At 43.7% G+C, this 129,163-nt stretch overlaps 4 protein-coding genes across 8 annotated transcripts in view; 3 read left to right on the top strand and 1 right to left on the bottom strand.

Moving 5' to 3' along the window:
• Nucleotides 1-2,465, top strand: part of CPA4 (carboxypeptidase A4) — a 15,548-nt gene extending 13,083 nt beyond the window's left edge. The window contains exon 6 of the mRNA XM_019646088.1: nucleotides 2,278-2,465. Coding sequence (XP_019501633.1) covers nucleotides 2,278-2,465 — 188 coding nt within the window. The remainder of the gene's footprint in view (nucleotides 1-2,277) is intronic.
• Nucleotides 2,466-22,291: 19,826 nt separating this feature from the next.
• On the top strand, nucleotides 22,292-41,877 carry CPA5 (carboxypeptidase A5). Of its 2 annotated transcripts, XM_019646112.1 has the most exons (11): nucleotides 22,292-22,421; nucleotides 23,601-23,682; nucleotides 24,701-24,835; nucleotides 32,457-32,555; nucleotides 33,742-33,843; nucleotides 35,022-35,123; nucleotides 35,475-35,585; nucleotides 36,018-36,108; nucleotides 40,488-40,687; nucleotides 40,983-41,067; nucleotides 41,558-41,877. In XM_019646112.1, the coding sequence occupies exons 1-11, from the start codon at nucleotides 22,306-22,308 to the stop codon at nucleotides 41,743-41,745; spliced, it is 1,311 nt and encodes a 436-aa protein (XP_019501657.1). In that variant the 5' UTR covers nucleotides 22,292-22,305; the 3' UTR covers nucleotides 41,746-41,877. The 2 variants fall into 2 exon arrangements, with proteins under 2 accessions (XP_019501657.1, XP_019501658.1); XM_019646113.1 differs by lacking the exon at nucleotides 40,983-41,067 and having other exon boundaries at nucleotides 22,306-22,421; nucleotides 41,558-41,835.
• Nucleotides 41,878-50,607: 8,730 nt separating this feature from the next.
• Nucleotides 50,608-57,312, top strand: CPA1 (carboxypeptidase A1). The gene is made up of 10 exons (XM_019646108.1): nucleotides 50,608-50,820; nucleotides 51,301-51,382; nucleotides 51,809-52,042; nucleotides 52,280-52,381; nucleotides 52,907-53,008; nucleotides 53,185-53,295; nucleotides 54,004-54,094; nucleotides 54,504-54,703; nucleotides 55,225-55,309; nucleotides 57,031-57,312. The coding sequence occupies exons 1-10, from the start codon at nucleotides 50,756-50,758 to the stop codon at nucleotides 57,216-57,218; spliced, it is 1,260 nt and encodes a 419-aa protein (XP_019501653.1). The 5' UTR covers nucleotides 50,608-50,755; the 3' UTR covers nucleotides 57,219-57,312.
• Nucleotides 57,313-61,685: 4,373 nt separating this feature from the next.
• CEP41 (centrosomal protein 41) lies at nucleotides 61,686-102,954 on the bottom strand. Of its 4 annotated transcripts, XM_019646185.1 has the most exons (12): nucleotides 102,843-102,928; nucleotides 92,121-92,616; nucleotides 91,138-91,201; nucleotides 80,980-81,027; nucleotides 76,685-76,746; nucleotides 75,531-75,600; nucleotides 71,837-71,981; nucleotides 70,027-70,178; nucleotides 69,595-69,662; nucleotides 68,432-68,546; nucleotides 67,581-67,796; nucleotides 61,686-66,890 (listed from the first exon to the last, which is right to left on the bottom strand). In XM_019646185.1, the coding sequence occupies exons 4-12, from the start codon at nucleotides 81,017-81,019 to the stop codon at nucleotides 66,742-66,744; spliced, it is 1,017 nt and encodes a 338-aa protein (XP_019501730.1). In that variant the 5' UTR covers nucleotides 81,020-81,027; nucleotides 91,138-91,201; nucleotides 92,121-92,616; nucleotides 102,843-102,928; the 3' UTR covers nucleotides 61,686-66,741. The 4 variants fall into 4 exon arrangements, with proteins under 4 accessions (XP_019501730.1, XP_019501728.1, XP_019501729.1 ...); XM_019646183.1 differs by lacking the exon at nucleotides 92,121-92,616 and having other exon boundaries at nucleotides 102,843-102,954; XM_019646184.1 differs by lacking the exons at nucleotides 80,980-81,027; nucleotides 92,121-92,616 and having other exon boundaries at nucleotides 102,843-102,954.
• Nucleotides 102,955-129,163: the final 26,209 nt, after the last annotated feature.

Raw genomic sequence — 129,163 nt, 5'->3', positions numbered from 1 at the left:
GACCCCTTAATACAGTTCCTCATGTTGTGGTGACCCCCAACCATAAAATTATTTTCGTTGCTACTCTATAACTGTCATTTTGCTACTGTTATGAATCGTAATGTAAATATCTTTTTGTTTTCCGATGGTCTTAGGCGACCCCTGTGAAAGGGTCGTTCAACCCCCAAAGGGGTCGCAACCCACAGGTTGAGAACCACTGTTCTAAGGGCTTGGAAACAAGTTCTTTGAGCTGGTTTGGCTCATTAGATTGTGAGTATTAAGGATGTTCATGACAGCATTGTTTATACAAAAGAATGGTACACATCTAAATGTCCATCGGTAGAGTATGGGGTAAAAATACATTTGGTGCATTCACCAATGAAATAATAGACAGCCCTTAAATGAATGAGGTAGATCTATATGTGCTAATAGGCTATAACCTTCAAATATTAACTAGAAATACAGTGTGCAGAACAGTGTAAATAGTGTATTCCTATTTGTGTTAAAAAAAAAAAAGATTAGATAGACTTTGAGCAGGGACCCAAATAAAGTGAAGTTCATGAACTTGATCATTTTGCTCAGCAGAGGCCTTGCCTCCTTCCTGAATTTTAAATGTGTTCTGAAATACTCGAGCTTGCTACATATATAACCTCTATAAACCTCTGGTGCCATTGTCTGTTCTTTATTCAGCATTTTCTCAGGGTAGAGAAAGGCTATGGGAACCACACAAAGATTTGAGAGAGTGTAAGAAAGCCTGCTCCATAACCTCAGGGAACAGGTAATCTCAGTGGAGCCAGCATCTCTAGAAAAATCACAAATGGTATCATGAGAAATAACCCTCAGGAACAAGGGAAACACAAAAGGACCCATGTTTTCGTTTAACTGACATGTAATTTACCAAATGGACTGGAAATAGGTTGAAGAAAGCATGGGCTTTGTCATCAGATGGACCTGGGTTTAAATTCCATCCTTGCCATTTTCCATCTATATTTCTTGAGTTAAATGACCCATTCTGAGCCTGGATTTTCTCATCTGAAAAGCAAGGACAACAATACCTACCCTCATTGGGTTTTTAAAGATTAAATGAGATCATAAATGTAAACTTGCCAGTATAATGAATGGCTCATGGTAGATGTTTAATAAAGGGTAGCTACCATTGACATCATTATTTTATTATTCAATATCATCTACACTTTGCACTCTTACCTAATTTCTGCTCTAGTAGAGTTTGGGAAGAAGCAGAAAAACAGGCCTCTTGCCTTTTCCTCCAACCTTTTGGCCAAGGGAAATCGCAAGGGTTGTGCTGCTTTCTCTCTGTATATCAGTTATCTCTTGCAAAAAGTTATCCTAAAACTTAGCAGCTTAAAACAATAGACATTTTTTTAAAAACTGTTTGTGGGTCAGGAATTCAAGAGTGGCTTAGCTGGGTGGCTCTGGCTCAAGGTCTCTCATGAGGCTGCAGTCAAATATCTTCCAGGGCTACAGTCATCTAAAGGTTTGACTGGGCTAAGGGGTCTGCTTCTGTGGTGGCTCCCTCAGGTGTCTGGTGAATGAGTGCTGATTATTGGCTGGAAGCCTCAGGTCTTCAGCATGTGGACCTCTTTATAGGGCTGCTTGAGTGTCCTTATAACATGACAGCTGGCTTTCCCCAGAGAGAGCAAGGTGGAAGCCACAGAATCTTTTACGACCTAGCCCTGAAGGTCACACACCTTCATTTCTGCAGTCTCCTGTTACTTACACAGGCCAAGTCAGCCCTATTTGATGTGTGAATACCAGGGGACAAGGATCACTGGAGCTATCTTAGAGGCTGTCTACCGTACCCTGTCTCTGTAAAGATTGGTTTGGAGTGACCTGCAGGTGTCTACAGAGTGAGTTAGTGACAAGGTGGAAATGAGGATTTAATCTCTTTTTTTAAAATTAAAGTTTATTGGGATGACAATTATTAGCAAAGTTACATAGATTTCAGGTGTACAGTTCTGTAATACATCTATATATCACTTTGTGTTCACCACCCAGAGTCAGTTCTCTTTCCATCACCATATATTTGATCCCCTTTACCCTTATTTACCCCCCTCCCTCCGGATTTCATCTCTTTATTTGAGACTAGTGAAGAACCTCATGGTGCAGGAAAGCCTGAGTCCTATGGATCAGACCAATGTTTGTATGTCATAAGCCTAATGACTTGCAGAAAGAACTCTGGACCCCTAAGGAAACACAGGCATATGGAACTCCTGGCCTCTTGCCACCTGACCCTGAAAGGCACTGAGCTTCAAAGGCGTTTTCTTTTCTGACTTGCAGATCAAGCGAGCGGGAGCAGCGTGGATTGGGCGTACAATAATGGCATCAAGTATGCCTTCACTTTTGAGTTGAGAGATACTGGGCACTACGGCTTCCTCCTGCCAGCCGACCAGATCATTCCCACTGCGGAGGAGACCTGGCTGGGGCTGAAGAGCATCATGGAGCATGTGCGGGACCACCTCTACTAGACGAGGAGCCCCGCTCTGTCTACTCTTCTTTATCCCTACGCATGCGCACACACACAGAAGCCACTATGAAAGGGAGCTTGCTCCTTCACATGTGAGTCAGCGCCCTCTAGCTTTGTAGAGGACACAGGTCAGCCCTTCTCCAGCTCCCGCTTCCTGAAGTTGAGCATCCTGGGGGTGCACCTGAGAGACGTGCTCCGTCACCTGCCACATTTTGGTTCGGCTGTTTCGCTGAGTCCTTTGTATGCCTTTCCTTCTACGTAGCTGGTTGGGCAGGCCACGCTTAGGATGGCCCCTTACTGGGTTGCATGTCTCTACCTCATTTTTAGAACAAAAGGATATCTGAGATGGTTCTCTAGCCTCATCCAATCCAGCCAAGCTGGTGCCCTTGCTCTGGTGGGGGCCCCGAGGGAGGCACTGTAATCTCAAAGACGATGCAGATCTTCCTGTAATTTATCTAAGTCCTTCTGGAACATATTTTTCTTAGAAAAACAAATCCTGCAGGATCATCAGTATAGGTCATCCCTCCCCCACCTTTTTTTTGTTTTTGTTTGTTTCTGTCTGAATACAAAGTGAAGAATCACTTCTCATCACTGGGCCAAAAATCCCCAGCTGCTACAGCTCTGATCACATTCTTTCCTTTATTATTCAATGTAACTGGGATCCCAGAAGGGCATCTGTGTCACTATAGGTACTGCTCACCCTGAAACCCTGGATAAAGTGGTGATCTAATAGCAGGATGGCTAAATTATCCCCATCTGTCCTAATGGGCTCACCTCCGTTTTACCTTTTGAACTCACTTCAAAGATCTTGCCCTCACCCTACAGGTCCTAAATCACTCCTCTGGCCTGGATAATCTCACTGCCCTAGCACATGCTCTGGTGTGCCTTGTGTTTCCTTCCCCTGTTTTGTTTTGTTTTGTATTGTTTTGTTGGTCTTTAAAGCCGCCATCTTCTATTTTGCACCCTGTACCAAGGTGGGACAAGGATTCCTGTCAGGTTCCTCTTGTTCTAGTCCTCCTTGGCGTGGACCATCTGCACCTCCCCTTCTTTTTTTCTTTTTTTCAAATATGTCTGTAAATCTTATTATTCTGCCTAGGATTTGTGCAGCATCTGGTGTGTGCTCATAAGCCAATAAATATTCAATATAAGTCTTATGATTGTCTCCTGTTCTTCGCCTTCACCTAAAAGGAACCAAGCCATGGTTTTGAATATGCAGTTTTTTTGTAATGTCAAAAGTTAATTTTAATGTCTTTCTGTATCGCATGACGTGCAGGAAGACCTTCTCCATGAGGCCGAGGGGCCTCCAGGGCAGTGTTACCTTGGTGACTTCACTCTGGTCCTGGGTCTAGTTCTTAGCTTTCAGCTCAGAAGCTTGATGTTCTCAGCGTCCCTGTTGATTAGACTCGGGGATGCTGACTCACGCTTACAAAGCTCAGATGAGGCAGATGATAAAGCCAGAATACGAATTTATTAATTTACATCATGGCATGTAACTATTCAGTGGATTGGATCCTCACGTCGGCCTGAATAGTACATTCTCTCCCTGTAGGCAAGGTACATGGGAAGCCAAATTATAATCAGAAGGTTGTTTAGTGAGCGGGGCATCAGAGCAAGGAAAGTTAATTACAGTCTATGATTAGAATTGTTAATGGTATCCAGCTCTAATAGCACGATATATCCAATTCTATAACCAAGACACACCTGCCAACCAGGCAGCTGGTTGCTTGTGCTGGCTGGTCAGGGCTGCCTTGGACCCTGACGATGCCTCAGTAAGCATGACAATGCTCGTCTCTGTGACTCACCTGTAACTCGGCTCCATTTGCGGCGCTCCCGTCCACCCCAAGAAGAAAATGATCCTTTAGATTCCTTAAGGGAAATATTTCTTAAACAAGATATAAAAAGCCATAAGGGGGCGGCTGGTTAGCTCAGTTGCTTAGAGCGCAGTGCTCATAACACCAAGTTTGCCTGTTCGATCCCCACATGTGCCACTGAGATGCACCCTCCACAACTAGATTGAAACAACTACTTGACTTGGAGCTGAGGATTCCTGGAAAAACACACTGTTCCCTCCCCCCCTCCGCCCGCAAAAAAATATATAGGAATGAGAGTAGGACCTACCTTATATGTTTGTAATGAGAATTAAGAGAGTTATAATAGAAAGTGCTTAGTACAGGACTGGCCATGTAGTATGTAATATTTGCTCTCATTTCTACAAAAAACAAACAAACTATAAAAAGAATACCTGTGACTATAATAAAATTAAGAACTTCCGTTCATTAGAACTTATTAAAAGACACCATAAAGAAAGTGAGAGAAGTTACACACTAGGAAAAGATATTCACAATATTCAAAATACACACAACAGACTAAGGACACATAAAGAACTCCTACAGATCAATAAGAAAAGCATAAATAAGCCGATAGAAAAATGGACAAAAGATAGGAGCAAGCCTTTCATGTAAGAGGAAACAGGTATATCCGATAAACATATGAAGGGATGATTAGTGATGGAGGACATACAAATCAAGACCACAGTGAGATACTATTTTATACTCCTTCAATTTACAAAAATCGAAAAAGATGAAAGAGCTCGTATATAAATTATTGGTGAGCATGTGGATTAGTAAAACCACTTGGAAAACAATTTGGCATTATCTTCTAAAGTCCATACTTACGATCCAGCTATTTCATCCTAGGCATAAACCCCCCAAATTCTTGCACATATGCAAGAGGAGACATAACCTGTATATGAGAATGTTCCTAGCAAAATGACTCATATGACCTAAAAATGACTCAAAAGTCCACCAGTGGGAGAATGGGTGAATGAAGTATGGTATTTGCACATCCTGAAATATTATACAACAATCAAAACAAAATTTAGTGTGATTTCCTTTCTAGAAAGTTCCAAATAACTGAAATATATATATATATATATATATATATATATATATATATATATATATATATATATGCTTTTAAAGAAGACAGACACAATTTTATAAAACTGTATAAAAAAGAAAGCAAGATGTAGGAGAAACGCCCAGACAGACCCCCCTTTTCCTGGTCAAGTGCACTGACCCCTAGCTGCTATGAGTGTTGGCTGCCAACTGCTCAAGGCTCCATCCTTCTCTGAAGACTTGCCCTTAGCCCAATGGGGCCTGCCTCACCCAGGAGGCTGTGTACCTGCTTTCCCTATATCACCTCCCCAAATGCCAGCCTATGTCTCGCCGACTTGGGGGTATGAAGAGCTAGTCTTTTGCCTCAAGGTGGGTCAACTCTGCAGTGCACTGTGGGCTCCAGAGCTCTGAATCTCGTCTCCAGCTGATTCTACAGCTTTGCCTAGCTTTTTCTCTAGCCCCATCCTGCTTTCCAAACTCCCCTTCTTCTGAGCACTGCTTTAATAAATCACCAAAACGAGACTCCCATCATCTCAGGCTCTGCTTCTAGGGAAATCGACTTGCGAGATAACAAGAAGTGAACCTGGGATTCTGAAGGATGATGCCCTCAGGTGAGGCAAGGCAGGGGGTGAAATGTGGGTTAGGGCCCTCTGGTTAGGTGAGGGACCCTAGATTTTGTTTTAGGTTCTGTTTTCTCAGGGACTTGATTACATGAGTTTTTAAAAACCGAATTAAATAGCTAAATAAATAATAAAAGAGGGCCAGGCATGGCTCAACCATGAGTATGCCATTAACCAAGGATGATGGTTAATCTAATTCCATGTACCTGAAATCCAATTTTTAAAATGTCTATAAAGATATTGATTTCCACACAAAAAGGTGTTACTATTCAACATGGATTTGTTGGGGATCTAGTGTGTGCCAGGGACAGGCTTAGAGGCTGGCAATGCAATGGCAAGAAAGAAGACAAAAATCCCTTCTTGCGTGGGAATTCATTGTAGTTGGAAAGACAGGAAATACTCAAGTGAACAATTAAATTAAAAAATTTAATTTGGGTAATGAGAGCTGCTTTAAGTAAAAAACAAAACAAAACAAAACAAAACCTGGCAGCTGTAAGGAGAGTCATGGGTGGCGGTGGGAAAGTTAGGCTGGGAAAGTTCGAGAAGGCGGCATTTGAGCTTGTATTATAAAATTGTTCTTAACTTTTGTCTTTGTAGTCTTTTTACACCACCCAAAACCATGTGAAAAAGGCAGGCTAGATGTGATTATCCACGTTTTACGGGTGGAAAAATTTAAGAGCAATATGTTTCTTGCCCAAGACAAATAATTAATATGTTCTGTTTTCTAAGTGAGGACCCCACTGAAAGAGAGAAAATCTAAACATTCACGGACATGACTTAAATTTCTGAAACACATTTAAGTTCAAAAGGCTTTTGTATTAAATCCGTCTCCATGGAATTTTCCACTATTAAGGACACCAGTGAGCATCGATAATGGAAAAAGTATTTTGAGAGGTTTTTTTGTTTTTTGTTTTGTTTTGTTTTGGCAGTACTGGGGAGGGGATTTGCTAAGCCATCTCCAGGCCTTACACCCAGTCCTGTTGGGGACCAAAAGATGATCTTCGTGATGTAGCTGACAGGATGAAGGATACAGTCCATGGCTGTGGATGGATTAGCTGTCATCCATGCGCTGCCCACTTCAACTGGAGCCATTCATTGATCTGCCAGCCTACTGAAAGGCATCTATTCCTGTCTTTTGGGTTATAGAAGGTGGGGAAGAGCAGAATACCCAACTCTCTCACTTAGCCATGTGACCTTGGGCCATGATGTAAAACTCTGGGAGCCTCAGTTTCCTCATCTTTAAATGAGAATAAGGAGGGATGACCGGTTAGAGCATGTTGCTCACCAAGATTGCCGGTTCGATCCCCTCATGGGCCACTGTGAGTGGCACCCTCCTTAAAAAAATAAAAAAGTGAGAATAATGATATTATTTATAATAACTTGTTAAGAGAACTCCATATGCTACTGTACTTACTGAATTCAGTAAGCTTAGCACCGTGCCTGGCAGTAAAAGCACTCAGTATGTGTTAGCCGGAATTATCACCCTCAACAAGTGGTGGAAACTTATTTGTGAATTTGGTCATTGGCATTGCCCCTAACTGGAAGACTTCTCTTCAGACTTTTCATGAGACTTACTGACACAGATCTCAACAGTTCACAGAAAATCACTAGTTGGATATTAAGTCATTTTGAGTACTTGGGTTTGGAAATACTGGGGTTCTTTCTCTAGGGGCTTTCGTGTGTTAAATAGAAATTGATGTCCTTTTACTGGGGTAATACAAAGAATCCTTGCTTGAAACCTTCACAGGTCCACCTTCCAAGCACAACCGTGTCAAGTATATGGGGTCCCCTTTGATTTTTACAGGTGCTGGGAAGGCCCTCCTCTAAGTCAATTTCTGGTGAAGTTGAGGGTCTATTCCAAGCTTTGGAATGTCCTATGTAGATCACACTTCTTTTATGTCACTCTATGAAGGCCAACTATGAAGAATCATTTTTATCATCACCATCCTTATCTTTCTGTTTGATGAACCCTGGAATTTTGCCAAACCAGACAGCTTGTAAAAGACATTCTCTCTACTATTTGGATTGAGCCTTAAATTATGAACACCAGCTGTTTCTTGTATTTGAAGTAAAGCTCCAGGTGTATTAGGGGGCATCTAGGGAGCACAAGTAGTTTTCTTCCTCCTCTAGAATATATGGGTACAATGGGGCAGCTGGGAAATTTGCTCCTTTAATGCAGAAAGTGAGTCTCATCATTTTCTGTATCTCCTACAAGGCCGAGCTCAGCAGCTAGTAAATATTTGTTGATTCGATTTGCTGCAGGGCAGTGAGTTAACAGTCACAGAAGCCATACCCTCAACAAGTTAGGGCAGCAGGAAAAGAGTACTTTTTCCCAGCAAATATCATCAGGGGATTTCTGGAAAATAGATTAGAATGTACGTCCCTAAGTTCTAAGAAAGACAGAGCATAAATTACACCCTCAGAGATAAGGAAGATTTGATATTGGTTACATTGCTTGCATTTTTTGTAATGATTTATAGTTTAAAAACACTTTTATAGATATCAGATAATTAAATTATCACAACCACCTGGTGATACATGCAAGATGGGTATTATTATCCCTACTGAAATGATGAGGAATCAAAGTCTTAAAGACAAGTAACATGCCCGTACACAGATGGAAATGGTGAAGCAGATTCTCAGGACCAGCTCTACAGATGGTTGCTGAGAAAGCAAAGAGGCCACCATTTTGTTGAATTTGTGTTTGAATATGAATGCCTTTTAAATGCACCGAGTTCCTCCAGTCCTCCTGGTTTCACAACCCTGTATTATCTGCCTGGCTCCTGAATCCTTGGTGTTCCCAGTTTTGCAGCGATGAGAGAGAATTGAGGGAGGAAACAGGACCCAGGCCACCCTCTCTGGCTGCTGTTGATGGCAGATGATGACCACTAATTGAAGGGCACTGCATGGCTCTTACGGGTCTGCCCCCTCTTTGTGCCTGTGCTCAAGATTGTCCTCCAGGGAGAATTTGGGGTAATGTTTTAATTATTACGAAACATCCAGAATGGGCAATTGACACAGTTTCCATCCTTTAGGTATTTTATGCCCTTTCATAGGGATTACACAACCCCTAGAACCACAAACCCCCATCTTTAACTATTAGCCTCTCGAAACCTTGGATGACAAAATGTCTACATCGTTCAACAAGCAAATAGCTATGTTCTGTTTGAGTATTTAAATAACTTGGCCTAACCTTAGAAAACCATTAACCCAGGTTTTGGGCTTACAGTTGCCTCAAGGGCAGAGCCAAGGTTTTACTTATTTTGGATCCCTAGCACCTAAGCACCAGTGGTGCATCATAATAGCGCATCATGCAGGCATTAAATGAATACCTGCAGCAGTGTCAGCTTCACATCTAACCCAAAAGAAGCCCAGTGCCGGGCCGGCAGAGTGGCGCGATGGTTAAGAACTGGCTTGGGACGCCAGAGGGCCCCGGTTCGGATCTCACATATGAAGGCCAGCGACACTGCCCTCTACAGCTAAGATGCTGAACAACAGCTCAACCTGGAGCTGGGCTGCCGTGAGTCGCCGGCGACGGCGTGGGCTGCAGCACCTGTGGCAGTGGGTTGCCATGGGCTACCGTGTGTAGCCAGCAGCCGCAGTGAGCGGCCGTCCAGAAGCCGGCGACTGATGTGCCTCGCCCAGGAAGAGCGCAATGATGGTGCCAACTTGGGCCAGTGAAGCAACGTCCTCCACAACTAGACTGAAGAACAAAACGACAGCAACTTGTCTGTTCCCCTTCCCCCAGTTCCCCAGCACTGTTCCCATCCCCCCAATTCTCCAATTAAAAAAAAAAAAAGCCCAGTGCCTTCTTTCCACTTAACTAACTGACTGAGGCAGTCTCCTTTCTCAGCTCTGAGTACCTTGCCCTGGCATGGTTGTTTTCTGATGGACATGAGAAATATAGAGGCTATGGAATGCAAAGACCTTCTGTCCCGATTTCAGCAAATCTGTATTAGAAAGCTCAGGCAGGATGACCTATCTCATCATCCTGAAGTGGTATTTCTAAGACGCTTCCAGAGGCAGCCGGTGGAGGACAGGTATTAACTTGTTAAGGAGGCATGTCAAAGAAGACGGCACCAGATCTTCCTCCCTCCTTCTCTCCCTCTCTCCTGCTCTGGGGCCTTCAGTAGGATCAATATTTAACAGGCATGTTTCTCTATGTCCTCAGGGCTCCCTGGTGCCTGGCAGGAGGTCTAGGAGCCTTCCAGTAACTCTGGAAAACAAATACAGAAATTGTATAGCCAGGAAGATACTTGTTCAAGCTGGAAAGTGAACAAATTGCTAGGCTGGGGAAGACCTGGCAATGAATAGCACTGGCCCTGGAAGAAGGTGTTCCCTTCCCACCCCTGCCAGAGCTGCAGGGTGGTGGGAAGCTACAGGTGCCAGCTCTGTGGTCTCAGAGGCCAATGGTTTCATGGCCTTTGGAAATTAAGCCAGGAGATTGGGAGGAGGTGGTCCAGGGTTGACTTTCCTTACTCCCAACAGAAGGAGAAATCATCATCAGTGGATCAATGTTTTCCTGAGTTGCTCGAACCTGATAGTTCTTTGGCTCCAGCAACATCAGGATTTGACTTTTTATGTCTCTGACACTTAGATCCATATTTGTAGACCCTTCCACAACTGCTGCCGTCATCAATAGTTGAGCCATGTAAGGTTCAGAGAGTAAAGTTGTTGCTTAGGACTTAATGGCCTGGGGTTCTACACCTGGTTTTTCAACAGCTTGAAGTGTCTTTCAAATTTCAAATTTCTCATGATCTCAACACCCAGGGTCCCAGGAAAGGGTGGGCTTCACTGTTATTGCAAGAACTGTCTTCCAGAGTCAGGCTGCCTTCTCCTTTCATGCACGATAAATTCCTGAACATGTATGTTTATAAAGCCTAAAGTGTGAAGTTTAGCAGTAGACACGGATTATAATGAGAAGTGGATTGCCAGTGAGCCCAAACCTTTCTACTATGTTGAATGATAACATCAGGCTATACCAGGGAGTTTGTCAGAAACAGAATCTCTGGCCTCACTCCAGACCTACTGAATCAGACTCTGCATTGAACATGATTCCCAGGTAATTCACAGGCCCAGCAACGTTTGGGAAGCAGTGAGCTTAAAATATATATAACTAATTATTCCTCATCTCATTATTTTTTAGACAGGTTCTCTACCCTGGCCATACATGAGAATCTCCTGGGGGCTTTTGCAGACTATCAATACTTGGGTTCCATCCCAGGCCAAGTAAAACAGAATCTCTGGACATTGGTTTTGTAAATATCTGCTCAGGTGATGCTAGTGGACAGCTGAGGCTGAGGACCACTGTTTTACACCCAATTTCCAGTGCCGTTTTCCAATGTTTTATACATCAGTGGGAGACAGTTGTCCATGGATGTCTTACATTTCTGCACATTCGAATTATTTCAGATTATCTTTTCAAGGATGCTAAAACAACAAACAGCCTTGGAAGACAGAGATAATGTTTCCCTCTGGAATGATTTGTTTACTGTCCTTTATAATAAAAATAATCATCAGGGGTGGCCAGTTAGCTCAGTTGGTTAGAGCACAGGCTCATAACACCAAGGTTGCCAGTTCGATTCCCACATGGGCCCCACTGCGCCCTCCAGAACTAGATTGAAACAACTACTTGACTTGGAGCTGGTGGGTCCTGGAAAAACACACTGTTCCTTAATTTAAAAAAAAAGTATCATATTCAAACTGCAGGAAAATAAAGACAGAGAAAATCTGGAAAGACAACCGGGGAGGTGGTGGGGGGAATCACCTCACCTATAGAGAAACAAGAATAAGAATTATGGGAGACTTCTTGTCAGAAACCATGCAAGGAAGGAGATAGTGGAATGAAATATTTAAAATATTGAAACAAAGAACCCCCACCAACCTAGAATTCCTATCATGAGAGATTATCCTTCAAGAGTGAAGGAGAAATGCTTTCTCAGACAAACAGACACTGAGGAAAATTCATCACCAGAATTCAAAGAAAGAAGTTCTTTAGAGAGTAGGAAAATGATAAAAATGATACAGGTCAGAAATTCATATCTACTTAAAGAAAGAGAAGGAAAATAAAAAATGAGGGTCAAATAAAATATTTTATTTTTCTTATTCTTAACTGATCTAAAAGAGAATTGTTTAAAGTTATAATAGTAACAATGTATTATGTTATCATAGCTTATGGAGAAGTGAAATATAATTCAGCAATATCATAAGGGATAGGAGGAAGGAATTGGGAATACTCTGCTATAAGTTACCTGCACTACATGTTATTTGAAGGTAGACATAATTAAAAGTACATGGCAAACTCTAAGGCAATTACTAAAATAATTTTTAAAAGACGTATGTATTCTTGATATGCAAAGAGAGAAGATAAAATGGAATTGTATGAAATGCTCAATTAAAAGCAGAGAAGACAGGAAAAGGGGTGGAACCAAAGAAACAAAGAACAAGCATAATAAATAGAAAACAGTTACAAACACAGTAGCAATTACTCTAACTATATCAGTAATAAATTTAAATACGAATGGTCTAAATACACCAACTAAAAGACAGAGATTGTCAGACTGGATAAAGAAACATGACCCAACTGTTAAGCTGTCTACAAGAAATCCAGTTTAAATCTAAAGATTCAGTTATGTTAAAAGCAAAGGAATGGAGAAAGCTATTCCTTGTGAACGCTAATCAAAAGAAAATTATAGTAACTATCTTAATTTCAGACAAAGTAGACCAGAAAAATGAAAATTATCGGGGGTAAAGAAGGCCATTCTATAACAAAAAAGAATTTAATTCTCCAAGAAGATATAACAATTCTTAACATGTACGCACTTAACAGCTGAGTGTCATAGTATATGAGGCAAAAACTGATAGAATTGCAAGGAGCAATAGACAAATCCATTACCTGGTTGGAGACTTTAACACCCTTCTTTCAGTAATTTATAGGTCAAGCAAGCAGAAAATCAGCAAGAATATATGTTGACCTGCACAGCACCATCAATCAACTTGATCTGATTGACATTCGTGGAACGCTCTATGCAACGGCAGTAGATTACCTGTTCTCATGCTCTCATGGAACTTTCGCTAAGATAGACCACATTCTGGGCCATAAAAAATTTTTAAAGACGTTTGAAAGAATACAAATCATGAAAAATTTCAGGTTTCCTACACTCAGGATTCCTCTCCTAGAATTCAATTTAGTGTCTGGGCAGGTGTCACCTCTTTGTGGACAATGGGGCTCACGGAACTGACACAAATGCTGATATTGCCATGAGTAATAGTCCTTTGTCAGTGACTCAGGATTTTTGTGTCTTCTGCTGACATGCATGAAACTGTGGCAAGCTAACTTGTTAGCTTGAAGGCAGGGTAAAATCGTTGGCTTTTCAGAGTTCTTGACAACATCTTTTATCGTTTTATTCTTTTCCAGCCTAAATCGATACCTAGCCACCTAGGTTCATCCAATGAATGTCCAAGTGAGGCTAACTATCTGATTCCAGAATGTTTATTTCCATCTTTATCTCAGGTGCATCAAGTTGATCTCAATTGTTTAATCACTGGCACTATTCAGTTCAGTTTCCATTTTCCACTAATTTTTACAAAAGGTGGGGGAAATGCACAAACACTGCTGTCTGGATGAAATCAAGTAAGACGAGGAGCTGAATTGGCAGGCAGCCCCCACCACCGCTCACGTCCTTGTCCTTCCACTGTTGCACAAAAGTCTGCTGTTGTAAGAGACTGAGTTCATCCCATATAGGGAGTGTTACTATGTAATTGATGCAAGTCAAGGAGAGCCTGAAGTAAACATAGATTCAGCAGCCCATAGTCTTAAAATTCTTGATCCCAAAGGCCCGTCATGGAGGAAGATGGTTCTGACTGTATGTGACAAAATGGAGTCGTTAAGTATCAAAAGCTCGACCAAACATCAGTTTGCAAAGGCAGAGCCTAGCTCATGGCAGGGCTCAAATAGCTTGTCTTTTGCATAATACATTGATCTCAAGGATAGCGAAATTTTCCTATATCTGTCAACATTGATTTAAATAAATTTTAATTTACAAAAATCAGATTTTGCCACCCACCACTGTGTAAGAGAAGAGGTACTTACAGAAACAAAGGCATGATGGTGTGTGGCTTTTCAAAATAATTGGCACCAGATCATCAGGCCAGTATTCTTCAAATTAGTTTCGTACTGCGCCCCTATAATTAAAAAACATTTAATATGTGGTGATGGAAGGAGAACTGACTCTGGGTGGTGAACATACAATGTGATATATACATGATGTATTACAGAATTGTACACCTGAAACCTATGTAACTTTGCTAACAGCTGTCACCCCAAGAAACTGTAATAAAAAACAACAACAACAAAAAACATTTAGCATGTCACACCCAACATATATAATTATGTATTTATAAATTCTGTATAAATATCACTGGACTCATGTATTTTATAAAACACAAACAAAAATTGAAATAAAAAAAAGGATGAGATAAAAAAACACAGAAGTCTTCATTATCTCTTCCCTTATTCCCAATAAGAGTGAATGCCTCACTCTGGGGACCACTGGGCCTGATGAAAGATGCTTCTAACCCCGTCTCTGGTTTACCTGGAGCTCTCCAATAGTTTCTAATAGTCTCGTGAAGGAACGCCTGCCTCTTCAACTAGACCAGATACAGCCTGCAGGTCGAATCTCATCTCTACCTATGTTTGTACAGCCTGAAAGCTAAGAATCGTTTTTATATTTTTAAATATAAGAAAGACTCTCCAGTGAGAACAGTTACTCTATCTCACCGTGTGGCCCCCAAAGCTTAAACTATGTACTAGTTGGCTCTTTCTGGAAGGAGTTTGGCGGCCCCTGGACACAGAAAGTGTCTGAGTCACCTTTGCTTTTCCTCCACGCAGGAGAGGCTTCATCGGCTCGTCACAGGGCTGCCATGTGGCTCTCTAATCCGCTGTTGGCCCTGGCTGCAGCTGTACCCCTTGGCCTGTAGCTGCCCTTCCTCCAAGGAGTAGGAAGTGGCCTCTTGGGGGGTGGCTGCCAACCCTCTGCCTCACTGGGAGCAGGCTCTTGGACTTGGGCATCCCACAGCGGTTATTCGCTGGGTGATCTTGGTCAGACCCTCGACCATAGGGTGGTGAGAGCTGTGGGCCAAAACCGGGGCAGGGCATGTCACTGGGCAAACGCCCTTCTCCTCAGAAGCTGGGTGGAGGTGGGCTGGAGCTGGGGGTTCCCTTGGTAGATGGCTGGACCAGCGGGGAAAGGGGTAGGTGTACTGCAGTTGGGAAGAGGCCAGCTGGGTGCCTAGGTGGAAGCAGCCATGTGACAGAAGGTGGCCTAAGAGCCTGTTATCCACTGCTGGGCTTAGGCTTGAGGATGGGCACCAGTCCTGGGGGAGAGGAACGCAAGACCTTTCCTTGTCTTAGAGGGTTGCAGTTAAGGATGACATCAGGTGAGGTCTCTGGTTTTGGGAGGTGAGAATGGGGTCCAGTAACTAAAAAACCGAGCAAAGATTTAGCTCTGAGCTGATGGATGCAGAGCTGGTGGATGCAGACCTGGTGGAACAGGCAAGGGTGAAGGCCTAGGAAGCAAGGGTTTGTTCCCTAAGCTTTTGGCAGTCATTTGAATGAGTGAATCAATCATTGAGTGGTCCTGGGCAGTTTGCAGGGTTCCTGGGGTCACATACATGAAAAGACACAGCCCCAGCCCACGAAGAGTTTGTTTCATGTGAGACTGATGCTTGTAAAGACTTAGAATCTATATGATGTGTGATGGTAGAGGGGGCACAAGATGTAATTAGGTGAGAAATGTTTAGTACGGCTTCTGGGGTGGGAGCCTCTGAATGATGAAGTGGGTTTAGAAAGTCTAGTTTAGAGCATCATCAACTCACCTTTGGATGGGTCACTTTTGTGTTTGAATTTTCAGTACTCAATTTCCTTTAGAAGAACCCGTTTGGCATATTTCTGGAAGGTGGGATAAGCCTGTTCTTTTGTTAATTAAATCACATTTTGAGTGTACCGTGGGAGCTGACTACAGTAAATCCTCTTGTTAATCAAAGAATCCTTGTGTAATGTGAATGAGAGCACTCCTGTTTTTCTGTTTCTTTTTTTTTTTTTTAAGATTACATTTGATATATTTATTTCCATTAAGCACCCAAAGGGGACCTTCGGAAATTAAACATAATTTAGTTTGGAAGTTTTATTTGCAAATATTGAAGCACCTCATGCAATCTGTGGAGACCCTCCGGGTGGTTCCCAACCAGCAGTGGGAATTAATACCTTTAATAAAGAAGGGATTCAGGGCAAGATCAGATTTCCTGTAACCTCCTCACCCTGCTTCAGCTAATTAACTCCTTCATACCTTACCTACCTCAGCTCAAATATCACTCCTTTTTTTTTTGAGTTTAAATTCTTTTTGTGTGTGGTAAAATAAACGTAACATAAACTTGACCGCTTTAATTATTTTAAGTGTACAGTTTAGTGATGTTAATTACATTCACATTGTTGTACACCCATCACCACCATCCATTTCCAGAACTTTTTCATTTTCCCCAACTGAAACTCTGTCTCCATTAAACACGAACCCCCCATTTTCCCCTCCTCCCGTCAGCCCCTGGTCACCATTCTACTTTCTATCTCTATGCATTTGGCTACTCTAGGTATCAGATGCCACTTTTTAAATTTCACTTTTATTTCAATCAGTTATACAGTTAGATAAATTGTCTAAAGAGTCATGTATTTCTACAAGACTTGTATAAAGCAGCCGAATTCTGCCCCCACGCCCACCCTCCCATGTCTTGCTCTCCAGCAATAACCATGCGGAATTCTTTTAGCTTGATATTCACATCCATACACCTAGATAAGGTGCTCCTGTTGCTACTTGATTTTTAAGGTTTAGGCATTTGCTATTGATTTTTCACTATGAAAAGGACAAATTTAGCTTTCCCACATTTCCTTTAAAATACGTTTTATTGTGACATATACCATACATATAAGAGCCTGAATAAAGCTTCCATGGCTTGTTAAAAATAAAACTAACACCCTTCGCCTACCATTCAGCTTAAGAACAAGCACATAACACGACCTTAGAATTCTGCCTGCCTGTGCCCTTCAATTACCTGACCTTTCCATCCCCAGATGAAACTACTAATTCCGTGCTAATAATTTCCTTCCTTTTCCTCATGCTCCTAAACAATATATTGTTTAGTCTTACCTGTCTGTGAACATATATAATGGAAACATACAATGCGTGTTCTGATTTTGTGTCTTTCACTCAACATTGCAGTTTTGAGGTTCATTCCACAGGACGCATGTAGCTGGAGTTGACTCATTTTCTCTATTCTGTCGTACTCTGTATGAGTTCAACTCTGTCTCCATTTATCCAGTCTTGTTCATATATTTTTTATTTTATTGGGGAACAGTCTGTTTTTCCAGGACCCATCAGCTCCAAGTCAAGTAGTTGTTTCAATCTAGTTGTGGAGGGCGCGGTTCCTTGGCCCATGTGGGAATCGAACCGGCAACCTTGGTGTTATGAGCACTGTGCTCTAACCAACTGAGCTAACCGGCTGCTCCTTGTTCATGTATCTTGCTGCACGTGCACAGGATTTCCTCCAGGCCATTTAGCTGGGAGTGGAATTGTCAGGGCATAGGGCATGTAGTACATTTTAAACTTTACTAGGTAACAACTGTTTTCCAAAGCAATTTTACCAATTTAAAGCTCCACCAGGGGTGGATGAGAGATTCTGTTGCTCCCCCATCCAACACTGGGTATAGACTGACTTTGATTTTTGCCAATTTGTTGGTGTGACATAATTTCATTGTGGTTTTAATTTGCTTTTCCCTGATTACTAACTTTCATGTTTATAGATCATTTGTAAGTCCTCTTCTGTGAAATGGCCTTTCATGTTTTTTGCTCATTAAAAAATTAATTCACAGATGTTCTTTGTATGTCATGGATATTAATTGTTGACCAGTTTTATATGTTATAAATATGTCCTCTCAGTTTGAGGTCTGCTTTCTTCTCTTTGTAAAGAGTCTTAAGGACAGAAGTTCTTAATTTTAATGCAGTTGATTTTATCCATCTTTCCCTTTATGGGAACCTTTATGTTTTGTTTTGTTTTTTCCCTTTCGTGTCCTATTTAGAAAAATGATGACAGCCCAAAGTCATAAAAATATTCTCTATATTGTCTTCTAAGTGTATTATAGTTTTTTGCCTTATACATTTAATTATTTTAATCTACCTGGAACTGATTTTGGTAGGTGGTGTGATAGGGATTCCATCTTCCCCATATAGATCTATAATTGTCCCAGTAACATTTATTGACTAGTTTGTTCCACAATGATCTGCCGTGCCAAGTCTGCACAAAATGAAGTTTCCAGTATGTTTGGGTTTGTTTCTGTGTTATGTTCTATTTGTCTATCTGTGCCAATGAGCTACTGGCTCAATTACTCTAGCTTTATAGCATACCTTAATGTCTGGTATAGATAGTTTTCTTCTTCAGAATTGTTTTGCCTCTTCTTAGGATCTTTGTGTTTGCATATATGTTTTTATCAGTTATGAAGTTTTGTAGAACTGCTGGGCTTTTGACTGGAATTACATTGAATCTCTAGAGCTATTTGGGAAGAATGGATAATTTGATGACATGAGTTTTCTATTCCAAAAATGCAGTATATTTTTAGATTCGTTTAGAACCTTAACATTTTTCAATAAAGTTTTATGATTGTCTCCAGGAAAGACTGCACATTATTTGTTAGAATTGTTCTCAAATATTTTTATATATTAGATATTCTTGAGAAATGGAAAGTAGTATTGTTATGTAGTGACCCTCTTATTTCTGATAATACCTTTTGCCTTAAAATTTATTTTACTTTATATTATCAATAACTCTACAGATGCTTTCTTTTGATCAGCATTTACCTGGAGTATCTTTTTTTCTCTCTTTGACTTTTGGTTTCTCTTTGTTCTTATACTTTAAGCATATCTCTTGTGAGTGAGTACATATAGCCAGGTTTAAAAAAAATTATCCTGATAAATTTTTTGTCTTTTACAGGCGAGTTAAACCCATTTACATTTAGCGCAATGAGTTTCTCTTTATGGCCTTTCTACTTGTCCTACTTTCAAAAATTACTTGTTTTAACCTTAGTTTTTGATTTTCTTTTACTTTATTTTCCCCCCTTTTTCTCATTTCATCTTCAAGGAAGTTGCTCGTACTGCTCCGGTGTCTGGCTTTTGCTTCTTTTTGGAATCTGTAGAGTCTTACTGTCATGCCAACCATGTGATACATTAAAAAAATTATTAGAAATATTTTATTCAGCATTTTAGTTGTTTCATTTGAACATGAGTGTTTAGGTATCTAATCCACTCACTTGTAGGAGGTAAAAGTCCTCCAACAAAACTTCTTTAGGGAAACTCTCTCTGTCTCTTGGGTATAAATGCAGTCCATGTCACCTGTCTTCATGGCACATTGGACCTTTTCTTTGTAGCACACACACTAGCTATATTTTTACAATTATTTATATGCTCTTTAAATAGTCTACTTACCCGTTAAAAAATCTAAGGGCTTGGGGCCTGCCGAGTGGCGCATTGGTTAAGAACTGGCTTGGGATGCCAGAGGGCCCCGGTTCGGATCCCACATATGAGGGCCAGTGACATTGCCCTCTGCAGCTAAGATGGTGAACGGCCGCTCAACCTGGGGCTGGTCTGCCATGGGTCGCCTGCGTCGGTGTAGGCTGCAGTCCCCTGCTGCAGTGGGTTGCCATGGGCTACCCTGTGTAGCCGGGAGCCAGCGTGAGCGGCCAGCAGCCGCAGTGAGCGGCTGTCCAGAGGCTGGCGACTGATCTGCCTCACCCCGGAAGAGTGCAATGATAATACCAACATAAGCCAGTGAAGCCACATCCTCCACAACTAGACTGAAGAACAAAACAACAGCAACTTGTCTGTTCTCCTTCCCCTGATTCCCCAGCATTGTTCCACTCTCCCAATTCCCCAATAAAATCTTAAAAAAAAAAAATCTAAGGGCTCGGTCTGTATCCCCGTTTTATTCCCAGACCTTAGCAAGTGCCTGGCATGTAGTAGGTATTCAGTAGACATTTATTGAATATATGATTAGATGAGTAATTAGTTTCAAGGGGGAAGCCAATATTAGGTGTTAGATCAAGCACAGCTGTATGTCTCTGCTTCAGATCCAGCCATTGGAGGCAATGCTTTAAGGGCTGATGAATTCCAGTAGCATTATGCTATGAATACAGTAGCCATTAGCCATTAATTAACTTTAAAATTAGTTAAAATTAAACAAAATTAAAATTTTAATTCCTCAGTTACACTAGCCACATTTCTTTCTTTTTTTTAAACCTTTGTTTTTAATTTTTTTTTTTAATTGGGGAACAGCCATGGCCATTGGTTACACATTGCTTTCATGCTACAATGGCATAGTTGACTCTTTTATGGAGGGCACAGCTCACAGAGGCCCACGCAGGGATCGAACCAGCAACCTTGGCATTATCAGCACGATGCTCTAACCAACTGAGCTAACCGGTCATTCCATAGCCACATTGCAAGGCTCATGGTTATCCTATTGGACAGTGCAGAGATAGAACATTTCCATTGTCATAGAAAGTTCTATTGGAAGAGCTGCCATAGAATTCTCGAGAATTCTTAACTGCTTCTCTCTCTTTCTCTTTTGCTCTTGTTCTTGACCGCTCTCTCTCTAGCTTTCTCTCCCCCACCCCTAAACCAAGCGCAGTGATAGTTGTCTTATTATTAGTGACTTAAAATGATGCTTTTAAACAAGAAGATGCTGGGTACTTTTAAGGACTAGCACCACCCCCACTTTTTTTCTTTTAAATCCCTGAGTTATTATTTACTAATATATTCTTTTGTTCCTATTTCTACTCACGCTGAATGTTACTTGGGTGGAAAGCGTAATTGCCTTCTTTTTTAGGTCCTTAAACCTTTTGCTATTGTTTCTGTCTGAGAGTTCCCAAAGCCAGGGTTCTAGGAGAGTTTGGCATATCTGAACAGCTGAACCACAAAATAATGGAGTCGGTCCAGTGGGGTGTGGGAGTAGGGCAATCTAGTAATAAAAGAGCTTCCCTCTCTGCACACATGGCCAGTTAATTGGCCACTCTGGGAAGGTATGGATGGGGTGGGGGCTTCTGAGAATCACCGGTGACCGTTAAGTGGCCTTTTGTTGACATCCTCTGCTGAACAACTGTGTTGGATTTGCTCTCTGCCTTTCCTCCAACGCCTGTGGATTTTCTGTTAGATTCATCGTTTACCATTTAGGCATCACCTTTCCATTTCTCCTTCCAATATGGCTGCGTTGTGTGCTGGTCTCTGCTCTATTCTTACTATTCCCAGACCATAAAGAGGGTTGTGTGTGGGGCTTTAGCAGGACTGAAAAACTGACTCTGCTATCTGTTGAGAACTATAATAATGACTGCAGGGACCTTCCTGTCCAGCAGAAAATGCATTACCTGTCTCAGCATAATGGTGACCACCTGAAGATAGAAAAAAGGGAATTTTCCCTTCTCATACCATATTTATTTCCTTTGTTCCCCTCTCCATTCTTTCCTGTTCCCCTTCTCCCCATTACAATTGGAGTATTGACCTAAGATGCAGCTGTGACTGAGAGTTAACGCCTTTGAAATAACAATACTTTACATTTTGCAGGCTTTGCCAAGCCAAGTCACCAAGGTTGTCTCATCTAATACCCCCCGCCCCCGTCCAAACCCTGTGAGGTAGGGAGCTGTTATTAACCCCATTTGACTGATGAGTACACTGAGATGTAGAGAGATTAGGTCTCAGATCTTTTAGAGAAGAAGTAAGCACCCAATTCTTTCTCTAAATCTGCGTTCTTTCAATGGTGCCCCCCAACCCCGACCCCAGCTCTCCCATCCCTCCCCCCCCCCAGGAAAGTGTGAGTGGATGGGGAGGGAGAAAGAGGGTGAAAAGGAAAGAATTAAATGAGGAGGGAGGCAAGGAGTGGTTTCCTTGGACCTCTAGCTATTCTCATCTTTCTCTGGAGATGGAGGGTTTCTCGTTCACAAGAAGCTGGCCCAGCGGACCTCCAGGGAGGGAAGAAAGCTATGGGCTTTGTCTTCCTCTTTCTCTCTTCCCTCTCCCCTTCCCAGGAGAGGGTTTGCCTAGAAGTGGGGAGGGGCGGCCCTGGCTCTCTCAAGGCCCAGCATATGGGAGTCACAGGCTGGGTCTCCCTGGAGAGAGCCTAACAAGCCCATCCTCAGGCCGGCCCTGCCGGCCGTTAGGTGCGGTGCTGTCCTGAGGTCTGGGCCATGCCCGTGCGTGAGGAGCGCCCCTGAAGCTCGTCTGGAGGGAGAAGCATGCAGGGCACGCCTGGAGGGGGCACGGGCCCTGGGCTGTCCCCTGTGGACAGGCGGACGCTCCTGGTCTGCAGCTTTATTCTGGCAGCAGCTTTGGGCCAAATGAATTTCACAGGGTGAGTGGCTGCTCCACAGAAAGAGGGAGAACTGTTGGGAGCTGGGGGCCTGGGTGTTCTAGTGGGGAGGTGGCTGTCCTGCTGGGATCTGATCAAGGAGCGGAGTCAGGACTTCGGTTTCCATCCTGAACCCACCCCCAACTCCATAACCTCCCACTGTCGTGCTCAAGGGCAGGACACACAGCTGTATTATTGTCCCTCCCCAAACCCAGAGTTCTTAATCTGGGGCCCGTGGGTAAATTTTCAGGGTTCTATCATATGTAAAATGTTTTGTATATGTACTTTTTTTCTGGGGGAAGGATTTATAGCTTTCCTCAGATTCTTAAAGGAGTTAGTAATCCCCCCCCCAAAAAAAATACTATGTATGTTACCATAGATTGACATATACATATTGTCTTCCATTAAACAACAGCAGGCACCAGTATTATACACCAGGCCATCTGTGGACATGATTTCTCAGTGACCCAAAGATCCCATAGGGTAGATACTCTGTAGTATCTCCATAGTAAAGAAGAGGGGACACAAGCTTAGAGAGTGGGCTCATTGTTACGGTCTCAGAGCTGGTTCTGGAGGGAGCCAACACCATCCCAGGCCATCAGACCCCAGAGGTCACACTGCAGGCTGCTCAGTTCCACAACTTCCCCTTCCCAGGAAGAAGCTCAGCTTCTGTAGGGCAGAGTGAGACTGATCTCCCCTTCCATGTCCTCAAGCTCTTGGGAGAAGGCAGGTGGGGGGATGGGGTTTGGACAGACCATGGCCTTGGGACCGAAGTACGAAGAGCACTTGGGACCACCACTGGTCCCGGTCACCCTGTATCTATTCCTCTCTCCCCTTCATTCCTCTTGTTCTCACACGCTCCTCCATCCCACACATTCCTTCACCATCTTTCCTCTCCTGTCTTGACACTGCGTTCATCAGTAGCATGGACAGGTTTTATTTAGTGTCCTGGGTGGTCTGTCCTTGGGGCTGGAGAGATTGCTGGTCCTGGGTTGAGTGCTTCCCAGAGCTACAAGTCCTTTTGCTCAGGGGTCCTTCCACCTCCTGGTGACAAAGTGCCCCCCAGCCTTTGTGTCAGGTCCCTTCGGCAGGGTCTCTTCTCCATGCTGCCTCCTCCAAGCAGCACAGCCTTTCCAGGAATCCCTCTTAGCAGCTCCCTCTGCCTTTCCCTTGTCTTTCCAGAGACCAGGTTCTTCGAGTCCTGGCTAAAGATGAGAAGCAGCTTTCACTTCTCAGGGATCTGGAGGGCCTGAAGCCCCAGAAGGTGAGGACCCCTCCCTTACAGTGGCTTGCTCCTTTGGCTCCCTGTCTTGCTCCCTCCACTCCAAACCTGCCCTCTGATGGCTCTGCCAAAGATCACAGCGTTGTGGAAAAATCAACTGTGGCTCCTTTTCAGGAAAGGTTGGAAACACTTGCCCAGAAGGCTGGGCAGTTCTCGTTGGCTTTCCCCTGTGTCCAGGATGTGGGACTGCTGAGCAGACCCTGTCAGGGGCTGCTCTGAACACAGCTGGAATGTCCTGCAGCCACACAGGGGGTACATATGTCTCTGGGTAAGATGCCATGCAGCACGCAGACTGGGCACATCTGTTTGTCAATTGAAAGGGCTTAGCTTGGCAAACCTGTGTTTTATTTGGGCTCGTCCCTGTCAGCCTGAACATTTGTTTCTGAGAATATTTGTCTTCTGCAAGTATTCCACAATGGAAAATCTTTTCTTCAACTATTAATAATAGAAGGGTTTTGTTTGAGGGCCTTTGAAACAACCAGATATATTTGGATGTGGCCCAAAGTCCTTGTTCCTATTTGTATGAGTGTCCCTATCAACCAGGGCTCATAACACCTTATAATAATTCTCTCCATTTTATACATCGAAAAGTAGATGTAACGTTCAGATGACCTAAGGATCCAGGTTAGGCCTTTCCTACCTTTCCAGGTTTGGGGGCAGTGATGTCTCTCTCTTCTGACCGGGGTTCTTGTCCACGTTAATGTTCCAGATGTTGATCTGTCACCTTTAGCAACTGTTTTGGGCTCTTTGGATCTGGGTGAAGTTGCAATGCATAAGTGGGGCTGTGAGAAAAAGACGCTTGAAATTCGGGATAGAACCTCAGTGACTTGGGGATTTTGTTTGTTTGTGCCGGTCTTTCTCCTTGGCCTTAGGGTTTTCACTGTGGAACTGGAGCCCTTTGATCTATGTGAGAGAAGACCACCCGGTTCCCCAGGGTGCCCACAGGATTGTGGGTAAGGACATGATAAACCTGCCTAGTTTTCTTTCCTTTGTGAACAAGGTGGACTTCTGGCGTGGCCCAGCCAGGCCCAGCCTCCCCGTGGACATGAGAGTTCCTTCCTCTGAACTGAAAGATGTCAAAGCTTATCTGGAGTCTCACGGTCTTGCTTACAGCATCATGATAAAGGACATCCAGGTGAGGTCCCACCGCGGCCCTGCAGCTGGGGTCTCGCCTTCCCCATCCCTTCCTGCTTTGGGCCCAACATGGAGGAAAACCATCCAGGGCTAAAAGTGGAGAAGGGAAACAGGAAATAGCTCAGGCTTTTTTTTTAGGGCCTGTGGGGGAGGCTGCTCTGAAGGGCTCCCTCCTGTCCCTGTTGTAGCTCAACCATCCAATACTAGAGAATTGCTTCATTCCAGAGGAGACAGTGTGAGCCCAGATGCAGGCCTGCCGCTGCCCCCCGCCCCCACCTCCACCATCGGGGTGTCCTACTGGACACTTCTCCCAGGCAGGTTTTTCCCAGAGAAACCCCCTTTTGGTAAGGTGAAGGGAGACTATCCTAGGCACCCCAATCTCCCCACCCCCACTTGCTGCCCCTGACAGCGTCTTTTCTGAACACTGTGAAATCCTATTTCAATTGTTCTGTCTTCAAGGATATACCAAGGAGCCCCCTTTCTTAAGCGATTTTGGGGGGCACCCCATGTTGGTTAGGCCTCCTGCTGCCCCCCTCTGCCAATGATGGCTGCTGTGTACCTGTGGAATTGTATCCTCAGAGAGTCATTCTCAACCACGTTGTGCTACAGCTAATCTCCTCTCAGGGCTGGGAGTGTGGGAACACAGTCTCCACACACTTGACACCACATGCCAAGGGATAAACGCATTAGGCAGCATTCCTTTCCCATGCAAGCACAGGGCTGGGGCACTCAGGTCCATTCAAAGACCTTTATCCTCATCAGGCACATCTGTTTCCCGCTCAACATGTGTGTGTGGGGTGGGGGTGGGCTATTTCTCTAATTAAATCCCCACAAACAAAAATGGGGCAACTCCCACAGACGAGAGAGGCCACCACATCAAAAGAAGAGCACTCAGTTCTCATTGTAGCCCATGCCTGCATTTCGAAGTTCGCATTTCCTTGCTCCCGCTCCCACCCCCTTGGAAACCCCCGCAGCATTTGGCAAACAGATATGAAGAGGTCTCTAAAATTTTCCTGTTGATTTCCGCACTTCAGGAATGGCCCCAGAGGCACCTCTGAGCCTTCCCACTGGCTCCTCTGGAGCTGGTTGTCCTCTTTCTCATCAGCCTGCCCTTTTCCGTGGTCCCCAGCCTTGGAATCCCTGAAGGTGGGGACGGGGGAGGGGGGGTTTTTTATTCTGTCTCAGTAAAATGCCCTGGACTCTGGGTCCCAAGCCACCCAGGCAGGATTTTCACCAACTCGCACTCGCACTGTCTGCAGCGCATCAAGCTCTGATTGTCAGACTTGAGATCAGATTTTGGCTTGGAGGGAGCCGGGGGGGTGGGGGGGCTGTGTTCAGTTGATTTGTGGTGATGATGGGGGAAGGTGTCCAGGGGAGGAAAGCTCAGAGGTGCTAACAGGAGAGGAAGCGCCTCGCACCACGCAGGTTGCTGGCCTCCGGTTTTATGTTTTAGCTATTGATGCATAGCCCTGATGTCTCCCTGTCTCCTGGATCTTCTCAGCCTGTTTTTGGCATAGTATCTCCTGTGTGGTGGGCCCTTAACAACTGCCTGCTGAATTATTCTATTGGCAGGTTCAGGAAGAGCATGCCCAGAGAGGGACCTTATTAATACGTGCTGGCCTTTGTCTCCAAAGCTCCCTCCTCTGAGTCCCTCAAGGTCCAGGGTCGTGTCCTGTATTCATCTTTATACTCCTGCACCTACTATAGGACCTGCCACTTAGTTGGGGCTTAATAAATGTTAGTTGAATTAGTGGGTGTGAGAAGGAAAGGAAGAGGGTGTGTTTGCTCCATAGTCCTAGGCTGAGAGGGGCGTAAAAGCCTTGAAGCTGGCTTTTGCTTTGGCCAGAGGCACTGCAGAGTTTTGAGGAGTGATGCCCTCCCCCCACCACCACCACCTCCTCTGCCATGATCAGAGCGAAGCGTGAGATAGAAGAGGTGGGTCCATTCGTTCCACCCACAGATACAGAGATACCTACTGTGTGCTGGATATCGGGCAAGGTGCTGGACATACAAAGATAAAAAATCAGGTGCTTGTATCCAGGGGAGCTGGAGTGTCATGGAGGGTGGGGAGCGGAGGGAGTAAATCAGTGATTACAAAGGAGTGGATGAGTGCACGGATGGAGAGGAGCAGGTTGCTATGGGAGCGAGTACAAGAGGCCCCGCAAGTCGCTCTGAAAAGGCGGGTAATTACGGTGTGGCTGAAGAGCCCAGAAGGGGGACTGGGAGAGGAAGCACCCCCCCATTGGCAATGAGGACAATTCAGACCACAAAGGGCACCCTCTGCCCGGTGAAGAGGTTGAGGTTTTATCCCCCAAACCAGGGAGGAGCCAATGGAGGTCTCTGACTGATCAGATTTGCATTGAAGAAAACCCCCTGCGACAGTGACAATGTGGAGTTGGGGACAGGAGCAGGGAGAGACTCACAAGCAGGAGGGTGGTGAGAAAATTGCAGTGGGCCAGTCAAGAAATGATCAGATTCCGAGGGAGCTCTATTTGCATTTAATTTTTCTTTACCTTCTCGTTCATTTCAGCCCTTTGGTTGTTTTTTTTTCTTTTTCTTTTATTTTCCCCCCACCATTCCCTAGGATGAGTCACTGTGGAAAAGCTTCACTTGAGCAATCAGCTCTGTGGATTTTAATGGCTTTTTTTTTTCTGATTACAAAATTAATAAATATTCATGTTAGGTAATTTGGAAAATAGGGGAAAAGCACAAAGGAGAAAACAAAAATCACCCATGCTCCCAGCAGCTAGAGCAAAATACAATTTAGTGTAAATATTGCTTCACCAATTTTCCCCTCTCTACTGAATCACTCCTATTAGCATACAAATATAGAATTATTTCTCTCATCTTAAAAAAAAAATCCTCTCTTGATCCCTTCCCCCCTACCTCCAGCTATCACCCCATTTCTCCACTTCCCTGTAGAGCAAACCTGGAAATCTGCACTCCTCCGGGTTATTCCATCTTACTGGCTGCTCCTTTGCGTGTTGTTTTCCTGTCTCTCTGCTCTGTCCTTTGACCTCTGCTCCGCCCCCTCTTCCAGGATCATGGCATTGAATACCTTCAACCCCCTGAATACTCCATATTTGTAGCTCCAGCCTGACGCATATATTTGACCTGAACTCCAGACTCATATACCTGGCTGCCCACTGGGTGTCTGATGGGCATCTCAAACTTCACAGGTCCAAACTGAATGCCCCTGGACCCGTGTACCACTCCTCCATGGCCTTCCCCTTCTCAGGAAATGGCAGCTCTATCCTTCCGGTCACTCAGAGAAGAAACCTGGAGTCATCCTTGACTCCTTTCTCACATCCCACATCCAATCCATCAGCACATCCCATTCAAAATGATATCTTACCATACCCTGTGTTACCACCTGAGCTAACACTCCATCAGTCCTCACCTGGATTATTCCAGCAGTTTTCTAGCTGCTCATCTTGATTCCACCCTTGCCTCCTTATTGCCTAGTCTCAGAATAGCAACCAGAGGGTCCTTTAAAAATATTTAAGTCGGATTATGTCACTCCTGTGGTTGAAACCCTCAATGACCTCCCAACTCTCCCAGGGTAAAAGCCCAAGTCCTCCAAATGGCTGTAAGGCTCTACATGACCTATGTCCCACCCCTCAACACTGACTGGTCTTCCCTTGATCACTCTGCTTCAGACACCTGGACCTCCCTTGATGTTCCTCCAACTTGCTTAGCCCATTGCTGCCTCAGGGCCCTTGACTAGATTCACACCTCAGGGCCTTTGCATGTGCTGGTCCTTCTAACTGGAGCGCTATTTCTGCAGATATCTGCGTGGCTTATTCACTGCTTTCAAAACCTTTATTCACATGTCACCTTGTCACCTTACTTTAAATGCACCCTTCTGCACACTCCCCCAACTCCCTCCCTCTTTTGGTTGCATCACTTCTCTCCTTGGCACTTACTGCCTTCTAATATCCTTCGTGGTTTACTTATCTTGTTTATTGTCTCCCCTACCAGTCTGTAAGCTCCAGGAGGACAGGCAGTTTTGTTTTGCTGGCCGCCATCTTTTTAGTGCCCAGTGTGTGCTCAACAAGCACTTGTTTGGCTGGGGTGGGGGTGGGAGGCACCTCTAGAGAAAAGGAGGAAAGATAGGTGTGAGAGCAGAAGAAGGCGAGAGGAGGAGGAAGCAGTCATGGACAAGGCCCTGAGGGAGAGGCAGAGTTTGGCTGCACCAAGGGGGCGGGGACAGAAGGACAGGCCCCTCTGTCGGCCCTTGGGAGGAGCAGGTGCTAACTGACTCACCCAAGTGACCATTAGTGAGGGCACTCCGCCATCCCAAATCCTACACACACCGCTTCCCTCTGGAGGAATCCAGATGCCCTGGTCATGTCTTCCCGTGATTGTTCCATCCCAGAGTCCTGGAGTCACCCGGGGCGTTACTGCTGTTGTCCTGTCACTGTCACTGTCATCATCATCGTCATCATAGCTAGTATTCACTACATGCCAGGCAATGTTCTAAGCATTTTACATGTATTAACCCTTTTAATCCTCACAAGAACACTTTGAAGTATGTGCTAAAGTATGTGCTACCATGATCCCCATTGTATGAAGGCACAGAGAAATGAGTAATTTAGTAAACTGAGGCACAGAGAAATTAGTCATTGGCCCAGGTCAGCGACAGCGTCAGGAGTTCATCCAAGACAGCCTGGCTCTGGGCCCCACACACTTTGCTCCTGTGTCATCTGCCTCCTCAGAGGTTGTCATTGTTGTTTGTGCAGTGTTTTAATTTTGCCTTTTGGGCAGTGAAGTCACAGTTCAGCCTTGACATCTCAGGGGGTCCATTCTAACACCCCCAGACCTGTAGCTACCCTGCAACCCCCCATGTGGGCATGGACTGAAGTTGCCACCAGCCATGCAACTGCTGTTTCCAATGCACTCGCAAACATTGGGCCTGGAAGACAAGGCCAGAGACATATGAGGAGAGGTGACTGCTGTCAGCACAGAGCTGGGGTTAGAGCCTATCTTCTGCTCCCCACGCAGTTTCTATGAGCTGTGTCCATTTTATGTCTGTGGCTGGACTTCAGCTGCCCAGCGCCAGTTCCCTTCAGGTGTCAACTTCTCTTTTGGGGGGCCTCCGTCTCTTCCCACCCCCCTTCCTGGAGGTGCTATTCTTTACTTCAATGCCCCCATCCTTCCTTGCCCTTGTCATAAATTAATTCACACCCAGTTATGGCTTCCAGAGAGGCAAATGGATTACTTCTGAGGGGTTTTTTTTCCTCTGAGAAGCCTGACAGGGCTGTAATTAGGCATTCCTCAGCCTGTGGCAAGACTGCATTCTTAGCTCTCCCATCCCCTTCCCTCCGACCTGTGAAGGGAGCAAACATCTGTGTCTTTTTCAGGCCAGGGTAGATTAATGTTCCTGGAATTGGGGCCCAGCTGTGAGAGCTGAGTATTCCCAATTTGTACGCTGGTGTCATATCCATTCACAAGCCTGGGAGGGTGTTTGGAAAGATATTTGCAGTTTGGTGCCGACTTCCCATTTGCCTCCAAGCTGTTGCGTGGAGCAAAGGACAGGCTTCTGGGAGCTGTCTTCGGGAAGAGCTGAGCCCTCCGGTCCTTTCCATTTCTCCCGCCCTGTTCTGCACCTTCACCCACCGCCTCAGGCCCTCCACCAGTCCCAGGAAGTTAGCCCTATGGACCCTTCAACTTCATTCTTGTGAGAGCATCCCAGGGTGGTGCTTGTGCCAGCTAAGTTCAAGCCTCCCCCAGCCATCTCTCACTCAACCAGCAACCCCAGCTTTGCCCAGTGAGGCTGTGCCCAGCCCAGCCAGTTCAGCCAGAAAACACTGCAAGTACAATTGCCTAGCATGTAGTTTGTGCTGAAAAAGAAACTAAAATGAGCCCCAAACATGGATTGCCAGTCCTATTTTTAAATCTGTGAATTTGAACAAGCTGGTGAGTGCGCTGACGGGGGCGGCAGTGCCTGGTCTGCAGCAGATTGGGGTGGGAGGGGTTCTCTTCCAGCCCAGGACTGAAGGCCCCATGGCTGCTGCTGTATTTTAGCCACCAGGGCTTTTTGGTTTTGTTTTAGTATTATCTATTCATTTGGAAGACTTTACTTACTAAAGTGGTAGTATAAGGACATTGCCAAAATGTAGAAACAGAGAAAAGAAAACAAGTGTTTAAAATCATGATCCTTCTATCCTAACAGGCATTGTTAGCATTTTGGTATATTTTTTGGCATTTTAGTGTCTTGTTGTTCTATGCTCAGGGTATTGCTCTTTCATTATTTTAAAAACACTTTTTAATTGCAAGAATAGTAGGATGGACTTTTCAAACCTGTTAACATTTTACACATTTGTTTGCTCTTTGTGTGTGTGTGTGTGCGCGCGCGCGCACACACACACACACAGAGGGAGATACATATCTATGTATGTTTGTTATTCCTATTCATTTTGATAGCTAGCTAGCTAGCTAGCCTTAAGGAACCCAAAGCTAAGAACTAAGATATCTGGGTTCTTATCTCAACTCTGTCCCTTGTTAACTTTGCATCAAGTCCCTTACTTCTCTAATCTGCTAATCTCTAAAACATGATTAGTTAATTCCTGCCCTTGTCATCTAGTCATTTAATCAGAGCAAATGGTATAATGAAGAGAAAGATGCCTGGTAAATGAAAAGGCTCTGGCCTGAAGCAAGGCATCATCAAAGACTTAACTTGTGACTCAGAGAGAGCTGCAAACCAGGGCAACGTGGGGTGGAGGTCTTCTGTTTTCCCAGCATCCGTTGTGGCAGAAGGGCCCAGGTACTCCCCATGATGCTGCATAGTCAGTGCTCTGGGTGCCAATGGAAAGGTACCTGCCCGCCTCACTGAGTCCCAAGACGGGAAAAATGTCCCAAGATGATGTGGGAGGTCGACCCAACCCAGGCACCATCTTGCTCTCTCTATGATCAGTGGGAAGTACAACGTGAAGATTAAGTGCCAAATCTAAATTGAAACCCAAGGACATTGCTTTTGTCTCACCCATGCTTGTGCTTAAGAGGCAGTTAAGATGGCGAGTGAATGTCCGTTGGCACTTTAATCCAAATGATTTGAACTGGCTTTCTAAGTGGCTTGGACACCAATTGTCTAGGCCACTTCCTGGGCGTAGGTTGAATGTTGTGGGTCCCAGAGCCCTGTGTTCCCCCGGGCGGGGGTGGTCAGTGTTCATGGCTCAGGGTGGTCCTCGACTCAACAGAGTGTCTAGAGCGGCAAAAGCAACGTTGGCAGTAGACCATGAGCACTTTTTTCGAAACACTTTCATATCCATTACTGCTTTTCCTCCTGTGAGATGAGCAAGGCAGGCGGGTACTGCTGTCTTGGTTTTCGAGCTAATGGAAACAAAGGCCAAGGTTCCACAGCAAGTTAGTGGCAGTGGCAGACGTAGAACACAGCTGTCCAGACTCCTTGCCCTGTGCTCATTTGGGAAGTGGCATTATGAACGCCAGCTCCTCAAGCTGAAGAATCCCCCAGAGACCTGGCGCCTCCTCCTCGTGTGCAGCTCAGACTCGTGGTGGCTTATTCTCCTGTGTTCATGCTGTCTGGGTGCACACAGGGCTCAGAAGAGGCAGGCCTGGCCCAGCCCTCCCTCCCTTTCCAACATGTGCTCCTGTTCCCCTAGGTGCTGCTGGATCAGGAGAGAGAGGCCATGGCGAAATCCCGCCGGCTGGAGCGCAGCACCAGTAGCTTCAGTTACTCCTCTTACCACACCCTGGAGGAGGTGGGTCTGCCTGGTCTCTGTCTTCCCTTTGGGCCCTCAGGCTCTCCAGACTCAGGCACAGACTAGTGAAGGACTCTGGGGTCTATGGGAGATCATGAACTGACAACTTGGGGAGTACAGAGCAGACACTGGGTGAAGGTCAGTTAGGTTGACAGTCAGCTTCAGAGGCCCAGAAGCCAGGATTTGGATAGAGGGGACCGTGGCTCAACAGTACAGCCCATGGTAGGCTCAGGACCAGAGTAAGGGGTCTAATAGGTAGAACACTAGGGTAGGTAGAGGCACCTCATATCCAACACGCTGGCTAGGGATCCAGGGGTCTTAACCTCTCCATGACCATTCCTGGTGGTAAGTGGCCCCAGCTGTGGGTACTGGAATGTAGAAGGGGCAGGAAGCCAGGGACATTGGAGCCATTTTCTAGAAAAAACAGAATTGCTTTCAGTTGGAGAAAATTCATGGCCGCAGTTATAGCCAGGTAGGGCAGACATGACTCACTGTGAGTTGTTTATAAAGGAAAATATGCAAGGAGAACTCAGAGATGCCCAGTTCAGAAAGAAACTCGAGGCAAGGTCCCATTTCCATCTAAAGGATGTGACATTATTGGTAGTGTCCGCTCTGTCATTGTCATCGTTGCTCTTCTCATTTCATAAGGCCTGTAATAGGGAATCCATTTTCTTTCACCTATTTGTTAATTCAGTGCTATGTGTTGAAAAAATAGAATGAATTAATAAAGCCTCTCAGTATTTATTGATGTCAGAGAGAAATAAGCCTGCCTCCAAGGGGCTTAGAATCTAAAAGGGGTGAAAAGACCAAAAACAACATGGCGAGGTCTATGAGGCCTGCCAAGTGGGTTGAATGAACCAAGAGAATGGAAACGAGGAGGTTCCAACCAGAGAGAGCCTTGCAGGCTAACCTGGGGACCGAGTAGGCTCAGCACATGCTGTTCTTCCAGGCAAAGGCTTAGCTCTGCACAGTGGTGAGAAGCCCGGGAATCCACACCAACCACAGCTCATTGCTTTAGGCCTGGAGGGCATCTTCTTGCAGTTTTGATCTGGGTTCTTTTAGATCCTCAAGGGAGGTGGGAAAGCGTTAAGGAGGGTGGGGTGGGGGAAGGAGAACAATTGGAGAGACCCTGGGGTTCACCTCCCCTCTGCTTAACTGCCTGTCTGATGAACTTCATTCCTTACAGATATATAGCTGGATGGACAACTTTGTAACTGAGCATTCAGATATTGTCTCAAAAATTCAAATTGGCCACAGCTTTGAAAATCGGTCCATTCTTGTCCTAAAGGTAAAAGCTAGCAGTGTTGACCACTAAACTCTACAGCAAGAGCTTCTGGTATAAGATACAGCTCATGTGGGGTCATGGCTGGGCGGGAGTTTTAGGGAGAGAGATGTGTATATTCCTGTCCTGGGGTGACCCATAAGCTTTGGATGTGTGGTCTTCAGGGACCCACCCTGGTAGGTATGGACAGGTGACAGTGTAGTAACCTGGCACGTCCCAAGTCAGGAAGTAGGTGGGAGGGTTGCTAAGGAGATGGACTGGCAGAGTGACAGTTGTCACCCTGGACTTGGGGTGTGATACAGGTGAGTCAGCCTCCTTCCTGTTTTGTCAGTTGCTTTACCTGTTTAAAGGGAAGAGAGGTACGTCGAGGTCGTCTGGCGCAGGCAGCCCCACAGATAGGCATGGGTCTATGGGGGGGCCTCCCAGCCCTTCACAAGGGCCACTGGAAGCAGAGTTTGAGTAAACCTGGCCGCAGCAGTGCCCTTGGTCATGAAGGAGGCAGGATAGAGTGTCGAACCCACCAGAAATCAATTCTTAGTAAGTGCCCTGAAGGGCACTTAGGAGCGTGGACCACGCAGGGCACTAAATGTCCAGCTCTCAGAGAAGACAGGCACTGCTGCTCTCTGCAATGCCCTGGGGAACTCTTCCAAAGGGTCAAGTGGCCTCACAGAACTTGGGACCTGACTTCGTCTGGCCTTGCTTCGATTTCCCCCAGGGGCTGTGTTCTCTCTTTCATTTGTCTAAGACCTTGTTAGTCAGAGCGGTCCTCACACGCTCAGTCAGCAGCAGCCTTCCCAGGAGCTTGGTAGAAACAGCCCAGCCTCAGACTCCTCCCTAGAACTACTGAATCAGAATCTGCATTTTAGTAAGATCCCCTGGAGATTCTCACACCCTGTAAAGTTTGGGAAGCACTAGACGTATCTAAGATACTTTCAAACCTGGGAAGTTCTGTGCTTCTGGCTGCATCACTTTGCTCTCCAGGGGTACCACTCTGTTGCCAGGGAGCCCACACCTGTGCACTTCACAGGCTCATGCACAGGTCCCTGCACATACAACTCCCTCTAGGGCACCTAGGGCCTCCTCAGGCAGTGAGGGTATATCCGGGGCCTCCTTCTAGGCAGCCTAGGGACAGCACCGGGGGTGTCTTTGTTCACATGTGTTTGGGGCCCGGTGCTTTTCCCCAGTTCAGCACTGGAGGGTCTCAGCGCCCGGCCATCTGGATGGACACTGGAATTCACTCCCGGGAGTGGGTCACCCATGCCACTGGCATCTGGACTGCTAAGAAGGTCAGCATGGATGATGGGGGCTGGGGCAGGGGGCCAGGGCTGGTCAACTATTTAAGGGCACCTCCAGCTGAAATAGTATACTTGGTTTTTTTAAACTCAGGCTGCACTCGACCCTCCTGGCCTTTGGAACAGCTGCCAGCTGGCCTTTTGCAGCACAGAGCCCACACCTATCCTCTGCCTTCTAGTTGTTCAAAATCCGAGCCTTCGGTTCTGCATGAAGGGTGTACCAGATGGCCTGATGCCACCCCTGCCTGCGGTCCCTGGCTGTGCAAAGGTCCTGCTCCACCTTGGAGGAGAGCCCAGCAGGGCCTCCCATCCCTCACCCTGTACCCACTCTGTCCTTTCTTGCAGATTGTCAGTGAATACGGCGAAGACCGCATCCTGACAAACATACTGATGTCCATGGACATCTTCATGGAGATCGTCTCCAACCCCGATGGGTTTGCTTTTACCCACAGCATGGTGAGGGCGTTTGGGAAGGAGGGAGCAGGGGGCAGGGGCCAGCTCTGGGAGGGTAGAGGAAAGGTCACGTTGGCTTTGGGAAACTGGGCTGAGGTTCCCTGGGGGGTCCTTTCAGAGAGTCTCACTGGGGCAGGCGGGCTGCTCAGGACTGTAGCTGTGGCTCTGGCCCTCTGACCTCCCCACTGCTGCCCAGGGAAGGCCACACTGTTGGCAGCTTGTGCTCAGGCCTCTGCCGATACCCCAGCTTTAACCACAAAGAGTCTGATCTGTAGCCTTGGCCCAGCTGCCTGCCTGTCCCATCCTGCCCTGGCCATTCCTTCTCTTTCCTTCTCCCTGTCCCACCAGACCCCCCTTCCTAGGCCAGGATGTCAGGGGCTCCCACTCCTGGGAATGGGCCCCGTGAATGACGTCATCTGCCCTGGGCTTTCTCAGAACCGCTTGTGGCGGAAGAACAAGTCCAACAGACGCGGGATCTTCTGCATTGGCGTGGACCTTAATAGGAACTGGAGATCAGGCTTTGGAGGTATGGCATTCTGGACCTGGAATGTCTCCACACAGTCAGGTTATCTTGACTCCTAACTTGGGAGGCAACGTCATAGTTGGCTCGTGCAAGTGAGTCATGGCCAGGGACAGGCAAGCACGTGCCTAGGATTGGCCGTGGGATATGGGGAGAGGTTATGCATGTGTGTCCTGCATGGGGACTAACTGCAAGTGTCAAATCCTAAATATGGCAGAGAAGGGCTTAAAGAGGCACAACGCACGCAGCCTTGATGTTTGATTAAAACCCAGATGTGGTGGAGCCCCTCCAATATCTCCAGTCCTCCCTTAAAGGGAGCATGCCACAACAAAATGCCTCCAAACGCATTTCCTGAGAGCTGTGACCAAGACGTTTGCCCTCTGGGGAGGCCAGGACAGTAGTTCAGATAGAATAGATAGAATAAGCCAACCCCTATCAACATTGACTTGAACCTGGAATTTATTTTTTTAATTAAAAAAAAATTTTTTTTAAACTCTATTGGGGAACAATGCGTTTTTTGGGGAAACAATGTGTTTTTTCCAGGACCCATCAGCTCCAAATCAAGTTGTTGTCCTTCAGTCTTAGTTGTGGAGGGCGCAGCTCAGCTCCAAGTCCAGTTGCCGTTTTCAATCTAGCTGTGGGCCCACCATCCCATGCGGGAGTCAAACAAGCAATCTGGTTGTCAAGAGCACGCACTCCAACCAACTGAGCCATCAGCTGCCCACTGGCAGCTCAGCTCAAGTCATGGTCTTCAATCTAGTTGCAGAGGGCGCAGCTCACTGGCCTATGTGGGAATCGAACCGGCAGCCCTGTTGCTCAGAGCACATGCTCTAGCCAACTGAACTCCCCGGTCGCCCCCTGGTTTTAATTTTTGACCCAATTACTTTGTAACCCTGGGCTGATGGGCTGGGGTTATTTGCCAGGCTGTATGATTCCAAGGAGGAGAGGGCAGTTTCCTCCCCACCCCCCAAGTTTCTTGGTGTTTTTCCTGATTATCGCCTTTACCAGGGGCATGGTCATTAGATGAAGAAACTGAGGCCTCCAGAAAGATGAGTATGTGGACCTGGGATGCAGCAATTTGATGGGTAGGATGCTGGGTCAGTGTCCAGAGTAAAGCGTTGCATGGGCACAGCCTTCCACCCCCAGATGTGGCACCCACACTATATTGGGGGATCAGGGTTTGGTGCCACAGGAGACAGTGCCAATGCGGTTGAAAAGCAGATTCACAGATGGGTGGCTAAACCAACGAGATAGGACATTCTAGATCTGGGTGCCCATCACTTTGAAAATCTGACTTCTTTGAGTCTGTTTTCATTGAAAAATAAGGGCAGCTCTCATTGAAAAATGAAGCATCCCGAAAGAAGCCGCCTACTGCCCCCCGCCAGCCCAGAGTGTGGGGGTTTCTGAAGATTCTGGGACTCTGTGTGTAATTGCTGTGTAAGGGAACACAACCGTGTAAAATTAGGCATTTCCTCCTCTAAATGACCAGACACTTGTCCCAAGTGGTCATCCATGTGGGCCCCTCAGAACCGGCTGAAGTGAGAACCCACAGACCCTGAGATGGACTGGCTAGTAGAAAGGTAAATTACCTCTTAAAGAAAATAACTTTTGTGGTTTCACCACAGGAAAAAAAAATATCAGTACATACACAATGTAAAAACAAAACAAAACAAATATATATATGGAAAGAAAAAAAAAAAGCCCAGAGGGGACAAAAAGCTCCCATAATCCCACTACCCAAAGATTACTGCTTTTAATAATTTACCATGTCCTTCCCGAGATTTCCCCTTGCTACAAATTACATTTTTAGAGAAGGAAAAATAAAGAGCTAATGAATCCATTAGCAGGTACTTGTGAAACAGGCAGGTTCAGAGGACTTGGTGCACGTCAGAGAGAGGCAGGCAGCTAATTCCCATTTGGTCAGGGGAAGATTAGTTTATTCTGCTTAGCTCAAACCAGAACTAATGGCCTGAAGTGTTTCTCCATATTTGGGCAAAGCCACCTGGTCGTTGGCAGGGGAACTGCTTTCCATGCGTGGGCTGCAAACGCAGACAAAGCTTTCAGCCTCCCCCGCTCTGCTCATCTGTTGCTATTTGTCATTCATCAAGTGTAGCAGGTGCAGAAGCGGCCGGCAGACACAACAATCAGGGCCACTGTTAGCTGGGCTGACTGTAGACTGGGCCTGCTCCTCACCCCCTTCTGCCCTGCAGGCGATGCATCCCCTTCTAACCTGGGTCCCCACCCCAGGTGAGGACCTGCAGACCACGAGGGTATGTGCTCCCCGGTGACAGACTTGCCTCTGGCCAGAAATAGCATGTGTCTGGGTTGGTGACTCAGGCAGGAAGGTTTTGTTTATGGTTTTATTAATGCTTTAATTTAATTGCAGCGTAATGAGTAATCTGTAAATCGTCCCTCCTACCCACGCTGCCCTCACCTACACCCTTGGGGAGGAGCAGTTTGCAGCAATTCTAGAGCAGCATCTGAACTGGCCCATGGACCTAGCCACTCAGCTCTCCGGCCAGCCCACTGCCCTGGGGGTCAAGAGAGGTGCTCTGGCATCCTCAGGAGGCTTCAGAAGTTGGGGCGATCCCTGGCCCCTGGACCAGGCTTGTGTGCAGGCATTTTCAGGGAGGAGGAGTGAGAGGAGGAATGCGGATGGCTCTTTCCAAAGGCGTCCCTAACCCACAAATCTTACTGGCCCAGCCCAGTCCTCCATGACATGGCCTTTGGGAAGGGGAGAAGAGCAGAATAGGAGGGAAAGAGGATAAAAAGTGATGGGGAGCAAATAATCTAGGAGATGGGAACAAATTAAATTTGTGAACAAAATAGAAGCACAGTTTCTCTTTGCCCCCTCCCCCAACTTAGGTCCCCAAGAAGAGTTTTCAAAGGCTCATTGCACCTCTGGTTCCCAGACCAGCCTTGGACAACTATGGGCATCTCTTCTCTTTTCTCTTGGCCCCCAGGTCCATGTTGCTTCTGGGGCAGTGGCTGTGGCAAAGCTTGAGTAGACACTGAAGTCCGAGCATTCAACTGATCCAAGCCTTCCCCATGGCGGTGAAGGGTCGGCAGAGAAGGGTCAACTCAAAGGGGTTTGCTGCTTATAGGGAAACCTGGGGTGGAGACCTAGAGACCTCTGGGGCAACTGCTGAGGGAGCCCGCCTTTCTAATGGAGCCACAGTCAGGACGCAACCAAAGCACAAGCCAAAGGAGCTCCCTACAGGGCTACAGAGTTGTTAAGTCGCAGTGTGGTTACACTCTTCTGATATATTAGACTAGGCCAGGGGTCGGCAAACTTTTGAGATGGAAGAGCCAATCCTGTCCCGCGCAACAATTTAAAAATTATTCGAGAGCCATAAAACAAATGAAATCACCATTATGTGAATAATATCCTTTAAAGTTTTTATAAGTGAAACTATGATAGTTTTATTTTCATTTTCTTCTTTTTTTTTTTTTAAGATTTTTTTATTGGGGAATTGGGGGGATGGGAACAGTGCTGGGGAATTGGGGAAAGGGGAACAGACAAGTTGCTGTCGTTTTGTTCTTCAATCTAGTTGTGGAGGATGTTGCTTCACTGGCCCAAGTTGGCACCATCATTGCGCTCTTCTCTGGCGAGGCAGATCAGTTGCCGGCTTCTGGACGGCCGCTCACTGCGGCTGCTGGCCGCTCACGCTGGCTGCTGGCCACACATGGTAGCCCATGGCAATCCACTGCCACAGGGACTGCAGCCCACGCCGTCGCCGGCGACTCACGGCAGCCCAGCTCCAGGTTGAGCTGTTGTTCAGCATCTTAGCTGTAGAGGGCAGTGTCACTGGCCCTCATATGTGGGATCCGAACCGGGGCCCTCTGGCATCCCAAGCCAGTTCTTAACCATCGCGCCACTCGGCCGGACCTATTTTCATTTTCAATTTTACTTCAGAGCCACATGTACATACCCAAAGAGCCGCATGTGGCTCATGTGCCGCAGTTTGCTGACCCCTGGACTAGGGTATGCAGCAGTAACAAATATTCCTCCAAATCTCAGTGGCTAAACACGATAAAAGTTTGTTTTTCATGCACTTGGATTCCAATGTGGGTAGGTGACTGCCCTTGGCAGCTCCTTTCCAATGGTGACAAGCTGTATGGTGGTTTCCTCCATCTAGAGTTTTTTGCTTCCAACCACACAGACAGAAGACAGTGTGGAGAAGCACGCTTGCTCTTAACAGCCTCAAACTTGAGGTGACATATCATTACTGCTCACATTCTCATTGGTCAGAAGTAGTCACGTGGACTCAACCAAACTGCAAAGGAGTCTGGGAAATGTAAAGGAATGCATGGAAATTCTGTGAGCACTGTCTTTCCCAAGCCTGGAATTCAAACCCTTTGGGTGATTTTTATTTTACTTCCAGGAAATGGTTCTAACGACAATCCCTGCTCAGAGACTTATCGCGGGCCTTACCCTCACTCAGAGCCAGAGGTGGCTGCCATAGTGGACTTCATCACGGCCCATGGGAACATCAAGACTCTGATCTCCATCCATAGCTACTCTCAGATGCTCATGTACCCTTATGGCCACCTGTTGGAGCCTGTTTCAAACCAGGAGGAGTTGGTGAGATTGGCTGCTTAGAGGTTGGGGGAGGCACCCAGCAGACTCCTAGAGGGTTCAGGCCCTTACTTGGAAACAAGGATCTGGACCAATCAACCCCATGGTAGGGAGAAGCAGGGAACTCGTTTTTTACCTGTGATCAAGTTCAAAGTCGGAGGTGCTGTGACTCCTTTTCATGAGAGCCATTTACACATTCAACTTCCAGGACTCCTAACTTCCTGCCCTTAGCAGCAGGTGAGGGTTGGGGTATGGGGTCTGGGGAACCTCAGCCTCTCATCCTCTGGATGTCATCTTGCAGTACAACCTTGCCAAGGATGCAGCGCAAGCCCTGTACGAGGTCCACGGGATCAAGTACATTTATGGCAGCGTCAGCAGCACCCTCTGTGAGTGTGACCCTTCCCCTGGCTCCTGCTTCAGGCATCACATCCACCTAGGATCAGGCGCATGCAGGCTCTTTGTTGACTGGCAGGCATGGTTGCCACAGGGCAGGGCCATAGATCTAGCTGGGCCGGGCCAGAGCTGCTGTTCACACTTGGCTAGAAGGGTGAATGGTGGTACCGAGAAATAGGGAGCTGTTTCTTGGCAGCATTAATAAATGCACAGCTCCCAATGCCTGGCTTACTGTGATGTCTCTGGAGGAGGAAGAGCCTAAGTCTGGTAGCCTCAAAGAGCTTTCTTTTTGCAGGGGCAGAGAAGGGGCTGGGTGGGCAGGGTGTGGCCCAGGTTGAGGCCTAAGTCAAGAAGCTTGGCCTGGTCTGGCATGGATGAGGGTTTGGCCTCCAGGGCCCACTTTCCACTCAGGATACCTCTGTACCTTGTGGCCACACCCTGTTCTTTGCGGGGAGGGGCATTTCTTTGCCGTTTTGTATCCAGATATGGCCAGCGGGATCACCGTTGACTGGGCCTACGACAATGGCATCAAGTACTCCTTCAGCTTCGAGCTCCGGGACACTGGGCGCTATGGCTTCCTGCTGCCGGCCACAGAGATCATCCCCACGGCCCAGGAGGTGTGGATGGCAATTCGGACCATCATGAAGCACACCCTGAATCATCTCTACTAGCAACACGGGCAGAGCAGGAGGGCTCGTCCTCTTCCCCAAGGCCTGGGGCTCCTCCTGAACCCCAAGTCATGCATCCCATCCCCCACACCCCTGCCCTGACCCCTTAGAAAATAAAAACAAGTTGGAACAGGCTTGGTGGCCTGTTGCCCTGGCCCCTTTGGGCTCAGCATTGAGGAGCGGGTAGGGCCGCTTAAGATGCCTCTTCACCACCCCCCAGGTATTCAGGAGGAGGATGGGGCCACCAGGACTTACGTTTCCCCCTCGTGTGGTGTTCTCAGGGGCCCAGAACATATAACACCCCCTGGGAGCTACTAATAGACACATTGTCCTCTTTCTTGGTGGTATTTACATTTTAAGATGACCCCAGGGGACAATGTTTGACCTGAAGGAATGGTGGCATTTCTGGCATTTTGAGGGAAAGGTTGGCATAGAGATCAGCCTCTACCTCCACCTCTTCCTGTTTCACCTCCCCAGCTGGGTAGGGGGCAGGGGCACATTTCAGAGGCCCCCACTCAGAAGAACCCACTCCCTCCATAGACGAAAGTGAACAAGTCACTGGTTTGCGGCCTGCTCGTCCTGGGTGCCCTCACAGGCTCTCCTGGTCTTGGGAGCACAGAGTCACAGCCAGTCAGAGCCAGCACAGCCAGGCACCACACATCCAGGGAGAAGAAATTTTTCTCCTTCTATTCCCCATCGCCATCATGGCTGCCATGCACTTAGCAGTTAGTTCAGGCCAGGCCATGTACTAAATAAGGACTTTGTGGAAGGGGTCATATTTTGAGATGCAGACGAGGTGTCTTCCCTCATCCTCAGGTTTCCTTGTAGCTTCTGCCTTCCCCCACCATTGGGAAGCAGCGCTAGTAGGTCTATTTGCCCTGCCCTAGGGGGAGGGCAGATACTCCCAAGAAGCAAGAGGTCAACTGGGGAATTGAATGGGTTTGTGTAAGTTTGAGGTGGCAGAAAGCTTCTCATTTGCAAGGGCCAGCCTTTTGTTGTTGCTGTAAAAGAAAAAGGATTGTGAGTACCTGTGAGTTGGCCCCTGCAGGACACAGAATACAGGGTTTTACTGAAAATCACAGACAGGGAAGAAAGCAGAGTGAGATAAGAACAACTCCCCCTTCGCACCCAACCTGTAAAAGAACACACAGGTTGGGCCCGTTGGTGGAAGGAGGGGATCAGCGGTGATCAAAACTCTCGGTAAGGCCCATGCCCAACATGGTACCTGAGCAGCAGATGAACAATGGAGGAGTAAGGGGTCTTGACAGGTGATTAGAAGCAGCCGTGTGGCTGCGTACAGCTGTTGAGAACTCTGAGCAAATAAACGAGAAGGTTGCAGGTGAGGAGGCCTAGGTAGAGGCAAGAAGACCAAGGCCAGGGGCCATTTGGCCAGTGGCCATGATGACACAATGGGCATCGACTGAAGATGCCCAGGACCAGCTGTGCTGTGTGGGAGGCCTGAGGAAGTCAGAGTAATGAACCTCCGAAGAACCCCTGGGAAGAACCCCGAAGAAGTCTCTGGGAAGAGCCAGCAAAGAGGAGGAGAGAATCCCAATTCAGGCTGCAGTTTCCCCAAAGTGACTGAGGTTTTGTTTTGTTTTTAAGCTGGAAGTGGTGTGAGTGAGCAAGAATTTCTAAGCTGAATTTTTCTGCTATTAGCAGAAATACGAGGTCATGGGTTGAGTTAATATAAATCATAGATAAATGAAGCAAATTATACCTGTGCACTCTAGAGTCTGTGATTATAACTTTTAGGTCCTTTGCACAATATTTTCATTTCATCCTCATGGAGAGGATATCACTGGTATTAATATGCTCATTTTTCAGATAAGGATAGCACAGTTTGGACAGGTTTTGAAGGCTAGGCAAGGCCATGTGGATGGAAAGTCATAGAAGTACTTTTGAACTTGGGTTTGTCTAACCCCAAAACCACTGTGTTACCATTTGCCCAAGTGTAGCTTGTGGCCACACCTGCAGCAGACTCCATGGGGAGTCATTTAATGTGAAGATTTTAGGGTTCCACCCCTGGGCTGAAATGAAATCTCTGGGGTGGACCCCTCAAATCTGTACTTTTACTATCTGCCCCAGGAGTTCTGAGGTCCCTTGAAGGCTGGTGTCCACCGATCTCTGCTGTTCTGCCTCCCAGAAGAAACATGTTCGAGTCTTCCAGGTCCATTAGTCTGCCGTGGTCCATTAGATCTGAAGGTGGTTACAATAATGAGAGTCTGGTCATCCTTTTCCAAAATATTCCCAAAGGGCTGCCTTGGCCCTGAACTAAAGCGGTGTGGTCTGCGAGACCATCAGCATTGCCTGGGAGCTTGTTGGAAACGCAAATTCTCAGGCCATCCCAGATCTACTGAATCCGAACCTCTGGGGATGGGACCTGAGTGATGCAAATGCTAAGTTGGAGAAGCATTGCCCTAGAGGCAGGATTATCTGGACCCTGGTGGGATTCCCAGTGACACGGAACATGATAAAATCTTTTCTAGTCTTTACTATGTGCCAGGCATGGTTCCAAATGAGCTACGGGGTTCAACACATTGCCCCCTCACAGCTCTAAGAGGTAGGACCCTTATTGTCCTTGTTTTCAGATGAGGAATCCCAGAGAGAACAGTGGTTAAAGGGCATGCAGCTACTGAGCGGCAAGCCTGGGACTGACCTTCAAGTGAACTTGTCTTATGCCCAAAGCCCCTGAGGATGATGGGCCAAGAACTTGTTCTCACAGCCACATTGGCCAGATCTCTGCGCGGTCACTAGGCCCACAAAAGTTGGGGCTGGAACTGCTTTTCAGATGGGTGCCTTGTTACAAGGCAACTTTCTCCTTAAAATCAATGACTTAAAATAGAACCCAGCCCAAGGTGCTGAGTGGCCGGCCCTACCTATCTCTCTCACCTTGTTTCCATACCTTGCTCACCAGCCCCAACCTCGCCAGCTTCCTCTCAGTTCCTTCAACTGCTTCCCAACTAGAGGCCTTTGCATGTGCTGCTCCTCCTTGTCTGGAGTATTCTTTCCTCTCTCTATTCCTTCAAACGGTCCACTCCTTAAATTTCCCTCTTCAATATTATTTCCTCACTAGTCCTTCTAAGCGCATCCGCTGGAAGTAGATTTTCTTTTCCAAGACCTTGTTTCCTTGCTAGCAATGATAATAATCAATTGACTTCTTTATTTCTTGTTAGTCTCTGCCACTAGTTTGAGAGCTCTGTGAGGGTAGGGGCCATGTCTGGGTTATTCACCCTCACTCATTTCTGTCAGGCACACAGTAGGTACTCAATATTTGTAGAAGGATTGTTTCTCTACCTGAGCCTCGTACAAATTAGGACTAGGATGAGCATGTGACAGAAACCCACTTTATGGTGGCTTAACCAGATTGGGGTTTTATTTTTGTCACATAACAAGATGTCTGAGGTGGGCAGTCCCAGGCTAGTTCAGTAACTCCTTGAAGCATTGGGGACCTAGACGCCTCTGGCCTGTTCTGTTTTGCCACTCTGACATCATTTTGACCCCTAGTCTATGTCTATCTCCATCATCTGACTGAATTCCCCGCAGGAAAGGCAAGGGGCAAAAAATGTGAGCCAGCTGAGTTGGCCAATCCATGGACTTAAACTTACATCTTATGGGCGGGGACTTATGGCCATGCCCAGCTGCAAGGGACGCTGGGAAATCTCCTTGTAGCTGGGCACCTTGCTGCCCCAAATACTAATTGGAGTTCTCTTGGTAAGGAGGAAGGGGAGAATGGATATTGGGAAGGCAGTTCACAGAGCCAGCTGCAGCTTCTCTGAGGGGAGAGGAGCTCTGAAAGGGCTTCCAAGTCAGTTTCTTTGCTCTAGTTTATCAAGTGACTGACTTAATCATAAAGCCATAGAAATTTCCAGATAAAAGCATCCTTTAAAAGCGTCTAGTCCAACCCCCTCATTTTGTAGTTGTAAAGACTGGGGTCTCTGGATCATCCAACTTAAGGTCCCACATCAACCTAATGGCTGAGAGGGGACTCAAGCCAAGGGTCTTCCTCCTAGGACTGAAGGGGTCTCTCAGCAAGCCCCTGGAGGTGATGGCTGGGTGGTTAAGTTTATCAAATAAAAAAGCTCAAGGCTGAGACATGCAAGTTTTGGAGATATTACAGAATAATCTCTTTTTCATAAAACCTGAACTTTTTTTTTTCCTTTTAATTTTTATTTCTTAGCTATATAATGCTAAACAGGAGTTTAGTTTTTCTACATTTCGGCTTGGTTTTTAGTTTTTTTGCCCTCCCAACAAACTGCTCTTTTTAGGTATGTTTTTCATCCTTTTCACCAGTAAAATTTATGAGCATTTATGTAAAAGAAAAAAACACTGGAAAAACTGAAGAGAGAAAGAGCGATTATACATATGGAAAGCCATAAAGAGCCACAGTGAATGTGCTGCGGTTATTGCTTTCTTAAAAAAACAAACCAGGCAGGCAGCTTGGAATGTGAAAGAGGCCTGTGTGAGGGCAGGGCAGGAGGCAGAGGCCCCGGGGTGATGGGCTAATGGCCGGGGTCGGGGTGCTTCCGCCATCCTCCTCTGTCTCCCCTCTGACAGCTGCAGACAGGGCCAGAGAGAAAAGGACTTGACCAAAAAAAAAAAAAAAATCAAATTTAAAAAAGCTTCTTTAGAAGGGTAAGGCCCAGGGCAGCCACTTAGTATAAGCTGAGATAGAATCCAGCGAGCATCAGGCCTGTCAGGCTTCACGCACTGGTGAAGCCACACCACATCTCTAGCTTGGGGGCAAATAACTGTCTTCTGGGGGAGGTGGGGGGCGGGGGTGGGGTGTCCTGAAGGACAACTCCGATCTGTTCAGCCTTCGGAGGCTCTCCTTTCTCAAGTATTTGGGACAATCCTTGGGAATGATGGCATGTTTGCAAATCCATTCTTTCGGCTTTCCCCTCGCTGGCCTCTCGCCCCTGGGTCTGCAGTTGGCCTCTTGCTCTCCCCTAATCAGCTTCGCCAAGCTCTGCGGCTCTCCATCCGGCCTCCCGCCCCTCAGCTCACCTCCCTCGATTCCCCAAGGCATCGCTGAGGCCTCAGGGTCACATTTCACAAAATGTTACCCGGGAGTACAGAAAGGAAAGACAACGTAGAAAATAAAACACCTCAACTGGATGCTGGCGTTGAAGTTGGTTCGTGTCCTTTTGTAAGGCACTCCCTCCCTACAGCCTTTGTTCTCTGCCTACTCTCTGGCCCTGGCCGAAGCAGGGGCAGCCCAACCTGCACCCCAAGTGCAGGAGTGCCCCTCTAAGTGCTCCCCAGCTCCTCCTTCAGGCTCAGTGAGAAGCAAACGTCCCCTCCCCCATTTTTCCTTTGACATTGTGGGCCATTCCTGCTTCGTTCCTCTCTCTTCCATTCTCTGCTCTGGGATGTGAGCGCTGACTTGACCTTCCCTAAAGACCCGCTGGAGCACTTCTCTCTTCAGGTGACTCTTCCTTCAAAGAAAAATTCTGCCTCCACCCTGGAGACAAGCGCCTTGGCCACTTTAAAGGGACAGTTCTGCAGCTTCAAAGCAAACAAACAGGCTCTGGGCACTTCAAGAGGCCCCTGTCAGAGCGTCTTCCTCCCAGACTTCCAAACCACCCCCAAGCCCTGCCACCCCCCACTGCAGCCTCAGCAGGGTGTGGCCCCTTTTGACCTTCACTGCCCTGGGAACACTTATCCATTCCCAGCCACAGTGCCCCCGTGGCTCTATTCTGAACTCCCCACGAACCTGGAAAGCCTTTCTCTACCCTCTGCCCCGACCAGTCAACACAGCTGCCATTTGTTTGGGGGTAAAAAATACAAATGTCCTGGCATCATAAAGTGTCACAGCTGGAAGGGACCGTGGAGGTCATTCTGACCAAGTTCCTCATTTCATAGACAAGGACACTGACGCCCAAGGAATATGCAGTGACCTGCCTGAAATCTTATAACGGGTTTGTGGCAATCTACTTTTAGAAGGCGTTCCCTCTCTCACTCTGTTCTCTTCCGAAGTTAGAGAATGTCTGTGCATGAGCTATGCATTTTTTCAGCCACGCGTGACAGAAAACCAACTTGAAAAGGCTTGGGGGGGGGGATGGCATTTGTTGGCTCATCCCGAGAGCTGGGGTGAGGGTGGGTGGCCAGATCTTCCTGAATTGCATGGCCTCAGAGTTGGGAAGGGCCATCACTAAGGGAAAAAGAGGTGCTGTTATCAGGAGGAGGATCCTGGATGGGGAAAATGAGAGATGCCCATTGTAGTCCGCCACTTGGCTGCCCTATAAACTCTCATAGACTTTTCTTCCCATGTACACAGCTGTGCCACATACAACCTTGAACACACTTGCCAAAGGGAGACAGCTGAAATCTCACTCAGCTTCTGGATGCAGCCATTGTGATCGCATCTGTACGCTCTCTCTGCAGAGAGCTCCTTTGTCCACTGTCCTCTTTTGGTCCCTAATATGGACATGGGGACTGGGTCTTCTTCTGCCTCTTTAACAACCCATTTTCTAGGTTTGGGTTTGGGGGTCTCTGAGCATTGTCTTAGCGCCTCTGTTGACCATGCTTGGGCGTTCTCTGGCAACAGGGCTGTCATGGACAGTTGTCCAGTTTGTGTACTGCACAAAGGCATTCTGCTGAGAGGATGAGGGACCATGTCTGCCCAGAGCAGGAGGGGTGTCTTTCTCCATTTCACATAGGTTTCCCTAGGCTAAGATTGTATTGTCTCCTGACAATACAAGCACTTTAAAAGTTTACTAAGGGCATCAATTAGAATGCTTTTTACAACAACTACAGAAACCCCAACAGATAAAAAAGAAATGTATATTTTTTCATATTATGTAGTCCAAAGGAGGGTCAACAGACTTGACAATATCCAGGGAAAGGGGCCTCCTTCTCAAAAGCGGGGAAACATTTTCTAGAAGCTTCCTTGCTGGCCTCGCCTCACATCTCAGTGGCAAAACTGGGTCGCGTGCCCACCTTTGAACCAATCACTTGCAAAAGAGAATGAGAGTCCTCGATTGTCTAAGACCAATCTTCAACTTAGTCCCTGAGCTGGGAATGGGTGACTTTCCTGAGGGGTGATGCCCGCATACGATCTGGGTTTCTTCAACCAGGAAGAGGGAGGGACACTGTGAACCGTAGTCAGTGTGGCTACAGTACAGCCTCCGTCTATTTGCCTGCCGGCACTTACCTGGTCATCTGTCCTTGAAACCACCAGCCCGGTGGTTTCTTTCTCAGGCTAATAGGCCTTGGTGCTCTGCCGATTCTCCCAGCTCCCAGCCTGATGGCTCTCATCTTGGCCCCTTGCTTTGGACCAATGTGAGACAAGCCCATGGGATGGGAAGGCAGAACGGTGGCCCTCTGCCCCAAGTTCCATCCTAGAAAACCGGTCTTTACTAAGGGGCCATTTTCAGCTTCCTAAGCTGCTTCAGAGAAACCCGGGCCATGGGGCTCTACCTGAGACCTAAATTCCTCTGTCACTGTGCTTTCAGCTTCCTGCCAGTGCTGGCCCTGATTTCAGTTTGCAGCACTGAATTAATCTTTTCCAGCTTTTCAAGAACATAGATTCTATGACTTGGACACCTTAGATTGCTGGCTGGAGGCTGCAAGAAGCCCTCTTAGGAAGGTTATGGCCTTTCCCCACCCTGCCTCCCTTTTCTCGTGGGTTTGTCTTTAGCGGAAGGAATTCGCAGAAGGCCCAAAAATTAATCAACACCCCCGCCCCTCCATAATATGTGTAGTGTACATGAAACAGAGTCAAAATTATAGGACAGCTTTAGATTTAGACATAGAAAAATAAATATTGTTTTCATAATGCAAACTAAAGAAAACTCTGCCAAACCTTTTTTCCCTGGTGGGGAAGAGATTAGAAAGCTTGAGAAGACTGCAGGGCATGAAGAGATGAGGGGACTATGGGGAATGGGTAAGATGGTTCCTGGTCTGAGGAAACTTATAGGAGAGAGTTGTGGATGAATATAATGGGGCCACTCTGTCCTGGCATAGGCGTGTTGGCCAGGTAGGGGATGGGGTAGGGAGGCAGAGGGGACAGATGGAAGCCAGAAAAGGCCGCCTTGGCTGTTGTCAGAGCCCAAGCCTGAGGCCCTGACCCAGAGCAGGGTCCCCAGATGATGCCAGGAGCCCCTGGGGGCCCCTGTGGGTCAGGTTGGATTTGCGTTAGATGTCTCTTCAATGAGGTCAGCCTCAGAGCTAGAGAGAATTCCCCTTGTGAGCTCCAGTTTCTCCTGTACGCTGTGCAGTCCCAGCAGGGTCTGGCCCCGTTCCCACCACCACACTGCCTACTCAGATGACGCCTGTTTACAGTTCCCATCAAGGGCAACCCTGATCCCAGAGCCCTATAGCACTGGGGATGGAGGGAAAGGCTGGCAGAGTTGGGCTCTTGGCCTGATTCCCACAAGGCCACCGAGACTGTAGGACCGGGGCTGGGAAGTGTCCTTGAAAGGGCTGTACCCTAGGGGGGGTTGTGCCATGCATAGGGTAGGGGCAGCCCTGGACAAAGCCAGAGTGGTGAAGAGCCAGCAGGTACAGATGCTGGATGGAGCCAGAGGGTCCAAGTTTGCTCTGTCACAAGCACAAAAGAGCTGGCACTGCGGGAGGTGGGAGAAGGGGGTTTCTCACACAAGGCCCCAGCTGGTGTGGCCACTCCAGAGCCCTGGCTCTGTCTCCACTCCCTGGGCCAGCTGTGGGTGCCTGGCATTGTGGGCTACAGGGCTGTGGGCTGTGATTGAGCCGGTTCCCGCTGGGAGACCTTAAGACCCAGCTGACCTTCAAGCCCAAGCTGGCCCCGCGTGGCCAAGGGGCTGAGACCCACCTTATCTCTCCAGCTGCCCTGCTCCCTGTCACTTTATCAGGGAGGGTCAGAAGGTGTCAGAGCTCAGAACTCCCACCCCGCCCTCCGCGTGGGACAGGGCCCAGGTGCAAGGGGGGAGGACAACTCTTGGGCACAGCCCGGAGATCTCCGTCCTGGGAGAGTTTAAAAGGCCCCAGGACCTTCTCCCAGTCTCAGTTGACCTTCCCAACTAGCTGCAGCATGAGGGGGCTGCTGATTTTGAGTGTGCTGCTGGGGGCAGTCCTTGCCAAAGAGGACTTTGTGGGGTAAGGTGTGGAGAGCAGGAGGGGGTGCTCAGAGGGAAAATAGGGAGGGCTCAGCCTCTAGCCAGTGTCTAGAGGAGATGGACAGACAGACGCATGGGAAGATGGCCAGAAAGGGGCAGACCAGCGCAGCCTGGGAGGCAGGCTGACCGGGGACCAGGGTGCAGAAGGGGTCCGTTCTCTCAGGACAGCCTGTTGAACCCTGGAGAAACTGAGCTCTGAGGAGAGCAGAGGAGGCCTGGCTGGCTTTGGAGAGAGAAATAGAGTCTAACCTGGGACTGGGGAGAGCAGCAGTGTCCAGAAGGTTCTGAAGAGCCCAGGCCCTCTATTGCTAAGACCTCTTGTGCTTCCACCTGCTCAGGCCAGAAAACTGAGGCCCAGCCTGGGCTTTCTAGACCACCTGCTACCCTCTGCCCACCTGAGGTGTGTGCACGGCCAGTAGGGGCTGCTCACACCCTCATGCTCCCCTCCCACTCTGCCTAGGCATCAGGTGCTCCGAATCTCTGCAGCTGATGAAGCTCAGGTCCAGAAGGTGACAGAGCTGGAGGACCTGGAGCACCTGAAGGTCAGACGATGGGGGGAGCCTTCCCTGAGGCCCCAGGGTATCTCTCAGGCCGGCTGGACCCACCCTGGGTCCCCACCAGTCCCTGGGGCTTGGGTCCCCAGCCACCCAGAAAAGAGTCATGGAACTGATGCCTACTAGAAAGTGATTAAAGCCCCCAGTTCCTGAATCTGGGTGCCCTTGAGCTTCTGAGCAAAGCGGGGGACCCCTGTTCTAGCACCTCCTTTGCTGTCTCAAAGCACCCCTACTCTGCTTCCTGGGCCATTTCCTTGACCACAATGGGCTTTGTCCGGTGCCCAGGGTTTCTCTTCGTCCTCTTCCCCAACATCCATGCCCCACTATATGGGAAACTCAGACTCCAACAGCCCCTGCCCCCAGGCTGGCCCTTCCCCAGCCCGCGGTGACAGTGCCAGTTCTTGTCCCCCACAGCTGGACTTCTGGAGGGGCCCTGCCCAGCCTGGTTCTCCCATCGATGTCCGAGTGCCCTTCTCCAGCACCCAGGCCGTCAAAGTCTTCCTGGAAACCCATGGCATTGAGTACACGATCATGATTGATGATGTGCAGTCACTGCTGGACGAGGAGCAGGAGCAGATATTCGCCTTCCAGGCCCGGGCCGGCACCACCGACACCTTTAACTACGCCACCTACCACACCCTGGAGGAGGTGAGGGAGCCCCGGGGTCCTGTTCCGTAGGCACCAAGCTCTTCATCGGCTGACAGAATGTGGCCAGAGCCAGGGCCAGCCTGGCTGTGTGTGGCACCTGCTCTGTGTCCACGTGGCCTGGGTGGTCTGGGTGGTCTGGGCCATGGCTCGCAGCTGGCCAGCTGATGGAGCTGCTAAGGGGGGCATCCGCGTGCCCGGAAGTCATGACAACCGGCCTTCCCTCCCCTCCCTTCTCAGATCTATGGCTTCATGGACATGCTGGTGGCCGAGCACCCACAGCTTGTCAGCAAGTTCCAGATTGGCAGCACCTACGAAGGTCGTCCCATCTACGTGCTGAAGGTAATGGGGTGCCTGCGTGTGGGTGTACATGGCATGGATGCAAAAATGGGCCCCTTACATCTGTGTGTGGGGGTGAGCCCACAGTCACAGGGAACGCACTGTTATAGGAGCTTCCCAGGCCAGCATTTGGGAAAGGTCTGCATTTCCATGCATACCTGTACACACAATTTAAATTTTTAAGTGACCCACATGTTTCCAATCAAGTGTCATGTTATGGAAAGTATTCTAGGGTTTACAGTTTGTTTATGACCTCCGACAGAGAACTGTGTATGAGCCGTGGAATGGGCGGGGCGTTCGGGAGGGGGGGCGGCTGGAAGTCCGGCTGCGTCCTGTTTGCCGGATGCTAGGGCTGAGGGCAGGAGGCCAATCCTGTCCAGGCCCCAAGCCCTACGCCCCACACGCCACCTGAATGATGGCCCCACAAACAGAGCCTCAGCCTGAGATACCCAGAGAGCAGGTGGCCTCTGGCCTGGGGCACGTTCCCCTTCAAGGAGGTGACACCATTTCCCTGCTCTTCTCGTCCAGTTCAGCACTGGGGGCAACAATCGTCCCGCCATCTGGATTGACACAGGCATCCACTCCCGGGAGTGGGTCACCCAGGCCAGTGGGATCTGGTTTGCAAAGAAGGTAAGTGTGGGGAGATGTCCAAGGCCTCGGTGTCCAAGGCCGGCAGAAGCCCTGGCCTCCCCTTCGTATTCAGAAGTAGTGATTGCAGAGGGAGGCCGAGGGCAGGCATCCGTCGCATCATGGCAGATGCCCGGCCTGGCTCACTCGGCCCCACCACCCTTCCAACCCCCCACCAGATCACCCAAGACTATGGCCAGGACACATCTCTCACCACCATTCTTGACAACATGGACATCTTCCTGGAGATCGTCACCAACCCTGATGGTTTTGCCTTCACCCATAGCAAGGTATATACCTTTTCCTGTTCTCGGGGTAAAGCCAGGTGGGCCTCTGGCCTCTGAGCCCACAAGCTCCTTACCCCTAATCTCAACCTCCAGAAGTCCAAGGAAGGGCAAACAGACCTGGCCCCCTAGATGAGGGTTCTCAACCTTGGCATTCTTGACAGTTTGGGCAGAGAATTCTTTGGGGGGCAGGGAGGGCTGTCCTGTGCCTACAGAGTGTTTAGCAGCACCCTGCCTCTCACTCGATGCCAGTAGCAAAACCCCCACACACACACACCCTGCTGAGACCACCAGAAACATTCTCAAACATTGCCAAATCTCCAGGCATCAGGGGACAAAATGGTCTCCAGTGGAGACCCACTGCCCCAGACCTGACGTCCCAGTTCTATTTTATTTTTATGGCAGGTACAGCATGCTACCGATCAAATGTGTGTGTGTGTGGGGGGCAGGGGATGCACCTTATGCCTTCTTCACTTTCCACCAGCATCCCTTGCCTCCTCCATTCTCCTCCAACCAAAAGCCCCCTTTGCTGATCTTCCTCCCTGACAACCGGTTGAAAGTGGTGTGTGATCCCACGCTGCGTCCACACCCAAGCTCTGGTCAGGGTGCTCTGTGTTGATTGAGGCCTCTTGCGGCCTACACTGCTCCCTGTGGGCTCTGAGCCCCAGCCTAGCATGGTGACAGTGATGGACAAGTGTCTGATTCCTTCCTCAGAACCGCTTGTGGCGCAAGACTCGATCCATCACGGCTGGCTCCGCCTGCATTGGTGTGGACCCCAACCGGAACTGGGACGCCGGCTTTGGGAGTAAGGCCCAGTGTGATCTGGGGAGCAGGGATGGGCCAACCCAGAATGACTTCCTACCCTCCTTCGTCTTATTGACCCCTGCAGCGAGGGCAGGGTTGGGTAGGTGGGTGGGGTGGGGGTGGCAGGAATGTCAGAGCCCTTTTTTGAGGCTCTCAGTGAGGAAGGTGGCATTCTGAGGCTTACTGGTCCCTTGTCTGTAACGAGAAAGCTCCTCCCCATGGAACTAAGGTCTGAAACCTATTGAGGGATTGTGGGACTCTCAGGTTACAAAAGGCCTCTGGTCTTTCTTTCATCTGGGGGTGGGGTGAGCCCTCCTGCACCCCTAACTCCATGCAAAGAACAGGAAGCCATGGAAGCCATACCGCTTAGCTGTAAGGAATACCAATTACCCCTCTTTCTCCTCCCACAGAGGCTGGAGCCAGCAACAACCCTTGCTCGGAGACTTACCACGGCAAGTTTGCCAATTCCGAAACGGAGGTCAAGTCCATTGTGGACTTTGTGAAGAGCCATGGGAACATCAAGGCCTTCATCTCCATCCACAGCTACTCCCAGCTCCTCCTGTATCCCTATGGCTACACCACAGAACAAACCCCTGACCACAATGAGCTGGTATGTGCTGACCCCTGCTTGCCCTCCCACCCCAAAGGCAGCTTTGGACAGGCCTGGGGTTTCATCCATCAGACCTGCTTCAGGTGCCAGGGCCTACACAGTGCCGAGCACCCCTTTTCCCCCCAGGACACCTGAGGGCTTGGGAAGTCTACTCTTGGGGCAAGGTAGACTAGCCTTACTTTTTGTCTGGGAAACTGAGGCACAGGGTGGTTGAGTTACTTCTGTCACATGGCAGAATGAGGGACGGGGCTAGACTTTGAGTTTGTACCGCCAGGTCACACTTGGAGCTGCAGTGTGACTGAAGGACAGTGAAGTGCCAGCCAGACACGCTGCAGGATCGGAGGGTTGTGGGGCTGCTGAGCTTCGGGGCTGGTCCTGCAGGACCTAGCAGGCCCTGTGCTCTTGTCTGGAGACCCAATTCCATAGGGCGCATGCTCCTGGGTCACCCTGCCTGGTCCTGCTATTCTGGAGGCCTAGTATTGCTGGCCATGACCGGTGGTCTTGCTTGGTGTTTTCTCCAGGATCAGCTGGCCAAGGATGCTGTGACGGCCCTGTCCTCTCTGTATGGGACCAAGTTCAAGTATGGCAGCATCATCAAAGCAATCTGTAAGTGGGTGCATGGTCTCTGCTGGTGGCCTTGGGAGGAAGCTCCGCTGGCTTTTCCTGCCCGTGGGAGTGTCCCTCCTGGAGGAAGTAGCCAAGGGTGCCCAAATCTGGGAATACAGGAGAGAACAGCCCCTGGCTATGCCTACCGCTGCTGGCTTAGGGGGCAGCAGTGGCTTTTCCTGATGTGAACTCTGCCTTCTCCGATACCTTCACACCAACATGTCAGTTCCTCTGAGAACACCTGTTCCCTTGTCTTGGGGTGAAGTCCAGCTTCAGGCATGGAGGGGGAAGAGAGTTCTGCTGGCATTTTTACATCATCAAGAAATTCAACTGAAAAAAATCCTCCTCCTCCAATGCCCTTCTGTTAGAGAACACATTCTCTCTTTTCCCGGCTTACTCATATATGCAGTGCCCCTGGGAGGAACACTGCTGTATCGAAACGGAATTAGGTCAGCAAACGTTTATTGAGCACCTGCTATCCACCAGGCCTTGGTTTGTGTGCTTGGGAATAAAATAAGCAGAGATCAGAAAACTTGCATTCTAGCCAGGGAAACTGACAATAAACTTGAAGGAGTAAATGATACAGTATGTTAGGTGATAAGTGCTAGGGGCAAAAGGAGAACTAGAACTGGATGAGGGGACTCAGGAATACTGGGGGTGGAGCAGGCCCTCAGGTTAAAGGGGAGGCCTCATTCAGCGTGAAATTTGGGCAAGTGTTAAAGGCAATGAGGAAGAGAGCCAAGAGGCTAGCTATCTGGGGGAGAGCTTCCAGGCAGAGGATCTAGAGCAAAGGTCCTACTGTGTGGTCTGGCCTGGAGTGTTGCTGGAATAGCAAGAATAGCATGGAGACCCTTATGTCTGCAGCCAAGTAACAGCACAGAGTTGTAGCGACAAATGGGGTGCCGGCAGGTCCCGTGGGGCCCTGAGGGAACGCACCAAGTTTACCAGCTGCCAGGAGGCAGGAGCACTGAAGAAATAGGGGGCAGGAACAGAGGTAGGAGGGGTAGGAGGAAGTATCTCTCACATACTTCCTGCCCAGAGCAACCAGGTTTGGGTGGGTGAGCAGGTCACAATTCTACTTCCAGCTGGCCTTGATTTTGAACTCTAGGCCTTCTTTGGAAACTCTTTCCACCCTGAGTCAAAAGGATTTTGCTTCCTTCAATGTTGTCGAGTTAAATTCTGACATGCTCCCTTCTGCTCCTTCCAAATCTCTTAAGATGTGACTATAGAGCAGTGGGTTGCTGCCTGCTCCATTTGAAAGCAGCTTCATAACTGGTAACTGCAAATCTGGGCAAAGTTTCCTCTGAAAAGACAGACAAGGGGCTTTTGCTTTGACTGGCCCTTTGCACTCTCACCTGCAGACCACAGCCCCAGCGGACAAATCCTGGTTACCCAAGCCCATAACTCTGTTATATTTGGAGTTTTGACCAAAGTGGTTACTGGAGGACGGAGGCAGCTTTCAGTGGGGCTTTTGCAATCGTAGGAACTTTCTTGCATCCCTCAGTGAGAGAACCATTGCTGGTCCGCCTCTCTGGGCCCCTTGGGCTGAGACCCTTCAGGGGAGGTCTTGGGAGGAAGCCACGCTGCTTGGTCAACATTAGGCACCAAGTAGACGCTGACTGCTATCAACACTGCAGAGGCTCTGGGCTCTGGACCATCAGCCTGGCTCATGGAAATGTTTCAAATTGACCTTTGCTCTCCCGTCTCTGCTTCTGCCCCAGACCGAGCCAGTGGAGGCACCATTGACTGGACCTACAACCAGGGCATCAAGTACTCCTACACCTTCGAGCTCCGGGACACTGGGCGCTATGGCTTCCTGCTGCCGGCCTCCCAGATCATTCCCACGGCCCAGGAAACATGGCTGGCGCTCAAGACCATCATGGAGTACACCCTGAACCACCCCTACTAAACTAGCCCTTGGGCTCTGTCCTCTTTCTCTTCTCTGGCCCCACCCAAGCAACCCAATAAAGTTTGAGTGTATGGAACAGAATCTTGGGACGTGCGTGTGGGAGCGCATGTGGTGCGTCTGTCTTTTCAGGCTGGGGCAGGAGTGATTTAGTTTCTGCAGGCCTCCCTGGAAACGTGTGGGTGGTTGGACTAGATGACCCCTAAATCCCTCCGCATTCCAAGGTCCTGTGAAGTTGCATCCAAGTGGTGTCTGTTTTAATTAGACCACCCTGAGCTCAGTTTGTCAGTGGGGTGATTTGTTCATACCTTAGCAGCAAGCAGCAAGCAGCAGCCACAGCTGCTAACCAAATGCCTGGCACCCCGCAGTGGCGAGGAATTCAGCTTGTACAATAGTCTAACTGGTTGGATCCATTCATCTACAACAGCAATAACTCTTGAGTATGAAATAGGATAATCGTGGTGGCCACTGCTGTCCCAAACAGATGTTGCGGCCAGGCAAAGCCAATTTCTATAAAGCAAAGATGGTCTCCCACTCCTGAATGAAATCGGAAGAGAGCAATTTAGATTAAATGGAATCATTTACTGAAGACAAAGAACAAACGCCAATCCCAGGACATTTTATTAATTGTAGCTGATCATGACGTCTTTGTCTTCAGGGACGGAAGTGGTTTACTTAACATTTGCACCTTCTTTCGAGCGTCTTTCCAGACACTGTCTGTGTTCCGTCTCCTGTTCCACCCACTACCACTCCTTATCATTCACAGAATTTTCCAAACATGAGGCTCTCCTCTCATTACCCTCCAAAGAGCCTAGAGTGCCTTCTTCCCTCCTTTGGCTTGGCGATCCTGATGGCTATGATATCACACTTAGTGGCTAGCGCCACAATACAAAGGGTATTCCAACTTTTTTCAAAGCAAGACTCTACCTTCACCTTCTTCCAAATCTCTTAAGATGTGACTGTAGGGCAGGGAACTATGCCCACATCCCAACTGAAGCTGATGCTTTGAAGTGACCATAATTTCTACCCATCTAAGATGGACTTCCACAGAAGTCACTGGGAAGTGGGTAGGGGTAGATTGCAGCCCTTCAAACAGAAGGGTTGGTGGTGAGGATGGCAGCCTCTCCCTGTTAGCCAAGTGGGGTGTCACAATGCGTCCAACTCCACGGACTTAAAAGTCTTGTCTTTTCCACATATAATGGCCTGAAGATCTTTTTTTTTTTTTTAAGACACCATTGGGGAATTTTCATCTTGAAGTTAAAAAAAAATTTTGTTACCAAACATTGTAAAAAATGAAAAGAACAAAGCTGCCTACACATGTATGTACATAAACTTAGTTTATGAGGCAAGGTAAACTAGCGTTTCAGTCTTTACAGATAGATTTTAAAACACTTCCTTTAAGTTATCTTTTGGGAAACATTTCCCTTCTATCTATGAAGGTAAGCTGACACCCATTTTAACGGCTCAACCTGGGCAAATAAAAAACTGCTCTTTTTTAGGGGCCGGCCGAGTGGCTCAGTTGGTTAAGAGCTCGCTCAAGAGTCTGAGCTCTGAGCAACAGAAGTTCGAGTCCAGCCCGAGCTGAGCAGCCGCTGAGCTGCCAACAGGTAGCAGGATGGCTCAGCTAAAAAAATAATAATAATAAAAAAAAATAAAAACTGCTCTTTTTTGTTTAACAAAGACAAGTAAAAAAAAATACTAAATTAGCAAGGTAATATATTATTTTACAAAATTGGATTACTTAGGCTTCAAGGGGTTGAACTGCTTAATTTAAAATAAACTCTGCTCTAGTAGTGGGGACCACTTTGTTTGGCATTCAATCTCCAAAACCATCAATAGTACCAGACCTATAGATGCCCAATAAATACTTGTTGAATGAATGCTCTCCGCTTTTACTAACGAACTCATACATTTTATAATCTGTATATTCTAGGCTTGCAAGTTACTTGGAATTCTCTGAGTTGTAGTTTAGAAAGTAAGGCTCTGAGACAGTAAAAATCTTAAGAAAGGACACAGACTGAAGCACCAGGATGAAAATTCCATGGGGGCAGGAATTGTATTGTTCTGTTCAATACTTGATCCCTACTGGCTGGCCAGGTGCATGGCAGGCAGTTGGCACTTAATAAATGCTTGTTACATGGAGACAAGAAAGTCATTAATGATTTCTTTTTCTTTATCTTTCTTTTTTTTGTGTGCGTGTGTGTATTTTCAAAGAACTTTACATTTTGTTGGCAGATACATAGTGTTACAAATCTATGGGTATAAGAATTTTATTTTACAAATAAAAACACAAAAACTAAAAGAGAAGCAATAATTTTAGAAAATATTGCAGCGTATGTGAAAAGGTATTAATAACCTTGCGGGGAAAAGAACTCTTATAAGAAAAAGGGTTAAAAAAATAAATAAAAAAGACTAACATTTCAAAAGAAAAACAGGCAATTCCCAAAAGAAGTAACACAAAAAGCCAATAAATGTATGAAAGGTACTGATCCTCTGAGTGATCTTTTTGTACACTACAGAAAAACAAATATATCATTTTTTCTCCTATCAGACTGACAAAGAATAAGAGGACTGACAACTCGGTGTTATCAAGGGTATGAAGAAGTAAGACCTGTCATATCCTACTTGTGGGAGAATAAATTTACGCCACCTTCCCACATGGCAATTTGACAATATAAATAAAAATTTGCAATGTATTGCCCCTTTGACCCAGAAAGTCCACTCGTAAGAATTTATCTTGTAAAAATATTCGGATAAATATATATATATGGTTGTAACTATAAAATTTTAAATAAAAAGGAAAAGAACCTAAATAGATACCAGTATTGATGTTGATACGACACGTTTACACAAGAGAGTTTCGTGAAGCCACTGAGGTTTGCGCTGACATGGAAAAATGGTCACAATATACTAAGTGAAGGAAGCTGCCCCCCTGTGATGGAAATGTTCTAAAATAGGATTGTGGTGATGGTTGCACAACTCTGTAAATGTACTGAAAATCACTGAATTGTATGTTTAGAATGGGTGAATTTTATGGCATGTGATTTATGCTTCCATACAGTTAAAAATAAAAAAAGCTGGTTACAAAAGAGTATTTTTGTTTGACACACACACACACTACAATGCCTGGAAGGATATATTCCCCAATAATAACTGTGGTTACTCTGGGTAGCGGTGGTTTTCCTCTTTATACTTTTCTGATTTTCTTGCAGCGAGCTTTTATAATCTGGGGTGGGGGGTGGCGGGTAAGCTCTTTCAACCACACCAGATAACCTGTGGGTCAAGTTATCTAGTATCAACTTATTATCAACATCAAACATCTAAATGGCCATCTTAATTGGTGCCCAGATTCTTTTTCATAATTTGTCTAAACTCATTTCTTCTGCTCTGGCATCATATTTTACCTTCTTGCCCAGAACAATGCAATTGCCTTCTCTTTGGAAACATTTATACTCCAGATAGAGCTGGAAACAGCAATGTCTCTACCAAGGGAAAGGGTTACTCACATCCCCCAGTTGGAGACCCTTCCCTAAGCACTCAGCTGTGGCTCAGATGAAAATTCCCAAAATCCCTTTCTGCTCACATTCAGTTCCCATAGCAATCAGGGAAACTGATTATGCTAATTGATGATGCCTATTCTCCAGGGCTTTCAAAAATCCTTATTTTTAAATGAGCTCATTTTTCTTTTTCCTTAGACCATTATGGATGGCTCTCAATGTGGCCAGTGGGCCAATGGTGGTCCATGAGAATCCTTTGGGTGGTTCTCCTGAAAGAACACTCAGATATGCATGTCTAGCTTTCTGGCTTTGGCCTGAAGTTAAAATTGAACTGTCACTGAATACAATCCAGATATGACCTCACTGGTCCCTCATCTGGTGCAGGGCTATTCATCATCCCAGCGATTGTTTTGCAAGGGCGAGGTGGGACTAGGTGGATCTGGGGATGCAGACGGACTCACGCTCTGAGGACTCTAAGGACAGAAACATCACCCTGCGAACATACTAAGTCCCAGAGGCTACTTTCGGGAAATTGATAGGACCAACCATAACACTCAAATTGGCCAGATAAAGGAAGAGCTCTGAGACAAAAAAGCACGGAGCGCCCGTCAACTCTGAAAAACTGTCAAAGGGTAATGAATTCTCCCCAAAGCTCTCACGATCTGCATTCATTTGGCAACTCATCCTGTGAACATCATCTAACAACCCCAGAGACTGAGGCTGCCAAATGTTGCTTGCCAAACTAAAAGAAGAAAATGAAAAGTCTCCCGCTTAACCACGGCAGTGATGTTCAGTGACATTCTAGAAAACTGCAGTGGCACAGGAGCTCTGCTAACACCGACTGAGGCACAGAGGGTTGCCGCTGCTTCCTCCCATGAAAGCCAGGCCTGTGGCCATAAGCCAGTTCATGCAATTTCTGTCTCAGCCTAAATCAGAAACATCACCACAAAGGAGAGAAAAGACCAGACACAAATCATATCAATACGGTTTATTGAATGAATAATTCAACCTCTCAGGAAAACAGCTTACTTTTTTCCTACAGTCTAATGGAACGTTTGTAGCTCTCATTCCTGAAGTGATACCTCAGTAGGTATCACTAAGAAACAAAATAAACCTCAGAAACCTTGGAACACCTGTCTTCAAGACAGGCCCCCAGACACAGACAGTGGAAATGTGGAAATACATATAGTGTCAGGGGCAGATGTTTCAGTCCCTGAATTTCCATCACCTTTCGTTCAGGCAGAGGAAAGCTCTCGGTGGAATCTCAGGTGACGAGGAGGGAAGCTGACAGCCAAGGGAAAGTTCTGTTTCCGCGGGTAACCTGGCGGCATGCCAAGGGAGAGACAGCATGGCTGTGCCTTTCCAGGGTGGGACGCGCGGAGCAGGGTGGCTGAATGAACTTGCTCTGCAGCCGCGGTTCTAAAGCTGGATCCTGTCTTCTCCACTTTCTAGCTCGGTGACTCAGGGCCAGTTTGTTCATCTCCACTCGACCCTCAGGCTCCCCACCTGAGAATGGGGGTGCTTACCTCGCAGGACTGTGGTGAGACTTAAATGAGTCAAAACATATAACAAAGAATCTAGGAACACTGCCTAATGCACAGTCAGCTCTCCATAAACGTCTATGATCTGGAAATCATCAAGATTTGAAACAAAAGAGGAAAAATAACCCACTCTCAGATGGGGATGGTGTGCAGTCTGTATTTGATAAATTCTGAAGGCCACCTTGAGCCTGAAGGAACCCTAAAAACAGGCCTGGCAGACTGAGACAGCCTGGGCCACCAGAGCGCCCCTAACAGCTCATTGGGAGCCTCCTGCAGGGGGAATTTAAAACCTCGGTGGTGAATGCCTCTCTTACAAAAACAGGATGTAGTCAAGGGGAGAAAAGATACGGAGCTTTCCGGATCTCCAGGATGGCAGGGCAGTGTTGAGTGGCCTCCACAACCAGCATTACATCCCAGACTTCAGTTTTGCCAGGTTCAATTCATTGAGTCACACACCCTATTAAGGGCCATGGTCCTATCGTTGATTTTCACCCTCTAGGGGCTTACAGTCAAAATAATTTCAAATAATTTAAACAACGTAGTCCATCCATGATCTCTGTGTGCCCCACATTGTATCCAGGGCCTTCAGGATGTCACACCAGACAAGAGAATCTGCTTCTGCCCTCAGAACGAAGGGGGTCAGCATTGGAGAGTGAGAGATCACCCGGGGGTCGCGGGGTGACAAATACAGTTTTGCAAACACACAAAAAATCGTGCACAGAAACCCGTTCTGTCAGAATGCAAGGCGGACAGATTTCCACCGTTAACACATTTTATGCTACACTTGACCTGTGTACCAATTTGAGGATACCACAATAGACAGCTTCAATAATTACTACAATTGTGGGGAAGTATTACTACTCAAATGTATACCGAACACTTCAGCACAGCGTCTTCTTTACTGTTTTTTATAGGGAAATATATTTGTTAATCAAAAAATTAACTGAACTGCACACAAGCATGTCATCATGCTCTCAGAATTACACTGATGAATTAGAATCCACATTTCTTATGTTTCTTAAGAAAAGTATTACGGGAGTTACACCTTTGACAGAACTGTGAAAAAAATGAACGTACATTAAAGACACTGAGAACATTTTGAAACTGGAGAAAGAAGGGTTCTTGATTATCTTCAGAGTAAAGCAAGAAGGCAGTTGTGGAATTAAATCCAGGTGGACAGGAGTTAATTATTCCTCTTAAAAAAAAGTCAGATAACATTAAAAAAAACAACATAACCAATGTATTACATAACAGAAACCAAAACCAACACAAGAAAAATTACCTACATATTTCTTCCTAGTCTAGGACTCTGATTTCACTTATATTCCACAAGGGGATTAGAGGGAAGAAGGTTTTTGTTTTGTGCTGTGTTCTTGGTGAGTGGCCTAAAGTCTTAAGAAGCTTTGTATAATCTGGATAGCACCACAGGAAAAATCCCTCAGCCACTAACGAACATGATTTGTTCTCTTTTAATTGTGTTTTACACCAAGTCCTATGATTGTGCTGGTTCTGGTTTTCTAGTCAAGGTAAAAAAAATAAAATGACTTTCAGGCCACTTGAATCATTTTTTACCTTTCAGTAGATTAAAGTGGACATCATTATAGCCCAAGATGTTCCTTTTGTTTTCCAACGAGTAATGTAGCTTTTCCCTCGCTCCCTTTTTCTTGTTTCCTGGCCTCTCCCCTTCCTTCCCTCCTTTCCTTCTTAAATACATACCCCTTGACAGCACTGAATGTATTATTTAGAGTTTGGCCATCGCCGCTGCTCAGGTGGGAGCTGTAGCTGTCCATCGATAAATCACCTTCCATCTGGGGCGTCACAAGGCAAGGACAGCTCATCACCCCCTGAAACACTGTCAAGAAAGTCCTGCTGCCATGTGTCTAAGATGGCAATTAGTCTCTGCCTGAGCGTGAAGAGAAACCCAGGCCTCTGACTACAGAGCTGAGGTCCTTGGCCCTCACCAAAATGACTTCCTGGTTTACTTATACAAAGAATATAAGCCTTCTTGGGAGATGCAGCCAAAAGAGGTACTCTTTCAAATCACCCCCGTCTCACGTGGCTCCCCCAAATCATCTCAACAGAGAGGAAGAGAGAAGTCGGCAGAGCTCAGCATTGTTATTAATAGCAAACAACAACGACGGACTTCAATCGCTACTACTCACAATTGAACAAAGTGTCACCGGGCCCTTTAATAATACACGTCAGTTAATCTGCTGAAGCAACAAGTCTAGTAGAACATTCAAGGCAGTGCCTTGAGCATGTAAAAACTGTCTTGAGAGTGACACTGAACATCCAAAGTGCAGAATTGGGATGGAACTTTGCAGAGTAGTTGTTAAAAATCCTTCCCAACAGGGCAGAGCACCCTGGGGAAGGCACATAAACACACCTGTCCTGCCAGGTCGCCCGGCTGAACACACAGCGATGCCAACAGGTCTGGCTAACCTGCTTCCGCACATACAGTAGTTTCTGACACTCGGGTGTTGTCTGGCGATGAGGATGCAGAACAGGAAGAAAGGGGCCCACCATTTACTCTCCAAATAGAACAAGTGAGGAAATCTAAACCCCTGACTCGTCAACTTTAAAACAGCGTAGCCAGAGCTTTGTTACAGAGAACACTTTTTTTTTTCCCCCTTAAAAATGTATATGTGTCAAAAAATGGCTGAAAATCTTGTCCACGCTAGGGGAAAGTTGAGTGTGGAAAACTTTGCATTTTTAAAAATCTACGCTGTAAAGAAAATAAAACGCCAGGGAGTTCTGGCGTTAGCAAAAGGCTGACCTAAGTTCTCAGGCAATAAATTTATGGGGAAACATGACAGGCTCCTCATTACAGCTATGTGTACGTTGGCTGAATTTTATACAAGATTCTTGAATCTTGTGGAAAATTGGGCACGGCTTGACATCTGAACAATGTCGCTGGTTTGTTTGATTTCTAAAGCATCGGAAAATGTTGTACTTTGGAAATCAAGTAGAGAGGAATAAACACTCTAAAACAGAACAGGGCTGAATCTCTCTGAAAGTTGTTTTTCCATATGCCTCTATGAGATATTTATTGCCATTATTTCTTTTACAAACACAGCCCCCCATGCTAGGAATACTGTGGTACTTTTTTTTTTTTTTTTCTGATGGCGAGGAAATGGTGCCATTAAGACAAATCTTACCCAGCAGCAGTAACCACCTAAGGATAGGCAATTTTCAGCTGGCTTTTCAGAAGCTGGTTGCCATGACAAAGAGCAAATTTATTCCTCAGTCCCTTATCACAGCTACAGATCACAGACCATAAAAATTAACAAGGCTCTTTTCCTTTTCCTGAGGATTTCAGAGTTCCTCATCCTTACCTGAGGTCTTTTGTTCCCCCAATTAAATGGAATGAATGTCAGTCATCTAGTAATTCAATTAATGCTGATTCAAAATTCTGGCCCAAACCAGAATCTACAATCGCAACCTCCTAATCATAGCTCAGTCATGAGAATGAAAAGTAAGCAGGAAATTGTATTAATTACTCAATTAGACTAATACTGTATTTTAAGCAAGGGCTTAAGGGGCTGTCAGCTCTGACAAAGGACCATGGAGCTGTCTTTACCTGTGTGCCCACCGTGGCCCGGCCAAAGCTAATGTTTTCAAGTGGCCATCATTTTTACCCATCTCAGATGGACAGACCCGAGCTGGGTAATAGAAATTCACACCAGCTGTGAATGAGCGACAGCTCGGGGGGCTTCCATGGCTCTCAACACGGCTCTGTACAATGGACGGGGCTTTCCTTGAGGGGCCCCGTGCCCTGTGTGAAGGCGAGCTGAGCACACATCATCACCTGTGCCGGCTCCAGGAAAGCAGCTATGGGGGAGGAATGTTTGGGAAGTGAGGGCTGCTCTACTGAATCTTAAAACTGAGCAATGCTCACAGGTACCAGCTCCAAACTCACGACAGAGCCTGCAGTGCGTGTTGGGAAGAGTGCTTCGGCCGGTGGGCCCACACCTGGGCGGGGGGTGGAGGGGGGGGGAGCTGGGGAGGCTGAAAGCTAAGTATCACCTGCACCCCCAGGGCCAGCTTCTCAGGCTGCAAAGCATACCTGGAGAACCTTCGTGAAACCAAGACTAGTAAGTGTAAAGGAACTAGTTGGGAAGAACACACCAGATGGAACTGAAGTACTGACAAAACAATGCAGGATAAAGACCAAAACAAGCTGGACCTGATTTAAAAACATTAATGCCTAAAAAAAAATTAGACTCTTTTTTTTCCTACTCAGTTTCAGAGACTTAAATATTTTGTAAACCGTAGGGAGGACCCTGGAGCCTGTCATGCCTCTGGTTTTTGTAACTCCTTCCCGAGCTGGGTGTGGGAGAGGAGCAGGGGACAGGAAGAGGAAAGGGGGCCTATCACACATGTCGTGGTCTTTCCTCTGCAGCAGTTTCTGGAAGTGACCGACTGGGGAACTGCGCAGGGGTTCCGAAAAGAGAGAAAACATTTATTCGACTAAGACAGACAAAGTCTTTACTTCCAGGGTTTGCCGTGCAGGTGGCCACTGACGAGTGAGCGGGGGGTCGGGTGGCCGGTGGGGCCCCCGGTGGGCAGGCTCTGACCGCTGCGGCTGCCTGGAACCTTGGAGTCCCTTCCGGAGGCATTCGCTTGGCTCAGCCGGCCTGAAAGAAGCAAGAAAGCAGGGAGCAGAGCTGCAAGCGTGATTCCAGGGACAATCTGCCAAGTACACTTTTAAGCTAATGAAGTCTTAGGCTACAACCACTTTCAAGCTAATGAAGTCCTATTCAGCATTTACTTAAGGCGAAAGCCTACTCTTTTATCCTTGAGATTAACTTGAAGGTGGGGAAGGGGGCAGGAATGAAAGGAAACCCAGACAGCTTTTCTTGCCTCCTTCCTCTCCATTATCCCTCAGCAACCTAGCCTGTCCTTCATTCCTTCTCAGTAGAGGTGGGGGCAGGAGCCATTCGGGGAGAGACAAGAGGAAGTGGTGTGCGAAGGAAAGGTCAGAAGTGGCTTAGATGTACCCAGCAGCAACAGGAGGAAACGAAAACTTTCCAGGAAGGAATATGAATGCCTCAGCTTACCTAGCCTCTCAACTCTGCCTGAGATGCACACTTTATTTGACTGATAAACTCTCTTCTAGGTCTGTGCACAATGCCTGTCTCCCCACAATCTGGGATCACCTCCACTTGCCCCCCACTCCCTGCACAGCACCTGTACCACCCCCCACAAATATTTTAAGGCTGAATATATTACAAGAGGTCAAGCTTTTCATGTGATGAGGTGATTTTCAAAGCTGCAAATCGCAAACCCTACAGAAAACACTCTCTCCAAAGGTCAAAATATCTTACTGGGATCGTCTGCAGGCCCCTGATCCTCTTCCAGATAATATTCTATCTTTTTTAGGTCTTCTGGGGTAAATCTCCATTTATTCTCCGCCGGCGGGGGTGGCCCTTTGGGGCTGGATCGTTTCTGGGCAGAACCAGGAGGAAGGGCTTGCTGGCAAGATGCTGGCAGGGAACCCGTAATCAGTCCTTCTGGGAATTTCTGAGCTAAGACTTTTAGACCTAGGTGTGGGAGATCGTCAGAAAAAGCAGCATTAACATGGGGAGGCCAAGGCAAAATCTAAAAAGGGGCTTGCATGTCTCATCTTTGGTCTCCAAGTCGAGGCCAACACCGGGACATGAAATCTTTCTTAACTGCGTCACCATTAAGTAAAATATAGCAGAATAATGTCAGCTGTTCCGTGGGATTCTGAGAATTCCACCCGAAATCCTTTCGCTCGAGTCTTCAGCATTAAGGCTATCTTACAGAGCCCCGAAGCAATGTCAGTATTTCAGGAATTTAAAACATGTGATGATAAAGCTAAGGGAAGCTTCGCAGAACCCCTGCTTCCTCCTTTCAGACAGCCCGGCTTTCTCTCTCTCCAGAATATAGGCATGCCTCGTTTAATTGCGCTTCACAGATGTTATCTTTACAAACTGAAGACAAGACCCTCCACCAGCAAGAAGATTAGGACTTGCTTGACTGTGACACTCACTTTTATTGCGGTGGTCTGGAACCGAACCCCGCAGTATTTCTGAGTTTATGTCTGTACTAAATCAGGACCACTCAGAGGAAAACGGTGACGGGGGAAGGTTGAAGGGTTGTGAATCCCGGTAATCTGTCTTTTCAGTCTTAAGGAGAGCACAGCCCCGCTCACCTCCAGAAAGCATGAAGAGGTTTTCAAACCCCCGCTCACACATGGTGGTGGCCGCCTGGCTGGCCAGCCTCTCATCGTCGTCGTACAGAATGATGATCTTGCCATGGGCATTTTTCTAAGAGGCAGATGAGTTAAGGCTTGACCACACTGAGTTAACGCTCTTAGACTAGAAGAAACCCCCAAGGAACCAAGAGCTGTCGGAGTTCACCTTTCTGAACTCAGGGGAACATCAGACCCTGCTCGTTACCCATCACACCAGCGGTTCCTGGATTTCTTCCTGCCATGGAAACCACACAAGCTGGTAGTTTTCTGTGTTATAAATTAATAGGACCATGGTCCAAGACAGCACACGTTACACACTCTGTACTCTTTAGCTCTGTTAGCATTACAACCCTGGAAAGCAAGTATGACAAGCTCCATTTTACAAGCAAGGAAATAGAAAAACCTTAATGTGCGTTGTGTTTTAATGCAGCCTTATTATAATACTAAAAAAAAAGGGGATCAATTAAAAGTACAATAGAGGAAAAGTTTAGTAAATTATAGTAAATCTGAAGCTAAGATATACTGCATCAAAAGTAGAGTTTGAAAAGAGCTTGTGTTAGTGTGGGAAATACACTGTAATATGAAACGGGGAAAAGCAAGATACTAAATTATATATACAGTATAATTTCTACTTTGTTAAAAAAGTACATAGAAGACAATCTGGAATAAAATATACAAAAACGTAATGAGTCGTTCAAATGGGCGATTATTGGAGATTTCGTACATAGTTCAGTATTTAAATGATTTTCTCCTTGTATGATTCTTTTGAGCAAGAAAATTAAAATTTTAAGAAGAAAAAAATAAAACAGAAGAAAATTTACTTCTTAAGTTTTACTTGGGAAAGCTTTCTGGGGGGTAAAAAAAAGTCTCAGGACTAACTCTTAATGGACCATAACCTTTCACTTGATGTTTTGGGGCCCAGTGAGCATGGCCAGGAAGCTGCTGCTGTAATAGTCGGGATACTCAGCAAGAGTTAAGAATTCAAATTCCACAGCATGCTAAGTAAGCTGATTATTATCAAAAGTCCTCAGAGTTTCCTTACCAGGAGCACGATTCACAGTAAGTTTGATTCTTAAAAATCCTCATTATGACCCAACTCCTTCAAATGCAACAAAGGATACATATTCAAGAATATCATTTGAATAAGGGTTCATTGTTCTAGACAGAGTTGCAATTGGGTAACTGTAAGCTGCAAAGAGAAGAAACACTTAGGAAGTTCGTAGTTCTCTTAGTAGGACTTGGCCCCAATTCCCAGCTGGTGTGAAGTCTAACTAAGAGTTAAAAGAGATATATTTTCAAAATCAACGAGCCATAAACCTAAATACTTTCCTGAAAGTAAAAACAGGATACTATAAACAAAAGATGAAGCTTCACTTGACTGTCTGACATTTAACACGGGGCATTCCGGGAAAGCCAGCTCACAGGTTCCCACAATGGGTCCCACTAACATATTTCCTTAACTTTTGACCATGGGACGTGCTTCAGTCCTGCTGGGACTCAACAATGGACTCACTTTCGGTGAGTGAGACACTACAAAGCCTTCTCTCTCTTACCTCCAACAATGTGGCACTGCTGGTAAGAATCTCTATCTCGCACATCTAGCAGCAGGAAGGGGCAGTCGGGATAAGGTTTGTCTTTGGTGTTGGGCTCTGCTTTCTTCACTAGCCCTTTGTCTAGATCCAGTTCCCCAACACCACTGATGACGCTGCAAGTGAAAAAGGAGGTCAGCAGAAACTCGTCAGGGGTTGGTGGCTTAAAGGCCAAGCGCGTTTCTTCAGAATAGCGAGAGAGGGAGAGAGCTCGGTGGCTTTTCAAAAGACACTTCAAAGAAAAAGGGACATGGATCTAGTGTCTCAGTTCTGCCTCAGAGCTCCAGATCCTAGGGATTCCTGTTCTATCTCACTGGACCCCAAGGAGGGGATCCACAGGTCCACACTTACTTCCAGAGAATGCATATGATGTCATTTGCATGGCTGAGGGGGTACAAACTGTGGGGTCACATTCAGAGAGACAAAGAGGCGAACAGTTAATCCAATGCAGTTTTGAGGAATGTAAGAAAGTGGAACAAACGGGGAAAGATTAAGGTTGAGAGGACAGGAAAAATGAAGGTGTTTCTCTGTGTATTATATGTAACATAAAGTAACAACGTTTTAATATATTTCATACAGTAACCTAGCCAATATAGATTTTGAACCTTTTCAGTAGTAACCTGAACTTACTTCAGTTTTATACGTTACAATGTTGAGGTAGAAGAGGCTTTTAGATTTGGTCACATTCATATAATGAGACAGAGGACAGGCTGGGATTAAAATGAGGGAGTTTGCCACTTACAGTTCCGTTTCTAAGATCATAAAATGATTGAAATTTGTTGCATGTTAATACTACAGGCAAAATGTGATGAAAACATGAATCGAAGGAAGAACGAAGAGTACGTGTGCTTAACAAAATGGCAGTTGGGAAATATCGCTAGAATAAGAGGATGATTACTTTCCGAGGCAAATCGGAAGACATATCTGCCAAACCAGAGGTGGGCACGTAACACAGTTCCTCTCCCATCACAGCACATCAAATTCTGCATTTAAGTCTGATAAACACTAGAACTATATGGCACATAGCGCACCTGTTGGCGAACCGAAGGAGAAGAAAATCTATTACATAGGAAAATGCATCCTCAGTGGAAGCCCATTTGGTCTACCTTGTATTGAATGCAATTTTAGAGTCTTTGCACCAAAGACGTTATAAAAATAACAGTGGTGGAGATGACAGCAATTCTTTCTCTAGTTGAATTGTTTCACCAGGAGAAGGGATGAATATGAGCATGTACTGAAAACCAGCACTGTCTTAGAAACAACAGTTCATATCTGTGAGAAGAGCGTTGCATCGTAGTCTATGAAACAAGAAGGTGCAGCCACGTGCAGCGTGAGAATCGATAACCAAAGGCTGCGCTCCCTTTTTTTGAATCTACCTATTTAATATCAGAGCACTGTGTGGGGCACTCTGTTTTCCTTCGATTCTTGTCAGGGTAATTAACTGCCGCAGACAGAAAAGGCGGAGAAAAAGCATCCTCTCCGAGTCAAAGGAAAGTAGCTGTACAGCCAAGTCCTAACAGCAAACATGCGCATAGGAAGGCTGAGAAGAATGGAAGTGAGGCATGCAAATTAATGCTCTCCTTTTCATCGAATCTTACATTAATTGACAAAGAATGCTGTGAAAAGATTCAGGAGGTGGCACTGATAGAAAGACAAAGTAGAAGGGCTGAGATGAAAATGCTGGACTTCACTATCGCCAGTTACAGCACGGAAATCGGCCCCTAGACTAACGTGAGGGTAAAATGCAGTGAAAACAGGCATCCGATCAGAGTACCTCTGGAGAGTCGAGCGACTGGAGTCCCCTGCTCCCATGCTGTTTATAAACTGGACAGGGCTCGGCGACTGCTCCCCAGGGCTCCCCTTCCCATTGGTCCTGGCAGTGATTTCAGCATCAGGGTCCGAAGTGGCAGAATCATTGTCTAAAATTTGCAAATGAAGAGATAAGTAAATTTAACCGCAGAATGTATATTTACTTGTCAGGCAGTGTCACTGAAATCAGGTCAAGAAAAGGAAATCACGTCAGCATAATTAAACTGTTCTATAAATTCTAATGGACAGATTCTCTGTTGTCTGTGGGCCTCAGGAGTCCCTAAGGCCCTTTTAGGGGATGTGCAGGGGAAAAAGCTGTTTTTATAATAATACTCGGATGTTGTCTTTTTTACTGTGTTGATATTGGCACTAATGGTGCAAATGAAATGGTGGATAAAACTGCTAGTGTCTTAGCAAGAATCAGGGTAGTGGCATCAAGTTTCATTAGTAACCATTCTAGTTTTCACCAACACCCAATCAGTGAATAAATATGGCAGTCTCACTAAAAAACGACCCCATGAAGCAGTAACAATTAATAATTTTGTTAAATCTCACCCTTAAGTAAGCATTTTGTAAAAAAACAAAACAAAACAAAAACCAAGCAAGCTAACAGAGGTAAATAATTTATCTTATTTTGGATTTTATGAGTCTAAAGCAAGAAAACAAAATACAACATGAAAGGCTAATGGATTTAATCATGTAAAAATACAAGTCTCATATATATATAAAAAAACAACACAAAGAATATTAAAAGGTGAATAACAAATTAGGAAAAATATCTATGACATACATGGATGAGAATAGGTTAGTATACTTGATTTATAGATTTTAAAATTTAAGTAGCTCTTTAATTGAAAAAGAATCATGTGTACACAGTAAAAATGCAAACAAGATAAATTAACGTGGAAAGGAAGTCGTCTTTCCACTCCAGACCTGCAGGCCCTCAGGGAACCAGCTTCACATATTTATGTCTCCTTCCAGAAATAAAACAACTACATACTTTTGACTATATTTTATTTCCTCCTATTTTTACATATCCAGGGGAATGCCATTCATACTGCTCTACACTTAGTTTTCTGGTTTTATTTTTACTTAATAATTCAGCTTAGCAATTGTTCTAAATCATCAAGTAAAGATTTTTCTCATTTATTTCCAACATTGTAATGGTTCCCAAAGTAAAAAGATATCATAACTACAGAGAGCTTTCATAAATCAGTGAGTAAAAGATGAACATTCTATTAGAAAAACAAAAAATGGGAAAGGACCTGTAATGTCCTGAAAAGAAGAAAAATGTATGGCCAATCTCACTATCAGAGAAATTCAAAATAAAACTAGTAGATAGTGTTTTTCATTTATCAAATTGGTAACTATTTACAAAAATGATCATTGTTCAGCATTGGCTAGGATGGGGACAAACAGGTCTTCTTATTCACTAGGTGGGAATGGAGACAGGTAGGGCCATTCTGGAGATAATGTGGAATGAGAACTGAGTGTCTCAAAATGGTTCCACCCTTTGTCCCTCTGCAGCGATTCACCTTCCGGAAATAATCAGAACCACACAAACATTTATGTATTTACATTGCAGCAGTATTTTATAAAAGTGAAAAATTAGATAAATTGTAATGCCCAACAATAAAATGAATAAATTATAAATGATAATGAAATGAAATAAATTATGGTATATCCAAAGAATAGACATTATATGAGCACACAACATTTACACTGAAGCTCTGGAAGTCTATTTAATGACACAAGAAAAGGATGCATGATAAAATGTTCATTAAAAACAGCATAACACAAAACTATATACAAAGAGTATGAATTTGGGTAGGAGTTAGATGGGAGGGTAAACATATCAAAATGTTAACAGGGATTATTAGTTACTTTAATTTTATTTATATATTTTTTGCAGTTTTCTAATTTTCTAAAAATATACTTTTCAGTTAGGACACAACAATAAACATTGTAAGAGAGGATTTTTTTTTTTAATCCTTCAAAGATAGCCAATATGCAAACAGATTCAATCTGTTCTACAGGCATTCCTGAGTGAGTTATTATTCTGTGTAGAGCACTAGAAAACCACTAATATTACTCACACATTATGGTGTCCTATTTTATAAGAGCCTATTTTGCTGTGCAAATTCATCTCAGAAGAGAAAATTGCATGTGCCCATATGTCCTGGTGCTGCAATCTCTATAATGAATTAAAAGACCCAATCCAGGTACTTATATAACCAGGGGAAAATTGGGAGTACTTGTATGAGGAGACTCAATTATCTCGGTTACAAAGAGCCCTTATTTCTCTGCTGTGTGAGAGGCATCTGTCAAAGATAAATTCCTGGCTTTTTCAGATTCTCTTTATCCTCCCTAACAAAAACAAGCCCAGGGAAATGACAGTTGAGTTGCACAAACCCAGTGTTCAGACTTCCTGAGAAACTTGTCTTGAAATCAGAAGTCAAATTCCTGGCCTATATCAACCTTAACAAAACACATCCCCTTCAATAAACAGCCCCACATTGATTGTCGAGTGCTTCAGGATAAAATAAAGACCTTCACTCTGTGTATTCTTTTCATGAGTGTACAACTAAGGGGTTTTATTTCGACTCGGTATTTAAGAAGGAAAATCTGGAGCCAACTATCTTTCTAGCCTTATCTCCTACCAGGCACCTATGCCTCCCTCAGACCACAGCCAGACTGGATTACGTGATTCCCCAGACATGCTGGGAGCTTTTTCTCCTCTGTGTCTCCGCTCAGGCTGCTTGTCGGCCTGCAGTAGCCTCACCCTCAAGGCCCAGTTCTGAAGCCTTAGGAAAGCCTGCCTCCGCTTCCTAACTGGAAAATATCTTTCCTTCCTTGGACTCCTCAAGCGAAGCCTCTGGTTGCTACGGGAGACACACAGATTTGTATCCTAGGCCCATTCCTTACTGTCTGTATCATCTTAAGCAAGGCCTTTCACCTCTAAAGCTTGGGCTTCTCATCTGTACAGTGTACCTTCCTTCTGGAGTTTTTGGGAAGGTTCAATAAGAAAACTCATGTGAAGTTACCTAGCAATATAGTGGGGGGGTGCCAAAAAAACATATACACATGACTTGTATTCATCTTTTGTTATCGGTATATATTGAGTATTACAATTTTAATACAGTTTTTTTTCCTTTCTTAAAATGTGTACACATTTTTTAGGCACCCTCTGTATATGGTTTCCTTTCAGTCCTTCATTATGAATTTCTGCCATGTTAGTAATTCTGTGTTTGTTATCATTCTCCTTACCCAAGGCGCACATGTGTGTGCACATGCGCCATGCAACCACAAACTCCATGTACACAGAGCTGTGTTTTCTCATCTTTGTCGTCTCACAGCACCTAATTCTGTGACTTGTACTATATCAAAAACACTAACAATATTTGTTGAAAAAGTAATTAGTATATTAAACACATCTAAAACATTTAAAACACAAATGTTCGAGCCAGGAATCCAGATGGCGGTTTAAAAAGAAATAAGAATTAACAATGAGAGCACCAGATAGCATTTCTCAGAGAGTAACCATCTAATTACAAATAGGTACATCAAAGTCCCAAGTCCCTGTGAATACAAACGCACAGGGGGAGGAGGTCAAACAAACCATCAATTCCTTATTTCCCGGCATCCTCAATTCTCATTACCTTCTAGCCTCTGAATCTCCTCAGCTGTCACTTCCAGTGTTTGATCAGACAGGGAAGCAACTTGGATGACCTGCGAGAAAAAAGAATGAAATGTGTAGATGCGTGTATGTTTGTTTGTCTTTAAACAGAGACAGTTCTGTCTTACAAAAGATGAGGAAACAGCAAGCATCAAAGATCTCTTGTTTCAAGAAACTTTCAGTGTCCTCAACTGGACACACCACCTCAGGTCTCCTTACTTTGGGAGTGGTCATTACACTGCAGATGATCATTCCAGAAGAAAAGATTCATTTAAAACATTACACAATAAACTGAAGAGACCAAAGGGGTAATTTAGGACAAGAAACATGAATAAGAGTCTAAAACTGCATCCATATACTGGGTTGTCGGAAAAGTCATGACGCATTTTTGCAACGAAAAACATAGAAAAAATATGTCATGACTTTTCCGACAACCCAATATATTCTAGTCCCAATATGACGTTATTTCTTGAAAATGCAATACTTACAATAACAGAATTATATCAGCAATTCTTTATGCAATGAAGAAATAAGTGTAATTATGAGTATACTGATTACAACAATGCATATCCACGTATAGTTTTGAAAGCACGTTTCACATTTTCACTCATGAGACCCAAGATTCATCTTGAGTTACATCAATGGAATTCTTGTTTGGGGGCCAGAGAGACACTTTGTCCATACTTTTCAAGTGAAAGAAGAAGGAGACTTTGCTGAAGTAACAAAACCACCCATGGCAGAAAGAGTTGGAAAAAGAGCTCAGTAATAGAAGGGAGATCACCTGGTTTCCACAGAGAAAAATGTCCCAACAATCCAGAGTCCAGAATTCTAGATTCTAAATATTATAACTTAAATGAAATGAACAAGGAAAAAATGAAATGAACAAGGAAAAAAGAACACCTATACCACACATTTGATGATTTAAAAGTAGAAGGCACTTTTTACTTTAAAAAATTCTTATCAAAGAAGAGAACACTTTCACACCATCCATACGCCAATTAATCCCTGCACAGGTGAAATAAAAAGAATCGGAGGAAACCCCTCTGCAAACATTACCTAGAGTCGAATGCAGATATACTCACATAAAGCAGCACAAATCACACAGTCTTTACTCCAACGTAAGATCATTGAACTTACCAGCTGGGCAAAAGTTGTAACTTTTAGTCTCTTGAAAAGCTCATCTTTTTTGTATCTATAATCTGAAAAGCAGGATAGGACAAATGTTTTTCTAGGTTTATTTGGCTTTCTTAGAAGTATTCATTCTTTCTAGTCATCAGGTTATATGGCATATTTTTCACATCTTTATATGCTTTTAAGTATATTACCTCATTTGACCCTCATATCATCCTCGAAATTGAAAGTGGAAGGTATTATATCATCTCTTCTTCTCCACCCCCACCCCCCAGGCTTTGGCCAATTGGAAGCCGGCAGCTGAATTTACAAGCCACCTTTTTGTCTCTAGTGACTTTTCCCCTTGCCTGTATTTTATTCATCTACTATTTTCCTTTTACTCTGCTGTCCCTACTTTGAACATACTGTGTCGCATGGAGTTTTGTCATCTGCTTTAAATCCTTTTCAGAACAAAACAGGGAATAAATGTTTACATTTTACAAAGAGAGCCAAAAGCTGAGTTGCCCCAAGTCAAACAGCTCGTAAGATATTCACGCTCCTGCCTTGGAATGAGAACAATCATATTCCCGAGGTTACAAAACTATGCTCAGGACACAGGACACAGGACAACACTGGTTTCTCCCTGGGGTACAATGCTGGGCACGAAGTGATGATTGGTCCCGATACTCTTTTGTATCCATTTCTCTTCAACTCCACTTCAATAAAAATCAATTTATTCAGTTTTGCAAGACGAAAAAGTTCTGGAGATCGACTGTACAACAGTGTGAATACACTTAACACTATGGAACTGTATACTTAAAAATGGTTAATTTTATGGTATGTGTTTTTTGCAATGAAAAAAATTAAAATCAACCTAAAGGATCAATATTTATCCAGTGCTGTCTTTACAGTACTGGGACGTAACTCCAGGGAGGACAATAATTTGTGTTAATAATTCTTCATGTCACATTAAACAGTTAAAAAAAATGAGCCAATCTCACTTCATCTGATATCTGCCCCATAGAAGCATGTTCAAAGTTAGATTTCTTAAAGTTTTCTGATGATGGCTGCCAATTCTGAAGGTTTCAGCATTGAATTCTCCCCCACTCTTACCTGGTACTCCTCTTCTAGGTTTTTATATTGGAGCCCATGACTCCTTAAAGGCTGTTTCATTATTTCAGAATTACTAACGGATAATTACTATGGCCTTCACAGCATAGATGTCTCATAAGCCAAAACTCCTAGCAACCAAGGAAAGGATTAAAGGTATTTAAGATTGTTTACTTGATGTTACTAATCATTTCCATGAATTTTCCAAAAAAACTCAGCACAGACCCGATAGTTACTCTGGAGGATAATGTTAGCTTGCTTTACCAAACACCTTACAACTCAAGAGTTAGGAAATGATAGTACCTTAAAAATCAGTCTTTGTAAATATACCAAGGCTCTTTCTTACAGGAAATTAAAGCTTCTCTGTCCTAAAATGTCTTCCCCCCGCCCCCCTAAAATGTCTTAAAGAGAAAAATTTGGCTAATAACTGACCATTACTTCTAGAAAATTCTCAGAACAGCTTCTTCTAGATACAACGAGGTAAAACACACCTAGATGCAAAGGATTCTAAAACCCGCCAGGATACAGACCCAAATAGATGAGCACGAGCTATACGAAGTGTAACTGAACAACTACAGTATTCCCCTCAATTGCCACCAACCTCCCACCAAAAATAATTTATGTAAATCAAAATGGCAATAAATCAGCCAATGAAAACAGTCAACCGCGTTCAAGCCGTTTGCACGATGCCATTTATCCATTGATACTCCTTTGGTATGGCGACATAGTTTGAAATACTTCGCCAATTCTTCACATTCTAAATACAAAAAGTACACATTAACATCCCCTTGAACTAAGTAGAAATTACCTCCGACAAAAAAATAGGCTCTGCTACATTCGAATGATTGGCATTTCTAGCATCCTCTCGCAAGCACTAGCAACCCCGCTCCTCATTTGAGCCTGAACTCTACATACCTGGTTCTGGTTTAGAAGGACAGCCATCATTAGGACTTTCTGACATTATTACTCAAGAGATAAAAGATCAAACTAGACGTCTTACAGTAAGTTTTAAAGTTTCTAAAAAGGAAGACTTGGAAAGCTCTGTCAGTCTGTCCTCTCAAGGGCGAACAGGGCTTTAAGAATGGGCGCTTCTGCCACTGTCACTTCTCCCAAGCTCCGTGATGGAGACAAATAACCCTAGTTTCAGAAATGTTATCAAGTTTTGCTTCTCCAGTAAGTCTGGAGTCGAAGTCTGTCTCTCTCGAGTTACTGGAAGGACAGAGGCCTGACTATCTAGGATGTTTCACACTGGGTCCAACTAGTGTCATCTAACCACCAGAAACCAAGAATAGGCTTTGTAAACGGTCAATAGACACAGAGTGTCTATTTTCCCCAGGCAGAGTTGAAAGAATATTCAGATTACAAAGGAATTCTGCGTTTTCAGGGTGCTGTTAAAACACGTTATTAGCAAAGGGAAGTTGGGCTCACAGTGGAAGACAAATCAAAGGAAGTAACAGAACAAGGTTTGTGATTTCACAGAAAGACATGGCATCTAAGGTAACCCGAGAAAAGTGATGGGTTTAGGGTGTCATGAAACAAGGCAATATTCTCCTCCCTTTTGACCCAAAACAACACCTTCAACAGAAAATGGGGAAAAGAGAAGGAAATATCTTCCAACATGTAGATCCCAAACCAGAATCTGCAGTAATTCTAGTCGGGGAATCAGCACAAAGTGTGTGAAGCAAGGTGAGAGGAACCTCCTGTCTTACTAAAAGGAAGCCCTCGACTTCTAAAGAGGGAGGCAAGCATTTGCAAGGACTCCATTCCAGAGCTATTTCTTTGGGGAGATAAGCCCCATTGAGAGTTCAGTTACTAAAGAAACCACATTGTGCTTTTAAGAAATGTTTTAAACGGGGTTTCTACAATCTAGGTGCAATGACACATTTTTATGGGACAAATTTTGGTGTGGACAGGTGAGCTTGCACTCAGCTACAAATGGACAGGAGGTTGAAAGAGACTACAAGTTGAAAGTGAAGCAGGCCCGCTGAATTCTGCCTGCCACAGATGACTTAAGGACGACAACCATGAAGTCTAGGTGAGTAAATAAGGTTTTTTGCATAGTTTAAAATTTTAATATATACTTAAAATATACATACTTATATAAAATGCAATGCAATATATAAGATAGAACATAGACTATGTAAGAAGAAAAGAGAAGGCTACCATGACATTACATATTAAAAAACAAAAGTCTATTGCATTAGCCCTTAGAGCCTGACAAGGCAAATCGCAGTCAGCAGAAGCTGCTCCACAGTCCATGTCTATTATCTGGGGGCTTCTCAGCAATTCACAAGGAACAGGAACATTATCATTTAAATTAAAAGGCCTGCTGTGTAAAAACAAAAGTTCTGGTGAATTCTGGATTTGTAATAGCCTCTTCCCAGAGGTGTAGACCAGAGCCAAGTCCTGAACTGCTAGCAGTCAGAGCACCCTGTTACTGCCATTAGCACTGGGCTCTCCTCCTGAAAATATGAGCAAATCCATCTTAGAAAAGAGATGTTTCTACTTCTTTAATTCTGGCCTTGATGTGTACATTTTACATCCGTTTTGGACACAGATTGAAAAATGATGCTTTTGTGCAAGGGTGACGCACTCAATGGCTAGTAGCAAGCATGTCTTTGCAGAAGATTAGTGTTTTTTTTTAAAAAAAGGATGCTCATGAAATATGATTTTTAATTAAGAGAAAGCAGACTGCACTGAATTTATAATGCGTAACACCACCACACTTTAAGAATAAGCTCTTTCTCACATCTCTAAGTCTTTCATGAATACTATCTAATTTACACTCAAAAGAATGTTATGGAATGAGAGAGATATTATTCCTCCGGCCTTGGGTATAGGGAAAATAAGAAAACAAGACAGATGAAGTACCTTGAAAAAGCCCACAAAGACTGCAGTACAATGAAACTGGACGCTCAGGTTCTCACTGCTGAACCAGATCTCGTTCCACATTCTAACATTAACACCTCTTACGGGACCCAAGTCAGGCAGAACTTGACCTGGAAGCCACAATCTGTGCAGCTAGCCAGGATGGTGAAGTGTTCCCCACACTTTCCAGGCACCAGCCAGGCTCTCCTGACACCCCTAGCTGTCTGAGTGTGTCAGCTGTAGAGTACGGTTAATAAGTAGTTATTAATAAGGGGAGTTAAGAAGCCAGCTTCTAGAACGACTGCAGGGTTCCATGACCCTAGCCCATCAATCGTGTTACTCACTTTTCTTGATCTCTTCTAGCTTCTCAATGTATTTAGTCATACTGTTACCTAAAAAGAGAATAAGGATTTTAGATATGTTTTTAATGAGATGAAAAGAGTAATACTGTGACAACAGAATGGAGGACAAGGATTCCCTAAGCCTTCCTGTCCTGTTCTTACGGAACTGCAGGAGGCAAAGGGGCCACGCATAGTAATAGTCTTTTGGATTATACAGCATCATTAAAAGATGAGTAATGAAAGAAAACGTTTTGGTCAAATATGTTTCAGCTGGGGTGTACACTCAATAAACATCACGAAGTCCCAGGCAGTACAGATGATCACTTCACACACACACACACACACACACACACACACACACACACACACACACACACACTTTTTCCTTTTTTGAGCCAAGGCTTTCCTCCTTTTATTCCCCCTCACCCATAATCTTTTTGTGGGGAAGATTGCACAGAGGAGAAAGAAAAAAGCAATGATCTTTGAATGTCTAAAATGTGCCGATGTGGCTATCCAAGCAACCCTTTCCTCTCCACTCAGGCTTGTGGTTTTCCTCTTTCCTGAACTTGGCCTTCCATAATTTGTGCTGATGTTGCAGCCCAAACTAGACCACACAGTCTGTACACCAGGTCACACCGGGGATTGGGTTTGCTGAGAAATAACAGCAGATTCCCACCCTGTGGACTCCCCAGCCCTCATATTTTATAGCCTGGTTCTGCAATACGAGGTTCTCGCCAACGTGGGTTGGAGAGTTTTCGCACATTAAAACTGGGCCAGGATCACTCTGGTTTCTGAATGAACTCAAGTCTAGCTCTCAAGCCAGTGGTAATTATGTTTTACTGGGCATGCTTCAATTTGGTCCAGTTCAACACAGCGAGCTCTAGTTGGCACCTGAAAGGTATATAGCAAAGAGGGAAAATATTCAAAATAATTTCTCATTTCTAAAATTGTGCCCCTACCTTTTAAGCCTAGTCAGATTCAGTCCCAATGTCAGATAAAAGAAATGCTTCCAATTAATGGCATGAACTGATGTTTTTAGGGACTAATTCTGAATTTTTCTTCGTGTTTAAATCAGAAGCAGAGAGAGAAAAGTCTTGCTCTGAAACCCAAAATACATTTTCAAAAAAACAACTTATGTCATTTGTTATTATTAAATCTTTACCAGGAATTCATCATGGAATGAAATTCCACTGAGTTTTTTTTTTTTTTTCATCTGAAGACACACACACTCTCTGGATCAGGACTCAGTGTAGTTAGTCCTCCGGCCAGGCTGTATCCTTCCAAAAGCTTAGAGAGACGTAGCTGCCTGAGCCATCTCGTAAGAGGCACTGGAACGTCTCAGAAGAGGTCCAAACAGCACAAAAGGCCAGGATTAGAACCAAGTACGATCTTTTCTAGGTTCTTCAGGCTGGAATTGACTTGAGACGTGACCAGATCGCCAGAGTGCAAATCACGAATTCTTCCTAGACACACACATCCCTCTCCCCGGCAACTCTGAACTCTCGCGGGAACTTGATGGTCAGTGCAATGGGGGAACAAGATAGGGCTAATCTAACAGTGTGCTGTTCGGCACCCCACCATCTTTTTCTTAAGCTATTTTACATAATAGCGTTTGCTTAGACGATCTTGAATCCCCTACAGTTGCATGTATTGAGATGGCGGTCTCTTTTGGCTATGGCAGCTTCAGGCAGTCTCATCAGAAAACTGAGGTCCAAAAAAAAACCATTGACTTGTCCAGTGACATAGCACTTTCACAACTGGGCCGGGAGTAGTATTCCCAACCTCCTGGTTTCTCATATGCTCACAAAAACATATCGCGTCTCTAGTTGTGTTGTTTTAAAAACGCAATTTCACCGTGAGGTAAATATGTAGGAAGTGTTACTTCCTTAATAGTAGCAGGTGGGAACCATTTTAATGCTCAAAATTCCCCAAGGCATATTACGCATGGAAAACAATAGCCAACCTTATTATATAGCCTTTATTATTAAAGCATTACATTTCCCATCTATAGCGGTTTCGACTAACAAAGTGTCTAAAGTTCAATCAATAATCAGCATTTTCAGAGCATTGATACAGCACTCCATGTTGCACCCAGCAAGGCCTTCAACAACCCCATGAAGTAGGCTGTCACTTTTACCGTTTGGCAGGGAAAACAACATATTTTGCAGAAGCATACAAATATTTGGCAAAATTAAGATCAAATCTAAGAGGGCTATTGATAAGCTCTTTTCAGAGACATTCAATCTATCCAAGTAAGGAGAAAACAAAAGAAAATGGAGGATTTCTGCATTATTTTAGTTGGAGAAATGAGACAGTAGGCAGCGGCTGACTAATCGACACAAAATTCCCTAAAAATGACTTTAGAAAGTATGAAAAGTAGTTTTACCCCATTCACATAATGTTTATATCTTAACTAAGCAGCTTATCTTACCAGGGCTAATTTTATCTGAAAATAGTTTTTTTAAAGAGACTAGAAATGAATCAGTTCTATAGTTGACTGATTTATAAACACGCCTTTGTTTTATACAAAAGGAGTCTAAAAGGCTATCAGTGAACCAACCTTTTAAAAAAAAATTGAAATTATGCATCACTGCAAGATAAATTTTCCTAGGCAAGATTTCGATTACAAAGAAATGTCAGTGGCTCCCTATTGCTTACTGACTCAAGTTTAAGCTCCTTGCTTGAGTGCTGAAGGCACCTACATCTTGCCTACCTCTTCCATCTTCCCTTAATTACTAAACTTGACAAACTCTCTGCTCCTCTTTGTTTCTCTTAACATGTCCCGTTGTCCATGGAATCATAATAGCTCACCCAACTGGGAGTGACCTTGCCCTCCTCCAAACTTCTACAGCGCTTGGCTTACCACTCACAAGGCACATATCATTGTACTGCCTTATTTGTGTGCAAGTCTTATGTACCAGGACTATTTACACACACACACACACACACACACACACACACACACGCGCGCGCGCGCACACACTCTTTATCCCTTCCATTGTCTAGTGTAGGAGGCACTCAAAACTATTTGCTAAAGAAATATACTCTGAAGATCTACTATTTGAAGAATCCTTATAAGGAATTATTTTATAATGCAAATGATCATACCCCAATTTGGTTTGAGTTTTGTACACCTGATTTTCTAAGCTATGCATGACCTGATTTCTATTTGGTACATGTCATATATTACCTCTATATGACCCAGGTAACCTAGAAATGTATAAGGTGGTATTTAGCTTCTACTGAGTTTATAACTTAAGTTGTAACAAAAGATATATTAATAAAAAGTTTCACAATTTGAATCAAGAGGAAGAGACAATCTAACAACATCAATAGTGCTATGCAAAGAGAGAGCACAATCGATGAACTGAGTGACTCAATCATTAGATTTTTTTCCTTTGTTTTCCTATAATTTAATAACATTATTTGTACTGAGCCAGTAAGAAAAGCAAGTGATTTTGAGCAGCAGTAATCTAAAGTAAGATTTATAAGGCACGAACTCGGTTGCTAAGAGACAATTCCATTGCTTTATTTTTCTTCAATATTTCCCTACGCTACAGAGAAGTTCTTTTGGCTCCAAAGGAGCAGAAAGCGTGAAAAGAAGCACAGTGGTCCTTTGTGAATCTCAATAAGTTATACGAGTATATAGTGCTTTCTGGTTTGTAAAAGGCTTTCACATACATTTCTTCCTTTGACATAAGGAACAGAATTAAATACCAAATAAAAATGAAGGGTGCCTAGTTTGTAACGAGTTTGACTGCTGAAGATCAAGGTTATTAGCAAAAATTCAGGAAATGTAAAGACTAAAGAAGAAAAAAAAATGATGAGTTTGAGTGGAGATAACAAAAGGAAGGTGAATTAAAAAAAATAAGGCTAGATAAGACTGGGTGGAGATCGTCTACAGAATTTTGGAAAGCTCAAGAAATATGAAATCAGATTGAATATAGATTGAAATGAGAGGATAACACGAGTGATGAAAGAGTGTAGGAGGCTAACAAACAGGAGCCCTGTGGTTGGGAAAGGGTTCTTTAATCAGCCTGTGGTGCTGTAGAAGATAAACCTAGACAGAGTATATACGAGAACCCCACGGTGGGATATCATCAGAGGCATAATCCACTCGTGGCACAGGCTGGCAATGCTGGGGAGCTGGTAAGATACACCCAGGCACCTATGGAACAAAAGAAATATTCAAAGTTCAAAATAATTCTAATCTTTCCAGCCATGGCTATACATCAGTGTTTGAGTTTAGAAGAGAAGTCAAATCAGAAGCTTAGAAATAAAAACTCATCTTTACCCAGGAAGAAGATATCAGTCTTTGAAGAACACGGTAGAAGGTGATTTGGGTGAAGACGGGAGATACCACAAAATTCTTGATTTCTGGGGATTAACTCTGATTTGTTCACTGTTTGGTAAGGAAAGATTAAAGACCCATCTATTTAGCCTAGAAATGAGAACTACTCACTCATTTCTGTGCCTATTTCCACTGCTGAGAGCAGAGCTTAAAAACACACCACAGATGGGAGCTCCTTACTCTTATTTGGGCTATAAGATCATTCTTATGTTTTTTGTTTTTTTTTATTTTTTTCACTCTTATGTTTTCTTAACCAGGACTGCTCACCCTTTTCACCTCATGGCACACATATAAGTGATAATATTTGGACAGAACACAGGTTTGTGCTGTCCTGGGCCCTGATGGCTACCCAGGGGGCTGAAGGGATCTGTATCTTGGTACATAGCCCACAGGACACTGTACTGAATGCACAGGGAGGTATGTCATAAAAATGCATAGAGAGAAAATTCAAATAAAATCTTTCCCCTAAATAGACTTTAAAATGATTTCTTAATTTGAAACAATGAATGAAATCAGACAATAGACTATGATTTCTCTCCTACACTGACTTTACAGTACTTTGAATTTTAAGCAATTTTAAGCACACTGGCCCTTCCAAAGTGATTAAAAACGAGTTTGGGAGACATCTGCTTCCAGGAAGATGAGGTCGATGTATTTTTCTCTACTCCAGCTAAGTACAACAAGAGCCCTAGACAACCTACAAAATGGGAGAAAACATTTGTAAATCCTATTTCTGATAAGGGTCTAGTATCCAGAGTATATAAAAGAAGTCTTATAATTCAACAATAAAAAGAAAAATAACCCAATTAAAAAAAGAAACGGGCCAAAGGTTTGAACAGCCATTTCTCCATAGGAGATATACAAATGCCAATAAGCATATAAAAAGGTGCTCAACATCATTAGTCATTAGGGAAATGCAAATCAAAACCACAATGAGATACCACTTCACACACACAGTGATGACTATAATCAAAATGATGGACAATAAAAAGCATCATTGAGGATGTGGAGAAAATAGAGCCCTCCTACGTTGCTGGTGGGAAGGTACAGTGGTGCAGCTGCTTTGGAAAACAGTCTGGCAGTTCCTACAAAAATTAAACACAGAGCTAACATGTGACTAACAGTTCAACTACTAGGTACATAACCAAGAGAACTGAAAGCATATGTTCACACAAAAACATGTACACTGATGTTTATAGCGGCCTTGTGGCCAAAAAGGGTAAATAAACCAACTGTCCATCAACTGATGAGTGGATAAACAAAATGGGGAATAGCTACACAAAAGAATATTATTTGGCAATAAAAAGGGATGAAGTACTGACACATGCTACAATGACAGACCTTGGAAACATTACGCTAAGTGAAAGAAACCAGGCACAAAAGACCACATATTGCATGATTCCATTTAGAGGAAGTGTTCGGAACAGGCAAACTTACAGATACTGAGAGTAGATTAGTGTTTACCGGGGACTAGAAAAAAGAAGGAATGGGAAGTGATTGCTACTGGGTATGGGGTTTCTTTACGGGGTGACAAAAATGTCCTGCAATTAGATAGTGGTGATGTTTTCACCACCTTGTGAATGTACTAAAAACCTCTGCATCGTATACTCTCAGGGGGTGCATTTTCTGGTATGTAAATTATATCTTAATTTACAAAAATAACACACCAATTAAAAACACTATTTAATTTTTTAAAAACGGACATTATATATAAAAAAAATGTAAGCAGACTCTGATAAAGAGAGGAAGGCACATCACCAGCTAGGGACCTCAGGAACCAAAGAATGAGATGATAGTTGAGTTACTTGGGTGTTCGTTTGTTTTTTGCCTCATATACCCTAACCTTGGAGCTGAAAAAGCCAGCAACCCAGAAATAACAATAGACCAAAAAACAAAACAAAACAAAAACCCTGACAAAAGTCTGCTGTCTTCAGCCAAAGGACCAGGAAACCAGGCAGCCTAGCAAGACAGAAAACCATCAGACTATAACTGTCTCATTCCAGCCAAACCCCACAGAGACGCTGTGGCCTCACTAAGTCCAGGTGGAAGCCTCGATCTCCATCCTTGCTGAGCTGTGGTGAGATGCCATCCAAGTACCATAAAGAGGAGAAAGAGGGTGGCGCTGAAAAAATATTCTAAGATATAATGGCTGAAAACTTCCCACATCTGGTCAGTGACATAAACCTAAAGATTTATATAGAAGCTGAGTGAACTCCAAACAGGACAAACCCAAAGAAATCCAAACCAAGACACATTATAATTAAACTTCTAAAAAAAAAAAATCTTGACAGCAGCAAGAGAAAAAATGACACTTTACTTACATGGGAAAACCATTTGTATAACAGATTTCTCATCAGAAACCATGGCAGCCAGAAGGAAATGGCACAATACTGTTCAAGTGCTGAAAGAAAAGAGCTGCCAACCCAGAATCCTATACGCAGAGAAAATACCCTTCAGGAATGAGGGAAATCAAGACCTTCACAGATGAAGGAAAACTAAGAGACTCTGTCACCAGCTAAGAAAGGGTAAAGGAAGTTCTCTAATTATAAAAGAAAACAAAAGCAAAAACAAAATTGGAGCCTTAGAGCATCAGGAAAAGGAAAGAATACAGTAAGCAAAACTATGGGCATATATATTCTTTTCAAATGCCTATGGAACATATACCAAGACAGACTAGTGTATCCTGTGTAATAAAATGAACACCAATAAATTTTTAAAAATTGAAATATACAAAGTGCATTCATTCTCTAGCCACAATGGTATCGAACTGAAAATCAACAACAGAAATTTAACAGGAAAATCTCCAAACACTTGCAAACTAAACAACATACTTCTAAATAATCCATGGGCCAAAGAGGAAGTCTCAGGAAAACAGAAAGATACATTGAATTGAATGAAAATGAAAATACAACCTATCAAAATTTGTGGGATTCAGCTTAAGCAGTGTTAAGAGAAATTTATGGCACTAACTACATGCGTTAAAAAGAGGGAAAGTCAGGCTGGCTGAGTGGCTCAGTTGGTTAAGTGCTCGCTCAAGAGTTTGAGCTCTGAGCAACCAGCAGTTCGATTCCTGGCCCGAGCTGAGCTGCCAACAGGTGGCATGATGGCTCAGCTACAAAAAAAAAAAAGAGGGAAAGTCTTAAATCAATAATCTAAGCTCTTACCTCAAGAATCTAGAAACAGAGGAGCAAAAAAAAAAAAACCCCAAAGCAAACAGAAGGAAGGAAATAAGATAAAAGCAATGACATTTAAAACAGAAAAACAATAGAGAAAAATTGATGAGACTCAGAGCTGGTTCTTTGAAAGGGTCAATAAGATGGACAAACCTTCAGTAAAGGAAAAAAAAAAAGAGAGAGGGAAAAGACACAAGTTACCAATACCAGGAATGAAACAGACTATTACTTCCGACACTACAGGCATCACAAGGGTAATAAGAAAACACGAACAACAACTCCATACACATAAATTTGAAAACTTGGATGAACTGTACTAATTCCTCAAAAAACACAAACTACCACAATTCACCCAATATGAAACAAATATTAGGCATTTATCCCAGAGAAATGAAGACTTGTATACACACAAAAATCTGTACACAAATGTTTATGGCACCTTGATTTGTAATAGTCAAAACATGAAAACAATCCAGATGTCCTTCAACAGGCAAATGGTTATACTGCAGCATACCATGGAATACTACTCAGTAACACCACCACCACCTACCACCACCACCACCACCACGGATAAACAAAAAAGCTACTAACACACCCAACAAACTGGACGATCTCCAGTATGCTGAGCGAAAAAAGCCAATCTAGAAATCATGCATCCTGTAGGATTCCCTTTATATATATAGCGTTTGTGAAATTACAGAACTGGAGAACAGATTAGTGGTTGCCAGGGTTTAAGGAAGGGGTGAGGGTGGAAAGCGGATGTGGCTTTAAAAAGGCAACATGAAGGATCCTCGTGTTGATGGAAGTGTTCTGTATCTAGGCTGTATCTATCAATGCCAATATCATGGTTGCGATTTTTCAGTATAGTCTTGCAAGATGTGACCATGGGAAGGTGGGTAAAGGGTACACAGAATCTCTCTGAATTATTGCTTACAATTCCACATAAATCTACAATTACCTCAAAATAAACAGTTTAATTTGCAAAAACGCTAGCTTAAAAATCTCCAAATATAAGATGACATAGGTAATTACAACATATTATAAACAGCAGATATAAGTATCTCAATGTAAAAAAACCTGAAATTAATTTTAGGTACCACTACTGAGTCAAACTTTGCTTATGAACTGAGACATTAAACGAGAAAGAAATGGGTGTTCATTCACAATTCCCAATTCAACTTCCAGGAGAAAAACCCATGAAGATATCGAGAAACCTATAGACTTGAAAAAAACTTTAGTTCTTAAAATTTTTAATTTTAAGAAGGTTCCAAGAGAAATACATGACTTCATAGTAGTCTTAAAATGTTATCTGGACTCCTCAGAGAAAATAGGGCATTTTTAATCAGTGCTTCTTTCACAGAATAGCTTGTTCCAGAAGGGCAGGTCACAGCTGCAATTTACGGGCAGACAGGTAGAGATGGAGAAGTTGACGGCATCTGTGGCAGAGGAGGCCGGGGAAATACTGGGGCAGCAGGGCCTAAGGGACAGGACACAGGACCTGTCCCAGCTCTCCAACATCGACTTCCTCATCCTGTATACAAATCCCAGTTCTAGCTCCCGTACGTAACTTCAAGTAAGTCACACAATCTCTGTGCCACAATTTCCTCCTTCTCAAAAACAGATTAATTTTTTTTTTTTACCTCCCATCAAACAGGATATTTGCAAGGAAATATCTGTACAGCACGGAAATGTTCGAAAGAAAGGTCCCCCGAAATAGTATCTGCAAATGTGGTTTATTTAAAACATGTAAGTCTTTTATATGAGGAAACATGTATAGTGGAAGATAATGATTTTGAAGGAGGCTGGAGAAGAAGGAAGACAAAATGAATGAGATTTTAAACAAAGACAACATCCCACTGTATTTTCTCAGTTGTCTCGAAGGCCACTGGTGGGAATAGTCAGTGTTGCTAAAGTCATGCAGCACCCCAATCTGCCAGCGGAACCATTTTAATAGGATAGATTTTTCACGGCAGGCTTTGAAAGTTTGGAAAAAAAAAAAAAACTAAGCAAATCAACAACCCAAATCTCCCAAGCCTGCAAATCCACGAGGCGCCTGGGGAGTAGTATTCATCACAACACTGAAAAAATGTTAACAACATGGAAATAAGCTGTAATGCACTCTTAAATTTCATTTTACCTGAATTGCAGCACTAATTTAATTTTGCCTGGAATTTCAGTTACTCATTCAAGTCTGTCTGCCTCCACCTTAATCTAAGCACACTGATTGCAAAAATCACGATTCACACTCATCTTTATATGTCCCATGGGCCGCTGCTTTGCATGTAGCTGGCTCTCTGCGAATGCTGAATTGAACAAATGTGCACACGTATAATCTATTTAAGGTGTTGCAAAATAGAGGCTGACCTCCTGATATTTATTAGCCTCAGCCCTACAACTTATTGAACCATGTTTTCATCAATTTCTCAATTTCTAATAAGCAAAATTATGTAAATGAAAATTTTTACTGGTAGTCTGCAAAACAATTTTCGAAGAGAAGTCCTGAGCCCAAAAAGACATCAGACAAGACAGTGAGAAACTGTCATACCACGTGTGACAATTGTCAATAATTGACTTCTTGTCAATAATTAGCTATTGGATTCAATAAAAAAAAGTTTACATTTTCTCATCGTTACTTACCAGTGTCCAGTCTTGACTTGACATGCTGATACTTTGGGTTTTGTGGGATCCTTTTGGTCAGATACTAAAAAATTTTTAAAAAATTCACAATTAATTGGGTTAATGCAAGGATAAGGGTGGCAAAAATGGGGAAAGAATCAGATATTTAAAAAAATAGAACAAGTGCTAAAATTCCATCAAATTTAAAGATGAAAGGCGCTCTAGACTGTCTTCTCAAAATAGGACTCTTCCCAACAGCATGTCCACAGGTGAAGATGGTTATCTTGTTTCTATCAAAACATTTCCATATTTTGTCAAAATAATCTCACAGCACTACGTAAAAAAAGGACTAGGATAAAAGTTCTTAAAAATTATTCCTGACATTGAGCCCAGATTGGTCTGTAATGTCCATCCAGTCCATTGTCGCAACTCAGAATAAGCCACCCTACTTTGCCTCAAGAAATCAGTTAAAAGAACTAACGGCGGCTCTCCTGTCCTTTTTAATTTGACTCTTTGGATGATGGTTTGTAGGCCATCTCCTCTGGATATCCTCTAGATTTCACCCACATCTGCCCTAAAAAATGGCATGTGGATCTAGACTGAGCACAGTGCCCAGATGCTGTCAGGCCAGGACCCGGTTTGGCAGGCCTTTCCCACTGCTTGCCGGGACTCTAAGCCTCTGCAGATGTCACTATGATGGCATCTGCTCTCGGGACAGCTGGGGCACATCATGGGCTCAGGGTAAGTTTCCGGTCAGCAAAAAGACCTGTGTCGGGTCTCCCTTGTCTTGTCCTCTGGTAGTGAACTCTGAATCTAAGCACAAGACATTTATTCATGTTACATTTCAGTGGCATTTTCAAAAGCCATGAAATGAGGGAAGGCTAATGAATAAAGACATACAAAACACAGCTTTCTTGCTCAGGTTTGTTTCTGGCCTGCAAATCTGAAAACCATATGTTCGGTCACAGGTAGATGTGGAATGTGAAATTAAAACTGGGTGATACCTTTCCAGCTTCATCTTCTGCCACTCACTCACAGGTTCCCAAGAGCGCCACATTCATGCAGGTCGCCAGTCTTAGCAGAGGTCTACCCAGAATGCCTTTGCTCAACTTGTCCTTGGGGAAAACTTCACTTCCTCTCCAAGCTGTCCCGGGTGGAATCAGGCACTTTCTTCTCCCTGGTTCCCAGCCTATGGACACCCTGTACCATGGGGCGCCCCCTGACTTTCCTCTCTCGTCTAGGGTTTCCTTGAAGGCAGGGAAATACCTTACTCAAACTGGTCTTCACCCAGGACCTAGTACATAGTACGTACATTTATTGATCTTCAATCAATAATAAATGAATATCTAGAATGAGGATTGTATTACAGCAACGACCTGGTGGTTCTTAGAAGGAAACATCAAACTTTAAAACCTGTATCGCTTGCCCTTGAAAACATAGGTAATGACAGCACGTAGTGAATTCCTTACTATTCCTATTCCTACTATTATATTTTCATACCTAAAAAAGAAAAAAAAATTCGAATAAAAAGGTCACTCCTTTAGTATTATTTAAAAACTCACTGACATTGCCTGTTTTTTTATTTTATTTTACCCCAGGCAAGTAAAGCCTTCATCACGGATGCTTAGCAGTGGTCCTTAGATGTGTCTTGGAACCCCTGAGCTATTATACCCTGAGAGAAAGGTTTCTCCATCAGATCAGTAACCTGCTGTCTAGAAGAGAAAGTGCCTCTAATGCCAATTACAGCTCCTTCTTAGACAAAGATGGAGAAGGTTCTTAAGTGAGAGAAGGAAAATAGTCAAAGTCTGCAAAGGGGGACTTTAGGATGAGTTCCCCAGAGGAAGACAACATCATGGCAAAACAAGAAAAAAAACCGAAAAGGCCAACAAAAACACAGGGAAACATGTGCCTGGTAAATTAAGTCAAGAAAAGCTAATCCCAGAATTGAGTTATCTTAGCTAAGACATTTTCTTTTCTTTCTTTCTTTTTCACTCTGTCATTTTATAATTTCTATATGCTATTTCCTGTTTTTACTTTTGTTTTGTTTTTCTCACTAGTTTCCTAGCAAAGCTTCTTCTGAAAAAATTCCAGGCAAGTCTCTGCTGAAACAAGGGGATTTGTCCATACCTAAGCCAACACAGCTAAGAAGTGAGGGTGTCTCCGGGGACCAGGTGTGGTGGCAGTGGGGTGATGGGGAGAGTGTGGACAGCTGCAGTCAGCGAGCCCTTCCCGCCCCCGGTTTTCCCTTACAGAGACTAATGAGAAATCCATATGCTGCAGCAGAAAAATGTACTATTTCCTTCCCATTTTCCCATTTTGGTCCAACTTCTCGTTCTTGACTTTCTAGCACCAACCACAGCGTAAAACTATTTATGCTGCACAAAAGCAAAGCGCCACAGATTGTATGGAATTGCCATACTTTTTTCCTGAATATCCTTGCTCTGGGAGGTGACTGTTTCTTGCCCTACTGACCCACTGGCTTTCTTCAGTTATGTAAACAGGATGGAATGGTGGCAAGTGAAAGAGCTGAGAAAGAAGCTGTTTCAGAGGAGGACTATTCATTCAACAACGCCTTCCTGAGCAGCAATCATTCATTCAGATGACATCCATTGGGTGCCTACTAGGAGTAAGCCACCATGCTGAGGACGCAGAGGTAAAAAACACAGTCCTAGCCACCTAGCTCTCACTGATGCTGGGAAGAAAGACATACGAATAGATGCCACGCTGCATGACGAACAAGGAGAGGAACACGGAGGGCACAAGAGGAGCATATAAGATTGGCCCCTGATCCAGACCAGAGGAGTTAAGGGCCGTTTCCTGAGGGGTGACTTGTAAGCTGAAATCTGAGGGCCGAGGAAGTTAGTCAAACTAAAGTGGTAGGTGGGAGCTCCAGGGTTTCCGGTAACTGGTAGACCCGGAGCACAGGGGCAATATGGAGTCAAATGAGGTTGGAGAGGCAGATAGGGAGAGGTCACAAAAGGCACTGTCTCCTGGGTTTTTTCCTGGAGGTAACTGGTTCCAAATGGGCCATTTTCCTTCTCCCCCAAGCCTGGGGACAAATATCAATGTCTGGAGACATTTTAGGTCATCAGAACTGGGTGACAGGACAGGGATGCCGGTAAACACCCTACAACGACAGGAAAGTCCCCACAATAAAGAATTAGTTGGCCTGCAATGTGGGTAGGGCTGAAGCTGAGGAACCCTGGTGTAGATGATGGGGAGTCACTGAAGAAAGTTTGAGGAGGAGTGCTGGAATTACATTTCCATTCTAGAAAGATCACTCTGGCAGCACAATCACAGTCACAGTCTAGAACAAAGGCACAAACGTCAGTTATGGGGCAGTTGTGCTAAGAGGATCTGTGGTCCGAAGGAAGTAGCAGTAGAGGAGGAAGAGACATTCTCAAGAAATCTATAAGATGTAAAATCAATATAATTTAAAGTTGGTGTAATGGTGGGGGGGCAGTGATGCCATTCCGCAAATTAAGGAGGAAGCATATTGAAAACCGTGATGTATGCCGTTTGGGGCGTGTTGAGTATGAGGCAGCTGTGAGTTATCCAGAATGGAAGTGGTGAGCTGGCTCTTTGGGCCTGGAGTTCTGGAGAGAGATCTTGGCTAGAAAAAAACAAGAGTTGGGGATGCCAGCACATAGGCAGCAGGGGAAGCCATGGAAATGGGCAAAATCACCACTGGAGACGGAGAAGAAAACCCCCACCATTTCGGGTCAGGTGGAGAAAGGCATCATGGATGAGACTCACAGAAGGCCAGAAGAAAGTGGGCCATGCAAATGAGAGTTGTAGGGAGAAGGGAGTGGACGACAGTGATGGGTGCTGTCAAGTCAGAAAACAAGAGGTCAAGAAAACAAGGGAACAAGAAATCGGCAGGTCAAGGAAGAGAACAACAGAAAAGTGAATGTGGATTGAGTCAACGGGGACATTGGTGGCAAGCCTGGAGGCTGCGGTACAGTAAACTGACAGGAGCAGAAGCACAAACAGCAGGTGGAGTGTGTGAGAGGGGAGGAAGGAAAGAAGACGGAGGTAGCCAGATGCTCTTTCTTTTTCCCCTTGAGAGTTGCTCAGGAATAGTTTTTGTTGTTTTGTTTTGTAAGAAAGGAGAGATTTGAGGATGTTTCTAGGCTTCATGGACTAGATAACAGACATTGAAAATGAGGCAGGAAGGTATGGGAACAGGGTAGAAGAGGATAATGCCCAGAACCCCGGCGGAAGGGCCAGCTTTGGAGATACTATATTTAAGATAAAGCTACGAGGTAGGGAGCGGGTCATGATGAAGTTCATCAGGAGAGAGAAGCTGAGAAAGCCCACGTTTGTGGTATTCTTACAGGCTCTTTGGAGGGTAACCAAAAATGCCAAAGGCCTTTTGAGAGCTTACACCTTAGGGAGGGTCAAAAGATAAAGCCCTGGCAACCCACCCCACCCCAGCTACTTAACTTCTACTTAGTTTTCAAGACCCAGCACAAACGTATCTTCCAGGAAGACTCCTCTGAGGACCCTAGTCAGATGGAAACCTCATCGCCTGGACTGTCATAGCACTTGGACCATTTATACTCCTCACTCCTTGTAGGTAGACAGGGGCTCTACCTTGTAGACCTCTGTATCTGCTACGAGGCCTTGCCCTAGTGTGAGAGGAGTTAGGACTGCCAAATGGATGAAGGTGGTTCTGAGACCTGAGCAACATGCAATGTGTGTGCCATGGCCACATGGGCAGCACAGACACCGAGGGCTCTAGGAAAGTGAAACAGAGATAGCTCATGCATGGGGTGGTGGGGGGGAGGGCGGGCATAAGGACGAACTCATGGAAGAAATGGCACTGGAACTGTTTTAAGGGTTGACCTTCTGTGGATAAAAAGATGGGGGGAAAGGATGGAAAAAATAGTCCACGTGGAGAAAACTTGAACAGCAAAGCCTCTTTAAAAAGCACGTGTAAAGGACAGCTGGAGAAGGTCCAAGAACAATGGCAACAATAACAAAGGGAATTGCTGCTAACATTTGCTGAGCACTTCACTATGTCGTCAGGCACTCCTGAAGCATTTTACCTCCATTATCTCAAGTAAGCCTCATAACCACCTGTGAGGTAAATATTATCATCCTCATCCTATGTATTAGGAAACAGAGGTGGGGTGACTTCCTGAAGTTCCTCAGCTGGTAAAAGTGGTGGAACCTGGACTTACACTGGGCAGTCTGGTTCTAGAGCTTGAATTCTGAAACACTGTACTATACAGTCTCATTCTGGCAGGGGTGCAGAATATGGAGTCCGCTGATGGGTTTTACGAGGTCCATGAGTCCTATGAAACTGTATGCAAATTTTGAGTGTGTGTGCATTTTTCTGGGGAAAGACTCCTTAGCTTTCACCAAATTTTCAAAGGTGTTTATAACCCCAAAAGGGTTAAGAACCACAGGTATATGGAATTGTATGGTCAAGATTGGACCCGATAAATAGGCTCCACATGGAGAACCCTGAATGGAGAATGGGTGTCTGGATGGGGCCCCGAAGACAATGGAAGGTACTAAAAATACTGAGCTGTGAGCCACACAATCAAAAAGAGTATTTTGGCAGATTACTAACATATGCAAAGTAAGACGGGGCTTTGTGACTACATGGATGTGGGAGAAGAGGGGAGAATAATGAGAAGTCGACAATAGGATTTTTCTGAAAGAAAATCACCAAAAAATGAGTGAGATTGTCTGAATCACAAATCATTAAAAATGAATGAGCTTTTCTGACTTCTCACCTCTCTTACAATGAAACTCACGAGGTTGTTCGCATTTCAATTGCAACATATGTAATACGATTTACATTTAAAGGATGTAAAAAACACCATTATACAGGTTGTTCAGAATTTCTCTGCTTATCTCCTTTGTAGAGAAGTCCATAAAATGAAGGGAGTGGGTGTCAATTTCAAAAACAGCCTTATTTAAGGCAATCTCACATTTAAAAATAGGTCTTTTAAGGGAGATTTTTTTTTTCCCCATGGGAGCTTTAATCTGGTCCAGTTCTACTGATCTCAAACACCAACCATGACCCATGTTCACACATACAGCAGCCCCTATTTTGCCAGCAGCTACCACCTGTGGCCTATTTTATGTTTCAAGATGACCACACAGAAGCTGCCATCCCACTTAGACTGTGATGCTGACACTCCTCCCACCAAGGTTTGGGGCTTATGTTTCCACCCCTTGAATCTGGATGGGCCTGTGACCATGATGGAAGTGATGTGATATGACTGCTGAGGCTAGATCATAAAAGGCAATACGGCTCCCACCTGGTTCTCTTGGGACACTTGTTCTTGGAACCCAGCCACCATGCTGTGAGGGAGGTCAAGTCACATGGAAAAGGCCATGGGTAGGTGGTACGGAAGGTGGCCCTAGCTGAGGAGGTCCCAGCCGGCAGGCTGCATCAACAGTCAGCATGTGAATGAAGAAGCCTTCAAGATAACTCTGCTTTAGCCTCCATCTGTCTGCAAAACCACATGAGATCCCAAGTAAGAACTGCCTAGCTGAGACTGGTCAACCTCCAGGACCAGAGAGAATAATGACTATTGTTGATTTAAGCCACTAAATATGGGGGTGATTCATGACAAACCAATATGTAATTGGAACAGCCCCCCACCCCTTTTTCCTTTCTATCTCAGCTCCTTGGGGGGAAAAAAAACTATACTGGGTGTTTGCACCGTGCTCCTCAACCCATTGCAGTATGGCTACTGTCCCTACCATTCTACCATGGTTCCTGTAGCCAACATAAGAGATCCCCTAATTGCCAAATATAATGGCTACTTTTTGGTCTTTAACTTACTTGACCTTTCTGTTACAACTTGACACTGTTACATCTTCTTCAGTTTCTACTCCCTTGACTTCAGTGCTCTCTCTCTCCCTGGTTCTTCAATGACACATGGATCACTCCTCTGTCAGCCACTTAAACACTGTATTCCCCAGAATTCCACATTCTATCTACAGGTTCTCTGTGGGCCAAACACTTAGGTTTAATTCCATCTATATGTTTTTTATTTCTAAGTAGTGAACTCTAGCCTTGACTTCTTCTAGCTCCAACATATATTTTTACTCATTCAATAAATATTTAAGGAACAACTAACTATTGTGTGGCAGGCAGGGGCACAATGCAGACAAAGTCCCTATCTTATGTTTCTGTAAGTGTACCAGAAATAAACAAGCAAATAAAATAATTACAGATCATGATCTACTGGGTGAAGATAGCATATTGAACAAGTGCACCTAATTTCACTTCCTTCCAAAGCCTCAGTGAAACACCACTGAAAGGAAATTATTTTAAGGACATAACACCCCAAAAAACAGAGAAAGTGGGAGAAGTGATAGCAATAGATTTCTGAAGTCTAGAAAGCACACCAACAAGTGAAAATGACTTGATGGACTCAAGGAAGTCAAAGGGAAAGTCAAGAACAATTCTTAAAAGTCTGATGAATTGACAACCCCAGGCACCTCCAAAGGAGGGAATAAAAGAAGTAGCTGAAACATGGAAGATTGGTCCAAGGTGATTGAGAAGCAGCTAGATCTCCAAAACCTTCTCCCCTCTGTGCCCTGGGGTGATTGCCTCTTCCCCTCCCATACAGGTATCTACAGATTTATTCCCTGGAAAGGAATTCTGGATTGGGAGGTCTCCAGACACAGGGAAAGGTGGAGGTATCTTTTCTGAAAGTAGCGGTATTAAGTGATGCATACTAATGTTGAGATTTAGCCCCCATCCCTAATTCCTGCAGGGATTCAACTAGGCTTTTACTCTCAGGAGAGTGGGATTTCTGAGGAAAATGACCAGCCTGAGAGGAAAGAGCTAAAGGTACAGATTTGGGAGGTGGCGTCCCCAAATTCTGGCCCACTGAGATTTTCCTGTAATTAAGCTCATCATCAGCAAGCCCCTCCCAAATATACAGAGATCCCAATTACATTTTTAAGTCTCCTACTCAAAAATATAAATTAACAATTGAGGATTAAAAGAAGCCTGAGAACATTACTATGGACTGAATTGTGTCCCCCAAAATTCTTGTGTTGAAGCTCTCATTCCCAATGCAACTGTGTTTGGAGATAGGGTCTTGAGGAGGTAATTAAAGTTAATGAGGTTATAAAGGTGGGGCACAAATCCAGTAAGATTAGTGTCCTTTATAAAAAGAGACACCAAAGAGCTCGCCCCCTTTCCACATGTGCACACGGGAAGAAGTCCTGTGAGCACACGGCCAGAAGGCAGCCACCTGCAAGCCAGGAGAGACCTCTCACCGGAAACCAAATTGGCCAGCACTTTGAACCTGAACTTCCTAGCCTCCAAAACTATGAGAAACAAATTTGTTTTTTAAGTCACCCAGTCTGTGTGGTATTTTGTTATGGCAAGTCAAACTTACTAATACGAACATGTCCAACAAAACAAAAAGAAAAACAGCAATATGGAGGAAACAGACTATGCAGAGGAAAAAGTATTTAAAAAAGCTATTATTAGAGAAATGAAAACACACATACACACAAAATCTTGTACAGCCAGCCATGTGCCACATAACAATAAGGATATGTTCTGAGAAAGGCATCATTAAGCAATATCATCGTTGTGCAAACATCATAGCGTGTACTTATACAAACCTAGATGAAATACCCAAGCTATACGGTATACCACCATCATATGTACTCAGACAGTTTCCAAAGAAAAACTAAATGTAAGTTTATTATACAACCCAGCAACTGTACTCCTGGGCATCTATCCCAGAGAAATGAAAATTAACATCACACAAAGAACTGTACCCAAAAGTTCATATCTTTATGTGGAACAGTCTCAAAATGAAAGCAACCGAAATATCCAACAATAGTTGAATGGTTAATTAAACTGTTATACATCCATACCACAGAACACTAATCAGCAATAAAAAGGAATGAACCATTGCTACAGGCAACAACTTAGATACATTTCAAGGACATTATTCTAAGTGAGAAAAAGCCAATCTCAAAAGGTCACATACTGCATGATTCCATTTATGTAACATTCTCAAAATGACAAAATTACAGAAATGGAGAATACATTAGTGGTTGCCAGGGGTTAGGATAATGAGGGGGAAGAAAATGGATGTGACTAGGAAAGGATAATATGAGGGAGATATTGTAGTGATGGAGTAGTTCTGTATCTTAATTGCAAATCTACAGATTTGGAAATCTTGATTATAATAAATCTACACATGTGATTAAAAGGCCTAGAACTAATACACATTGTACAAATGACAGTTTTCTGGTTTTGATGTTGTACTATACTTATGTAACATACAATCATTGGAGGACACTGGGTGAAGGGCACATGGGAGTACTTCAGATGATTTTTGCAAAGTCCTGTGAATCTGTATTTATTTCAAAATTAAAGTTTTAAAAATGACATCAGAATCCAAAACAGAGCTCTGAAGAATGAAAAACATGACGGCAGAAATGAAAAACTCAATAGAAAGATTGGGAGATAAAGTTAAACAAATCCCCCAAAGAGAGAAAAAAAGACAAAGACGTGGAAAACAGGAGACAAAATTTAATAAAATTAGAGAACCAGTCATATTGAAGCAACATCGTAATAACGAATTCAAGAAAACAGGATGGAGAAGATGGGAGGGAGAAAGTCAACAACAAACTAGAAAATTTTACAGAACAGAAAGACATGAGTTTCTGGTGCCCACCAAAATGAGTGAAGGTAGACTCTGAGCAAGAAATATCTCTGTGAAACATCATAACACTGAAAACAAAGAGAAGATTCAAGCTTCAAGAGAGAAAAAAATCAAGTCACATACAGAGGAACAGAACGGCTTTGAACTTCTCCACAGCCAACAGTGGATGCTAGAAGACCACAACACAATGTTTTAAAAATGCTGATGATTTCCAACCAAGAATTCGATACTCAACCAAACTCTCAGGCAAATAAATTGTCATGGTAGAGTAATAACATTTTTAGACATGCCAACATTTTAGACATAAATAAAAAACTATTGATTTTTTATGCACTCTTTCTCAAGAAACTACTGGAAATTGTGCTCCACAAAAACACGAGAATAAGCTGGATATCATCATCTAGGACACAAACCTATAATCACACAGGGCATCCTGCTCCTCTCCCCCTACAATCCTTCGGTTTTATCCATATTTCAGAACTCATTAGCATGGCATCAGCACCAGTGAGTAGCCCAAGCTGGGAGCCTAAGCCATCCATCACTCATTTCCCAAAGCTAATCATAAAGTCTTGATGATTTTATTCCCTACATATGTCTCAATTCTGCCCCTAGTTCTGTGGCCTTACTTTAGGTCTATAACATAATAATCACCCAACCAATTTCCCTATCCCTAGTTTTGGGCTCCTCAAATCCATTCTCCACAATGTGCCTCGGCCATCTGCCTACAACGCAAATCTGACCATGTCACTCTCAATTCCTCAGAAGCTTCTCGAGTTTTGAGCAGCAGACACGATTAAACATGGTAGCCAAACTGCCTCTCTCCATACTTCCGTATGTCCCCCACCTCCACGACACGCTCCCGCAGAGTCTAAACTCAGCCTCACAACTTTCTCAGCTTAGCTCATCAACATCCACCATGAGAGGAAACGGTGTGCAACTCCTGTTCAATGTCAAGTCCCAGAACTTGAGCAAGGCACAGAAGGGCCTTCCAGGCGTCACTCCTGCCTCTGCAGCAGCGGTTCTCAACCTTTCACAGGGGTCGCCGAAGACCATCGGAAAACACATCTTTTCGATGGTCTTAGGAACCGAGACACCGCTCCTCTATCCGTCTCCAGGCCCACATGCAGAAACGCCCACATACGAGTACCTGGCGACCCCCATGAAAGGGTCGTTGGAGCCCCAGGCTGAGAACGGCTGCTCTGCAGGGAACTGCCCACTCCGCTGTTTCACACCTCCTTTTCGCTCACGCTGTTCTATCTGGGGCGCTCCTTCACCTGGCTAATAACCTCGCCATTTCAGGCCATCTCCAGGTCCCTTCTCCCCTTAAGCCGAGGGCCACCTCTCCTCCCTGCTCTCTTAACCTCTCGTCCCCCAAACACCTTGCACTCAATTTCTGATGGCAAGTCTCCCTCCGGAGACTGAACTGATTCAAGGACAAAAGGCCTGGACTCCTTCTCTTTGTATCTCTAGCACCCTCGGCAAGGTGGGAGTCCAATAAACATCTGCTGAAGTTAAATGGCCACAAATGGCAGCAGGGCACCAGGGGGGAAGCAGACAAGGAAGTAAAAGGAACCGATGGAGAGGGGGTAAAACGAACGTCCTCTTTTGTGTCCTTTCCACATGACTTGGTCGGCTGATTCCTGCTCTTCCTGTCTCCCCCTCGTTAGAACTTAGGGCTCCTTTTGCTTTTGTTCTTTTCGTGTTGGGGGCGGGGGCCGGGGCTTCATTCGTATGTCACTCATGTTTTGCAACTGCCACTCCTAGACTGGAAGCCCTTTGCGGGAAGGGCTGTGTCTTTATGCACTTAGCTCCTCCGGGCGCTAACTGCCGGCGTACAGTGAGCACGCGCGGGAAGGCGGCCGGTCCCGACCAGATGACACCCGGGGCCGCGTCCCCCAGGCCCGCCCCGCCTCCCTCCCGTCTCCAGACCCCTCCTCAAGCCGGCCGCTTCCCGCCTTCCCGGCGGCGGAAGTCGCCCGCTGCTCGTCCCTGCCCACGTGGAGCCTTTTCCGGTGCGCCCGCCCCCCTCCGCCTCTCCGATCCGGACCTGGCCCTCACCTCAGGGTTCCCAATGTGCCTCCGGGCAGACATATTTGCTCCAACCGACCTCGCTCGGGGTTCTAGCCTCACGGGTCGCCTCTAACCTTAGCTTCCTACCCCCACAACCTCGCTCGGCCGCCTCCCTATAACCTCTTCTCCGATTGGCCTGTTTTTCCCGGCCAGCCAATAGGAGCCCCATTTACTATTTCTCTGCAGGGTCAAGGGAGAGCGAGACACCAGTCAATGGTTGCCAGGGGCAACGCGGGACGCCGGCTGCGGAGGCCTTTTGTGTTCTCAGCTCCGCGGCGCAGGCTCCTCCAGCCTTCGCGCGGGAAGAGGGGCGCGGAGGAGGGGCAGGCTGGAGCCTACGTGTGGGCCGCTGCGCCGAGCCCCGGGTGGGGGAAGGGCTCGGGAGCAAGGGAAAAAACAAGGGTTTCTAGCAAATGTGGAAGAACAAATACGGTACAGGGCACAACCCCTCACCTTAAGGCCATTTCAAACATCTGGGCTACTTCGACCGTGGGGCATAGATATGGGACAGGGTTGTTCAGCAGGAATGGGAATCTGTAGTTTATTATTTTCAGGTTAAGTTAATATGCAAATTATGCAAAATGTCATGTGTAAATACAGTAATTAGTGTTGCTTTAAAAGCTTTTAGCTGGCTAGGGAACGGCAGCCTTAATTGCAAAGTACACACACCATTCTGTGATTCATCATTCATTTAACAAATATTTAATAAGCACCTTATGAGAAAAGCTGCAGTAGGTTTTGTGGAGGATGGGAGGATGACTAAAACCCAATCCCGTTGTCATGGAAACCATTGTAACTCCTGCCATCAGCCACCACCTGTTCTTATTCCAGATCTGAAAATTAAGTCCTAGCACCTTTATAAAACAATCACACACACAGTTTGACTTGGCTCCAAAATGTCCCACCAAATCCATCAAAATTATTGTTTCCTTTTACATGGGAGGAACAACACAGTAACCCTTTGTCCTTTGCTCTAAGTCGTTTTTTCCAGGGACGGAGAAAGGTTGCTCTAGCTGTTCATGTATGCTGGCTCTCTATTTGTGAATACTCGTAACATACATGAGAGTGATTTTAGGGTCTGTACCGATGACCCATTCGACAACATAGTTTCACAAGGCCTGTCCTCTCAGACACTTCAGCATCCCATCCTTAGGGCCAAACCTTGAATGGTGGTGTCATTCACCTGGTTGACCTCCAGGATTTTGGCCACAGCTGTCTCTTGAAATTTTTTGTCTACTGAGTTTTGTCTGAACTTCCCTAGTATTCTCCAGTCCTTCAGTCTCTCTAAAATTCCTAGTTTCTCACCCCTCCACTAGAATAAGAAGTTGAGGGACTGTAAAAAACTGGAAGGGGAGCAGTGGGGAGGATATTTATCTAGAAGCTTTTACATAGCAAGGAGAAGCTTTGAGACACATTTCTACCTAGAATGCATGTTAACCTGGTGAGCTGTGAGGGGGTGGGGGGTGTTGATAGAGATTATGGGTAAAATAAACAGGAGAAAGAAGAGAGGGAGTTAATAAGGACTAAACTAAGAGGTGGTGAGAAAGAGGGGAAAAGAGATTCAAATACATTTGTTGATAAAATGAAGTTATTATATACATGAGAAGAGGTAAGGGGTGGAAGGAACGGGAAGGCATCAAGGATAGCTATAATTTTTCTAACTGGGGGGGGACTTCGTAGATGAGTGGTAATGCATTAATCAAATTAAGGAACAATGGAGCATACAGAGAGATTACAGAAATGTGGGTTCTTGTGTCCAACTGTCAGAGATGCTGACTCTGTGCATCTGGGGTGGAGTTTAGGAATCTGTAATTTAAATACAGGCTCTTCTGATTCAACCCCTTGATTCTGATGCAAGATGTCTGAGGGCCACACCTTGAGAGATTGTGCTCTAGAGGAACCTCCAATTTCCTTCACATTTCGCCTCAATGGAATCCTCCAGAAGCTTAAAGTTATAAATCAAAAGGCTTTTAATATCATGAGTTTCTTTTTAGAATTCCTTTTGGATCCTGCTGTAGCAAAACTATATAGCTTCAAAATTAAAGCAAGGTGCTTACTTCCAATATGAAAAATATGTAAATGGCACAAAAAGATAATTCACAGAAGAAAAACGTTCGATAAACATGTGAAGAAATACCCAACTACTAATGAAAGAAATACAAAATCGAACAGCTAGGTCCCATTTTTCGACTACCAAATGGACAACCCTCATTTTTAATGACAACGCTCAGTGTCATGCTCATGCATTGTTAGTGTGAATAAAAGGAAGTGTGACCATTTTAGAAAGTAATTTGAAAGTGAGTATTGAAAAACCCTCATATCTAATATTCTGAGAATTCCTCCTAAGGAAAGAATCAGAGAGATGCACAAAGATTATGGCCACAGATGTTTAATGGAATCTTATTTAAAATGATGAAAAATTGAAACAACCTAATTGATCATCTGTTTAAATGATTAAAATAAATGATGTCATATTAATAAAAAGTAATATTATGGAACCGTTAAAAAGTATGTTTCAAGGAATAATTTAAGGCAATGGAGAACTGATACACTAAATGGAAATTGCTGGAAACCATTTTTTATTTAATCCTGATTTGTGTGGAATAAAAACAGGCATCCAGAAAAAAATTTCTTTTAATATTTAAAATGTAAACCATCTCTGGATTATGGAATATGGATATTTGTTTTATTCTTTACACTTTTGTGTATTTCTCATGTGTTCTTCAGTGACTATGAATTAATTTTATACCCTAGTAAAAACATTTGCCCTCTAAGAAACAAAAACCTGATTCTTACTTCAGCCTGAAAATTGTCTACGGCAGTTGTCTGGGCCGATTTAGACCTGAGCTGAAATCTGTGTAATTCCGCTATTTAAAGTACTGCAGCTCTCCCGTTCTTGGCAGTAAAAGACTCTCCAAGCACTTGAGTAAGATCCTTGCAATCAGAGTCGTAATTGCTAAGAGGTTCAAGCTTTGTTTGTAAGAGAAGAAGTTCTGATTCTTTTCTTTAAAAGTTCCTACTTCCACTGATTAATCTTATTTTTCATGAAGTTAGAAGTGCTCTTGTGAACTTCCATTTGTTTGATGTCTTCCTTTTAACCCTGTATGTGTTCCAAAAAAGCTTTAGTTTTTGCAGAGTTGGTGGGAGTCCCAGCTATGTAGGTAAGTGTGGCTGGTTTAAGGACAGGTCATGTTGTAGGTGCTCTTGTGCTTGCTTGGTCAGTGAATATTTAGGTGTCAAGCAGTCTGGCCCTCTTCAGAGCCTAAAATCCTTTGGACCCTCCTCCATCGTGAATCCATCTTCTTGCCCAGCACATGCCGTTCAATTAGCTCTCCATCCCCTCGCCCTCAGCCTGATTTCCTGATCAGAGCCCAGCACTTAAAAAAAAAAGTCATAACTAATAAGCCAATAATGGAGAGAAAATGGATTAATAAAAGTACTCAATTATTTCAAAGAAGGCAGGAAAAAAAAAGAATAAAGGCTAAATAGGAGAAATGGAAAATGAATAGCAAAATATTTGGATTACATCCAACCATATCAATAATTAAATGTGAATGGTCTAAACCAAAAGCATAGACTATGACTCTCAGGTGAAATCTAATTTGCTGTCTGTTTTTGTAAAATAAGTTTTATTGAATTGAATCATTATATTATACACATGAAAATAATATAATGTCATATATCAATTATATCTCAATTTAAAAAAAGAAAATGAAGAAAAAAAAAGTGAAGTATCCAGCTGAGTCCCAATCAATTGAAAAAATTGTGAAAAATAATAACATAGTTGTTTTAAGCTAAAAAGTTTTTTATTGCAACACAGTCACACCCATTAATTTACATATTGTCAACTGCTTTCTCACTACAATGGCACAACTGAGCAGTTCCAACAGAGATTGGATAACTTGCAAAGCCTAAAATATTTACTATCTGGCCCTTTACAGAAAAAATTTGCTGACCTCTGGTATAAACACCTCAATTAAAAGGCAAAGATTGTCGATTTGGATAAAGAAAACCAAGTTTGTTATCTATAAGAAATGTACTTTAAATACAAAATATTGATTGGTTAAAAGTAAATGAATGTAAAAAACTCTACCATACAAATACTAAATGGAACAAAGGAAAGTCTGTTCAACAAATGGTATTGAGAAAACTGGATATATAATACACATATGGAATAATAAAGTTGGACCTTACACCATATACAAAAATGAACAAGCCTAAATGTAAGACCTAAAACTATAAAACTTTTAGAAGAAACATGGAGAGAAATCTTCTTGACTTTGGAATTGGCAATTATTTCTTAAATATAACACCAAAAGCTTAGGCAACAACAACAAAAAATAGTAATACTTTGGACTTCATTAAAATTAAAAACGTTTGTGTTTTGAAGAATACTATCGAGAGAATGAAAAGAAAACCTGCAGAACACGAGAAAATAATTACAAATCATATATCTGATGTGAGATTAATATCCAGAATATATAAAGAATTCCTCAACCTCAACAACAAAAATCCTAATTAAAAAAATGTGCAAAGGACATGAATAATAATGTTTCCAAAGAAGATATACAGATGGCCAATAAGCCCATGAAAAAATGCTCATTAGAGAAATACAAATCAAAACTACAATGAGCTACTACTTGATACACGGTAGGATGGCTATTATGTAAAAACAACAACAACCAGAAACAAAATGTTGATGAAGACGTAGAGAAATTGGAGCCCTTGCGCATTGCTGGTAGGAATGCAAATGGTGGAGTTGCTGTGGAAAACAGCTTAGTGCTTCCTCAAAAACATAAACATAGAATTACCACTCCTAGATATATACCCATGAGAACAGAAAATAGGGACTTCAACAGATACTTACACGCCAATATTCACAGCAGCATTATTCACACTAGCCAAAAGGTAGAAACAACCCAAGGGTTCATCAACTGATGAATGGATAAACAAAATATGGCATATACCCACTTAGCAATGTTTAAAATGGTAAACCTCATGTTATGTATATTTTACCACAATAAAAGCAAAACAAAAGCTGGACCGACTATCTTAATTTTGGACAGAGAAGACGTTAGAACTCTTCAGTGATTCTCTATAGTCTTATGGTCAAAGTCTATATTTTTTAGCATCAGACACAAAACCTACGAGACTCTATTCTCTGCCTCTCATTTCAGCTTAATCCCTTACCATAGTAAGTACTGTATAGCCGTTCCGAAGTACAGAGTGGCTTCAAATATACCATGTTGTCTCTTGCCTCTGAGTCTGTGCCTGCTATTTTTTCGGGTGGAAAGTCATTTTCCCACTCTTCACCTGGCTGCCTTCTACTCACCCTTCAAGATAAAGATAGAAATCACCTTTTTCTGGGAGCCTTCCCCAATGAACCCCTCCCCCATCCCGGACTTCTGGAGGTGCTCTTTCTAAATGTCTCCATGGCAACTTGTGTCTACCACTCTGTATTGTAATGGGTGATTTTCTTTCCTGCCTCCTTCACTGCCCTATCAGTGAAGGCAGGGATACTGTATCTCATTCTTTATATTCTTAACCCCTAGTATGGAGCCTGGTGTATGGTAGGCACATGATACATATTTGTCAAATGAATCAAATCTTGTGACAGTGCTCATGAAGGCACATGGGAGACCAAAACAAGGGAAATCTCCCCCCCTTTATCACACTGGTCATTTTCAACCCTTTTTCTCCTGCTCTCTAGTGAATCAGTACATGGGTACAATAGTGAGGTATTCCCCCAAACTGATAAATAATATTATCCTGTGATTGTTATACTCGTGAAATCCACACACAATGGATGTGATTAAATGTCTGCAAATGTCATCCTAAGAAACAGGATGTAGCAGTGCCTGGAAATTTAATCAAGGCATGACGGAATGTGGAGGAAAGCTGTAGCCTAATCAATGGTATTAACAGCTGAAGAAAGAATATGTGAGCAGAAGGGGGGTGGTCTGTAGGGAGTGCTGAAAAGTGGAGCCAAGGAACAAACATTTGTCATTATGTCTCCAGCCCTGTCAAGGGAAAGAGTTGTTTTTTGACCATTGACACAACTATGCAGTTCACCCTATATCCCTATGGATGCCACAGAGCTCTTTTGTTCTGATTTCATGCTCACAAACAACCTCTTGATTATAATTTGGCTTTCCATGTAGATTTTCCAACAGGAGAGAACGCGCTGACCAGTCAACGTGAACATCTGGTTCATTTGGCAAGAAGCGTCCTCTTTGTATATGAATGCATCGGTGTTCTGCTTTATACATCAGTCAGTTCATACACCCCAGGGGCTGCTGAGGTGCTCAGTCTCCCAGCTCTCCCTGAGCCAACCAGGAAGGCCCTGTTCCCTTTTGTTTGCACCCTCACTCAATGGGGGCTGAGGACAGAATATCACGAGTCAGCCATAGTTCCTCCAGGTTTGAGCCCATCTTGCTTTGGACTTGCATCTTCCTTTTAGAGGAAAAGGGCTTTGGACCCATGATCGGTGCTGCTGTGCAGGGTCTTTCCTCGGGACTTTTCCTCCTTTTCAGGGATTTGGCTTCTGCAATTGATAAGAGTTCTCTTCTTCCCGTACCATGATTACTTAACAATGTGTTTATTTACCTTAGTAATCATTTCCAAAGGTCAGAGATTAGAAACAATACTTTCGGGGAACATGATTAGAGTTGAGATGAGTCTGGCAAGGGCTCAGGTTCGATCAGAATGGAGGAAGAAGAAGACCAGTCCCTACTTGGTTGAATTAGTCTTATTGAAATGGATGCTTAGATCATTTCTGTAGGCCGTAAGGCCTCAACTAATGATTTTGGTAGTCCTATGAATGTTCTGTGGGGTACTTGGTCTTAAGGGGCCATTTTGAGTTCTAGGAAAAGTTAGGGGCTAAGTTAATGGGATTGCTGAGAGGAAATGACAAATGGATCAATACTGGGTTAGCAAGAGGCCTGGAATATGTTTTCAGGCTGAAAGGAAGATCCAGAGAAAGTAGAGAGAAGGAAGGTGGGGTCATTGAATCCTACCTTAAGAAAAAAGAAAATAACCCCAAAATTTGTAATTAAATGGAAGGAATTGAGCATCCCCTTGTAGTAGAAACTGCATTTCAGGGTAAGTCAACAGCCCTAGTTGATGAGGAAAAGAATGACAGCAAATAAATGTAGAAGAAATTGTACGGTAAGGAAAACAATTATTTAGAAACTAATGAAAATACTTCTCCAGGCAAGGTGCTTCAATTGGTGTTGAGAAACCGGTGAAGGGTTGTTGGGGAACTGATATTTGCGTAGTGCCAAAGCAACACATCACAGATAGATTTCCAGTGGCAAGGTGAAAAACTGTATAGTGAAGGGGTCAGGCTGTCATCTCTCATATCCTGGGATCAATCTTAATACTACTAAGAGAGAGTCAACCAGATAGTATGTGTCCTGTGATGTGACCCCATATGGTGAATACAGTAAACCTATGATATATTCTAGCCAAATATATTTAACTTGAATATATCGATCGTTTAGATATAACTTTGATTTTACGTGAAAAACAGGAGATGGAGGAGCAAGCTGCACAATATCATGAGGAAGCAACCAGACGAATCCAGAGGGTAGCATATTCTACAAGACAACTGACCTGGCCTCTTCAACACTCAATATGATGGAAAAGGGGAAAATGAATAAATAAAACAAAACCAAAACAGACTCATAAAAACAGAGACCAAAGGGATGATAGCCAGAGAGGGATGGGAGAATGGGTGGAAAAGGTGATCGGGAATATAGTTGATAATATTGTGATAACTTTGGATGGTGACAGACGATTATTACTAGAATTAGTGAGGTGATCACATTGTGAGGTATAAAAATCTCAAATCAGTAGAGTGTACACCTGAAACTAATATAACATATAATATTGTATACCAACTATGCTTAAATTTAAAAAAAAGGAGAGACTTCAGGGACATCAAAACAAGATGTATACCAGACTTATTATGTTGATCACATCGTAAGGTCTAAAAATGTCAAACCACTGTGTTGTACACCTGATACTAAGATAATATTGCATGTCAGTTATACTTTAATTTTAAAAAAGAAACAAACAAAATAAAACGCAGCAACAACAACGCAAAACAAGATGTAATGTATGATCCTGAATTGGATACTGATTTCGGCAAACCAGTTGTAAAGGACATTTTTTAAACAAATGAAGAGATTTGAATATGCATTAGATGAGATGAAATGTACAGGAATGGCATGGTGACTGAAAAAGGTTTCAAAGAATATATTTAGTTATATGTCATTTTGGTTAAAACATTACATATAAACATAGAGAAAGATCCAAAAAGGTATGAATGTGGGCATTAGCAGTAGCATATCTCCCTTTTGAGATATAATTCACATGCCAAAGAATTCACTGTTTTAGAGCATAAATTTAGAGCATTTTAGTATAGTCACAAGGTTGTGCCACTATAATCACTATATAGATCCAAAACATTTTCATCACCCCAAAAAGAAGCCTCATACCCATTAGTAATCATTTCCCATGTCTCTCTTTTTCCCACCCCTGGCAAACAATAATGCACTTTCTGTCTGAATATTGTGCACACATAGAATCAAACCATATGTGGCCTTTTGTGTCTGGCTTCACTCACGTAGCACAGGGGTCGGCAAACTGCGCCTCGCGAGCCACATGTGGCTCTTTGGGTACGTTACGTCTCAAAAGTTTGCCAACCCCTGGAAGAGCCAATCCTGTCCCTCACAACAATTTAAAAATGATTCAAAAGCCATAAATATATTTTTACAAATAAGGAAAATTTAAAGTAATATTATAAATGAAACTATGATAGTTTTATTTTCATTTTCAATTTTATGTCAGAGCCACATGTATATACCCAAAGAGCCGCATGTGACTCGCCGAGCTGCAGTTTGCCAACCCCTGACAGCTCCTCCGTCTCAAAAGTTTGCTGACCCCTTTATGTCATAGCATAACGTTTTCAAAGTTCATCTATATTGTAGCACACATCCATATTTCATTCCTTTTTATGGCTGAATAGTATTACCTTGTATATGGGCATACCACATTTTGTTTATCTGTTCATCAATTGATGGACACTTGGGTTGTTTTTACCTGTTGGCTATTGTGAATAATGCTGCTGTGAACATTTGTGTGCAAGTTTTTGTTTGAACATATGTTTTCAATTCTTTTTGATATATACCTAGGAGTAGACTTGTTGGTCATATGGTAACTTGATGTTTTACTTTTTGAGGAAATGCCAAGTTGTTTTGCAAAAGGGCTGTACTATTTTACATTCCCACCCAGCAGTTCACGATTAGTAGAGTGGGTTCTGAAGGTCTGTGCCGATCATGCACACTGCTCTGGGCATGAACACAGCCCCATGTATGCAGTGACCTCCTAGAGTCCCAAGAATATGCGGTCTTTTAAAAGTCCCTATGGACATCTCATTCCCAGATTTTCCTTTTAAGCTTTTTGGGTAGCCTGTTATTTGCCCCAACCATTATCCAATGACTCAGACATCTGTGCGGTTAAACAATTACCTCTAATTGTTTTAAATAAATGTCCTGGGGAAAAGGTTTTTGCACTGGGTGAATCCTGAGTCCAATCAAATAAAGCCATTCTTACAAATGGGATCTCCCAGGGAACCACCAGATAGGTCAAATAATGACAATTTTTTATGAATGAGGCTTTGAAGGAGTTCCAATTCCATTCTGTCCTCTCTGGTGGCTTGCCAGACTGCTAGTTTTTACTGTAATTGTGGGCTTTTGGTTTTCAAGGTTACATGGAGTGGGGAAGAGGTACATGGAAACAGGGCAAGTTAAATTATCACAAAACTCATAGTTCTTACTGAGATTCAGATGTTTTTCTTTCTTTTTTTTTAATTAAATGGTTTTTTAATGTTCTTTGTGTAATTTACTTGCAGCTAGGAACATGTGAAAACAAACACTTGGTGTTAATCCATTCTGGTCTTAAACCTCCTCTTATTTATCTTAATTGAGTATCTACCATTTATTTATTTATTTATTTATTGTTAGTTTCAGATGTTTTTCTTGAATAAATGATCTTTGGATTGCTGTAAGCCTTTGTTTAATTTCTAGAGTTCTGATAAAGTTGATCCTGATGATTTTTGCTCTTTTTTATTGTTTTATGGAGGGGAGTGGGGGGGGGCTCTATTTTTGCTAACATCACTCAACAGTGGTAATCTCTTGGTGATGGGCATGGAGTATATTGTTTTTTAGTTTTGGTTTGTCTAAATTTTTTAATTTTCCACAATACACATGCGATGTGTCTGCAATAATAAGTGGTCATTTACATGAAGAAAAAGAATAAAATCTAAAACTCAAGTCCATGGAATTTTAGTTTGCCATCACAGTGAATTTGACTATTTAGGGAACTTGAAGTTGGGAACTTTATGTTTTTTTTAACTTTCCCTCACTGTCAATTTATCTCTAATGACTAGAAATAAAATCTTTAAAATGAAGTCTATCTGTATTTGGGGGCGGGGGGGGCAGCAAAGAGAATGGTGTAACGTTAGTTTTGAGAGGGAGAACTCCTTGAGATGGGGGAAGGGGGTCATTATTAGAGTGACCATATATCCTAGTTTCCCTGGGACAACCCCAGTTTATATCTGTTGTCACAGTGTAATAATTAATAGCACCCAATTTACACTCTCAGAAGTGTCTCGGTTTGGATGACAGATTTTTCAGTTACCCGAATTACTGACAGCAGCAGGGGTGAGGGAGCCGGCAGGTGACTCAGGGACTGCTGCAAGAACAGAAAACATGGGGAGCCTCTGGTACCCAACATAGACCTGTGGATGAACAGTTGAAAGGCTTGAGCATGGCTTCCCAACAAAGGCTTAGAGGTTTCCACCACAGTTTCTCAGGTACCTCTTGAACTCCACTGTGGGTGAGCTCTTGGTTCAGGCTATTCCTCCTGAGTCACAACAAGGCAATCACTAGATCCTTCTCCCACCTGCTCCAGCTAAGGGGGAATTCAGGCCCGCCTCCAGGCTCTTAGAGCCATTTCCCACTGATCACCGGTGAGAGCAGCCATATGGTAGTCCCTCTCTGGGCTCCTTGAGCCAGGGGTTGGTTTGGGATTTGCGGTGCTGAGAAATCCTTCTATAATGTTCTCCCTGGTGTCGGTGGCTTGGCTGAAGCTTCTTTGGACGTTCAAGGAAAGAGATTAACTTTGGGTGCAAGGACCTAGGTAAGTGACCAGTTTTAGAAGCACAAAAGCTGAGTCTGCTGCCTAGGGACAATGAGAACAGCTTCCTGGGATTCAGGGGGGCTCTTAAATGCAAAATCTGGGTGCGGTGGAGTCTCCTTTGGGTGCCTCTGGTTTGAGGGCAGACAGCACTTTTCATTAGCTTCTTAAGTTTTTGGAGGAGGGGGTCACCAGCAGGAATTTTCCTTGTCTGGGGCCAATATCTGGATGTTGCTCGCTTAGAAAAGAAAGTACAACCAAGCCCCAGAATCCAGGGTGATTGCCACTTTCTATGAAAGAATTCTTTCAGCATAGGAGCCAGGAAGCAACGGTGATGTCATTGTCTGTATGCCTGTTCTGACCCTCACAAGCAATCGTGCAGGAGTGGGCCTGGGGTTTTGATAATGCAAAGCTTTTTCAAATAAGAGCTGGTGATTAGGTGCGGGGCAAATTGGCAGGTGGGAGTCATGCCACTCACATAATATTACCCCAAATTGGACAAGATTCAGCTGGGGGGAGAATTGTTTAAATGTTATTTTTAGCATACCTACAAAATTGTCTGCCTCATTTATGTATTTTTTTACACTCAACTTTATTGAGTTATAATTTACATGCAGTGACATGCACCCGTTTTAAGCCTACAATTCCGTGAATTTTGCAAAGATCTATAGCCATGTCACCACACCTGTAATCAATTTTGTCACCCTTAAATGTTCCCCTATGTCCTCCTCCAGGCAATAACACCTTACCCTTGTCCTAGATACCTCTGATCTATTTTTTTTTACAATAGATTAGAATTGCATTTTGTAGACTCTCATTAAATGGAATCATATGGCATGGTTCTTCTTGTCCATCATACGGTTTTTTGAGATTTATCCATGTTGCCGTTGGTATCAGTACTTAGTTCCTTTTTTCTGCTGAGTGTGGATATACCACAATTTGTGTATCCATTCACTTGTTATTTGACATTTGGGTTGTTTTCAAGATTCAGCTGTTCTGAATAAAACTGCTAAGAATATTCATGTAGAAGCCTTTGTGTGAACATATGTTTTCATTTTTCTTGAGTAAGCAGGAGAATTACTGGGTTGAATAGTTACACGTGTGTTTAACTTTAAAAGGAATTGCCAAACTGGTTTCTAAAGTGGTTGCACCATTTTCCATTCCTACCTACAATACATGAGAATTCCAATTTCTCCACATCTTCAACACTTAGAATTGTCACTTTTAAAAATTATAATCATTCTAATGGGTGTGTAGTGATAAATTATTGTAGGTTTAGCTTGCAATTCCCTGGTGACTAATTATATTGTGTATCTTTTTATGTGCTGATTGGCTAATTATAAATCTTTTGTGAAGATCTCTTCAAATCCTTTGCCCATTTAAAAATTGGGTAGTTTGTTTTCTTATTAATGAGTCATAAGAGAACTCTCTATATATTCTAGATACAAGTCCTTTGGTAATATGTGTTATAAATATTTGCTTTCTGGGTATCAATTATTATTATAAATTGTATTTTTCAAGAATTTCCTCCATTTCATCTAGGTTGCTAAATTTATTGGCATAAAATTATTCCAAATATTATCTTTTTAATGTCTGTAGGATCTGTGGTGATATAACATACCATGTCATTCCTGATATTGGTGATTCATGTTCTTTATTCCTGGATCAGTCCAGCTAAGGGTTTGTCATTTTTTTTTTTTAAAGATTTTTATTGGGGAATTGGGGGGATGGGAACAGTGCTGGGGAATTGGGGGAAGGGGGACAGACAAGTTGCTGTCATTTTGTTCTTCAGTCTAGTTGTGGAGGACGTTGCTTCACTGGCCCAAGTTGGCACCATCATTGCGCTCTTCCTGGGCGAGGCAGATCAGTCGCCGGCTTCTGGACGGCCGCTCACTGTGGCTGCTCACTGCGGCTGCTCACTGCGGCTGCTCACGCTGGCTGCTGGCTACACACGGCAGCCCATGGCAACCCACTGCCACAGGGGCTGCAGCCTCCGCCGCCAGCGACCCACGGCTGCCCAGCTCCAGGTTGAGCTGTTGTTCAGCATCTTAGCTGTGGAGGGCAGTGTCACTGGCCCTCATATGTGGGATCCGAACCGGGGACCTCTGGTGTCCCAAGCCAGTTCTTAACCATCGCGCCACTCCGCCGGCCCAGGGTTTGTCATTTTTATTGAACCTTTCAAAGAAGTTTCTTTGTTAATTTTCCCATTATCTATCTCTTTTCTCTTTTGTTAATTTTTGCTCTTTATTATTTCTTTTCCTTTATGGATTAAGAATTTACTTTGCTCTACTTATTCCAGTTTCTTAAGGTGGAAGCCTACGTGATTGATTTCAGATCTCTTTTCAATAAGGTATAAGTTTTTCTATAGGCACTGCGTTCGCTGCCTTCCAGAAATTTTAATATATTGCATTTTGATTGTCGTTCAGCTCAAAATATCTACTCATTTCCCTTAAGATTTCATCTTTGATCCCTAAATTATTTGTAAGTTTGTTGTTTAATTTCCTTTGCTTTGGGGTTATGATGGCCATAACTAACTGGACAAAGAAACTTAAATTCCCATTGACATTTGATTTGGTGCTAGACAACTTTAAGCCTGATTGCCTACCAGAGTTGGTTTCCTCCTGCAGCATCCTGATAAAGCTCACCCACCCACAGGCCCCACAAGCACACGTGCCCTCTTGCTGTCTCTTTGAAGTTTCACACTGGGTGGAACCTATTTCACATCTTATACTGGCAGGACTTTCCCTTTAGAAAATGTTGCACTCTCACTATTTGCTCACTTTATATTATGGACTTTCTCCCAGAGGGAGCAATGCTTTTCACCACTCATCTTGAGACTTTCACTTTTATGTGAGTAATTAATATTTCTTTGATCAAACCAAAGGATTACCGTCATATTGACATTCAAACAAAGTTGGAGTGTCCCCATGTCATGGTGGAGTTGCTTTAACAGGGGTTTTTATTGAGTTGTAATTTAATGCCTTTGCAGTCAGAGGATACTCTGTATGATTTCCATCCTTTTTACAGTTGTTGAAACTTGTTCTATGGCCCAACATATAGTTTACAGTGATGACTGTACCACATGAACTTGAAAAGGATGGCCATTTGAAAATCACTGGATGTAGTGCTCTACAAATGCTAATGAGGTCAATTTGGTTAATAGTGTTGTTCAAGTCTCCTATATCTTAACTCATTTTCTATCTATTCTGTCAATTACTGAGAAAGAAAGGCTGAAATCTCCAACTATAACTGAATTTGTATAATTCTTTTAACTTCATCTGTTTTTGCCTCATATATCTTGAAGCTCTGTGATTAGATGCATACACCCTTAGTTTTGCTATGTCTACATGAGTTGTTTATTTTATCATTATGAAATGTCCTTGTGGCAGGAAGAATTCTAAGATGACTCACACAATTTCTTTCCCCTCTTGTACATATGACCTGAGTAATCTCCAGGACTGTTAATATGATGGATTTTTCCTCCCAGGATTAGATTATGTTGTATTGGCGCTATTGACCTTAAACTGGGGACATTATCTGGGTCGGAATGACCTAAGCACATGAAAGCAGCGTTTTCTCCAGCTGGTCACAGAAGGGGAGTCAGAAATTTGAAGCATGAGAATTCAATGCCTGACAGTCAGCAAAGGAACGGGGGATTCAGCTATTCAGTCACGAGGAATTGAATTCTTCTAACAATTAGAGTGGGCTTGAAAGTGAATTATTTTCCCAGAACTTCGAGATGAAAACTCAACCTGGCTGATTTCAGTCTTGTGATAAGTCCCTGACTAGAGAACCCAGTCATGCCACGCCGGACTTCTAATGCAGGGAATGTGAACTAGACCATGGGTGCTGTTTTAAGCTGCCAGGCTTGTGGTAATTTGTCATGCAGCTATAGAAAACCAATACAGTACTTCTTTATCTCTGGCAATATTCCTTATTCTGAAGTCTACTTTCTATGGTATTATATAGTCAGTCCAGATTTCTTATGATTGGGGTTTGCATGTTACATCTCTTTCCATCTTTTTATTTTAGTCTGTTTCTTTATATATCAATTGGGGTTTCTTATAGTCATTACATAGTTGGATCTTCTTTTATAACTCACCATGACAATCTGTTTTATAATTGAGTGTCTTCATTTTATTTAATTATATATATCATCTGGCTATGTCTACCATCTTGCTATTACTTTCCTATTGGTTTCATCTGATTTTTGTTCTGTTTTCTCCTTTTCTGCTGTCTTTTGCTTTAATTGAATATTTTTTAGTGTTTCGTTTTACTACCTGTATTGCATTACTAGTCATGGATCTTTGTTTTATTTTTCTGTGGTTGTTCTATGTCCTATAACAATCCATCTTGAAGTTATCACACTGCATCTCCAAATAGTATTACGTTTAATATTAAGTATGCAGTTGTATATTTCTATAGAACCCGCTGGTCATTTGTGTTCTTGTTGATGTAATTTTACTCTCTATATAAATCTCACAATACATTGTTAATAGTTGAGTTTAAACAGTCAATTATACTTTAAATAAATTATAAAAGTGAGAAAATTTATTTACCCATATACTTGCTACTTCTGATATGTGTGTGTGTCTGAAGTCCCTTTCTTCAGGGATAATTTTCCTTCAGGTTGAAAATTTTCATTTATATTTTTTGTGTAATAGTATGTAGTAGTACTGGAGACAAATTATTTCAGCTTTGTGTTTGTCTGAAAATGTCTTTATTTTACCATTTATAGAAATAACCTTTTTATTTCGGAATAAATTTAGATTTACAGAATAGCTGCAGAGATAACAGAGAATTGTCATAAGTCTCTTAGCATTTTCTCTATTAGTGCAATTTGGTCAAAACTAAAAAACCAACATTGGTATGTTTTTATTTACTAAATTCCAGAACTTTTTCTATTAATGCCTTCTTTTTTCCCCCAGGATCCTATTCAGGGTACCACTTTGCAATTAGTAATCACACAGTCTTAGTGTCCTTAGGTCTGGGATAGCTTCTCAATCTTTCTGTGTTTTTCATGACTTTGACAGTTTTGGAAGAGCACTGGGCAGATGTTTTATACAATGTTTTGGGATTTTTTTCTGATGGTTTTCTCATAGTTAGACTGGAGTTATGGGTTTTCGGAAGGAAGACCACAAAGATGAATGCCCTGCTCACCATTAAGAGGTACATGATGTCCACATAATATCACCGGTGATGTTAGCCTTGGTCATTTAGTGAAGGTATTTGCCAGGTTTCTCCTTGGTATAGTTAATATTTCTCCCTTTCCATACATTTTTAAATTTGGAAATGAGATGAAGTCAAAAGAGAAAGGAATTAAATTTCACTTGCTAGAGTGGGGAGTATCTATGTATCTATATGTACATTATTTGGAATTCTTATCTAGAGAAGATTTGTTTCTTCACTTTAATTTCATTAATTCAATTAATCATTTATTTATATAAGCATGTATATTTTTACTTTGTATTTTGGGTTACAATACAATAACGTTATTTATTTTGTTGCTCAAAATTTTCCAGATGTTCGCAGTGGGGAACTCTTTCAGGTTTGTTCCTATGTCCCTCTGACATGTCCCCATCCTTTTGTTTTTTGAGCATTTTCTTACTTTCTGGTACTATAAGGTGCTCCTTTCTTGTATTGTCCCCACCTCAGTCCTAGAATTGGCCATCTCTCCAAAATGTCTGTTTTGTTTTATTTTAATTTAAAAATTAATGGTAAAAAAAATGATATATAGAAATGAGAATTTGAGGACTGGGTTTGTTCATTACCACTGGGATGTCATTGCTTTTAGGTCCTCTCAGAAGACAGAGCTAGGTAATACATGTATGTATACTAACTCATAAATGCAAGTGTATCTATAATTGTTTCTGCATCTGTGTGTGTGTGTGTGTGTGTGTGTGTGTGTAGGTGTGTATCACAGACACAAGTTCATATACAGAGGGTGCCAAAAAAATGTATACACATTTAAGAAAGGAAAAAACTGTATTAAAATTGTAATAATATATACCAATAACAAAAGATGAATACAAGTCACATTTGACTTCTGCAATTATAAGTGGTGCTCAAAGTGGTTACCATCAGCATAATTTTAATACAGTTTTTTCTTTTCTTAAAATGTATATACATTTTTTTGCACCTTCTGTATATAGCACATACATAAGTTCATATTGATGCCTCTGACTCCAAACCAGCAACACAAGGGTCATTTTAGTCATCCTTTCTTTTCTGTCACTTCCCTCTCCAACAGTGAGAAACCTGGCTCCTACCATCTGCCATCCATGGACTTAATTATCCACCCCCTATATCCATGTAATTTCAGAATTATGAAATTGTACTCTGGTGAGAAACAAATGTACCAACTAAAATACAGTTTTTATGTATAGTTCCTTTTGTCTTTAACCTTAAAAATTCCAGTCAAAATGCAGGTTCCAAAGTTAGTTAGGTCAGCTCTTTTTCTCCCCACACACTTAAGTGTAGCTATGTCATACATTTGTAATGCAGTTAGATTTATTTGTTACAGTTTACGTTCCATCCTGGGATTTCCCCAATATTTTGGCTAATCTACATCTATAATCACCGTCGTGATTACTGCAGTATTATATTGGGTTGTCAGAAAAGTCATGATGCATGTTTGCAACGAAAAACAGAAGAACAATACGTCATGACTTTTCTGACAACCCAATAGTACTCGTAAGTCTTGAGATAAGGTAATATGTTCTTTTTCAAAATTGTTTGGCTATTCTAATTCCTTTGCCTTTCCATGTGAATTTTAGAATAAGCTTATAAAAATCTACAAAAAACTTGGCTGGGATTTTGATCGAAATTGCATTAAGTCTAAAGGCCACATATGTGGTAGAATTAATGTCTTAACAATATTGAGTCTTTCACTCCATGAGCTTGGCATAGCTTCCCATTTATTTAAATCATTTCTTTCATTAATGTTTTGTTGTTTTTCACATACATTTCTTGCACATTTTTTGTTAGATTTATATCTAAATCAGTTTTTGAGGGTGATACTCTTGTGAATGGCATTGTTTTGTTTTAATTTCAGGTTCCAATTGTCCATTGCTGATATATAGGAACATAATTAACTTCTGTATATTAATCTTGTATCTTGCAATCTTACTAAACTCACTTTTTAGTTCTAGGAGATTTAAAAAAATTTTTTTTTAGATTTTGTGGGATTTTCTATATGTTGTCTATGACTAAAGACAGTTTATTACTTTCTAATCTATATACTTTTTATTTCTTTTTCTTGCCTTATTGTTCTAGCTAAGAATTCAAGCACAATGTTGAATAGGAGTGGCAAAGAGAACACCTTTGTTTTGTTCCAGATCTTAGAAGGAAAGCATTCAGTCTGTCACCATTAAGTATGATGTTCGCTGTAGGGGTTTTTGTGTATAACATTTATTAGATGAAAGAAGTTTCCTTCTATTCCTAGTTTTCTGAGATTTTGTATCATGAATCTATGTTGAATTTTGTCAAAAGCTTTTTCGGCATCTACTGATATGGCCATATATTTTTCTCTTTTAGTTAATTTGTGTGAATTATAGGATTGATTTTCTTTATTGATTTCTGCTTTATTGAGATATTATTGATATATAACATATGTAAGTTTAAGGTGAACAGGATGATGATTAGATACACGTGTATATTGTAAAGTGATCACCACAATAAGGTTAGTTAATGTCTCCATCCCTCCACATAATTACAATTCTTTCTCTCTCGGGGTGTGTGTGTGTGTGTGTGTGTGTGTGTGTGTGTGTTGGGTGGGGGGGGGTTGATAACATCTAAGATCTAGTCACTTAAAAAGTTTCAAGTATAAAATATAGTATTGATAATTATAGTCAATTATATGACTATATATATGCAAGACCTAGCCTTGCATTCCTAGTATAAACCCCACTTAGTCATATGTGTTTTCTTTTTTATATATTGGTGGATTCAATTTGCTAATATTTTTAAAGGATTTTTGTGTCTAATTCATGGGGGATATTAGTCTATAGTTTTCTTGAAGTGTCTTTGTCTGATTTTTGTATTTGGGGTAATGCTGGTCTCATAAAATAAATTGAGAAGTATTCCTTCCTTTTTATTTTGTATAAGAGAGCGTGTAGAGTTAGTGTTATTTCTTGCTTAAATATGTAATAGCATTCATGATGAAATCATCTTGTCATGGAGTTTTTATTGGGAGGGAGGGAGGGACGTTTTAAACTACAAAGTTAATTTCTTGAATAGATATAGGATTATCAGAACTATTATCTATTCTCAGAACTATTATCTATTCCGTAGTGAGTTTTTGTAATTTGTGTCTTTAAAGGAATTGGTCCATTTTATCAGTTTTTGAATTTTGAGGCATAGAATTGTTTTTAACATTGCCTCTCTTCTTTTATTCCTAATATTGGTAATTTTTATCTTCTCTCTTTTTTCTTGGCTAGCCATGCTAATTTGGGGTTCTTGACAGGGGCAGGGCACTCAGAGGGCACTAACATGCCTAGAAAATCATGATATGCTTTGAACTCAGGTACTGGTCTAAGAGTACCGATAGATTTTTGACTCAGTGAAAAACTGAATTTCTTGGTATCAGGAAGGCTAGGCCTCTTGATCATGCTGGGGACCTCTGTTTTGAGATGGGTGGTGAATTTATTATGTTCAGGCATAATTCCTTGATAGCCTGAGTTACATTAGTTGCACCAATAGGTGAGTGCCTTTAGACATGAGTCTGGAATACTTTTGTGTTAAAGGATTCATTAATGGTTGAAGGTCCTGGAAACGTGCTTAAGAGCTCATTCTTTGAGATAGTTACAAGCTGGCTCTCTGAGAACACTTATAAAGTAAATAAATCTGTAGCCATACTGATCAAGAAGAAAAGAGAAGACACAAATTACCAATATCAGGAATAAATGAGGGAATATCACTACAGTTCCAGCAGACATTAAAAAGGATAATAACGTTTATAAAAACAAAATGTATGTCAGTAAATTTGACAATGATACAAATTACCAAGGCTTTCTCAAAAAGAAGTAGGTAGCCTGAATAGTCCTGTATCTGTTAAAGAAATTGTATTTGTAGATTAAAAGACTCCCTTCACCAAGAAACTAACCAACAAAAAACCTTCAGGCCAAGATAGCTTTACTTATAAATTCTACCAACAGTATAAGGGAGAAAAAATGACTGATTCTATACAAAAATTTCCAGAAAACAGAAGAGGAAGAAACATTTCCCAACTCATCTTATTAGGCCAGTATTACCTTGATACGAGAACTGGACAAAGACATTATAAGAAAACTAGATGCCAATATCTTTCATTAATATAGTCACAAAAATTCTTTTTTCCCCCCATATATATAATTGAATATATTCAATTATAGTTGACATATATATATATATATAATTGAATATATTCAATTATAGTTGACATACAATATTATGCAACATCAGCTTCATGTGTACAGTGTAGTGATCAAGCCTCTACCCCATCCATGAAGTGGTCTCCCTAACAAGACGTGACCATCTGACACCCTACAAAATATTTACAACATTATTAATTATATTCCCAGACTATCTTTCATATCCCTGTGGCAATATTGTAGTTACCTATTTATGCTGTCTAATCCCTTCCCCTTCTCCCTCATCCCCACCCCCTCCCATCTAGCAGCCATCAGTTGTTCCGCTACATCTCTGAGACTATTTCTGTTTACTTTGCTCGTTCATTCAGTTCCTTAGAGTCCACATATAAGTGAGATCATATGGTATTTGTCTTTCTCCGACTGACTTATTTGACTTAGCATAACATTCTCTAGGTCCATCCATATTGTTGCAAATGGTACGATTTCCTTCTTCTTAACAGCTGAGTAATACTCTACTGTGTAAGTGTACCATAGTTTCTTAATCCAGTCGTCTACCGATGGGCATTTCGATTGTTTCCAAGTCTTGGCTATTATGAATAGCACTGCAATGAACATAGGGGTACATATATTTTTTTGAATTAGCGTCTTGGGTTTTTCTGGATAGACACCCAAGAGTGGAATTGCTGGATCATACGGTAATTCCATTTCCAGTTTTTTGAGATGCCTCCATACTGATTTCCATAATGGCTGCACCAATCTGCAGTCCCACCAACAGTGCAGAAGGTTTCCCTTTTATTCACAACTTCACCAGAACTACAAAAATTCTTAAAAGTTTAGCAAATCAAACCCAAATCAGATAATATATCATCAGCATTTACTTAAGAGAAATATATCCACACAAAACCTTGCACATGAATGTTCCTAATAGCTTAATTTATAATACCCCCAAAATAGAAATAACCCAAATGTCCATCTATAGGTGACTAGATAAATAAATGAATGGATAGTTGATGGCTATAGAGTTGATTCCACATAATGGAATACTATTCATCAATAAAAAGGAACCAAGTATCGATACACACAACAACATGGTTGGATCTCAAAAACCATTATGTTGAATGAAAGAAGTTATTCAAAAAGATGAGTGCTGCACCATTCTATTTATACAAAATTCTAGAAAAGTCGAGCAGAAATTGAGGGACAGAAATTGTATCAGTGATTGCCTGGGGATAGGAGTGGTAGATAGAAGGTGGAGGAAAGAGAAATGGATTACAATAGGGGCAAGAGGAGGTTTTGAGGGTGATGAATATGTTCGTAATCATCATCTTAATTGTGATGATTTCAGGAATATGTATATATACTCATCTGTCAAAATTCATGTAATTATATACTTTAAATACTTGTCCATCAGTTCAATTTCAATAAAGCTGTTAAAAACTCATCAAAAAAACCCAAAAAACAAAAAACAAAGAAAAGGGAGTGGGGGCTGAGGAACGCTTTGCAATGACGTGGCAGTCCTGTATCTCTGGCTTACCCACTTGCCTAGTTCTCATTCTTGGATTTCCTAGTGCCTTGATCCTCCCTCGTGTTGACTCCGTATCTTATCTTTTCTTTTTTGTTGCTTCACCAGGAGCTTATGGGGTTAGAACTTGGAGAGGGTACTGGGCCTTGTCGCGCTTTCTTTAAGCCGCTGTTATGGTCTTTATTTGCCTTCTGTTTCCAGAGCAACGGTTTTTGTTCCTTCTACACATCTTGTGTCTCACATAGTCATTGCCCCATAGGCTCAGGCCCTTCCACTGTCTCTTTATAGAACCAAACGTGTCATGATAGCAAGAACGGGCAGTCTGTTTGTTTTTTGAGTGCCCTCGAGTTTTTAGCCTCAAAACTCCATCCTGGGATCATAGAAACATGAAGACAGTCTCCCCTCTGAAGATGATCCAAGCCCCTATCTCCAGGGCTGTGGGCCCCATCTTTTTTGAGGGGGTGGCACAAGACCTCTTATCCTTCATATTTAATTTTCTTTTTCCAGGAACCATTTTAACCAATTCTACAGCCTCCAGCTGTTTCATCTTGAGAGCAGAGAGTGCTACACTAATAGCAGGCAGTCCTCCCAGTGCAATTTATGGCTTCACAGCTCTGAAAATTACAGTCATTTACAGCCTTCTCCATTAGTGCCCTGACCCCATCTAGTTATTTCTGCATGTTTTTCGTTCCTGATGTTTAAAGCTTCTTGTTGCTTTACTACCTGATCTCTCCAAGTTGAAAATGTTCCTTGCCCATTTCCGAGGGGCCTTCTGACCTGTAGTCTGTTCAATATTAAGATCATAGGGTCACCTTTGTTTGTTTGTTTTCTGTTCCTGGGTTCGCTAATTTTTCTGTTACCAACCTGTAGTTTTCCCGAGTGAGTTCTCTGATGGGGAGAGATTATCAGTAGTGGATTCAGATTTTTTTCCAAAACGCTGTTACTTAAACTAGTCATGTCTACCTCTCTTCTATGAACTGGGTAATTTTGCTTAAAACCTCTCCCACCATCATCAGTCCAGCACCAATGTCAACCCCAGACGTGGCTTCTTGTGGCTCCCCTTCAGTGAGTTCCACTATTTATTCACCTTTCTAGGCTGGCCCGAAGGTTTTCAGGGAGTCCTGCTCCCTAGCAAGTTTGTACTTGGCAGCCATTAAAGGCAAATCAGGGTTGTTTTAGCAGGATTGTTCCCAAAGTGTAGTGTGCATCGCTGTCACTTTGAGGGTTTGTTGCAACACACATTGCTGGGCCCCATCTCCAGAACTGCTGATTCAAAGGGACTGAGTGTTTGATTTTGCCACATCTCAGGTGGTACCGTTGCTGCTGGTCGGGGGACCACACTTTGAGAACCACTGCGTGAGTCTGTTCTCAGCAATTGGCCAGGGGTCTCCTTGCTATAATATTCCAAATGCCCATGTTCCTCTTCCCTTTGTTACTGGCTACTGTTTTTAGCTCTACATCTGTCCTTTGTACTCATTCTGGGCTTGGTTCTCACGGCTGTCCCTCATGCAAGGTCCTTTGACCTGTCTAGGCTGTTCTAGCTCCAGGTCACCCAGGTAGGAACCCCTTCTCTGGCCCAGCCCCTCAAGGTTCTAAATTTAGTATCGAAACACTTAGCCATCTTGTAGGAAGGTATTCAGACCAACTTTTATCAAGTCCTAGCACTGAAGCCTCCTGGCCATAGTTGCCCAAGCCATTTTTCCTCAGCAATAGCCTTGCCTTGAAAGAGCCAGTTACCATCTGTGGATTTCATGCTGATAGCTCTGGACGTCCCTTCTTAAATCTGCCACCTCAAGTTATTATCATGGGCACTAAGAAGTCAGTTCCCTGAATTTAATTTTACTATTATTTCTCTATTAAGTGCTCTCTGAGATCACATTTCAGTAATATCCTCTGGGACAGAGGCTAGGGGACACTGTATCCCTAATTTCTGCTCCTAAAAAGTTTCCCTCCTCCCCTCTATGAAATCTCATGAGTGTCTGATTACCCATCTTAACCCAGAAACAACTAAAATAGCTTCCTACTTCCCATCCTCACTTTTCAGAACAGTTAAATCTGTATTTGTCCTTTTAAGTACATTTCTTTCATGTAGTCTGGGCTGGTTTCTAAGATTTCACCCATCCTAAGTAGGACCCTTTTTTTTTCTTCTTTCTCTCTTAAGCCCCTGTTCTTTTCCTATTTTCCATTTCTAAGCTGCGGCTGTCTCCAGGGCAACGGTCCTCTGTTCGCTAGCAAGTCCTCAGCTCCCGCCCCCCTCTGTGAAGGCCTCTCCACTCTCTATGTGCAAATTGGATTTCCAGAATCTAATGCTCCAAGTTCAGGCTGATTGGTTTTCTGGTTTTTTCTTTCTTTCTCTTTTGTTTGGCCTTTGGGTTTGCGATTATTTAATTTCTTCATCTACCTCAGTTCAAGAATCTATATTGCCAAGTTAATACCCCCATTTCACTCCAAGCCTCCTTGTTTCCCATCCTCTAAAATCTACCATAATTGTCAAGGCTTACTGATTAAGATTTCCAGAGGGCCCCCTGTCCAGGAGACACAGACAAGCAGTATCTTTGGCTATTCTACAGTCAGGCTGTAGATGTCCAGTGATTGCTATGAGCTGGACTTTCCTCTGTCTTTTTTAAAAAATTGAGATATAACGGACATATAACATTGTGTAATGTAAGGTGTGCAACCTGTAGGTTTGATACATTTGTATATTGCAGTGTAATTCCTACAGTAGCATTAGCTAACCCCTCTGTCTTTTAATTAAGTCCTCCTGGGGGTAATTTTCATGTCATCCCAGAATGCTTGAAAGAAAGGACCCATCCTACCTTTCAGTGGCTCTCAGTTCCTCAGAAGGATGTGATCTGTGATAAAGTTCTTTTTCTGCATTGTGATGAAAGAGCAGGGGGAAAGAGACCAGCTATTGGTCCTTTTCTGGAGGAAGGGTTGTCATGTCCATTTTGTCCTTCTTACTTTTTTTTGGTTTTAAAATGTCTTTTTCTTTCTATGACCCTTTGTTGATCTCCCCCATTTCGTTAAACCTGTGAACTCAAAACCTCTGGGCTCCATCTCACTCCCCTCCACCAATTCTGAAGCTAAAAGCTGGCTCACTAGGGCTTGTTGTTTCAAGATGAACTTCCCCTGACCCCAGAAATGAATCTGTCTCTCCAAGAACACTAGATTCCTATTCCCACCAGGAGACGCAAATCCAGACCCTGAGCCAGGGCAGGGTCCCATACTTTCCACGTGAGATGTTACCGAGGAATGCAGCTGCTCTTAGGGTTTGCGTGAGCTGCCTTAAACCTTGGTCCCTAATGCATAGACGTACATCAGTTCTGCCAACCCCTCCAGATGTTAGCTCTGTCCTCAGACTCCCATATCTTTCGATTCTAAATCCTTGCCTGGTTTCTTCTTCTGGCAAAGTGTCTGGACATTGTAAAAACCCCAAGAACATCCCTTATCCCCAGCTCTTAGTCCTTAAAGAAATACTACTCAAAATTTTGCACCAAAGCATGTCTAATGGTAGAGGAGACGTCGTATGAAGGAGAGAGCGAGAGGCACAATAGGGGTTATTGCAAGCCAGAAATTTGTATTTCATTGTTAAAATTCATGTAATTCTTGCATTCTACCTCATAATGCATTCCTATTTATATTAGTACAAAAGTACTTAAAATTATTTACTGTCGAGCAAAATTGGCCTGATACCTCAGAAGTGCAGTATCTTTATCCTGGAGCTCAAGTGCAGGTGACACACAGAAATGACCCCATGAGGGTTTCAGCCATCCCCATATCCCAGAACGGTCACATGGTGCTATCTAAGCCACCCTCGGCTTGCCTCGGAAATCCTTTTTTCATCCTTAGTCAACTTCCTATGCCATTTCCCTCAAGGGACTACACCAATCCCCTCCAAGCCCAATCTCACCTCCACCCTTATCTACAAACTATCTCCTGTTTTGGCAAGGAAAGGGTTCCCCTTGGATGGCGTCTTCCTTAGCTCCTCTCCAATCCATGTCAGAGGAGGCTGATATGTGGATGTCTTAGCTCGGGCTGCTATAACAACTACTATAGACTGGGTAGCTTAAACAGCAAGCCTTTTTTTCTTACAGTTCTGGAAACTGGGAAGCCCAAGATCAAGGTCTATTGAGGGCTTGTTTCTTGACTTGTAGGTGGCGCCTTCTTACTGTGTCCTCAGAAGGGAGAGGGAGGGAGGGAGGGAGGAAGAGAGAGAGAGAGAGAGAGAGAGAGAG

This window comes from Hipposideros armiger, unplaced genomic scaffold, assembly GCF_001890085.2.
Source record: "Hipposideros armiger isolate ML-2016 unplaced genomic scaffold, ASM189008v1 scaffold_97, whole genome shotgun sequence".
NCBI lineage: Eukaryota > Metazoa > Chordata > Mammalia > Chiroptera > Hipposideridae > Hipposideros > Hipposideros armiger.
This window is presented reverse-complemented; position numbering and strand designations above follow the sequence as displayed.

What these genes read in the sequence shown, in the direction of transcription:
- CPA5 (XM_019646112.1), top strand. Translation starts at nt 22,306, where the DNA reads ATGCAGGGCACGCCTGGAGGGGGCACGGGCCCTGGGCTGTCCCCTGTG. An exon ending in GGTCCATTCTTGTCCTAAAG is followed by an intron (nt 33,844 to 35,021) that starts GTAAAAGCTAGC and finishes GCTTTTCCCCAG; the next exon opens with TTCAGCACTGGAGGGTCTCA. An exon ending in GCATCTGGACTGCTAAGAAG is followed by an intron (nt 35,124 to 35,474) that starts GTCAGCATGGAT and finishes CCTTTCTTGCAG; the next exon opens with ATTGTCAGTGAATACGGCGA.
- CPA1 (XM_019646108.1), top strand. Translation starts at nt 50,756, where the DNA reads ATGAGGGGGCTGCTGATTTTGAGTGTGCTGCTGGGGGCAGTCCTTGCC. An exon ending in GCCAAAGAGGACTTTGTGGG is followed by an intron (nt 50,821 to 51,300) that starts GTAAGGTGTGGA and finishes CACTCTGCCTAG; the next exon opens with GCATCAGGTGCTCCGAATCT. An exon ending in AGGACCTGGAGCACCTGAAG is followed by an intron (nt 51,383 to 51,808) that starts GTCAGACGATGG and finishes TGTCCCCCACAG; the next exon opens with CTGGACTTCTGGAGGGGCCC.
- CEP41 (XM_019646183.1), bottom strand. Translation starts at nt 102,875, where the DNA reads ATGTCTGCCCGGAGGCACATTGGGAACCCTGAG. An exon ending in GGAGATTCAGAGGCTAGAAG is followed by an intron (nt 71,982 to 75,530) that starts GTAATGAGAATT and finishes TGCAAATTTTAG; the next exon opens with ACAATGATTCTGCCACTTCG. An exon ending in GCAGTGCCACATTGTTGGAG is followed by an intron (nt 69,663 to 70,026) that starts GTAAGAGAGAGA and finishes TTCTCTTTGCAG; the next exon opens with CTTACAGTTACCCAATTGCA.